Raw genomic sequence first — 133,687 nt, 5'->3', positions numbered from 1 at the left:
AAGAAAACAGTTTTCAGAAGTTCCTGTATGTGCACTCTGTGAAATATTAAAAGGGAACTCCTGACTGATAATAATTACATCCAAATCAATAAATACATCGAACAAAACCCTGAAAATATCAGAATCTGGTGAAAAATAAAAAAAGTTATTGAATTTGTATTTTAGCAATGTTTTGTACAAATAGATATGCACGCAGTCATGAATATGATAATAACATATGTCTCACTTGTAACAAAATAAGCTGCATCAACAATTAACTTTAACATTAAAATCAGTAGTCAATCCATTATTTCATCCAAGTGATAAAATTTGAATACACATTGTTTCATAAAATAAATACAGAAGAATAAAATGGGATATGACATCAGCTTTCTCAATGTATATTCATGCGTAGAACTATATATTTCACCAAAATATTATAAAACTTTAAAATGCCATAACTTTGTTATTCCATGTCCGATTTTGATGAAATTTCCAGTGCTTTGTTTGTCTGATTTTACTTTATCAGTCCAAAACATTCTGTTTTCAGCTTGGAGTAATCAGTTAACTTTAAATTAAAGATTTTGATTATTAATTTTACGACATATGTATTGGGTACCCGAGACACAAGGCAACAGAAGTTTATTTATATGATGCATGATTAGATTTTAATATAGTAAAACATATTTCAGAATTTTTGTTATGACGAAACAACATCTTGATATGATAACCCCCCCCCCCCCCCGCCCAATTTACAACCTTGATTGTTCGGTTTTAAGTGAATTCATAACCATTTTTGACAGATCTATAGGGCTACATGTTGTGTTTTTGCTCCATGATTATAGTTAATTACCACAGCCATGTATTGTATAACCATAACTGATATAATTATTGTGTGGTCAATAAAACATAAGTATCGAAGTCTCGAAGAATATACTTATGCTGGCATACTATACAGCACATGACTGTATTTTCAAATTCAAAGATGAGTCACACTTCTAATTCTAAGAGTTCAGCATACACACCCACGTTCTGTGTTTTCATGAAGAAATCGTATTATTTTCACCCGGCAAATATGACTTTAGCCAAAGTTTATAGGAAGTATATAGAACTTATTACTTTCCGGAAGTTGAGAGACACGATTACTTTTTGTACTAATGTTTATGAACGGACTGTTCTTCTGTAGCATGATGCCGTCATGCCACTCTCCATGATTCTCGCTCAGTTCAGCTTTCATCGTCGTCCACGAACGATGGGGGAGATAGAAAGTTGGGGTGGATCCAGCGGAAATTCTGAAATCGGGTTAAACAAATCCGATTTGGAGTCGCGATGAAAAGGATGAGTCGTGTCATGCCAAACTGATCGATATAAGTATTGTATGCTTACATCCATTTCGCCTTTCGGGGGGGGGGGGGGGGAATATCATAGGCTATAAGTATAAGGGTACAAGAAAAAAACTTCTGTTATGTATCACCGTTGTCTTAAAGTGTATGATAAGATTTGATAGAATTATGTAGGCCCTATAATCATTTAATTCTCTTCACATAATTCGTCGATAATCATGTAACGCCCTGGATGGAAAACATTTCATAAAAGCACTTGTCGCCTGTAGGATGTTTTATCTGACAAAGTATCTTTTGTCGGGTAGTTACCATAGGAACAGTCAGTCACAGTCACGTGTGCCTCTCAACCAATCAGAACCGAATAAAGTTGTAAAATCTGACAAGTCAAATAAAATGGCAAATGTTGATGAAACGCTCCCTTGAGCTTTCCCCCACGAAAAAAAATACACATACACATTTTACCAATGGTGCTATGTCGGGTAATCAAAATAATCTGAAACGTACTTGAATTTGAATATCAAAAGGGATTCGAAACCTTATTCTGAACAAAGAAGTATTCCTAAAATGAAGTGCCTTGAACCATTGAAACATAATCTATGAGTCAGCCCCGCAATATTGGACTAAACATATTCATAACAATACCCGTGATGAATAGAATGTATGGGCCGTTTCGGCACAAAGCTCTGATGGTGACAAACGCACTTCTAAATAGAGAAAATTCAAAATGATTGCCGCAATGAAAATGTCCCCAATCATGCTAATCTTCGGTAATGATACCCATATTCACTTTGTTCGAAGTGGATATTCCCAGAAAGAGAGAGGGGGGGGGGGGGGCAGTGAAAATTCGTCATTCTTGATTTTATTTTATTCTGGTTGGTTGGTTTATTCATTAATATAATTTCAAGGGGGTATACATTCGATTCTCTACAAGGGGGCAATGGACAGCCAGTCACCTAACTGATGCTGTATGGGGGGGGGGGGGGGGCTAGCTTAGGACCACACCCCTCACCTATCGACTCCCTATATACTGCTTCTCTGTCGACATCACGCACTTAATAGGTTCATGCACTTTTATATAGGCGTAGATATTGATAATTTCTCCCCGATAATATCCAATCTATGACCTTGAAAATATTTTATAGCCGCACAATACAATGGATGTATCGAGTTGGATCCATGTCGGTGTTAAACTCAACTCCAAGCATCCCATCATACCATGCATACGATGACTGCATGTGTGCGCGCACCCAAGGCAATTCAGCTCAATAGCAGAGCATAGGCCTATATACAGGTCGATTTTCCATGAGAATATTTCCAATGATCATTCCAATTATACAATTTGAACCATATGCCACACTTCCATTTTGACCCGCAGTATATAGGCTTATAAAGAAAATGAATTTAGACACAGAAGTGCACTTTTTTGTTTTTACCAAAGTGGAGTACATGCATGATTCGTAACATCACAGGGGACCTGCGGCGCGACTTTAAAGTGGAGGGGGTGGGGTGGGGCCGTGGGGGTGACCATATAGAAATCACAACCAGATGGTTTTGTACACGTTTATTGAAAAACAGGTGTGTGGGGGGGGGGGGGGTAGCCCCCGGTTCCGTGGCCCCTGCATCAAATGTAATAGAACATGATATACTTGGCACTATCATGTGGGTAATTCGTTTCGAGGGGCGTGTCATCTGTTCGGCCCTATATTATGGAAGGGGCGCGGAGACGATCAATGACCCGGACATTTTCTTTCCGATTTATGCTGGCATTTTTTATTCACATTGAAATTCATGCAAAGTTTTGTTTATGAGCTAGTCCCTTCTCACGTGCAAGAAAGCAATATAGCCGACCCTTTAAGTACTCGTCCAGTTTAATGCTCAGTCATGGTCAAGAGTTCACTGTGTTTTTATTTTACAACATTGAGATTGGCTTTAGGTTTTAACAAGGTTTTTTTTTTATTACAGAACAGGATTTTGGATAGTGACCGACATTAAAAATGCGTCTGATTCTTTAAGATCACGGTTACGCTGTCATTTTCTTGTTATCATTATACACAATGACTTGACCAACGATATTCAGGAAAATGACAGACTCATGCTAGGATTACCAGAGGTAATAATAATAATTCAAGGTCTCTTTTTTCTGCTGTCACTTTTAGACTTATATCAAGTTTTTATTTCATAATGACTTAACAATGACACTCGCAAAAACAGAAAAAGGCAAATGACGCAACGGAAAGGCAAAGAACCCTAAATCGTCATTTAAAAAAAAAAAAAAAGAGTGGTAATTTGCTAACAATAATCAATAAACTGGTCTGGTTTTATCAATTTTACAAAAACCTTCAAATGTCTTTTGTTTTTATTTCACCCCCAGCAAAAATAACTCTTCACACATGTCAATGCCTTTAATTCTCATTCACAGAGTTCACAATAAAATATGTTTTGTTTACAAAAAGATATTTCTACTACATTTACAAGAGAGAGAAGAAAATGTGGATTTTCGGATCGAAATAAAAGTGACAAATCTCTTCAGTCAGAGCTGGGATTATGGACAACGATATTCTTTGATCAGTAGGCCTATTAAGTAGGCTAAAGGCAATGCAAAATGAACTGCAGGCATGCAGCATGATTCTAATTTTGGACTTTCACCCCTATATAAGCCCATCATCATAGAAATGACTTTCACAACACACTCCACCCATACTAACAAAACAATGAAATAAAATAGGGTGCAGAGTTTCGTCACGGACGTAGAACAAGGCAAGACAGTATTCTATGACTTCATAAAACAGGAAAGTCTCTGTAATGGGATTCCCACTTGTAAATAACAGATTCTGTAATCCAGAAAAATCCCAGACTATGTCATCTTTCCGGATTGTGAAACAGCAATGTTGTTAAAGCGGGAGACTAACTGCCGATCATTAGAAAAGGAGTAAATATAGAAAATTATAGTAATAACGCACCAATAAAAATGGTTATATAGGCCTATATAATATTTTACTTGTCTTTCTTCGCTCCAAGCTGCACGAATGCAGTTATACAGAGAAAAACGCTGTATAAATCCAATATCATTTTATATTCGCTCAAGAGGCATACAAAGTCCTTCGTGTATTACATAACATCCAATTACCCACAGAAAGCTTCACATACATGGTGTACTGTATACTCAATTCACCCATTCGATGTGGACCTATTTATATACTCGCCAGTCCTTTCATCACTGATCTCCAAAGGAATGTAAAAAAAATAGAAAATTATAGAATTTCAAGACTCCTTTTTTTACCCCCCCCCCCATCCCCTAAAAGCTTAAACTTTCGACTGTGCAGGTTTAATCATGAACTGCCTGTGGTTAATACTGGTATTATCGCGATCGTCTTTCATCATGAAAACCCCACAGTCCCCTCATTTCTACCATCCGAGGCTGAAATGATGAATTAAATGAATAGGCATACAATAGATAATCATTTTTTGCTGACACCAACACCATATCCAACACTGCCCATGGTAAGATGAATGCATAAGGGTACTAGGTAGTACTATTGAATCCCAGGTGTCATTTAATTGATCATCATTATCATAACCGATTCTGTGTATGCAACAGGCATACAGTCTGTTGACATTATTCAGAGGTATATACGTGAGAGGGAGATCCAGACAATTACTGTGAATGATACCAGTCCATCCATGTTACCATGGAAACAAAATGGGTTTACTTAATATCCTGAAAAATGAATGTACACAATTTGGTCATCATTCAATCCATACTCCATATTGATTAGGTGTACGTATTAAATCGTAGTATTGTAAGATTTACAATATGGCTATCATTACTCCGTCCTGCCCCCCGCCTCCACAAATACCACTTTGGAGAAATGAACAAATTGTTCCCCAACATATCTTATCTGCATCTTGCTGGAAATTAATTGAAAAATTGGAATTTCTTCTACTGAAATATATTTTTTTTTAAACATTTCTACTCTCTCTCTGTTGCTAATTTCAACACGGGAATGTTTGCGTGTGTGGGGGGGGGGGAGGCTTGCTGGCCCTAATGAACAAATTACACAATTATACTAGCCCTACATAATCACGATCTGACAATGCAATCACAGAGAGGAAAGATAAATACTACAATCATTAGTTTTTTTTAACCTGCTGATTTGCCAAATTACAAAATGTCACCCGTAAAGGCCCTTCCCGCTGGTATACAACAGGTGCAAGGCTTTACTGCTAAAATCCACCACGTACAATTTTCATGGATGGATCATGGGCGATTCGCCATGGCAACCAGCCGTCCTGCAGCTCAACCGACTGGTTTTAATTGCCGTACGTAGTAGTATGTGTTCAGCACTCAACACACGCACACGTCGAAAATCACAAAAATATGAAATGAGAATTGTTGATTGCAGCTTGTCATTGTGCGAAGTTGTGGCGACCATCAAAAATAGACCTCCATTTTCATGGATTTCGGCTCACAAATAAAACGATGCAGCTTAAACCATTCAAATGCAAAAAAAAACAACAAAAAAAAAACAATGAAAGGGGCTACCAGACGACTGATAACCCAAACAATTCCAGGAATGTCCTCTCCCTCTCCCTCCCACTTCGTTTACGGTCCAGTCATTCTATAATCCATATCGACAGGTAGCTGTTCGAAACCACCTAAATACACCCATGGACCAAACCGGACCGCCGGGATGCCCCGACACTGCACACCCAAAGTCTGTACGTCTCTCGTGCGGCATACGTGTATTCTCCGGCGTATTCTCCGCTGGAATAAGAGTTGTCTACCAAATAATACCTTCACTCCCTGAAAACCAGAATCCCTCTCACAATGTACTCACCTTTCCAAAACGTGATGGTTGTTTCACATACAGAAAACCTTCCTTTGTTTTACCACGTCGATTCATTTTGGGACCTCTTAAAGGATCAGAAAAAGAATGAAATAAATTCCCCTCGCGATGCCTTGGCTCCTTCCGCTGCTGAGAAAGTGGGATGATCGTTCGAGTTCTCAGTCTATGAAGCCTCCTGAAAATAGAGTTATAAACTGCGACCTTCAACTACAAACCTAAATTAGGTATAATCACGGCTACATGAATCCTCAGTGATCGTCAAAGCGATATGGTATAATAATCCCACCAGTAGATTTTCCAAAACATTCGTCGATTAACTCCGGCCTGGCGTCGTCTGCAACGACATTGGAGCCTGTGGTAAAATAAATGTTCGCACACTGCGACTCAATGGACAAATCTACATGTATATATGACGGGCGTTCTCAGTAAACTCCGCATGCATTTACGCACGAATCAATCGAAGGTGGGGGAACTATTGGTAGTGATAAAAAGGGACTTCCCATGGCAAATGTTTATTGATTTGCGACGTCACAATAAAAAGGGTCACAATGCGAATGGTCAGTGACCATCTATAGCTATCATTCTTGGAAATTTCAAGTGTTGACATTTCGCGAGAAAATCGAATGAAGTTTGTCTTGTTCCCGTATTAATCACCAAAAGCAAAAGATAGGACTAAATGATATTTTGTTCATTGGCATAGGGTGGGACCCTTATATATGAGATACATAATTGTCTTTACGCATGTCTGCCGCCTCTGGCTCGGGAGAGGGAGGGCCGGGGGGGGGGGGGTTCTTTTCCCCAACCTGAAAAGTTTCACGATTAAGAAATGTAAAAGGAAAACGCGAAACAGAAAGTAATGGTAGGAAACAAGGGGAATGTATTGTTTTTTTACGATTAGGTTAAAATCATTTTTTTTTAAATGGCTAGTAATTTTCGCTCGCTTCGCTGTCTGACGACTTCTTATCTTTTTCAATTTATTTATTTTGTTACGGTCCTATATGGCCCCTTAAAAAATGTCTAGATCATTATCTCACTGTTTGACGCGATACTTATAGTTTAAAAAAAGGAACAATTTGAAATTTAATGAAACCTTACACGTAAACTTAGAACAAAGTATTTTTCTCGGTCCTGTGAATTACAAAATGCAACAGACAATCCACCACATTCATCTAGGCCAACATTTTGAGAAAAAAAATCATGAAAATTAATGGTCCCTTTCCCAGGGTTCGCTTCCAGCCTCCCACTTTGTCAAATATTGACAATTTGTTTGCATGAATAGATCATCACGCTAGCTAAATGGTTATTAAATGATTTCAATTTAACATCCATTGTTTTCATATCAGAATTTAGTTCCTACCATTTTAATTGTTTGCTAATAAAGATTTTTTTGTTAGCTGTTTATTGAAGGAATGATTACAAATAAGATTGAAAATTTTATTGTAACCTATATACCCTACAGGGGCGGATCCAGGATTGGCGGCACATTTTTCCGAGGAAAAATTTGACAAGCAAAAAGAAAAAGAAAAAAAAGAGGTTTCACTTTCAAAAGAGGGGCACACTTCTGTTTTAACAGCATTTTTACAATACAAATTTTAATTTTGCTTCTCAAAATGAGGGCACGGTCCGGCTGTGCCCCCCCCCCCCTGGATCCGCCAGTGATACCCTAATCGGAAAAATTCTTATTTGGTCAAAATATACGTACCTTATTTTTGTTAATTTTTCTGAAACTACAACCGTTTAAAGAATAAAGTTATAGGCCTACATTTAATGTGCAAAGTTTCTCTTCGTGATACGAGAACTGACATAATGAACTCTCCAGACTCGAGTGACGAAACATTATGAAATATATTTATTGTTTCTTGCATTCATTTTTTTAAATCACAGAGGAAATATCATATTTCTACTTTGAATATAAGCTTGATCTTAATCTTACATTCATATTTTATTTACACTCTTTAAACAGAACTCGTGTAAAGTTTCATTTTCTGATTTGGCATTTTGAAGGAAATATCTATGTGCAAAATGAAACCAAAAACAACGTCTACGTTTTAAATGGAGCTCATAACACCACTTTTGCATAATATGGGCTGACTGACCAAGCCACCGTTTCCTCATAAGATAACTTCATCAACAAAAACAACGACAAAATATTTTATGTGTTCCGATTAAAAAATAAAATTCTACGCAGGTTATGTAGTCACATTCCTCTATGTGTGCTATCATGCATGTGTGATGATTGCTGGCGTGTGCTTTCTAATTCTTTCTGGTATGCGGAGAGTTATGGACATTGCCCTTAAAGGTCAAGTCCACCCCAGGAAAATGCTGACTTGAATAAATAAAGAAAAATCAAACTAGAATAGTGCTGAAAATTTCATCAAAATCGGATGTAAAATAAGAAAGTTATGACATTTTAAAGTTTCGCTTATTTTTCACAAAACGGTGATATGCACAACTAGGTGAGTCAGTCGCTGATGTCCATTACTCACTATTTCTTTTGTTTTTTATTGTTTGAATTATACATTATTTCATTTTTTATAGATTTGACAATAAGGACCAACTTGATTGAACCATAAAGTATTAAACAATGCTAATTCCACATGTTCATGGAGGAATTAATCGTTGTATCACTTGACAATGAAGAGAAAATGAGAATATTTCATAATTATAATAAAATACAAAAGAAATAGTGAGTGGATGACGTCATAGTCTCCTCATTTGCATACCAGCCAGGATGTGCATATAACTGTTTTGTGAAACTTTAAAATGTTATAACTTTCTTATTTTACATCCGATTTTGATGACATTTTCAGTGTAATGCTTGTTGGATTTTTCTCTTTTTATTAAAATCAACTTTTTGTTTGGGTGGACTTGTCCTTTAAAAAAAAATAAAGCTGGTAAACAATATTTTGGGCCGACAAATTAAAGGAGGATACAAAAATACTTGATAATGCCATGTATGTACAAATCTGTATTGATCATAATTCTGGCCCGAACTAAATGATTTTGTTAAATCGTTTGTTGTCGCTTTATGCACTTGCTTGATTTCGAAATCACTGTTTTGTTTCGTTGGAAACCTGTCATTTTTTGATAAAAGTATTAAGTAAAAATCTTTAACTACAACTAAATTATTTAACTGCTGCACCTTTTCACACTGTACACGAATATAATAATGGAGCAATAATAGCTCCAAATATTATTAGGTCTACACTATATTATGGAAGTGGGGTAGATAATACTTGCGCTGCGATATACAGGGTCAGTTGAGGTCAGGGGGGGGGGGCGATCACCCCCTAGCTATGATTTTCAAGCAGTAAGGGGAAAACATGGAAAGAAAACAGAAAAAGTCGAAAGATAAATGAGAGAGAAAGAGGGGAAAGCAGATAGAACGTATCAAAACGGAAAGCCTAAGCCGTATGTATGCCCACATGATTCAAAGGGGGGGGGGGGGGGGGGGGGAGTGACACCACGTCTTTTATCCTTCAATATAATCTTGCCATCGCCCCTGGATACACCCCCGGGATAAACCTGTCAGGTTTAACTTAGACCATGGTCTAACTCTGTGCTAAAATTATGGGAAGCCAAAAGCATCAAAATTTGTATTAAGTTTTTGTTTCTTATATTTACTGTGCTTTTTCCTGATTCTTCAATGGTGAAGACAATCATCTAGTTATACTTTCTAGACAATTATGAATGATTTGAGAGGCAATTGAGCTGATATATGATACCTCTACTGTAGTGATTTATGTAACAATTTGCTATCCATACTTAAACCACAACTTTAAACCTGAGTTTAAGTTAAACCCGACTTCAGAATACGGGCCTATATCAAAAGCAAATGCCAAACAAAATCATTGGACTTCAGAAAGTTACCCTACGCCCCAATTATTTCAAAGGAACAACCACACAAGATGGCGCTATATCGAGTTTCCGGAAACAGCTTCATAGAATTTCACTCGATGCAATAATATTGTTGTTAGTACTGCACTCGCTCGAACTAGTCTGCGAGCACAGCCTCATATTTGACACTTCATCAAATTACAGGTCTAGGGTGAAGACTAGACTCCAAAGACTCTGTGTCAAGTGTAAGAGCCAGCCACAGAACAAATCTAGTCTCACTACGTAAAAGTCTGCACTATGCAGCACGCGAACTTTGCGAAAACCATGTGCCTGCAGCCCGAACTAACTTTACTTTTAGCCATGGTCGCATGAAAGTTCCTTTAAAGCCACGTTTTGATGCCGCAGGGAGAAAATAAGTTAGACGTATATGTTTCATTGGATATTTCTTGCATATTGTAGACCGTAAGATTCCTACTTAACTTCAAACTTTATCATGTTTGGTAATGCTAATTTTCGCTGCATCTATAGGCCTCTGGTCGAATGTCATGAGCAAACACATTGCTAGCTTCAACGGGGGAAGTTAAGCAACAAAATACACTACTCAAAAAAAGTTAAGGACCACTTTTTAAAACGTACATAAAGATTTTATACAAGGTGTTTTATTTCTGGAAATACCTCAGTACAACTGTCCTAAATGTCCTTAAACACGCTGTAATCAATTTCACGCATGGGTGGTTTCAGTTGTTGCACAATGTCTCTCGCATCACTGCACATCCTGAAAAGTGGGCCCCGAGGGGTATCAGCTACCGACATGAAGTGGTAAAAACGAATGTCTGAGTGTCTTTCAGGCAGTTCAGTAACGAGTGTGACCACCTCCTGCAGCAATAACGGCTTCACAGCGCTGTCTCATGGAGCTGATGAGGCGATTGATGTCTCTGACGTCCAGTGCATCCCATGCAGCCTCCAGAGCCACACCCAGCTGCTGCAGTCCAAGTGGATGGGCTTCGAGCTGCTCGAGACTCCTCCCCATCATGTCCCAGACGTGCTCTATCGGGTTTAAGTCCGGGGACCTCGCTGGCCACTCCATACGCTCAATCCCCTGGCCCTCAAGGAACTCGGTCACCACCCTAGCTCGGTGGGCACGGGCATTGTCATCCATGAAAATGATGTTTTGTCCCACATTTTCTGCAAATGGCACCACTATAGGTTCAAGGACCTCATCCCTGTACCTCACTCCTGTCATTGCTCCCCCTGGGACCACGTAGAGACGAGTACGGTTGGCGTAGGTGATGCCTCCCCACACCATGACGCTGCCTCCCCCATAACGGTCATGTTCTGCAATACAGGGGTCTGCAAATCTCTCTCCTGGTCGCCTCCAGACTCTCGAACGTCCATCATTGTGGTCAAGGGAAAATCTGCTCTCATCTGTGAACAGAACTCTACGCCATTGCTGTCTGGTCCATCTGACATGCTCCCGGGCCCAGTTGAGACGAATTCTTCTGTGAGCAGGGGTGAGTGGGACACACTGAGCTGGCCGTCTGGCATGCATATTGGCTCTGTGAAGTCGGTTACGGATTGTTTGAGTGGAAACAATCACTCCAGTTGCTGCAGCGAAGTCATTGTTGAGGCGGCGTGCACTGTGAAAGCGGTTGCGGAGGCTGAGATTCGTCAAGAAGCGATCATCTCTAGGGGTTGTCGAAACTGGTCGGCCACTGCGGGGTCTCTCGGAGTATAGCCCTGTCTCTCGGTGTCTTTGATTTGCTCTGCTAATGACACTGTGTGACACGCCCATCATTCTGGCTACTCTTCGCTGACTGAGGCCAGCTTCCAGCATCCCTAGGGCTCTGGCTACATCTGTTTCACTTAGGTGGTGTCTTGGCATTGCTGTTGTAGGCAAGTTGTTGATTGTACAGACTAAAGACGGAAAATGCTTTGGAAGACACTTGTCTTATGGCCCACTGCAATGATGCCAGAGACATCATGAAAGAACTGCATGTGTGAAATTGATGTCATTGTGTTTGATGGCATTCTGGACAGCTGTATCTTGGCATTGCTATTGTCAGCAAGTTGTTGATTGTAGAGACTAAAGACAGAAAATGCTTTGGAAGCCACTTTTGTACGGGCACATTGCAATGATGCAAGAGACATGAAAGAACTGCATGTGTGAAATTGATTTCATTGTGTTTGATGGCATCCTGGACAGCTGTATCTTGGCATTGCTGTTGTCAGCAATTTGTTGATTGTAGAGACTAAAGACAGAAAATGCATTTGAATCCACATTTGTACCACTTCACAATGGTCCCACTTTTCAGGATATGCAATAATGCGAGAGACATCATGCAACAACTGAAACCACCCATGTGTGAAATTGTTACAGGGTGTTTGAGGAGATTCAAGACAGCCATATTCGGGTATTTCTAGAAATACAACACCCGGTTTGAAAATTGTATACACACATTAAAAAGTGGTCCTTAACTTTTTTTGAGTAGTGTATTATAGAGGCTTTGATTTATATTTTGCCATGTGTTTAATACCCACATTAGCATTAGTGTTGTCAAATAAAATGATATTGTTATACCGAAGTTGTTTTACCTGACTGCTAAGAAAGCACGAATGCCTGTTAGCAAGCAACCAGGGGACCAACGGCTTAAGGTCCTCTCCGAGGGACCGCCAATGCCTTACCAAAGGGCACTAGCGCACCACTTGGGAATCGAACCCGGGTTATGTACTGGAATCCGAAACCCCCGCTCTACCGACTGAGCTATCGCGCCTCCATATTCCCAGCTATCTATTTGCAACACAAATCACTTTTCAGTTTTCTCAAGGGGAATCCAGCCTTGGTCATATATTGTGTTGGAATGGGGAAAAATAAAAAAAGAGACAGAATGGTGAAAGTTTGAAAGAAATCGGACAAGTGATAAGAAAGTTATGGCTGTTTTGAAATTGAGATCCAAGACTATGTAGATTTCAAATTGGCAACTGGATATATTAGTGGAGCGATTATGTGACAAAAAATGACCAAGATGCTCGGATCTGGCAGAAAGTGTGAAATTTGGCATACAGGGGTATTTTTGGACGCTAATTTCAAAAATTGCCGGCCCCAAGCGATTTGACCATCGGGTCGGCCGCCATTTTGAAATCCAAGATGGCCGCCATGAAAAATCATGAAGTCAATTTCTTGAGTTTTACATGACATGTGACACTGAGATTTGGCGTATGGGGGTATTTTGAGGCACTGATTTCAAATATTGCCGGCCCCCAGCAATTTGACCATTTGGTCGGCGGCAAAATGGCCGCCATCTTGAAATCCAAGATGGCCGCCATGATATATTATCGCAATCATTTTCTCGAGTCTTATATGAACTGCGGTATTGAAATTTGGCTTATAGGCTTAATTTGGGGTGCTGATTTCAAATATTGCCGGCCCCAAGTGATTTGACCATCGGGTCGGCCGCCATTTTGAAATCCAAGATGGCCGCCATGAGAAATCACTAATGTCATTTTCTTGAGTTTCACATGACGTGTAACACTGAAATTTGGTATGTTGGGCCAGCTGAAAATGACCGCCACTTTGAAATCTAAGATGGCTACTACGAAATATCTTTCAAAAATGTTTTCCTGAATTCTACATTACCTGTGACACTATAAATTGGTATTATGAAGCAAAAACTTGTATAGTATGTTAATTTCAAATATGGATAGATAATGAACATATAACACATAACACACTTTATCTGCCATTTTAAATTCTCATATGACCCATCATGACACAAAAGACATGATTACCTAGCTTAGTTCTAAATATTGATTATTGTGGGGGGAAATAAGTACAATATGATAGCACGAATCAAAATTCATGTATGGTATAACTGATGGTAATCCATTTATTATTGCTATCAATCATGTATATGCTAGACGGTTGACAGTGAATCTTACAGATCTCCAGGAATTACTTTGGAACGATTCAATTGATAACCATCGTGTGTTCGACAATCTGACAATGGGAGCATGTTCGCCTCACAATCGGGAGATCAAGCTCCGACAGCATCAGACCAAAAGATGTTAAAAGAGGGGATTTGCTTCTACCCTGTTTGGCGGTCAACGAATGAAAGGGGAAGTTCACCCTGACAAATAGTTTATTGAAACAGTAACAGAATAAATAATGAAAAAAATATTGAAGGTTTGAGGAAATTCCATCAAACATTTAAAAAGCTATTTGAATTTCATTTTGTGTATTTGTGACGTCAGATGCAAGCAGTTCCCCCATGTTTCTTATAGTATAAAAATCAATGAAATGTAGCCTCCTAAAAAAAAATGAAAACGTTTTTTATTGAACCCTCAGTATATCAAACAAATGATTTCACACCCGCTCCAGAAAGAAAAAAAAAATTACCCATGATGAACCATTTATGCATTTTATATCACACAACATATTGGGGCAGCTGCTCGTACAGTATATGACGTCACAAATCAAAAACTTAAAATTCTAATATCTTTGATGGATTTACCAATATCTTTTTTATATCATATTTTCTTGTGTTTTTACAACAAACTTTTCTCCGGGGTGAACTTCCCTTTTTAAGGGATAGAGCAACGTCCGATGTGGCGCTGCTAAGTTGCTGCCGGGCTCACGATCTACAGGGTATGGGCAAAATAAATTTTCGGAGCATTTCTGTTACTGAATTCTATTTTAAACAATAATATATGTATTATGATCATCCATCATTAATATTAATTTCATCATCATCATGATCATACCACCATATAACCATCAGTACTTCAAGTCTGGAGCAGTTTTCTTCATGTCGATTTGTAATAAAATGTCACAATTATTGGAGCAATATTCTGAAACCAGCAGGCCAAAAACCTGCCTGTTTGTCTAAAATGCAGTGCCTCGAATTATCTAAAACCAAGAAAATGATTTTAATGAATTTTCATGACAGTCGATCCTCACTAGATTTCAAGATGGTGGCCATTTTGCAGCATATCTATTGGACAGATTACTGGGGACAATTTCAATATCCCTAGATGCCAAATTAAAAAATAATACATTACGTGATACTAGATAAAGTGATTTTTTTCGAGTCAATGATCTTTTTTCATGGCAGCCATCTTGGATTTCAAGATGGCTGACATTTTGCATCTGACTCAGGGGATCAGATCGCTGAGGGCCAGCAATATTTGAAATAAGCACCCCGCACTCCGTCGATATGTCAAAAGTGCAATACTGCAGATCATATAAAACTCAAAGAAATAATTTACAGCCTCTCAACAGAAAATGATTGTTCCGGATGGTTATTGTTCAACCAAAGCCACTTCAAATGTGTAACTGCAGAAGAAGCTAGCTGGTTTGTGTATTTATGATGCTTCATACTTACGTAACATCTATATCAGCAATTAAGGGTGCAAAAGTATTATAATCCTTGCAACGGACAAAGATGTGGTTGTGTTGGATTTGTTTTCAGTGCCAATACAATGGGTGTTACTCACCATTATAATGTTTTACATCATTCAAACTTGGTAACCATATTGGAATTCAAAATAGCATCTATTTATTATGTTTTTTTAATTGATCAAGGATGCAAAGATCAAGTTTTTCTCCAAATTCAAAGTGTTACAGGCCATACGTAAGACTTGAGCAAATTATCTTTCATGGCGGCCATCTTGTATTTCAAAATGGCAACCAAACAGGGGTCTGACAATAATCAGTGCCTAAATATATGCCTATATGACAACTTTCAGGGACAGAGTTCATATAAAACTCAAGACAATTTTGCTTTTAATTCATGGCGGTCATTTTGCCGAAACCCGGTGGTTACATTGCAGGTGGCCGGCAAAAATCAGTGCCACGTACTTCCGTATGCCAAATTTTGGTGTCATATATAATGTAAAATCCAAGAAAATTATTTTGATATGGCTTTTCATGGCAGCCATCTTGCCGCTGAACTGATGGTCAGATCACTTGTGGCTGGCAATATTTAAAATCAGCACCCAAAAATAGATACTCTATTTGCCAAAGTTCAGAGCACATTTAAAATTCAAGAAAATGATTTTTAGTGATTTTCATGGCGGCAATCTTAGATTTCAAGATGGCGGCTGACCTGGTGGTAAGACTATTTGAAATAAGTGCCCTAAACTACACCTACACTATATATGCTAAATTTCAATACCATAGCTCATACAAAACTAGAGAAAATTATTGCAACGATATTTCATGGCGGCCATCTTGGATATTAAGATGGATGCCGTTTTGCCGCTAACCTGGAGGTCAAATTGCTGGGGGCCGGCAATATTTGAAATCAGTGCCTCAAAATACCCCTATATGCCAAATTTCAGTGTCACACGTCATGTAAAACTCAAGAAATGACATTTAATGATTTTTCATGGCGGCCATCTTGGATTTCAAAATGGCGGCCATATAGCCGCCGACCAAATGGTCAAATTGCTGGGGGCCGGCAATGTTTGAAATCAGTGCCTAAAATACCCCTATATGCCAAATTTCAGTGTCACACGTCATGTAAAACTCAAGAAATTGACATTTAATGATTTTTCATGGCGGCCATCTTGGATTTCAAAATGGCGGCCGACCTGATGGTCAAATCGTTTGGGGCTGGCAATTTTTGAAATCAGCGTCCAAAAATACCCCTGTATGCCAAATTTCACACTTTCTGCCAGATCCGAGCATCTTTTTCACATATCTACTGGACTAATATATTAAGTAAATTATGACAAGGGGCAAGGACAACTTTCCCATAGGCCATGTACTTAATTATCAGGGATTTTTGTTTTTTTCCTAAGTACCTATCCCTCTGGGGCAGTAATCTAAACATAACCCAGGTAGTCTATTGTTCAAACTTTCACCAATAATCTTGTCTGATTTTTCTTTTCCCTCTATAGACACACGTTTTTATTTTGATTGGATTCCCCTGAAACTAGCCATCAAGTCGCCACCAATGTACACCTGTGTATTTACGTGATTTAATTTATATTTCGTTGTTACTCCATTAATTTTACCATTCTTTAGGGATAGCAGGCACAGCCCGACATAGCAACACACATTTCAATACAAATGTGATAATTTTTCAATCTACATGTGAACAAATAATGCTGCTTATTTACTAGTATTAAATATTTAACATTCAGGGCTCCATGCAAGTCATATGAAAACTCAAATTATTCCCCAACGATATTAAGACTTTGCTCAATTGTTGGTATTTTATAAAAAACTGCCCATACACAGTATCTAAATAAGACAGTAATAATGTTTCAATTTCAAGTTTTTGAGATCAACTCACTGCCGGCCTTGTTATGAACAATATCCATAACTCTGGAGGGACCTTGTATCGAGGACGCAGTTCTTCAAGTTCTTTTCTGCATTTGAAAGGGATGGAAATTTGTTATCAAAGCGTAATAAATGAGATGCAGCATCCAAATATTCAGTATCCATAATTTTCTTATATATATGTATTATCAAAATATAAAAAAGAGAAAAATTTCACTAGTGTCATCGTGTCCCCTCCCTCGACCTCTGGCCCGGGAGCTGGGCCTCATCGATTTACACTTCTGACATTATGACGTCATCTTCGCATTCCCATCACGTCGCCATTTTATCGGGATCCGCGTTGTTCTTGTTTCCAAAATTCTCGCCCACTGTTCTTATTCTCGTTGTTTTCGCGAAAAATCGTAAGTCTCTCTACCAAATCAAGGTCGAAATTTATGTTATTTCAATGTTTTTGATATTTGTAGTTTGATAAATTAGGGGTAACTTGATATATTCATTAAGTTTCACGTTTCTGAACAAATGCCAATGCATTGTGAGGCCGTCGATGGTGGAGACGCGCGCTGTAACGGTTTGTGTAATTTCGTAGCGGCTGCTAAGGTGCGAAGTGTTCTCTGCACTGTTCTCAGATTCTGTGACCCCAATCGCCCGGCTGCGTCGGCCCAGTCACCGGCTTCAACCCGTGACTGCGTGGTGCAACTCTTAATCTTGTCAGTACAGTCAGAGATATATTAGGATGGGGGGTGGGGTGTCCGGACACTTAATATTTTTGAAGCCTTCTTTTTTGTCTTTGGATTACACTAAAAATACGAATTCAATAGTTGTAATCATCTTCTGTTTTGTTCTCTACTAATATTACCTAACATTTCGTACTAAACATTTTATGAAACTTTGCTTGTAAAGTTTTCCAAATGACTTTCTAAAACTGATCGTCCGGACACACAACCTGTCCGGACACACAACAACTGGGTATACAATATCTCTTTCACTGGCAGTCTTGCACCTATTTTTTTTAAATTTGTTTTTGCTTTAACACTAGTAGTATAGTGAGTGCTTGTATACCGACCGGCCTTGTATTACCGAACGCGCGCATCATACGCATCAGAAATAATTTCATACGCTCAAAATTTTGCAGAATCCTTCCAAAGAGAACTTGAATAGAAAGATGATGAAAAATGGTAAAAAACACATTTTCAAAGTCTTAATATTCTAAAAATAATAAAATATGGTCAAAATAGCTCATCAGTGATTTTGTTGTTTTCTCAACTTTTCCCATAGAAAACACACGTTCGGTAATTACGATACCTTTTTCAAGTGACCAAAATATTTCACATGCGAAGAGGGGTCCGATTGGAAGCTAATATCGTAAAAAGGGAATACAATTTCGGCAAAATTTTTACATATTTATATTTTGTAGGTAATTGTGTATTTATGGTGAAAGTTTGGTGAATTTTATGAGAATAATGTGTTTGATATGATTGAATTCATGAAAAGTGTTCGGTAATACGATCCACTACCATACCGTAGTAATAGTGTGTGATGATCATTCTGATTTTCTTTCCAAATCCAATTCCATTGGCATTCTCATTTTGCAAATTGCTCTTAATATATTTTTTTTAGAAATATATTTTTTAGAAAAGTTGCTGGCGCTAATGCAGTTTCGCACCGGCCGATTACCAGCATACCTCATCACATGTCATGACAAGTCTCTCAGTCACATTTGGAGGTGAATATACCCACAATGTTATGTAGAATTAATCGTGAAAATCAAGCATACTATCAATCACTGACCTTTATATTACGGGACCCTGGTAGGCATTTCATAAAGCTATTTGTAATGATATGCACGTTCTTACACACTATGAGAACATGTTCTTAGGTGCATAGTCAGCTACATAAGAATATACCATGTAGGACAAGGAAGGGTCACTAGTCATTCATAACATACAAACCACTTTATAATACACCCATCTGACTGTCTTTGAAACCCAAAGAACTCTTTTCTTGCCTATATAGACCAAAGAAAAGGAGTCAATCTGACAGACCTGCTAATTATACGAATGAAAGGGGAAGTTCACCCTGACAAATAGTTTATTGAAACAGTAACAGAATAAATAATGAAAAAAATATTGAAGGTTTGAGGAAATTCCATCAAACATTTAAAAAGCTATTTGAATTTCATTTTGTGTATTTGTGACGTCAGATGCAAGCAGTTCCCCCATGTTTCTTATAGTATAAAAATCAATGAAATGTAGCCTCCTAAAAAAAAATGAAAACGTTTTTTATTGAACCCTCAGTATATCAAACAAATGATTTCACACCCGCTCCAGAAAGAAAAAAAAAATTACCCATGATGAACCATTTATGCATTTTATATCACACAACATATTGGGGCAGCTGCTCGTACAGTATATGACGTCACAAATCAAAAACTTAAAATTCTAATATCTTTGATGGATTTACCAATATCTTTTTTATATCATATTTTCTTGTGTTTTTACAACAAACTTTTCTCCGGGGTGAACTTCCCTTTTTAAGGGATAGAGCAACGTCCGATGTGGCGCTGCTAAGTTGCTGCCGGGCTCACGATCTACAGGGTATGGGCAAAATAAATTTTCGGAGCATTTCTGTTACTGAATTCTATTTTAAACAATAATATATGTATTATGATCATCCATCATTAATATTAATTTCATCATCATCATGATCATACCACCATATAACCATCAGTACTTCAAGTCTGGAGCAGTTTTCTTCATGTCGATTTGTAATAAAATGTCACAATTATTGGAGCAATATTCTGAAACCAGCAGGCCAAAAACCTGCCTGTTTGTCTAAAATGCAGTGCCTCGAATTATCTAAAACCAAGAAAATGATTTTAATGAATTTTCATGACAGTCGATCCTCACTAGATTTCAAGATGGTGGCCATTTTGCAGCATATCTATTGGACAGATTACTGGGGACAATTTCAATATCCCTAGATGCCAAATTAAAAAATAATACATTACGTGATACTAGATAAAGTGATTTTTTTCGAGTCAATGATCTTTTTTCATGGCAGCCATCTTGGATTTCAAGATGGCTGACATTTTGCATCTGACTCAGGGGATCAGATCGCTGAGGGCCAGCAATATTTGAAATAAGCACCCCGCACTCCGTCGATATGTCAAAAGTGCAATACTGCAGATCATATAAAACTCAAAGAAATAATTTACAGCCTCTCAACAGAAAATGATTGTTCCGGATGGTTATTGTTCAACCAAAGCCACTTCAAATGTGTAACTGCAGAAGAAGCTAGCTGGTTTGTGTATTTATGATGCTTCATACTTACGTAACATCTATATCAGCAATTAAGGGTGCAAAAGTATTATAATCCTTGCAACGGACAAAGATGTGGTTGTGTTGGATTTGTTTTCAGTGCCAATACAATGGGTGTTACTCACCATTATAATGTTTTACATCATTCAAACTTGGTAACCATATTGGAATTCAAAATAGCATCTATTTATTATGTTTTTTTAATTGATCAAGGATGCAAAGATCAAGTTTTTCTCCAAATTCAAAGTGTTACAGGCCATACGTAAGACTTGAGCAAATTATCTTTCATGGCGGCCATCTTGTATTTCAAAATGGCAACCAAACAGGGGTCTGACAATAATCAGTGCCTAAATATATGCCTATATGACAACTTTCAGGGACAGAGTTCATATAAAACTCAAGACAATTTTGCTTTTAATTCATGGCGGTCATTTTGCCGAAACCCGGTGGTTACATTGCAGGTGGCCGGCAAAAATCAGTGCCACGTACTTCCGTATGCCAAATTTTGGTGTCATATATAATGTAAAATCCAAGAAAATTATTTTGATATGGCTTTTCATGGCAGCCATCTTGCCGCTGAACTGATGGTCAGATCACTTGTGGCTGGCAATATTTAAAATCAGCACCCAAAAATAGATACTCTATTTGCCAAAGTTCAGAGCACATTTAAAATTCAAGAAAATGATTTTTAGTGATTTTCATGGCGGCAATCTTAGATTTCAAGATGGCGGCTGACCTGGTGGTAAGACTATTTGAAATAAGTGCCCTAAACTACACCTACACTATATATGCTAAATTTCAATACCATAGCTCATACAAAACTAGAGAAAATTATTGCAACGATATTTCATGGCGGCCATCTTGGATATTAAGATGGATGCCGTTTTGCCGCTAACCTGGAGGTCAAATTGCTGGGGGCCGGCAATATTTGAAATCAGTGCCTCAAAATACCCCTATATGCCAAATTTCAGTGTCACACGTCATGTAAAACTCAAGAAATGACATTTAATGATTTTTCATGGCGGCCATCTTGGATTTCAAAATGGCGGCCATATAGCCGCCGACCAAATGGTCAAATTGCTGGGGGCCGGCAATGTTTGAAATCAGTGCCTAAAATACCCCTATATGCCAAATTTCAGTGTCACACGTCATGTAAAACTCAAGAAATTGACATTTAATGATTTTTCATGGCGGCCATCTTGGATTTCAAAATGGCGGCCGACCTGATGGTCAAATCGTTTGGGGCTGGCAATTTTTGAAATCAGCGTCCAAAAATACCCCTGTATGCCAAATTTCACACTTTCTGCCAGATCCGAGCATCTTTTTCACATATCTACTGGACTAATATATTAAGTAAATTATGACAAGGGGCAAGGACAACTTTCCCATAGGCCATGTACTTAATTATCAGGGATTTTTGTTTTTTTCCTAAGTACCTATCCCTCTGGGGCAGTAATCTAAACATAACCCAGGTAGTCTATTGTTCAAACTTTCACCAATAATCTTGTCTGATTTTTCTTTTCCCTCTATAGACACACGTTTTTATTTTGATTGGATTCCCCTGAAACTAGCCATCAAGTCGCCACCAATGTACACCTGTGTATTTACGTGATTTAATTTATATTTCGTTGTTACTCCATTAATTTTACCATTCTTTAGGGATAGCAGGCACAGCCCGACATAGCAACACACATTTCAATACAAATGTGATAATTTTTCAATCTACATGTGAACAAATAATGCTGCTTATTTACTAGTATTAAATATTTAACATTCAGGGCTCCATGCAAGTCATATGAAAACTCAAATTATTCCCCAACGATATTAAGACTTTGCTCAATTGTTGGTATTTTATAAAAAACTGCCCATACACAGTATCTAAATAAGACAGTAATAATGTTTCAATTTCAAGTTTTTGAGATCAACTCACTGCCGGCCTTGTTATGAACAATATCCATAACTCTGGAGGGACCTTGTATCGAGGACGCAGTTCTTCAAGTTCTTTTCTGCATTTGAAAGGGATGGAAATTTGTTATCAAAGCGTAATAAATGAGATGCAGCATCCAAATATTCAGTATCCATAATTTTCTTATATATATGTATTATCAAAATATAAAAAAGAGAAAAATTTCACTAGTGTCATCGTGTCCCCTCCCTCGACCTCTGGCCCGGGAGCTGGGCCTCATCGATTTACACTTCTGACATTATGACGTCATCTTCGCATTCCCATCACGTCGCCATTTTATCGGGATCCGCGTTGTTCTTGTTTCCAAAATTCTCGCCCACTGTTCTTATTCTCGTTGTTTTCGCGAAAAATCGTAAGTCTCTCTACCAAATCAAGGTCGAAATTTATGTTATTTCAATGTTTTTGATATTTGTAGTTTGATAAATTAGGGGTAACTTGATATATTCATTAAGTTTCACGTTTCTGAACAAATGCCAATGCATTGTGAGGCCGTCGATGGTGGAGACGCGCGCTGTAACGGTTTGTGTAATTTCGTAGCGGCTGCTAAGGTGCGAAGTGTTCTCTGCACTGTTCTCAGATTCTGTGACCCCAATCGCCCGGCTGCGTCGGCCCAGTCACCGGCTTCAACCCGTGACTGCGTGGTGCAACTCTTAATCTTGTCAGTACAGTCAGAGATATATTAGGATGGGGGGTGGGGTGTCCGGACACTTAATATTTTTGAAGCCTTCTTTTTTGTCTTTGGATTACACTAAAAATACGAATTCAATAGTTGTAATCATCTTCTGTTTTGTTCTCTACTAATATTACCTAACATTTCGTACTAAACATTTTATGAAACTTTGCTTGTAAAGTTTTCCAAATGACTTTCTAAAACTGATCGTCCGGACACACAACCTGTCCGGACACACAACAACTGGGTATACAATATCTCTTTCACTGGCAGTCTTGCACCTATTTTTTTTAAATTTGTTTTTGCTTTAACACTAGTAGTATAGTGAGTGCTTGTATACCGACCGGCCTTGTATTACCGAACGCGCGCATCATACGCATCAGAAATAATTTCATACGCTCAAAATTTTGCAGAATCCTTCCAAAGAGAACTTGAATAGAAAGATGATGAAAAATGGTAAAAAACACATTTTCAAAGTCTTAATATTCTAAAAATAATAAAATATGGTCAAAATAGCTCATCAGTGATTTTGTTGTTTTCTCAACTTTTCCCATAGAAAACACACGTTCGGTAATTACGATACCTTTTTCAAGTGACCAAAATATTTCACATGCGAAGAGGGGTCCGATTGGAAGCTAATATCGTAAAAAGGGAATACAATTTCGGCAAAATTTTTACATATTTATATTTTGTAGGTAATTGTGTATTTATGGTGAAAGTTTGGTGAATTTTATGAGAATAATGTGTTTGATATGATTGAATTCATGAAAAGTGTTCGGTAATACGATCCACTACCATACCGTAGTAATAGTGTGTGATGATCATTCTGATTTTCTTTCCAAATCCAATTCCATTGGCATTCTCATTTTGCAAATTGCTCTTAATATATTTTTTTTAGAAATATATTTTTTAGAAAAGTTGCTGGCGCTAATGCAGTTTCGCACCGGCCGATTACCAGCATACCTCATCACATGTCATGACAAGTCTCTCAGTCACATTTGGAGGTGAATATACCCACAAATATACCCACCTCTTTTCCAAATATCGCGATCGGGAACGGCTGTATTTCAGCTTTGATCTCGATGTCGTTGTTCGAAACCTCAGCTCAGACATTAACCACTTCGCAGATCGCTTGGATTCGCCGTGCGCCGTAATGTTGATATGGACTGAAGTTATGCGACCAAAAGATTCGCCTGCAGCATGCTCGCAGTTTGTTCGCCACATGTTCGCATGATTTGGTTGCTAACTTCAGTCCATATCAACATTACAACGCACGGCGAATCCAAGCGATCCGCGAAGTGATGTCTGAGGATTCGAACAACGACATCGAGATCAAAGCTGAAATACAGCCGTTCCCGATCGCGATATTTGGAAAAGAGGTGGGTATATTGACCTCCAAATGTGACTAAGAGACTTGTCATGACATTTGGGAACAAGTATTGGTGATGAGGTATGCTGGTAATCGGCCGGTGCGAAACTGCATTAGCGCCAAGTTGCTAACTGTTAGTTATATTATTAGTCTAACTTAACATATAATAGCCTAGATTTTCCGGATTAGCATGTATGAGCGACATCATTTAAGGGCGCAACTTATTATGAAATACCCGCAAATATAAACGTGAATATAAAGAGTGACTAAAAAAAAGTCCTATTTTATCTGACAGTTACCATAGTAACAGTGCTTCTCAGCCAATTAAAATCAAGGAAAGTTGTCAGATCTGACAACATGTCGGACGAAAATGTTGATGAAACGCTCCCCTGATCACCCCTCCCCCTTCTGATTCACATTCTAGCCATCATTTGTTGAGGGGGCAAAATTCAGGTACCATGCATGATGGTGGGCCACTCTGAGAGCTGTGTGTCAATAGTGATCTATAATGGATTTGTTTGATGAAATTGCATCTGTCTGCAGGAGAAGGAAATCTGACAGATTGCATGAAATCTGCCGTCGAAGTTTAGACTTTAATTTGTCCGAAATTTTCTATTGATAGTGTCATCAAATGGAAACTTGTTGGATAGAATATCCATAAAATCCTTTTGTGAAATTACACGATGAAACATCTGGTCCCACTAATGATTTTATTTCCTGTATTTCTTGTAAGTAGGTGGACTGAAATGCAAGAATGTCTGTGCGCACATTGAGGAACCTCAGGCTAAGTGCTGGTCAGAAGCGCGGGAATGCTGATGAAGACCTTGCAACATCTGGTAAACCTGACGAGCCCCCAGCAAAGATTAAGAAGGGTAGAAAGAAGTCTGGAGAGGATTTGGCAACTGCGCATATTTGTCAAGTGAATATAAATTATTCTTTAATTCATAAGTCTTAGATGGAATAAAATCATAGATGTTGCACTATAGTACATTTACTTTTTATTTTGATTTATATTTCTTCCCAATCAAATGTTAGTAGTATTATAAATGTACATGTGTCAGACCAGTCTATAGGTCTACAGTTTTTTCCCCGTTTGAAAGGGGAATCGAACCCAAATAAATCTTGCTTTCAGAGGAGAAAGGAAAATCAGACAAATTAATTGGTGAAAGTTTGAACAATATCAGACAAACAGTAAGAAAGTTATGAATTTTTAAAAGTTTTGAATTAGTATTGGTAATCACTATACCCATGGAGACTTCAATTGGCCACTAATGTGATGTCATAGTGATGTAAGGCAAGAACTACTCTTCCATGTACTCCAGTACATGAAATGGCTAAAATGACATTTTCTTTTCAAAAGTTTTACTTCAAATTATATTTTTCTTTCATGAGGACATAAAACAACATACTACCTGGGCTATATTTAGATTACAGCCCAAGGGGAATGGGTAAAAAGCCCGGGGGGGCCACTTCCATTCACGAGTGGATACCATGCGCGACCATGGGGTCTCGAAAAGCACCCTAAACACGTAATTTCCATATTCTGAAAATGCACCCCTTAACAAGTATTGGCGCGTGAAACCCTACCCTTAACAAGTATTGGAAACAAAACGATACTATTGGCAAATATTCCCTGAAATGAACCCCTAAACAAGTACAGGAATGTTTTATTGTTACGGGTCCTTCGGTCGTCGGCTTTACCTTATTTGGTTTAGTACGACCCCACTTTCTACACCTCGCGCTAATCGAACTCTAAACACGAAGTGTTGGGGCAAAATGGACATCCTTTATAAAACATTTTAATTTTGTTTTATCATTCCCGCAAATTCGACCCTAAACACGTAATTTTCCTAGCGAAATAGACACCCTTTTTTCATTATTTTTGTGTTTTTGACACCCTTATCACGTTACGTACGTAACGTGCCCTATCGTGAAAAGGACATCCTTTTTACGTGTTTTTTTGGTCGCGCATGGTATCCACTCGTCAATGTAAGTGGCCCCCCCGGGGTAAAAAGGAGAAAACCACAAATCGCTGATAATAAAGTATATGGCCGAAGGCAAAGTTGTCCTTGCCCCTTGTCATAATTTACTTATCCAGTTGCCAATTTGAAATCTACATAGTCTTGGGTATCTCAATTTTAAAGCAGCTATAACTTTCTTATTACTTGTCCGATTTCTTTCAAACTTTCACCATTCTGTTTTATTTATTTTCTTCCTTTTAAACGCAATATATTATCACCAAGGCTGGATCCCCCTTTAATGCCTTGCCCAACTAAAGAATTGTGTCATGGTTAAACTTAAAACTTGGTTCATCCTTCATGTAGGCATATTAGACCAGTGATGATCTCATTAGGTGTGGGGTCATGAGGTCAAAGATCAAACATGACATCTCTTACCTTTTGAGGGATCAGCCTCAATCTTGCTTCATATGTGTTTGAGAATGGATGATCTGAGTGTATTTTGAGGCCATTATTTTTGATAATTTTAGAAGTAACTTTTAGTTGTATGCCAGCAGTATATTCTGGCAATGACGGAGGCATACATTTTTTTTTACTTCAGGCTTATGTCATGTATCATTTTGAATTCATTTTAATTTGTTTCGAATGTATTTGTTACTTAAATCTTAGATGCATGAGCTAACTGATGAGAGTACGCAAACAGAACCAAGTAAGTACAGCAAATTCTGCAATCTATGTAGAGAGAATACATGTAAATATTTCTTTGTTAGGAATTCTGGATGATGCTATTTTACAGTTTGCACATAGTTTGCACATGATTTTCGCAATGCAAAATGATATTCACACTGACATGAAAAGGAGTGTTACATTTAGAGATAAGAGTACATAGTATGAAGACTAATTGTGCTTGACTACACTGTAGCCTACCTTTTATTTTCAAACATTCTCTTTTCCCCTATTTTTTTTTTTTTTTTACATCACCAGGTAACTTCAGATCCAGTTTTTCAGAGATTGAGAAACGTTCTAAAGATGCACGGAGAAGGTTTAGTGAATCAATCCGACAAAGGCATAGTACTTCCACTATGAAGGTATCTTTAACTATACCAAATCATCCACAAAAATACAATACTTTATGTGTGTGGCTCACTGTCACACAAATTTGTGCTTTTCATAATACATGCACCACCAATGTTTATTTTTATAATAGGATAGAGTGAATGAAATGTGGACATGGGTGTAGTTGACAGTCTTAAGTCTCTGTTCAAATGTCATTTATGGTCAATGAACGTGGTATTATGTCATTATATGAATGATGTTTTTGTGAATGATTATTTTATAGTAGTTTTCAAAGTTAGCACTGCTGCTATATTAAATTGCGTAATGCAGGCGAGACTGCCAGAGGCGTTCCACTTGTTTGTCTTATTTCTTCCTTCCACATTTATCACTATGTTTATGTTGTAATATCCACTTCAATTTGATTTAACCATGTTTGAAGTTCTAATTACCAATAATTAATATTTTCAGATCATTCATATTCAGAAGTATTATGTTTTTTCCTGATACTATTGATGGTGTACAGAACACAGTTTATTGGCAGCCTTTTTATAGAATAAAATGTGTTTTTTAAAATAAAATTGAACCTCACAGGAATCTATGGCCGCTTTGAAGAAATCATTGGACTCGCACTTCAAGACAGTGATATCTAAATTGCACGCCTGTCAGAGATCAAACAAGAGGCTTGAAAAGGAGATAGAAGAACTTAAAAGAGATCTTGGGCAGAAGAGGACGCCACGGTAAGCAGTTGCCAGTCCTATAGTATATGGTTGCCCTATAAGCAATGCTTTTTAATTCGACCTCCCTTTCAATTTCTTTGTTTTATGAATCATTGATTGTATTATGCATGTTGATCAATATTATGTATGTGCATATTAATGATTGTGCAATATGTAAACTATCTTCATTCATTGTGATTGCAAAAAATCAAAAGTGGAAAAATGAATTACATTAAATTGAAATGGAATATATGAACCAAATGATCGTAGAACGTTTTTTTAAATGATTGATTGCATTGGCTACAATGTTATGTAGAATTAATCGTGAAAATCAAGCATACTATCAATCACTGACCTTTATATTACGGGACCCTGGTAGGCATTTCATAAAGCTATTTGTAATGATATGCACGTTCTTACACACTATGAGAACATGTTCTTAGGTGCATAGTCAGCTACATAAGAATATACCATGTAGGACAAGGAAGGGTCACTAGTCATTCATAACATACAAACCACTTTATAATACACCCATCTGACTGTCTTTGAAACCCAAAGAACTCTTTTCTTGCCTATATAGACCAAAGAAAAGGAGTCAATCTGACAGACCTGCTAATTATGTCAAGGGTCCCAGACCTCACACTGTCATTGTGACGTTACCAGATGAACAGCTAGATGATCAGCTAAGGACATTGAAAGCTGAAGTTCAGAAGGAATGTGATGCTCAGAATACTGTGGAGATTCAAGCTGATGTGAAGCAGAATGAAATGGGTACAATATTTTATTCTTGTATGCATTCATTCGTTTGTTCATTCATCCGTCCATCCATCCTTCCATCCATCCCATCATTCATTCATAAATCGTTTCATCCATCCATCAATCCCATCTATCTATTTTATTTAATGATTTATTTTTTAGTAGTTTATCTATTTACTTTATAAATCTATCCGTTTACAAATTAATTTATTCATATATCTTTTTGTTTAGTAATTAATTTATTCATTCCAAGTTTGAAGCATTCTTAGAGGTATTTCTAAACCTAATCTCATGGTTTACATTGGTTAAGATGATGATAGACGAATGTTCTGCATGATGTTTCGCCATATTTTGGATTTGCTTTGATGTTCATCTGTAATAAGCAAAGATTTGTCATGAAATATCTTTCCAGAAGTGCTAGATGAGTTGACCGTTGATCAGAAGGATGAGAATTTTGAGGTGGACCCTAAGCAAACACACAGCACGGATGGAAACTTCACTTTCATCACACTCAATTCTGAAGGTTAGTGTCCGACTTTAGATTATTATCATTGATTTTTTTCGTTTTTTCATGATGATGGTGATGTGGTGATGATGGTGTTGATGATGGTGGTGGAGGTGATGACGATGATGATGATGTGGGGGCGCTGTGGTCTTAATGGTTATGACTCGTCTTTCAATCTAAGGGATGTAGGTTTCGATTCCTAGGCCATGGCATATTTTCCTTCAGCAAGAAATTTACCTACATTGTGCTGCACTCAACCCAGGTGAGGTGAATGGGTAACTGGTAGGAAGAAATTACTTGGATGCTTGAGCGCCCAATCAAGGTAGCCATGCTAAAGCTGGTGTAATAATAACATAATGATGTTAAATAAAGGTCAAGTCCACCCCAGAAAAATGTTGATATGAATAAATAGAGAAAAATCAAACTAGCAAAACGCTGACAATTTCATCAAAATCGGATGTAAAATAGAAAGTTATGACACTTTAAAGTTTTGCTTATTTTACACAAAAACGGTGATATGCACAACTCAAATGAGAAAGTTGATGATGTCCCTCACTCACCATTTCTTTTGTTTTTTATTGTTTGAATTATACAATATTTCATTTTTTTATAGATTTGACAATGAGGACCAACTTGACTGAATCGTTTAGTATTAAACAATGCTCATTCCACATGTTCAGGGAGGAATTAATCATTTCACTTGACAAGGAGGAGAAAAATAGAATATTCCCTATTTCATATAATAAAATACAAATGAAATAGTGAGTGGAAGACTTCATCAGTCTCCTCATTTGCATACCCACCAGGATGTGCATATAACTATTTTGTGAAATTAAAGATAAATTCCAGTTGTGGGGACGATCTCAAAATGACTTTTTACAAAATTTAATATAATGATCACCAAAGTGTCTGTTTGTATGAATAAAAAATATGTGCCAAGAGATTCTGGAAGAAATTGTGTAATTGCTGAGAAATAAGCAAAATAAGCGCGGATTCTGTCACTTCCGTCGGGTCTTTATTCCAGCAATAATAATACACTGTCCCACGTGTGCCTATCTGTGTTGGCGATCTTCAGTGTGATCGTTTTTTAGCTTAGATATTATGATTTCACAAAGTTCAGTTTATGTAACTGTACCAGATCTAGATCCACGATGATATAGTAATACTTAACCTTGGTTTTACAGACTTCCTCACAAAATCAGTATTTTACTGCAACTACTGTCATTTAGCTTTAAGCAAAACTTTAAAATGTCATAACTTTAATAGTTTACATCCGATTTTGATGAAATTTTCAGTGTTATGTTTGTTGGATTTTTCTCTTTTTATTCAAATTAACTTTTTGTTGGGGTGGACTTGTCCTTTAAGCAAGACCCACTGGGAGAACAGTTTTCGGAACTGAAGTGGCTACCTCGAGTAAAATATGACATTACTATTATTTCATGAGGATGATGATGGTGATCATATTTCTATAATGATTTTGCTCAGTTTGGAGAGCGTCCCTCTCACAAATGAGAGGTCGGGAGTTCAAGCCCCAGCTGCATCAGTACAAAAAGACCTTTAAAGATGGGAGTGGATGCTACCATGTTTGGCATTCAACAATTTAAAGGATAGAGCAATGTCGATCTGGCGCTGCACAGCGGGGCTGCCGGGCCCACGATCGATTGGGCAAAATTAATTTTCGGAATATTTCCATTTTAGATTTCTGTTTTGAACAATAAAATAAAAAATTATGAATTTTTAAAATATTTGATTAGTAAAACAATTGGGAAATGTACAATAATTTAGATTTTCCTTAATTAATTCCTATCCTTCTTTTATCCCCTTCAAAAAAATGGTTGACCCCCTCCTCTTCACAACCTGCAATGCAGTTATAACAGTTGCAGTATCAGCATGTTTCCAAAAACCTTTATGACACTGACAGTCTCTCAATAAGTTATTGTTGATGTTGCTTCAAGTGCCTGATATTTTCTCCCAAATAACACTAGACACTGCCTTGTTATATAATTTACACTAAATAGTTTGAGTCTCTTTCTAGCCAGGCAAAGCTTATCCTACTCTACACTTTATAGACAACAAGTAAATACTCATGCTCATGTTGTTTTTTAGCGACCCTCTTACAAAATTTTCACCTGTCAGATATTTTACCTGATCAAGTCCTGTTTTATCCGACAGTTCCCATGGTAACAGTGCTTCTCAGCCAATCAAAAGCAGTGACACGACATTCGCTCTGGCGACAATTTCTCCGGGCTTTATCTTGTTTAAGATATAAGGTTAGGGTTCCAAAAGGATTTTATGTTAGGTTTAGGGTTAGATTTAGGATAGGGTATAATGTTGAATCCAGGGTTGAATTCTGTTATTCCATTAATGTATGGAATTTACAGCAGACCCATCAAAACCATGGTAAGTTGTCGGTCTGAAAACTTGATGACAAAACATGCTGACGAACCACCCTTCTGGCGTCCCACATTCAAGAAGTATGCGAGGATTCATGCCATTAGACACTTCCATTTGATAACTAACAAAATAGATTAGAGTTGTTCATATCATTTCCATATTGAATTATTTTGAACAGAGGATTATCCAAATGGAAGTTGGTTAGGTGATGTGAACAGTCCAGCAATGAGGGTCAGGTGTAATATAAACCCAACGTGAGTATACAGTATTAAACCTTTATTTAGGTTTGCCGCTATTCCTATTCATTACTAGATTTAATATATAAATGTTTATGACCTGAAACAATAAAGAATATAAAGCACAAATGAGTTTTATTGGATTAATTTACACATTTTACGTCAAAATGTCTTTCTATTGGGTGACCAATCAAAATGAAATATCTGTGTATACTCCTTCTCAAGCTTGGAAAGGGTTAAAAATTTTAGAACATAGTCTTTGTATAAAGCTTCTTAATATCCAATTACCAAATGTGGGAAGTAAGTAAAGTTCTCTGAAGCTGAATATGAAACAACCTTTTCCTCAATTGGTTCCTGTCATTGTATTTGATTTAATGGAAACATTTGTTCAAAGTCAAAACAATATTTCATATACCAGGGTTGGTTAGACAAAGGTTGATATGAACTACTGCATATTAGTAGACCGGCTAAACGTCAAAAAGTGCTCTAGATAAGGATTCGACGGCAAAATTTGTTAATGCCTGGCATCCCAGCTAAAATTCTTGCAAAAATACCCAGGAATAGCGTACGGCCGGATGCCAAGCGCAATTTTGCGTGAAAGTGTAATTTTTAGCGTAAAATCTGAAAGAATGTCGAAAATCACGCATTTTGATATTTTGACGGATTATCATCATATTTTTTATTATCTTTGATATGCAATTATTTTTATTCAGAGCTTCAAATCAAAAGTCTATTAAATATGCATTTCAAATTGGAATATTACACACAAACATATTGCGCAGTGAAACATAAACTGCGATTTCCTCAAAATAAAAGTTTATGAAAACTATCAATAGTTTGAAGTTTTTTACGCAACTTAAATTCTTCGATTTCAATTCGTTTATCCATCGAATGTATAGTAAATGTCCTAATGCCACAAATATTAAAATAATTTTCAAGTAAGATGGAAAATATCTCATTTTATGTAATCCGAAAGAAGACAATGTGCATTTTACCAGGTGCGCATTTTGAAAGAAAAATTGAAAATACCGTACATTATGTACATAATTACATGTATAAGTACATACTAAAGCAAGTTTTTAATTACATGTATAAGTACATACTAAAGCGAGTTTTTAAAGGAGAATGAAACTCTTGGAGCAAGTTAGCTTTTGTGAAAGCAGAAAAATCAAAGAATAAGATCAACAAAAGTTTGAGTAAAATAGGACTAGCAATAGAAGAGTTATGAGCATTTGAATGTCGAGATCACTAATGCTATGGAGATCCTCCTATTGGCAATGCGACCAAGATCTATGATGTCACGGATGAACACTCTCCCCTTTTGGACACTGAAAATATACCCCAAAACATCTCTTTTTGCTCATTCTAATCATATGACAATCGATTCATCAATGATATAATGTTGTGAAACCTCTGTACTTGTCCTCTCATAAAGAGAACACCTCACCTTGTGATAGACTCTATAAAAGTGAGAATATAAGTGAAATAAGTACTAAAGTAATGAGGGAGTTGTACGTGTGTGACATCACAGATCTTGGTCGCATTGCCAATAGGAGGAACTACATGGCATTAGTGATCTCAATATTCAAATGCTCATAAATTTCTTATTATTCTTTCAATCTTCCTCAAACTTTCAACAATATGTTTCTTTGATTTTTCTCTTTGATATGGATTCAGCTGGTTTCAAGGGTTTCATTCTCCTTTAATTGGATAGCACAGTTTGTCAATACTTTGCATCCCAGCTAAAAGTCTTGCAGAAATACTGAGGAATAACGTACGGGCGGATGCCAAGTGCACTTTTGCGTGAAAGTATCATTTCAAGTAAGATGGAAAATATCTCATTTTATGTAATCCGAAAGAAGACAATGTGCATTTTACCAGGTGCGCATTTTGAAAGAAAAATTGAAAATACCGTACATTATGTACATAATTACATGTATAAGTACATACTAAAGCAAGTTTTTAATTACATGTATAAGTACATACTAAAGCGAGTTTTTAATTGGATAGCACAGTTTGTCAATACTTTGCATCCCAGCTAAAAGTCTTGCAGAAATACTGAGGAATAACGTACGGGCGGATGCCAAGTGCACTTTTGCGTGAAAGTATCATTTTTAGCGTAAAATCTGAAAGGCTGTCGAAAATCACGCATTTTGAGCTTTTGACGGGATTTGTAAGAAATTTTGATTCCCTTTGATATGCGATCATTTATATTTGGAGTTTCAAATTATAAGTCTACTAAATATGCATTTCAATTTGGAATAATACACACACATATATGGCACTATGGAATATAAAATCGTGATTTACTAAAAATAAAAGTTTGTGAAAACTATCATTAGTATAATGTTTGTGTTCCGCATCTCAATTTTGTCCATTTTAGCGCTGACCGAATAAATACATAATAATTGTTTGTCATGTCACATATAGTGAAAAAAAAAATGAAATAAGATGCAAGATATATCATTTTATGTTATAGATGTGAAAGATAACAATGTACATTTATTGGATGCGCATTTCTGATTTAAAAAACAGCGCACAATATTATATTTATATTGCACATAAGTTATATACTAATATTAATCAGTGCGATACTCGTCATGATATTATAGGATTATGTTTACTTTTGTAGAATTCAATCTTCTCGCTATTTCCGCGAATGAATTGATGCTGAACGTAAATCTACCTGTGGCGATATTCATAAATAGGTCTAATATTTAATTTGCCGTTACTATGGTAACATTAATTTTATAGGAATATCCATATAAAAAAACATAGAAAATATACATGTATGAATAAAACGATTGAATTAGCATTTTATTCTCTTTTAATCAGTTCAGTTATTTGATTATCAAAGTCTTTAAAAAAAAATATGGCCGTTGCCAAGGCAATACCTAATTTTTGTCTCGCCTGCATAGCAGAGCAGGACAAAAGGGGCCACTTTTCCGATGGAGGCGACGGCAGTTTTGATATAACAGCCTCATATCAACTTTGAAATCTTAACCAAGGTTACGTTTTTTTGAAATTTCATTATAACTTTGAACGTATAGAAAAAATTAATGACACTTATAAGAGTATTCAGGTATTACTGATCGTCTTGCACAAGTTTTAGATCACATGATTAAGGTCAAAGGTCATTTAGAAAAGGTCATTTAGAGTCACTGAACTTTAGCCATACCTATTATCATAGGTCCATGCTGTTATATATCGTAGTCTAGCTAAGACGGGGGCAGGACAGCCCGACCCTGGGTAGCCCTGGACATACATGTATGTATTGCCAGTGCCATTTTGGGAAATGCAGTTGTACGATCTGCGCTGGACGCTGGCCATTAGCCTTTAGATTTGTTTGTCATAATGGTCGTACGACTGCATTTCCCATCATGGCAATACATGTGATGAAATGAGCTTTAAGAATTAAAATGTGAACTTTAAGAACCTACTCTTTTGGTATTTCAATCATCATTTTCCACAGATGAAAACTCTTAGCTCATGCAAATGGTTATTGACCGATCTATTTTAGTTTCCGGTCTAATGAACTGTTCAATTAACTGATAAAGAGACCGTAGTTGCATAAAACGATGCCTTCTACATTCTAGAATTGAGAAAATGAGCTACGGACACTGACGTAAGCCTTTTGATGGAAGATGCATGGAAGTGAGGGGAGGGGGAAACTAATTGCCCCCCAAAAATCAAGAAAAAGCATAAAACAACAGAAGCAAAACAATGGAAAGCTTGTTGGGGAGGGGGTCATTTATTTATTCTTTTATTTATTTATACATTTATATATATATGTATATTTATTCATTATGACCTCAATTGAATGAAAATATTGTAATTTAAAACATTTTTTCTTAATAAACACAAATTCTTCCCTAAATTAAGGCTTTTGTTCAAAAGACTTGGTCAGTCAGCTCGCTCACCAGCAGCGTAGCTAGGCTTTTGTCAGCAGAGGAGCACGGGCATGACGGGGGCGGGGCTTGGCATTTTGCAGGGGGTACCAAAATAGATTCATTTATCAAGTATTTATCATTAAGTACATATAGCTTTATTCTCACAAGAACGATTAAGTATCTGACAAGGCCTATTTGAATAATGCGAGCGCGAAGCACAAGCAGTTTTTGTATATGCCATGAAATTTAGAGCTGAAAGTTAGAAAGTTACATGCACAATTCGTAAGTGTAATCATGAACATGATTCGTATCTAATTGTAATGTTAAAAATTTCAGAAATCTTTAATATTCTGACATGAAAACGGGGCATTTAATACATATTTAAAAAAAATAATATATAGGCTATTGATGCGAGCGCGAAACGCAATCTAATTTTTATATTCCAATCCCTAAACTGGACATTTTGATGACGTAAAGAATGTTATGTATTTGTTTTTAAAAAAAAGCCATTACAAGCCGAGCTGGCTTTTTTTTTTAAATTAAAAAAACGAAACATTCTAAGGCGCGATAGCTCAATCGGTAGTGAGGGGGTTTCGGATTCCGGTGGCCTGGGTTCGATTCCCACTTGGTGCGCTAGTGCCAAGTAAGGCATTTCAATGCCTTACTAGTAATGGTAGTAAGGCATTTAAATCCTCAATATAGGTCCCTCGGAGAGTACCTTAAGCCATCAGTCCTCTGGTTGCTTGCTAAGAATTTATTAATGCCAGCACGAAGCTCGAGTCGAAAATTTATTTGGCATCTTTTTGTAATCCCATGTAGGGTGCCTATCTCGCTAAACCAAAATAAAGTATACACTCGAATCGCGAGCAGAATACTTTGGGTATATTATCTTGAAAACGGGATACTTTCAGCTCCATGTAATCCTTTCGGACACTACACATGACCTTAGGCAGTGGGGGAGGGGGGGGGGGCAGAGGCAGTTGCAGCCAGAAATTTTGTAACTCGTTTTAAGTATGTACTTATTCATGTAATTATGTTTATAATGTACGGTATCTTCAATTTTATATTCAAAATGCCCCCCCCCCCTCCCCGATAAATTTTGCATGTCCCCTTTCGGAAAATATATCTTCCATCTTACTTGAAAATTCTTTTAATATTTGTGACATTAGAAACGATCGATATTCAATAGATGAACCAATTTATTAAAATCGTAGAATTTAAGTTGTAAAAAACTTAGAACTATTGATAGTGTTCACAAACTTTTATTTTTAGTAAATCACGATTTTTTTACGTCATTCCTCAGTATTTCCGCAAGACTTTTAGCTGGGATGCAAAGTATTGACAAATTGTGCTATCCAATTAAAAACTCACTTTAGTATGTACTTATACATGTAATTAAAAACTCGCTTTAGTATGTACTTATACATGTAATTATGTACATAATGTACGGTATTTTCAATTTTTCTTTCAAAATGCGCACCTGGTAAAATGCACATTGTCTTCTTTCGGATTACATAAAATGAGATATTTTCCATCTTACTTGAAAATTATTTTAATATTTGTGGCATTAGGACATTTACTATACATTCGATGGATAAACGAATTGAAATCGAAGAATTTAAGTTGCGTAAAAAACTTCAAACTATTGATAGTTTTCATAAACTTTTATTTTGAGGAAATCGCGGTTTTATGTTTCACTGCGCAATATGTTTGTGTGTAATATTCCAATTTGAAATGCATATTTAATAGACTTTTGATTTGAAGCTCTGAATAAAAATAATTGCAATATCAAAGATAATAAAAAATATGATGATAATCCGTCAAAATATCAAAATGCGTGATTTTCGACATTCTTTCAGATTTTACGCTAAAAATGACACTTTCACGCAAAAGTGCGCTTGGCATCCAGCCGTACGCTACTTCTAGGTATTTTTGCAAGACTATTATTTTGCCGTCCGAAGTATAAAAAATGGTTTTGGCCGGTTTACTATATAGGGTTATTTAAACATGTTACTATTCTAATCTGTAGGAAAAAGAAAAATCTTTCCTAATTTTATTTAAATCCAATAAATAAGTTACTGAGGAAATATTTTCCTCATTTCTTTACCGAATGAGCCATATAGGGTTGAATAAGCATGTTACTAATCTAATGAAAAAAAAAACCCAAAACAAACCATTATTTCCTCATTAGTTGAATCCAATAAATGTAATGATGGAGGTAATTTTTTTCATTTTTTACAGTGAGATGGTTCACATTATGAACATGTACAAGTCAGCTGACAAGCTTGCTCTCAAGTTGTTGGATTTCCTGTTTGACAAGGAGACCCAGGCAGTCTCGAATCTCTCTGGTACCGGCAAACATAAAAAGAAGAAACTTGATCCGTTACTCATCTACGGCATTCACTGTGAGTGTGGGCAAAGCTTTGATTTTTTTTGTTAGGGGGGGGGGGGGGGTTAAGGGGGAGCTGTTACAAGAAAATTATAATCAACATATTTTTGGCAAATTTTATCATGAGTCTTGCAAATGTTTGCAAAATTACACTTACTCACTGGTGTGCATGTGGAATTTAATTTACTTTACAAGGTCAAGTGATGTATTGATTAAGAAAAAGTTGCTATTTATAATTACAATCGATTGCAAATAATGAGATTCTAGTATAAACACCCCCTTTATAGTCGTACATGTGTACCTTTAACCAAAGACTTTGATTTTTTGTTTGCAAATTGAAACATTTGATTGCTAATAGCACATTTGAAAAACAATTTATATTCTTATGCAGGTCATCTAGTGAAGCATTGTGGGATTACAAATGAAGACTGGTATCGGATCAGACTAAACATAGATTCCAAGTGTCGCACAGCATTTAGACGTAAACAAAAGGGTCTGGAACTCTACCCCAAGCAGATTAAGAAGGAAAGAGTTTGTTCGAGTAATATATACACAACACAGGTAATACAAGGTTTCTTTTCATTCTTTAATCAATTAATTAATTAATCAATTAATCAATTCAATAATCTCCCCCTCTATCATTTCATTTTGGACACCATGTAATGTTTATTCATGGACTTTCAAAATTGACCTGAAATAAGTAATCATTCTTTGATCTCGTACTATCCTAAACAAGTTATTTGTCATGATTTCTCCACTCTAAATGATGCCTTAAATATTTTATTTTCATGACAGGGTGAAAAATATTTATCATATATACTAATCCAGGGTGTTGGATGCATCCTTTTTTCTTCTTATTTTGGCAATTTGATACCCTTATCACTGTGCGGCTGTGAAAATAACTCTTTTCTATGCTTTTGTTTGTGTACAAGCATTGTGCCTACACTATAATGGCAGTGATTGCCTCCCTTCTAGCAAGAAGATTGTAAACATTGCTGTCTTTTTTAATGACAATAATAATGATGATAATGGTAATTGGATTTTGTATCATGTTTTCTGGAGGATACAAAGCAATGCTTCCGGCATAGTGAGTTGAATATTTATCAAAATGTCTTTGAGTTCAAGTTATCGGATTTTCAGACTATGTAGGTGTTTTACTGCTTATTCAATTACCAAATCTCGAAATGGTCGAGGACCTGTTCTACTACCATTGATAAATTGCTTCATGTATAGGCGTATCAGCAGAGCCAAAGTGTACAGCACCTCCAGCAGGTTGTAAATGAGCTACAGACCATACATGTACCAACAGAAGAAGGCTTGACAGGCATCACCATCATCCAGGAGCAACCTGATGGGAGCACCATAGAAACCACCTCCACACCCTCATTGGTAGGACACATCCTGAATCCAGACGGGGGCGAAATCCAACCTGACCAGCTTAAAGAGGTACGTTCTTCCCCCCCCCCCCTCCCGCTCCCTTCTTTCCCAATAGATTGTCTCATCCTCATCACTGGTCGGAGATATCCTCATTCTCGACTGGGGGTGAAATCAATCACGGCCAGTTGAAAGAGGTGCGTTATGTCCCCTTCGCCTATTAAGCAGATTCCTTGATAGATTGTCTCATCCTCATCCTTGATAGGACACATCCTCAATTTATATGGGGGCATAATCCAACATGATCAGATCATAGAGGTACGTTATGTCCCCCCCTCCTGTATAAAGCAGACTCCCAAATAGATTGCCTCATTCTTATTCTCTTGAGGTCACATCCTCAATCCAGATGGGAGTGAAATCCAACACGATCTTTTGTAGAGGTAAGTTACGACCCCCTCCCCTATTAAGCAGATTCCCCAATAGATAGATGTCTCATCCTCATTAATAGTAGATCCCATCTTCAACTCAGATAGGGGCGAAATCCACCACCTCCCCCGTCACCCTTCTCTCTCAAGCCCAATGCACACTGTGCGACGTGATTGCACTCAGATCAGATTTGTTTTAAAAAAAAAATCAGATTTGGTGTATACGATGATGTCATGAGCAATCTGCAGGACTGTCACAATGTGTGCACTGGCCTGCGATGCGATTGCACTTACATTTAATTGGTAATTTGAACCAATCGGATCTTAGTGCAATTGCATCGCAATGTGTGCGCTGGGCTTTACAGGCTCTCCTGTAGATTCTGACCTGCATTCTTGGAAGAATCCAGAGTTACATATTTCTGGAGTGTGTTTTGGAAAAAGTATTTATAGGGATTGTTGCAAAAGCTATTCAGATTTAAGAATAAAAAAAAAAAAAAAATTAGAAAAAAAAAATTAAACAGACATGAAAAAACAAGGATAGTATGTAGAGAGATAGAAGGGGATGAGAGGAAGGACATTGAAGAAATTAAAGACAGGAGAAGTGAATAGAGGAAGAAATAGAATGTGTTTTGGAAAGTTTGAAAATAAGGAGTGATGGGCAGTATACCAGAGACTGAGATTGATTGGGAGAGAGAGAAAAGAGATATGGATAGAGAGAGAGAGGGAGGGGGGGGGTAAGAGAGATGTGGTCAGAGGGGGAGTAAGGGTAAGGGTGAAAAGATAAAATAGACATGAACCCAATACAAGTAATCTATTACATGAATACTCTAAGTCCGGAGGGGGGGTGATCGGTTGAACCGTATCTCCTCCCGGGATCCGCCACGCCCGGGCTCCAAAATCGCACCGTGTGTCGGGCCTGCCACTCTTCACGGACTCGCCGCACTCCCAGCCCATCACGACCTCGCACGACCAAGTCGTCGTCCGATTCTTCCACCGAAAATCCCCGTAGACTTGCGTGTTGTGGCCCGACATTCAACCATGACAGACGACAGACGCGTCACGTGGGTCGTCTCGCTCCGAACGCCGCGTTCTGATTGGTCAACAGCGGCGCACAGACTTACAGCATTCCATATAGCTTTAAAAACCCAACAAATGTATGAAGCGATCTGTGGCGACTTACGTAAGAACAATGTATTGACGTGTGCAGGGACCCTGGATCGCACCCGCCGGAGCTTTTTTTTTATAATATTTTTTTTTCGGGGGGTGGTGTGGATATATTTTTGCTTTTTCTTTAAATCATATTCCTTCCCCCTTCCTACCCAGCTTTATTCTCTTTTTGCTTTCATGTGAATTTCTATTTAGGCCTGTATTTTTAAATCATGGAGCTATTAATAACTATGATTAAATCTTACATCTTCTTAATCACTTTTGATTTTCAAGTTCTTGATTACACTTATTTGGGCAGGGGTGGGAAGGGAAGTGAGTTAAAGGTCAAGTGCACATCGACAAAAAATCTTTGAATTAATAGAGAAATTTCCCTTTTTTAACACAAAACAGTTATATACACAAAACAATGGTATGCAAATAGAGTTGATTATGTCACATCACATTACTTTCTAAATTTTGGTTGCATTTTATTATATCAATTTTAGCAAATTTCATATAAAAACTCTTCATCGAATTCATGGAAACTACGAATGTTAATGGAGGTATTAAAATCCCTCTCAAAATTTGTTAAAGAAAATGAGAAAATTAAAATAAAATATACATGTCATGTACATGTATCAAACAAAAAAATACACAAGAAATTAGAGTGTGTGTGTGACATAATCGGTTCTGTAATTTGCACATTGACCAAGATGAGCATATAATTGTTTTGTAAAATTAGGCAAATTTCTCAATGTCAAAATAGTAATTTTTTAAATTTTTGAATCATAGTTTTTATGAAATTTTCTGCAATACTTTATTTTTCCTTAAATTCAATTTAATTTTTTGGTGAGGTGGACTTCTCCTTTATTCTTTGCATGGAATGTAGGGAATGCACATATGCAAATCAGTAATTGGACACATGTTCACTTTCCTTTCATCCAGGCCACTCCCTCACATCCACCAGGTTTACAGTATTATAACAAAAATGATGAATTAATTAGAATACCATCACACCATAGCTCCATGATCACACAACATTCCCACAGTGCTTCACAACAAATATTTCACTTCTGTTCATACATGCAATAATCACTGTGGAAAACAAAAAACAAGGCGTAACCACATTCAAATACCGTTTAAAAGGACAAATATATAAAACATGGCGAGATCTTTGATTTGAATCATGTGTAGAATTTAAAGTGAACGTGAAATGAGATTTTGGCATTCTGTCACAACTGAAATTCACTTTCGCACCGGGCGATTTTCGCCAATTAATTTTGGCACAATATAATAATTTTATTCCCAAATGTCTAATCAATCCATAACCTGAATTTCAGCCGATCTCGACGCCTTCGTTTGAATTCTCAGTTGGACTTCGCCGTAGTTGCGATATGGACTAAAGTTAGCGATCATAATAATGTGAACCTGCCTCGCGAAGGATGGGGCAGTTTGCGCCGCGCCGCCTGTGTGTCTGCGCGGCAGGTTCACATCATAATGATCGCTAACTTCAGTCCATATCGCAACTACGGCTTCTTTGTTTTTTCCCCATTGCTTTCATACTTTTTTTTTTCTTCTTATTTTACATTTTTTTCCCTTTGGCTCCTTTCACTTTGTTCTTTCTTTTTTCCCTTCTATTTATCCTTTCTTTACTTTTCACTTCTTCTTTTCTTTCGTCCTTCCTTTCCTTTATACTTCCTTATTATTTTCTTTCTTTAATCCTTTTTTTTTTAGTGATAAAGGGGACAAAAAAATAATAATAAAAAAAAAAATTAAACTTGTGTCATTTTAAAATGTTTTCTTTCTTCTTTACTTTTTGGGACCAATAGAAATAAAAAACAGAAAAAAAAAAAAAATAATAATAAAAAGCGGGGGCGATAAAATGAATATCAGCTAATGCAATGAAATACGTTGAACAAGTAAATAAAAGGGTTAATGTAAATCCTCCAAACCAAATACTTTTTAAACTTCCCTTTTTATAGTTAAAATGACGGGCAATATTTTTAAACGCTACTTTAACTAAATATCATATTCGTCCAACTTCAATAGCATTTTAATTTTCTTATCTGTATTTCTTCTATTAACCATAATCCTATACTCTTTATCACTTTTTACTTTCTCACTATTACCTTTAATCAATCATATATTTTTCAAAACAAATTACGACTTCAAATAAAAACCTAACTTTCACATTCCTTTCAAACCACAACCTTCTCTTAAAAAATTCAAATGTATATTTCTTTCCCTATCTTGAATAAACATGTCAATCTACAACAAATTCTATTTAACTTAATCACACCCCCAAAACCTGTGGAAATCCACGGGCTCTGCTAGTAATAATAATAATAATATAGGGTATTTATATTGCGCACATATCCACCTTGTTAGGTGCTTAAGGCGCTCCTATATTACCCGGCTAAGCTAGGCGTTCATAGCGCACACAGCTTTTCAAGGAATTACTTCCTACCGGTACCCATTTACCTCACCTGGGTCGAGTGCAGCACATTGTGGATCAGTTTCTTGCTGAAGGAAATTACGCCATGGCTGGGATTCGAACCCACGACCCTCTGTTTCAAAGTCCGAAGACTAATCCACTGGGCCACAACGCTCCACGTACCAACTAAATAATTATCTGAACAATTTTGTTTTCTCTCTATAGTCTATACTTTCTTTTTTTCTTTTACACCCAGGTAATAGCCCAAGCTGGCAAAGACAGTGAGATTCATCTTTCAAATGGCCATACCATTGCCATATCTCAGTCAGGAGAGCTGGAAATCAGAGAAGTCCAACTTGAGGTGGCCAAGGAATGAATCACTTGGAAAGAGACCGGGCTCGGTTTCATTAAGACTTGTTATTATGCCCAATTTCTAAAACCTATCAGCCAATCAGACTGAAGGATTTCAGTAGCTTTTTACTCACTGAAAAACGTTCTAGCTAGTTTTATGAAATGGGCCCCAGAGGGGTATCAACACATTGCTCTGGAGGATGGGGGTTTGTGAGGAAATTGTACCGGAAAAATGAAAGGAGAGGAGAGAAGAAACGTAGAGAAAAGGGAGCGAGAAATTAAAAATGAGCATAGGAAAAGGGGAAAGGAAAAAAGGAAGGAAAAGGTATAATAAAGAAGAGAAACAGGAGGAAGAAAATGAAAAGATAGTAAAAAGTAAAGGGAAAGAAAATAGGGAAAGAGAAAAAATGACAAGGGAGACAAAACAGAAAACGGTACAAGGAAAGAGGGAAAGAAAGAAGATATAAAGAAGAAATATATTACACTATGGGAGAGGAACATCCATGAATACTAATGAGTGAGGGAGAGAGGAGGGAATAAACTAAAGGAAGACAAACTGTAATGGCAAGGGGTAGGGGAAAGAGAGATAATAAGGGTAGAATGAAGTCAGAATTAAATCATCTTTTTCTTACTCTCCAGCTTGCTCACAACATATTAGAATCTTTCCTACATTCCTACATCAAGTCGTGTGCCCCCTCAGAATATTTTTTTATTACACCACTGGCTAACATGATGTATATACGTAGAGGCAACCGTGTTCAATTTCACACACAAAATTGGTTACAAACACTGAGATGCCAAGAACATCTGGGGCCACCAATATCAAGGCTCTGTCACTGTAACTCTAAGGCTTGGTTTCTGAAGTCAGGTTTAACTTAAACTCTGGTTTAATGTGACATAAATCACTAACAGTAGAGATATAATATTTCAGTTCATTTGGCTCTCAAATCATTCATTATTGTCTAGGAAGTATAAATAGATGATTGTCTTCATCCTGATGAATCAGGAAAGAGCACACTAAACATAAGAAACGTGCAACTTAATAAAAAAATGATGACACTTTTGGCTTCCCATAATATTAGCACAGAGTTAGACCATGGTCTAAGTTAAACCTGACTTCAGAATACGGGCCTAAGGGTCCTAACTCCTAAGGATGTTTACCCTCCGACTCCATCGTTAGTAAGAATTGCAATGGCATGTGTGTATGATGTCCACATATAGGTTTGCTAATTTCATGTAATGATGGTCACATTCAAGGATTAAAATGACCGAACTTTGAGAGCTTCCAGGGATTTTGCCTGAATTACTGCAGGACCATTGCATGTGTACCCTTGGCAAACATGAAGTTCTAACATGTGTTTTCTGTGGGGGTTTCATAAAGATATCAGTCTAACTTGAAATTACAATTAAATTTCCAGTTGCATGTGGGATATGCATCGTGTTATTAGTCGGATCATGTGCTATGGGGGGGGGGGGGAGGACTGTATTATCACTGATATCACATGTCAAATATGTGCATATTGGCACTTGAGCATGACTTTGATGCAGACAAATTTAAGTATTAAAGGTCAAGTCCACCTCAGAAAAATGTTGATTGGAATCAATAGAGAAAAATCAGACGAGCACGATGCTGAAAATTTCATCAAAATCGGATGTAAAATAAGAAAGTTATGACATTTCAAAGTTTCGCTTATTTTTAACAAAATAGTTATATGAACGAGCCAGTTACATCCAAATGAGAGAGTCGATGATGTCACCCACTCACTATTTCTTTTGTTTTTTATTGTTTGAATTATACAATATTTCAATTTTTACGAATTTGACGATTAGGACCTCCTTGCCTGAAGCACAAAATGTTAAAATAATGGAATTCAACGTGTTCAGGGAGGAATGAAACTTCATTTCACATGACAATAACGAGAAAATAAAAATATTTCATATTTCATATAAGAAAATACAAAAGAAATAGTGAGTGATGTCATCAGTTCCCTCATTTGCATACCGACCAAGATGTGCATATAACTTTTGTGAAATGAAGCAAAACTTTAAAATGTCATAACTTTTTTATTTTACTTCCGATTTTGATGAAATTTTCAGTGTTATGCTTGTTGAGTTTTTCTCTTTTTATTCAAATCAAGTTTTTGTTGGGGTGGACTTGTCCTTTAAAGATTTAACTATTTTATTAAACATCCCCTTGACTAATTTATTGCAAACTTTGTATATAATTTCATTTTAATGTTAAACTTTTTGCCTTGAAAATGTTTTATTATAGTCAAAATGTTTTGCTAGTGTCATGTTTACTGATTTCTTCGTATTACAGTGACTAAATTTGCACTCTGCTTCTCTGTCTGCGATCTGGGCCCCACAACACAAAGGTTAATCGCCAAGTTGAAAGAAATATTCTGATTGGTTCCTGGTCAGTCTTCTGAGCAAAACGCTCATGCAACGATGATCTTGATAGGTCATTTCATTTAGCGATTAATCGCAAACCTTTGTGTTACAGGACCCTGATGTACTAGGTAGACTGCTACAAAACTTGAATTTGTATAACTTAATTATTTTATCCTTTAAGAAAAACAAGATTTATTTTGTAGAAGTACCGAATGAATAATAAATATTTCAACTTTAGGAAATGCAATTAAAATAATTCACAGCATACATCTGACTTGCAATACTCGGGTTGTTTGTAACAAGATATGCAGGGATGTAGTCGTGGCTGGGAGTACCAGAGTCCCATGGTCGCTAAAGTCAACGCTGTCCCATAGACAATTGCCGATGCCAAGGCTGGCAAAATGTGGCCTTGACTACATGTACATCCCTGTACACCACTGTACACCACTGCCTGATCATATTATCAGCCTAGAACCGGGGGAGAAAGTAGTGTTAATACCGCTTGTAACAGAGACTGTTATATTAATTTCATAATGTTAAAACAGAGCCAACAAAAATCGAATTTCAGTCGTCTGTTTTTCTTCTTATTCTAATTTGCTGGTTGAGCTATTAACACATATTTTGCAGAGATGCTTATGTTTCAATTTGTTACATTTCTATTTTTGGAATAGAGAATTATATATATTTATTTTGCGTGAGATGGGAATTTAATATTCCTCATTTTATGTGTCTTCATGTACAATTAATTTGGTATATAAATGAATTAAAAAATGTTGCCTAGTCAAGAATTCATTTTTCAAGTTGAAATAGTTTTGTTATCAGGTTTTGTTTCCTTTGGAGAGAAAAGAAGCAATGACATGAAGGGGAGAGATGCAGGCGAATGAGAAAAAGATGGCATGAAAGAAAAAAAGATGAGAGATGTAGTGAGAAAGAGAGGAAAAAGAAAGAAAGAGGGTGGGGGGGGGAAGCAAGGAGGAAAGAAAGGGCAGAGGAAAAATACCCATTTATCTGCATTTCTAGAGGGCTATCATAAATGTGCATTTGTCAACTCTAACAAGTGAAGTCCATGGTCAACCCAATTTTAAGTTGACTTAAAGAATTATAGGGTCATTAAATGGACATTTGGTGAAAATGTAAGAGGATGTAATTCTAATTGCTTGAATGATAAGGCTAGTGGCTAATAAAAACTGCTTTGAATTATTTTCCAGAACCAATAGAAATGACTTACATACATGTGTATACTGTACATGTACCAGTAATTTCAGAGATGATAATCGTAAACTAAAATTAAAAGTGGGCATCATAATTATATCTACATCCTGTTTCATGAAAAAAAAAGACTCGTGTAAATTTACCATTATTGTAACTTCCACGGAAACCTTATGATTGGCTCCTGAGCCCTGTTGCCATGGCGAAGTTAAATTAGTTGTCTTAATGAAACGGGACCCCACTCACTCACTTGGCTCTTCCAGTGTTACATGTGCATTACATATCATCATCACAGTTGTGCTCAAAAACCCCTTCACAAAATGCACTCCTTCATGCCGAGTGTTGAACATAGAAAACACTACAATGTTTGGTGAGCCTAAAGAACGATCTTTATTGAATGTAATATTTTATCACCTGAATTCACAATGAAATATCTAAAACATGGCAGAGCTTGGAAATCTTTTAATATGTTAATTTTCTAGTGGGATTCACTAACCTTTGAGCACCATCAGTTTCACAGAGTGCCTTTTGAAATGAATTGTTTCAATTTTCATTTTCCCCCTGATTTTGGAGTGAAATCATCAATGACACTACTCTGGTTAATCTGGGGCCCCCCTTTCATAAAAATTCAAGATTATGGTAACTTTGCCATAACGGTAACTCTCATGGAAAGCTTTGTTTTCACTGGCTGTTGAGCCCTGCCAGTGTTACCATGTTACATTAGTTACCAGGGCAAAGCCAACATAAAGAGTTTAAAGACCTTTATGAAACAGGCCCCTGGGGTTTCATAAAGCTGTCTGTTAGTTACCAACAACCTTATGAGCAACTTGTGACCCTTTGTTTTGCATAAAGAGCTTATTTAACATTTTAATAAGCTATGAAATGATCGTGCATTAAGTTAAAAGTAATTTTATTTTTATGAAATATTTTTTTAACATTTCACTGATAAACACATAATTTGATGTTTATAACACCAAAGGAGATGTAATTTGCGTTTAAGAAAACTGAAAACTAGGGACTTTACTAGGTACATTGGTATCAATTTGACCTAAACTGCATGTAGATATATACAGTATACCTGGGTTGCCCCATTTTTAGACAAAAAAAGTGGACTGGATAAATAAATTTTAGTTGATTTTTTGGTACACTTTATTAATTTCATTTCCAATGAGACATCAATCAGTAGGCCTACAATGGCTATCAATACTGGAGTTGTAAATATTTAAATTGAAGCAAATTCAATGTGGGTAAATGAATAGAATTACAAACAAAAACAAACCAACCTTCATGAAAATGCAAGCAGCATTGCTCTTGAAGAAAAATTGCACTTGCCTGGTAAAGTTCAATGAAATAGAAAATTAAACCCTGAACAGAGTTTATACATATTTATTACAAAATAGGAATACAGCATGTTTTCATGCTCACTGCAACATATCTATAACCTTTTTAGATACAACCACAAAAAGGGAGACAAGATTTTAATGTCTTCACAGATATATCACAATATACACATTTACTTCTCTGAAAATAAGTCAAAAAAAGGATTGGTGTTGGCCTATTCGAGATATGGTTGAGTGTTTCACAAACAGAAAGAGGGACTTCAGTCGCACTTAGTTGGATTTATATTTACTTAGTCTTATTCTCAGACAGTCTACTACCACATGGTCGAAACCAATTTGGTGTACTATTGATGAAGCATACTTGCCTCTGTCTTGGTCTGCTACACTTGGTCTAATAGACTAATACCCACTTGGTCTAATTCTCATCCAGTCTAACGCCCAGTGATTTTAATCTCCACTCGTAATATTTTTTTTTCATTTTGTAGAATGAAAATTTGGTTCATAAACAGTCCATTTAACCCTACAGACCAGGGGCCCGTTTCATAAAGGACTTTCAACTGTTGTTACTTTGCCATTATGGCAACTACCATGGAAACCACGGTTATGATTGACTGCTGAGCCCTGTTACCGTGGCAGTTGCCTTTATGGCAAAGTTACAACAGTTGCAAGTCCTATATGAAACAGGCCCCTGGTGGTGTTAGACCTCGTGGTTAGTAGAAGAAATGGGTATAGTCTCACTGAAAGGAGGACAAAATTGGTATATGAGCTAAAAGACAAGGGCCCATAATCTGATAGCAGGTTTAACTTGTGGTTTAAGTATGGATAGCCAATTGTTACATTTAAATCAAACAGTAGAGATATCATACTTCAGCTCATTTGGGGACAGGCCTAATTGAACAGTCAACCAATCAAAATATGGTACTTGTTAAAATATGGTATGTGCCTTTGCACTTACACATGACTTTAAATTTACTATGCTTTATTACATCAGTAATCCAATAAATTTATACATTACAAGAGAGCCCATAAAATACTCTAGAAGTTTACTACACAACATTTCCTTTCAAAACGTTTAAATAAAATTCATAGCTCTCTAAATATCAGAGAGTATTATTCCACATTGAAGGGTTTACTGCGAGCTGCTACTACACAACAATGCAGCACAATTATGAAAAAGAAAAATAAGCAAAGACTACAAATAATTCCTTTGCAATAGTTTACTGAACCTTCAAACAATGGTTTACTATATCAAGCATATGGACTATCCATACAAATCAAAGACATGGAACAGGAATACAATAATTCAAGTTTACAATTACAGTAAAAACTGATTTATTTATCTGTGTCAAGGAATTGTTCATCGCAATTCTTGTTCATAGTGGCAACATTCATATTTTAATTAAAGGGGAAGTTCACCCTGACAAAAAGTTTATTGTAATAGCAGAAAAAATAATAAGAAATATTGCTGAAGGTTTGAGAAAAATTCATCAAATAATTAAAAAGTTATTAGAATTTCAATTATTTGATTTGTGACGTCAACCGCAAGCAGCATTCTTGCACTTACACATGACTTTAAATGTACTATGCTTTATTACATCAGAAATCCAATAAATTTATACATTACAAGAGAGCCCATAAAACACTCTAGAAGTTTACTACATAACATTTCCTTTCAAAACGTTTAAATAAAATTCATAGCTCTCTAAATATCAGAGAGTATTATTCCACATTGAAGGGTTTACTGCGAGCTGCTACTACACAACAATGCAACACAATTATGAAAAAGAAAAATAAGCAAAGACTACAAATAATTCCTTTGCAATAGTTTACTGAACCTTCAAACAATGGTTTACTATATCAAGCATATGGACTATCCATACAAATCAAAGACATGGAACAGGAATACAATAATTCAAGTTTACAATTACAGTAAAAACTGATTTATTTATCTGTGTCAAGGAATTGTTCATCGCAATTCTTGTTCATAGTGGCAACATTCATATTTTAATTAAAGGGGAAGTTCACCCTGACAAAAAGTTTATTGTAATAGCAGAAAAAATAATAAGAAATATTGCTGAAGGTTTGAGAAAAATTCATCAAATAATTAAAAAGTTATTAGAATTTCAATTATTTGATTTGTGACGTCAACCGCAAGCAGCATTCTTGCACTTACACATGACTTTAAATGTACTATGCTTTATTACATCAGAAATCCAATAAATTTATACATTACAAGAGAGCCCATAAAACACTCTAGAAGTTTACTACATAACATTTCCTTTCAAAACGTTTAAATAAAATTCATAGCTCTCTAAATATCAGAGAGTATTATTCCACATTGAAGGGTTTACTGCGAGCTGCTACTACACAACAATGCAACACAATTATGAAAAAGAAAAATAAGCAAAGACTACAAATAATTCCTTTGCAATAGTTTACTGAACCTTCAAACAATGGTTTACTATATCAAGCATATGGACTATCCATACAAATCAAAGACATGGAACAGGAATACAATAATTCAAGTTTACAATTACAGTAAAAACTGATTTATTTATCTGTGTCAAGGAACTGTTCATCGCAATTCTTGTTCATAGTGGCAACATTCATATTTTAATTAAAGGGGAAGTTCACCCTGACAAAAAGGTTTATTGTAATAGCAAAAAAATAATAAAAAATATTGCTGAAGGTTTGAGAAAAATTCATCAAATAATTAAAAAGTTATTAGAATTTCAATTATTTGATTTGTGACGTCATACGCAAGCAGCATTCCTACATAGCGAATGGTAAAAAATCAATGAAATTTCATTTTCTCAGAAAATTGAAAATGGTTTTCACTGTACCTTTTGTATATCAATAGACAAATCATTTCACACCCGATCATGAATAGAAAACAAAATTAAGTCATCAGGAACCATACAAAATTTGAAATTCATGCATTTTATATCACATATCACATGGGGCAGCTGCTCGTTTATGACGTCACAAATCCAAAACTGAGAACTCTAATAACTTTCTTACTCTTTAACGGATTTTCCTCAAACCTTCACCAATATTTTTTTACTATTTTTTCTGCTATTTTTACAACAAAGTTTTCTTCAGGGTGAACTTCCCCTTTAATTGCAACATTGGTTTTCTTTCAAAGGCCCTACATCTAAGTCATACCAGGGGTAGGAAATCATTTTTATTTTTACGATTTTTTTTTTACACATGGGCTACTGAAGAATTTTTGGGGCTTATTCTTTCTTTTCAAGGGCTACTTTTATATATAAGGGCAACAAGTAATTACGCAGTAAATGCAAAAAATCATTATTCTGCCATAGTTCAAATATTGATTTTCTAAATAATCTTGAATGTTGTGACAGATCTTGGGGCGACTCTAGTAAGAATGGTTGCCCCAAAGAATCAATTTTGGGGGAATTATAGGGGCGATTCGGGTTGTCATGAGGGTGAAATGGCCTGTCATGTAATTCCTATGAGTCATATGAGGTGAGAAAAATTATGAGGAAAAAAATAACCCGATTTTGTGTGATCAATACTACATATCAATATTACCTGGAATTCTTAAAACCAAGGCAAATACAATTGTGAAAATATCATTCAACACAACTCATTCACCCAATGTGAATGTAATGACAAAATAGTATTAAACCTGTGCAAAAATAAATTTATAACATTTGAATTGTATACTTAGACTAACTGTGAAGTTTCATTCAGTCCCCTACTTTTTTTTCCAAATATGTTTAACATTGTGTGTGACATGCCCATCAAATTTGTAAATTTTATGTAGGTTGACGCCCTCCCCCCTCACTTTGAAAACAATTTTCTGCATCCCCTATGGCTAAGAGTGTGACTGTAACCAAGACAGTACCTCATCAATCACTGATAGGTCCTACCATCACATTTTAGGGATTGACAAAAAATCAATGAAGTGCTGATTATATCTGAAGAAGCATGTAAAATATTAAAATTGAATAAACCCTGGACATCCCAGGCTTAAAGTGATATGTTCCACTCTGTGAATAAGCGCAGTGTGCGTGCAGGAATTTAATTTGCATTTACATGTAATATCTATTCTGTTGTCTTATGATGTACATGTTTAATACCAATGTCATCAGCATCTAGACACCACTTTATTTCATCTTTGCAACTGATATCAAACATCGTGCTCGACCAATGGCTGAGAAAGGGAGACATGGAGAGCGTTAGAACCACCAGGCAGGCTGCCTCCCGACACCTGATAGGTAAGATTTGTCCCTCCTGAACCAGTAATATCTGTCATTTGGTAGGAAAGGTCACTACTGGAGGATGCTGATGGTGGCAAGTTCATAGGTTGGATCGGTAATGACTGAGGATCATTATCTGTGGTTCCTTGCAAGACGGATGAAATGCTCTGATCATAAATGACGTAACCAGCGAGGCAGGCTGCAGCAGATAAAGGTGTGTTCTGTGCCCGCTGTTGGACAGCAGCCGAGGCCTTCAGAAGCTTGTCCAAAGTGGATGGACTGACTGAGGTGTTATGCTCAGCTGCTTGGTGATTCAGGAGAGCCTTTGGCCTCAAGAACCCCTTCTTACACATCTTGCAATTATACGGAAACTCCTTGGTGTGGTTGGCAATTTCATGCTCCCTCATGACATCCTTACGATAGAAGGTCTTTGAGCAGTACTGACAGGCATAAATGGGAGCTTTGTGGGTGTTCTCATGATCAGTTAGTTTATCTCTCCTTGCAAATGACTTCCTACAGCCCTCATAGTTACAGGCAAACGGTTTGTAAGTTGCATGGACGGTGTTTATATGCCTTGTTAGTTTGTTCTTGAAATGAAAAGCTTTATCACACTCATTGCACGCGAAGGGTTTGTTGGAACTATGTGAAGCAATGTGTCTCCTGAGGTCTCTGTCTGTCTTGAACCCACTGCCACAGATGTCACAGAGATAACCCCTCTCTTCTTGATGGGTCTCTTGATGCAACCGCAGCTGACGCTTGCTGACCGACACCTTCCCACACTGTTCACATCTATGGTTGTGAGAATCGGACTGCTGGTGCTTGCTCAAACTACTCTCTGATGGGAACTTCATCCAACACAGCTTGCACTTGTAAGACAACTGGGAATAATATTTCCTCATCTTCCACTTGCGAATCTCATCTGCGTACTCCTCTTCCACTGCAGTCTTGTTTGAGAAGCAAAGACGGCATCCACACTGGAACATTAGTTTATCAGAGTGAGATGTGATATGAGTTCTAAAGCTGTCCATGTCAATAAAGGCTTGCAGGCACTCCACATCACGACATTGAAACTGCTTGGTCATACTGTGAACATCATACATGTGCTTGGAAAGGCTCCTACGTGGAAACCACTTCTTACACGCTTTACATTTCAATTGTTTGGAATTAATTTTTACAGAGCTTGGCTCGGCTCCGTTATCAAGATTCATAGAGATAACTTCACTCTCACCCTGAGTTTCTTTATCAGAACTAATTTGCTCATCGTATGTTCCCTTCAGACCTGATGTCAATGCGTCTAAACACTCCTGTACAGTTGAAAATTTGGGTTTTGGCATGAGACCCAAGACGGCTAAATCAGATGTGGATAAGATAACACCTTCGTCTTTGTCAGCATCATCACTTACATCAGCTATCTTCTCTTGTTCAGCATTTGATATCGTTGCATCCTCGTTTCGAGAACTGGTATTGGTTGATTGACCATCCCAAGGCACTACAGATTTATCAACTTCAATCCACACTTTATGGTTGTCAATATGAGATTTATAGTCAGTTCTTTCCCTAGACTGGTGTCCGCATAATGGACATTCAAATTTTTTCTTATTGGCACATCTTCTCTCGTGTCTTCTGAGTGATCTTCTGGGTACCAAGGCGCCACACTCCCTGCAAAGATTTGTTGTCTCATCAGACTGAGCACCCTTATCACCATTTTCTTTTCCAGTTGCACCCTTGTGTTGCTCTTTTAAATGCTTCTGTAAGTCCTTAATAGAATCTGTTGAAATGCCACAAAACTTACACACTCTCTTCTTGGACGGCCGACCTGGTCTGCGTTTTGGAACTTCATCCTGCTCCGTGTTGGTTTTCAATTTTCTGACTGTATTACGATGCTTCCTACCAGCACAGTGTTGTTCAAGCTTGAATCTGCTGAGGAACTTCAAATTACATACACTACATGAATGCTGCTGACGCGTCCTCCTTGATGACTTCTCAACTGGCGAATCACTAGAAGCAACTGGGCTATCCAGTTGAGGCTTATTATGAACATCGTGCGTCTTTGACTCTACTGTGGCTTCAATCTCGACCTGATCTAACTGGCTGGTGTCAATGGTGGACTTTTCCCGCAAGCTATTGTCAAGGACTGGTTGGTCCGGAAACCATTCCTGACATGGATCACAAGAAGCACTTGTGGATACTTGCTCCTGCTTGATGGGATGTTCCAGTGAAGTTAAGATGTCCAGGCTAATGTGTCCTGGATCAATCTCCTTGTCCCCCGCCTTTGTGGTGAAAAAGTCACCTATAGTTGGGGAGATACTTGCCACAGTAGTGTTAGCCTCACCTTCGCCAGTCATTGAATTTGTACTGCTGTTCAGGATGCTGGTGAGAACTTCACCTGGAGATTCAAGAATGTTACAACCTCAAAATCATTAAAATAATATACAGAATATTTAGATATATATACTCCTAGCATGTACACATGCAGTAGTTTTTGAAGACTTGTATTGAAATATTAAAATTATTTAATCTTTTACTTTAATAAAGGTTGGGGTTCGAATCTTGCCTAGCACTAATGTCCTTTACCAAAGCACTTATCCACATTTACCACTCTCCACCCGGATATTAAGTGAGTATACGGTAGGATACCATGAAATTAGATTACGAGAGAGGGTTTGGCCTCAGTGCCCCTCTCATTAGCATTGAATACTTTTTGTGCCCCTTTGAATTTCCCCCATTTGTGCTGTAATATGAAAATGTGCTCTGTACAAAAGTGCCGTTGACTTCAAAATAATAGTTCTGAGTACCTGTAGTAGAAGTTTGTGTCAACTTTTTGAGAAGTCTGTGAGACCCGTCACAGAATTTGGAATTTTGGAATTATAATTCTGTGTAGTTTTAACAAAGACCAAATGTATAACTTTCATGACTTTACAAGAAAGAAGAAATTAGTGGATTCCCTAATTTTTTTTTCTTGAAAAAGAGGTATTCCAAATTCCTTCTTATTCAGACACTTCAAGACCATATCAGCTATTCCATGTAACTAGACACCCAAGGCTTCAAATCTCTACTTTAACCTATCACTAAAGAATATATTTAACTAGGTACCTGTCCAATAGGTGTAAACCTCCAGCCACGGAGGGAATAAAACTTTTGAAACTTGGCAAGTTGGCATGCATGTTGTGAGAAAATCTTATAATACTAGTAACCAACTCCTCAAATTTTCCTAACTCTATCTCAAATACCTTTTGATATATCAACATTTATGTATGGATAGGTGTGCATATCTGTATTTTCTAAACTGTGTTGATACATCGACGCACTGATTGGTGAAACGCCCGACCAATCACACAACGGATCAGTGCCCACCTATTGTTTCCGCATACGTGCGTACGGTCCTGGGGATTGGTATGAATAGACTACATTATCAGATAATTTTCGTCACTTGATAAAGAGTTGCAGCGGCACTCGAAAGCTCGTGAACTTGTAAGCTAGTGAACACTTTTTGCGAGAGTGATCACAAATTTCCTTGTTGACCATAGTAGATTGCGAGACAAATGAATACCCTCTAGCGATTATTTCAGTCCGCAATAATGAACCTATTTAGTATTAGAGAAAATTATTGTTTTGTAAAATGCATCTTCCAATATCCTCCAGCAGACCTTTTATCACTCTTTTGTTGTTAAGTTAAATGGGATGCAACTGACCATAAATATTCTATTCAAATGATAAAGTCTCGTGGTGAATCATCTTACCTAATTCTTGGGCTCTTTCCTTTGCAGTCAATTCTTTCTGTTTCTTAACCTTGTTGCAGGTTTTCTCATTCTTATGGTGCATGAAAATGGTCATATCGGTGAACTTTTCCTTGCACCTCCCACATTCGAAAACATCCTCCTCATCTATAATGATGATAACAATATGATAATAATAGTTATGATGATGATGATAACAATAACATTACTACAACTAATATTGATAATAATGATAATAAAAATAATGCTCTAACTTATTTGATCTATAACAAAAGATATAATGAGAATTCCATTAACATTTCTCAGAAGAAGCAAAATCTTCTCTCGACTCGGAACATTTTTTAAGATGACAGTTTTCAGTGTGACTCCGAATTGCTTTCTCCCAATTCTTTTTTTCATTCAGTATGGACACTATGTGTAGAATTCACAAAGGTGGATTCCATACCGTGGACCGTTAAAATTTTGTGACATGAGTACATTCCATTTAGTGTTCACTGTAAGAACTCAGAAGCATCAAAGAATGCGCTTGATTACATGCACTACATTTATGCATGTTGTCACGTCTTTTTTTTTACCATAAGCTAATGCAGGTTTGGGCTAATCAATTTTACTAAAAAGACTGCATATATTATTATAAACATATTCTTTCAGTCATTTTGCCTCCGACGAAGATTCTGCTAGGATCGAAAGCTTAGGCCCCTTTTGACTTTCTAATTTACTCCATTGGCTCTCTTTTATTAGATAAGCAGTTTTCAGCAGCTTCTTTTTGCCAAACATATTCTTTATCAGGAATCATTGGATAATTCAGTGATAGTAACACAAAGTAAAGCATAGCTACTATGGTTTTGCCACAAAATTTGAACAGTTCAGGGTCTAAATTTAAAGTCTTCGACTTTTGCGAAAACAGCTACAAAACTCACCTGATGAGTCTTTATCGCCCATTGTTACACAGAGTAGTCAGTAGATATCACTTGATAAAAAGAGCACGCTCTGAAATTCAAGAAAACAGTAATACAACATTAGCATCTGGTGTTCTTTTCTTTTTTTTAATTGCATTTTCCTTCTAAATTTTACCTTTGGCTTTGCAAATCTAATATTAATCCTAACAAGCCGGGCTTTTTTGGGTGTTATGACAGGGGGAGGGGGTTTAATCAACCCCCTTGAGATCTCGGTTGCTGATCGCCCGATCGCCGTGAAATTTGGCATGATAATAGTGTGGTATGTAGTCCACAAGCAGAACTGCCAACCTTCTACAACAAAAACAAGTATTCTTAGAAGAAAAAAAAGTATTTTTTGACAAGAAAGAGTATTTTAAAAAATTTGTCTCAACATAACAATCGCCAGCCTGTTTTAATTAGATCAGTGAAAAAACGTGTGATAGTGCTGTAGCTCGGAGCCTTCAACTCGGCCCGAAATCGGCTCGGAAATTTTATTAGAATCAGAGTCCGTCTCGGTTTGGATCGGTAAACCGGACCAGTTTAATTTGATGTGCGTTGTGCAAAAAATGAAATGTTTTGACCTACTTGACTGTAACTACTGTGCCTGACATCACCCCTCTGACCTTGTCCTCAAAAGAGGACACACACCCGAAAATCTTATCTTTTGTTTACACGCCACATCCAATACTTTTTCTTGATAATTAATCTATCACAAACTCTCTACTGTCAACACTGTACTCGACTCGCGCTTGATGGCATGCAATTCAGACTTTTTCCTTAACCGCTGCGCCCCTCCGCTCCCGCCCTGGCCCTCGCTATAATAGTGCAACATATGTGTACGTTGACTAGCATCTCTGTTCATCAGCCATTGGCTGAGCGCTAGGCCAGTAGTACAACGCGTAAATTAGTCAAGAAATACGACCACTCCCATCTATAATCGCACCAACACACCCAAACCAGCCAATAACAGTTAACTTTACTCTTTGTGAGCTGTGATTAGTTCATTCAGCTGTCAATTACATGAATCACTCTCCGGCCGTAAGCACATGGTCTTGAATGAAAGATCAACATGCTTTGGAATGTGCGAAAGCCGAAACCACATTGTTTATTATACCCAGTCTTCGAAGTTCTACTTCGTGGTGACCTAATTTCAGATACTCTCCAGACATTGTTTTTGTCAATAAATTATAACCAAGGGCGATGGAAATTCCAGTAGAACGAAGCCAAAGTTGATTATAAATGGGTTAATTGGCTTTTGGGGTACTTTATTACTTTATTAACAGCTAATAGTGATCAGAAAATTGGAAAGGGGATTTTTCATCATGAGTGAAGACAATGAACTAAACCAATCACAAAATTATTAAAATATAGTTTTAAAAAATTGAGATGAGGAAGAGCATTGGGATATATTGTATACATGTACCTCCTTTTCATCTTTCGCTCTGGAGAAAGAAAAAATCCCATTAATTTTCGACATGAATTCCTATTTCTTTTTTCTTGTGTATCGGTAAGATTTATTTGTTGCAATAGTGTCCACGATATCAAAATAAAATGAGATGGAATAAAATTTATTTCTTTTGAAATCTTGACTAGTCTTTCTTTTTCTACCGTTTCTTTCAAAACATTCATGTACCAATTCTAAAACTTTGCAATCGCATTTCAATATCCATTGCTTTCATTCACTTCACTCCGTCACACTTTATATAGCTGGGGTCTGGGGAAATTAATTCAAGACCGTAGCGTGTGGGAGCCTAAAAGGAAAAGTGGTTTAAAATGTTATCATCCAAACTGTATGTCAGTCATTTTCAAATAATTTTTCTTCATTCATTCATTCGAGTTCTCTTTCTCTCTTCTCTTCATCAATGAAATTAATAACTAGCTGAATCACATCACACCACATCACACTGCGGTGACTGAATTGTAAATAAACAGACGCCGTTAATATACCATTGTAACGCGCGAGGGGGGGGGGGGTAGTTTCGGGCACAACATGGAAGCAAGAAAGTCATTTCTTTGTCATCACAATCATCTCAAAGGAAACAGAATTCTCATTCGGACTTCTTTATGACCACCACTGATGACAGTACATGTAGCTCACAAAACCAAGAAAATTAATGTAAACATGACAACCGGGCTCCCGATCAAGCAAGTGGTTGAAACCATTCCTGACCAGGTGATCAATCACATGACTCCATACACATGCATTCAACGTGCACTGTGCACTACATGGACACATAATACACACACATTGTGATAATTGTACAGTACGGCCGCACAGCCACATGTACACAGAATAGGGGCAGGGCCAGGGCGGGCAGCGCAGGGGCACATGGCTCGCAAAGATTGCTTTACGCTGGATTATATCGGGCTGAGAAAACTAAGTACTTAGGGCAAATTGTCATGCATGGACGGACCGGACTACCTATTAAAGTTATGAATGAGCGCTAAGGCTTGGCTTGAGTCTGCCTCTAACTTTGCAGGTGAATAGATCAATGTTTAAACAATTAAATTAATTTTTAGTTTTATCGAGATGACAGAAACAAGTTGTAAAGCATTCGGGTTAATTTTCCGGGTTGAGAGAGCTTGGCAGTGTAGCCCGGTTCGTAATTTCCGAACCGAACCAGCTCAACCCGGCGGGATTCAGTTCGAAAGGTGATCCGAGCTACAGCACTAACGTGTGATATGACTCTACTTGAAAACTTGATAATTCACCATTGTAAACATGTGCTCGTAGAATTTACTTGTTCTTTGAATGCAACAAGTTACTGGCCCATCAATGATTATTACCGGTCTGGGAACGTCGGACTGGTGCTAGTGTCGCGCGCTGAGTATAATACATACATGTACTCCATGACAGGAAATTAAAAAAAAAAGTTACAAATCATACAAAAAAAGTATTGGCGTATTCATAGCAAAAAAGAGAGGAAAAAATACTCTATAAAGGGAACGGTTGGCATGTCTGCACAAGGCTGTACATATGGTTTAGTTTTACAATATATTTTAATATGAATTGTTGAATCAACCCCCCCTTGGCTTGAGATCTCAGCTGCTGATCACGCGATCGCTGTATAGATTTGCATGATGATAGTGTGATATGTAATCTACAAGGCCGTATGGTTAATTTTCCCAACATATTTTAATATGAATTAATTATGCTAATTTATGTGTAAATCATACTTTTTAATTCACTATAATTCACTTTGAATGCTAATTTTGGTGTAAATATTCTTTATAACATTGCTAACAATTACAAATGAAAAAGATCCTTGTTTGAAAATAAATTTCTTATGTATTTTATTGTTTTATGAATTTCTTATGCTTTTTCGCTAAATTTATAGCAGAACTTAATATTTTAAGATCCATATCAGCCTAAGCATGAGCGAAAATTTTATATAGTGACATGAAAGTTTGCAAGTTTTTTTGTTTTTTTTTTGCAATTCTTCCCCTCAGCTTTATTATATTCACTCGTCTTCCTCCTTAACTTTCCTCTTCTTTTTTTCTTTCTTTCTTTTGCTCCCCAATTTTTTTTTTCAGGAGGGGGGTACACCAAACCTCAGCTGGGGGGGGGGGGCACGTTCACTTATAAAGATCAATTTGTAAATAAACAATAATGAAAGCTCAAAAAAAAAGAAAAAAAATGAAAGCTCGATGTCTGAGCTGAAATGTTTTGTATATTCACTTCAAAACTTGATATTTTAAGCTCCATATCAGCCTATTGAGCAAGATATATGAATCTCATCGAACAGGCAATGCGAGAGCGAAAATTTTATATAGACCTCTAACTTGTCTTTGTTACTAGGGTGTCTGAAGCCACACTGAAAAGTGTCGGCTTAAAACAGGCTGATTTAGGGGAAAATATGGCACACTTTCTTCGGGAAATTCAGGCTGCTAAAAAAATGTGATCTGAATTGATTATTAACTTTTGTTTGGCATGTATGGAAAGAGAAAATTCAGGGGCTTCTTTTGACAGTAAGGACAAGTTTATAGGATTATTAGAAATAAGGATTTAGAGATAAATTGCAAACCCTTATTTGTGTGTGTGTTGAGATTGTTATTTCCCCATGCGTTTTCTATGGGAAAATGAAATTTCTGTTTTGCACAAATTTTTTCACTTTGTCGCAATTTTTCATTGTGATCTGGTTTCCAAATCTTTATAAAAATCATACCATCGGAAAGAGCATAAAATTCCTATTAGACACTTTATGGACAAGTTTTTGGCATTAATAATAAATTTATAACAGCTCTCGGAAGCTAAAAATTAGGATTTGTGTGTGTCCATTTCTTAACTACACAGTCTATGGCAGGGAAATGCTGAAAATTGACCTAATTTCAATCTTCTTTTTTGCAGCCAATAATTGGATTTTTTCAAAAAATATTACATTTCTGTCAGTCTGAAGGTTTTTTCTCTTCAAATTCACAAAGAAAATGTGATATTTCCTTGAAATAAGAAAAATATTTTTTTTCTCCAGACACCCTATTGTTACTGTTTAGTGTTAGTGACATGAAAGTGTTTTTTTTGCAAGTCTTCCCCCTCACTCAGTTTATTACATTCACTCTTCTTCCTCCTCTTTTTTTCCTTCTATCTTTCACCTTCTTTTTTCTTTGCTCCGCCAGTTTTTTTCAGGGGGGGGGGGCACGTACCCCCAGGCCCCGGCCCCGAAACATACGATTTGACAAATATGGATAAAATATTACTTATTAGAGACAGAATTTATCAAAATGTTTTTAAATTTAAGCCAGGGTCTGAAAACACAAAGTCAAATACGAGTCCAGTTATGGATAGCCTGACGTGGCAGGATCTTTATTGATTCAATAACTTTACTAATTCAAAATGAATGGTGGCGTTTTACCAGGCCACTGCCGCCAGTGACTTTGCTCACGTGTCAATAGAATACATCTATCAGGGATTCGTGAGATCCCCAATTCACTTGTGTGCAATATAACCTGCACACGCAGGTAATGAGGTATGGCAGCCTGAGTGCGGGCACGGTAGAATACGCTACCGGTAACGGACTAATAATTTTACGATTCATATTTCAAGTAAGAAATTTGCTCCCAAAATTATTCATACGAAAGAAAGGTTCAAACTATATCATAGTCAAGGTAAATCAACGAAAACATTGAAATTACAATATCTAACATAACATTATCTTATTCTTACCTCCAACAACCTTTGCCTGGGCAGACCAAACTTCGCAGTCTATGGTAAGCCAATGTAGTATTCGCATTGTTTTTTTAGCATGACTGTTTCCATATGGCAGTCTCCACAGCAAATATAGGCCTATTATTTTTTTAATCCTGAATCTTCCTGGAATTCATCGTTATGCAAACGCGAAGCACGAGTAGCGGAACACTATTTTTATGAGCCAAATAATGAGTCTGATAATGTCATGTGTACTACCAGGTATCATGAATAAATGAACTTTTAGGCCTACATGTACATCTATTTTTTGTTGTTTTTGTTTTTTTGCATGTCACGAAAATTAACCGGATAAGTCTCATTTTATGCGTAATGAAAACCTCCCCCAGCAAAATAAAAAAATGAGTGAAGAGAGAAGGAAAATAAGTAAAAAAGAAACTTGAAAGGAAAAATGGAAGGAAAAAAGAAGGTCGGGAACTTGAAAGAAGCTGTGCTGAAACAGCCCCGACTGGTTGCCAACTTGAAATAAAAAGAAGAACACCCCCGCATCCCCTTCCTTCGATCGTAAAATTAAGAATAATTTATAAAGTAGTTCAGAGGGTGGAACTCCGCCCTCGTCCTCACCCTGATGGCTTAATTACTTCTCCCATAGAGCAGAGCATAAAGAAAAACAAATAAGAAATGGAAAAGGACAAGAAGGGAATGAAGAGAGAGAGAGAAAAAAAATAACATAAAACAAGAAAAGAAAATTGAAAAAAAAAAAGAAAGATCAAATAAATGAAGAAATTCAGAAGTTCAGAGCGGTCAGATCATGTGGGGGGGGGGTGATATCAATATATCACCAAGGGCTATGTATACGGGGGTATATGACCATGTACATAACAGGGGCGTCGATCCTTTTTTAAAATGGGGGGGGGGGGTGCATAATCATGAATCAACGTTCCAAAGGCGCTCAATCAACAAGCTCACGCACACACACTCACCCATCCCCCCACACACACACCCATACACACAAAAGCCTATATATATATATATATATATATATATATATATATATATATATATATATATATATATATATATATATATATATGTATATATATACATGACTCATAAGAAAGAGACATATCTCACCAACAAATAAATGCAAGCCCGAAGCGTGAGCTTAAAATTTTTATATTCCAATCTAAAATTTTTGAGCACGATTAAAAAAAAAAGAACGAGTTGTGTAGTTCAATCTCGCTTGCCGATTCCTGTGTATAACATTACAATCTTATTTTATTTTGGCACATCCAGAATAATTGGGGGGGGGGGGCAAAACGATATGTTTGCCCCCCCAAATATTTTCATTGGTGGGGCCATCGCTCCCCCTGCCCCCCCCCCCCCAGGATCAACGCTTCTGGTACATAATACTACCATCTTTCAGTTAAAAGGCCTATAAAGATGTTTGATGTGGCTATAAAGTAATGATTTTCTATTAATATCAATATGCGAGCGAGCGAACAAATATTCAGTAGTTGGAAGACAAAATGATTTTCGAAAACCTCTTTTAATTGGTGGGTAACATCACGGGCAATGTATATACTGTAGATGTGTACATTGTATATTTTTCAGTTAAATGCCTATCATGAATTTGTTCGATGTCTATATTTTAATGGATTTGTTAGAATATAAAGAAATGAATAACAATAAATATCAATGTAAAATTTTCAATGTTGGAAGACAGAATGATGACCAAAATCGTCTTTCAAGGGGTTTGTATTAATCATTGATGAAATGCAGCGAGTGAGCGAAGTGGACGAGCCTTGAGAAGTTGCTTCAGTCGTTTAAAATGATGTGTATATCATTACAGAATATGATACAGGTAGATTTTTTTAAACTACAAAAGAAAAGGAAAAAGAAATATATAGAGCAAATAAATATTGAACAGTCCATATTTTGTTCAATGAAAACTTATTTGCTCACTGGTCAAAGGTGGGATGGGAATCATTAAATAAGGGAGCTTATGAAATGATTATAGGTTATCACAGGCCACAGTATAAACTTCCCAAGCTCAGTGATGCCAATCGAAAGAAAAATATTGCAGACAGGAAAGATTTTCAATAATCTTTAAGATTATATTGGGAGGTGATGCAACATTCAAAATTTTGGGGAAAAACATATTTGAAATATTTATTAGATTGTTATGGGATTAATGTGATGTAAAGTTTCCTATATGAATGGATGAAATTGTAAAGTGTGTGGGAAATATTGCTGTCCTAACTTGCCTCTGTTTTTCATTAAGGGCATTGATTTGGTCAATGTCATCATTAACTCATCGTAGGCCTACTCTTTATTTGAAGTATACTTACATTTTTGTACAAATTATTTCCCGCTTCCACAAAGATGCTAGGGTAGTATGACCCCCACACATTCACACCAGTATATTCAAAGGATGTTTTAATTGGTATTATGATCAAAGTAGGCCTACTCTTAACTTGAAGTATAAAGTATACCTATATTTTTTGTACAAATTATCCCCCGCTTCCACAAACATGCTAGGATAGTAATACCCCAGTGTATTCAAAGGATGTTAGTTGTTGGTATTAGATGTTGATATTTGATCAAAATTATAACTATATATTTAAAAGTCATTGATATCTTACAATTCATAAATGGACGTATTATAACCATAGTTTCATGATGCAGGGGATATAACATTTTCAATATGCTAAACGTAGGGATTTGTCATGGCCAACATCTTGTAAGATAAGATTGAGCGCGGGAGCGGAGCGACCGCGCCAGAAATTTTGCGTTTTTAGAATGCAAAATTTTGCAAATTTAAGCACTTTGACCAAGATGAATCCACGCATTAACAATAGTATTATTTCATTTGTTAATGAAAAAAATATCATTTCCTGGGGAAGGGGGATGATTGTACAAGCCATCCTCCCCTCTCCGAAAAGTTTATGTATATATAAACTTTTCGGAGAGGGGAGGATGGCGAGAAAAGTTAGATCAAATTTTCGCCCAAAGGGCTTCATCAGGAAAATATATATATATGTATATATATATATATATATATATATATATATATATATATATATATATATATATATATATATATATATATATATATATATAATTCCGCTCTCGCTTCACGCTTGCATTATTGTTTCTTTATATACTCACACACATCCTGCTCATAAATGCAAAAATTGCTTCAGGTCTAAATATATGAATGAAATCTTCAGCTCGTGCTTCGCACTAGCATTGAGATACCAAAAATATTGTTAACCATTTCCGTTCAAATAAAAAAATTATGGTGCTTAAAACACTCAATTTTGGGGACGATTGAAAAATAGTTCACGATATGTTTTCACACGCATTTTTACAATCATAAAACGTGTCAAAAATCTCCTGTTTTATTTTCAGCTCACGCTTCGCGCTTACATTGTTTAATTAGGCTCCACAGGATACATTATATTGCTTGTAAAAATAAAGTTAAATGATCGAGGAATACTCCCCTAAAAAAAATATAGAAATAGAAAATTTGCTCTCCGAGCGGCGAAAATATGGATGAAATTTTCCAGCTCCCTGTTTCCATTTGGTGATCCGCCCCTATGTGTATACTTGCGTATCATCAGTCTAACTTTCCTAACACGTTATACCAGACAGGCCTATATACACCAACAAAAAGTCTGCTCTCATGATTTCAAATTTGCCCCCCCCCCTTTGCGAAAATCCTGGATCCGCCCCTGGGACATGTGGGAGGAGGTTCTTAGTACTGATTGCCTCACCTTAGAAAAAAAAGTGGGGGCGATTCGTGTAGACCTGACAGGAATTCCCTGGATCTGCGACTGGTATAGGCCGGCAATTTAACCTGTCGTGGTCGAAGAGTTGATGATAATAACAAAAAAAAAAAAAAAAATTCATGTTGACCCTTTCCTCGTTTAACAAAACAAAACAAAATACACACACACACACAAAACCGGTCAGGGTGCATGGGGGCGCCTGCCCTGGTCCCACGCCTGGATTGAAACATGGGAACTTTGAACTTTGAACTTTCTATTGAAATAATATACATTTTGGCCTTGTTGCAACGTACAAATTATGATCATTATATGTAGAAACTGGGAAAACCCAGCCTCTGGGAATCCCCAGCTCGAAGTGCGATGATGTCACCTCGCGCGCGCGCGCGGCGGCGGCGCTCGAGTGACATATCATGCATGTACTGTATGATGAAGAGTGATCCCCGCGGATCGGAGCGCACGTTCCATAAAAACGAACAATGTCATGGGAACATTGAATTTTGTCTGAAACATATTACGCCTAAATCAGGACTTTGTTAGCGAGTAAATCAAAATTGCAGTCATCTTACAGATTTTTCTTAGTTATCTCCAGACAGAATTTTAATCTACTGTTTTAGTGTCAGCGTTGTCTCAAAGCGAAGATCTAATGTTCCATTTCAACGTTAATCCTAAATCTACACCAGGCTCGACGGGAAGGGTGCGGTTTGCATCGTGTTTTACATGGTAAGTTGATCAATTAAAGCATTTTTTTTCGATTGGAAATGGAAGGTTTATGTTTCTGATACAGTCTCAGAAACAAAAACCGTTTGATTTGATAAATGAACTGCTCATTATTTTTTTATATTAATATACAAGGATCGTTATGATTACAATTTGTGCATGATATGAAACTCTAAATAATGTGTGTGTGTGTTCTTAAAGGGATAGTCCGGGCTGAAAATATTTATATCTTAATACATAGAGTAGAATTCACTGAGCAAAATTCCGAAAATTTCATCAAAATCGGATAACAAATAATAAAGTTATTGCAGTTTAAAGTTTAGCAATATTTTGTGAAAACAGTCGTCATGAATATTAATTAGGTGGGCTGATGATGTCACATTCCCACTTTCCGTTTTCGTATGTTATTACATAAAATCATATTTTTTTCATTATTTCATACTTGTGTGAATAATATGTTTCCCTTATGATGAAATAAGTTGCAGCAATCAATATCTAATGCACGAAATCAGTTATCAATCCAATTTTTATAGTTCTTGAAGGAAACATTTTAAATAAACCTAATTTCATATAACAAAATACAAAAGAACAAGTGGAGATGTGACATCATCAGCCAACCCAATGAATATTCATGACGACTGTTTTCACAAAATATTGCCGACCTTTATAACTCAATAGCTTTGTTATTTGTTATCCGATTTTGATGAAATTTTGGGCATTTTGCTTAGTGAACTCTACTCTATTTATTAAGCTATAAATACTTTCAGCCCGGACCATCCCTTTAAGTGAGATATGTATGAGAATGATGTTAACAATCTGGTTATTTATCCGCTTAAAACATATTGTACGCATCTTATGATTATTCATATTTTCCCCGAAGTGCTGAGTCATGTTTGGTATTTGACAACTGGTCAAATGATAACCAATTAGGTGAGTTTAAAACAGGCATTGTAATAAATGTTTTCCAACATATAAGTCGTGCACCTGGTTCATACAGTACAACTGGAAATGGAACAAAATGGTAAATAGACTGAATAGGGATTTTACAAAAATATTTAGACGAACTGGTTGTAGCCGAACTAGGATTATATTATTCGAGATGACACCAAATAGAAAGTAGACGAAGTGAGTGTAGACCAAATGGCAATTCACCACCATGGTGGAATACCTTTCAAATGAGCCTGTAAATTAGTTATTAAAACCATGAAATTAGGCTGAGCCTGTAAATTAGTTATTGAAACCATGAAATTGTGTTCACCTGTTGAGGACAGTTCTACGGGTGTCAATGTGTCTTGACACCTTTGGAGTCGTAGGTTATGCGTTTGTTATTACACAAAAACATTGTTTAATTTAGACATAAAACAGTGCTTCATCGATCATCAATTCAACTTAAGTAAAATTTTATCAGTCATGTCAGTATAGGCCCTATTTACCAAGGATAGGATTGATTGTGTGTTTTGATGAGTTTCTGTCAGGGTCGGTTTTTGTCTCGCCTGTATAGCATAGCGAGACTGTATATAGGCGCCGCTTTTCCGAAGGTGGCGACGACGCGCGGCGGCGGTAGCGGCCTCGTCCACATTGAAATCGTAAACAGGGTTAAGTTTTTGAAATGCCATCATAACTTAGTACAGGACCTAGTTTATGAAACTTGGACAGAAGGGTAATCATGTATTACCAATCATCCTACTCGAGTGTCAGGTCACATCAGGGGCCGCGGAACCGGGGGGCTGGGGGGGGGGGGCTTCAGCCCCCCCACTTTTTTTCCAAAACCGTGTGCAAAAACGAAAAAATGACCATACGATTGTGATTTTCTGCATGGTCAGCCCCCCACTTTTGGCTCAGCCCCCCACTTTGAAAACCGTTCCGCGGCCCCTGACATGACTCAGGTCAAAGGTCATTTATGGATAATGAACTTAGGCCATGTGGGGAATCAAGAGATCTTAACCAAGGTTAAGTTTTTGAAATGTCGTCATAACTTTGAAAGTTTATTGATCTAGTCCATAAAACTGTGACATATTAAGGGTAATGGTGTATTACTGAAAAACTGCCTGAGTTTCAGGCCACATGATCAAGGTCAAAGGTCATTTAGGGTCAACGAACTTTGGCCATGTTGGGGGTATTTGTGGAATTGTCATCAAAACCCTTAAATTTTATGGATCTAGTTCATGAAACTTGGATATAAGAGCAATCAAGTAGGCATGTCCTGTACGAGTTTCAGGTCACATGACCTAGATCAAAGGTCATTTAAGGTCAATCAACTTTGAACTTGTTGGGGGTATTTTTGAGTTGGTGTCATAACTTTGAAAGAAACAGAAACAAAAAGTTTATTGATCTATTTCAACTAGTTTTTGTTGGGGGTATTTGTGGAATTGTCATTATAATTTTAAAAGTTTATGGATCTAGTTCATGAAACTTGGACATTATGAGCAGCCATGTATCCCTGAACATCCTGTGCAGGTTTCACGTCACATGACCTAGATCAAAGGTCATTTAAGGTAAATTAACTTTGACCATGTTGGGGGTATTTGTTGAGTTGGTGTGTCATAAATTTGAAAGAAACAGAAACAGAAAGTTTATGGATCTTTTTCATGAACCATAGACTAGTCAAGTATGAATGATTGTTTTGCACAAGTCTCGGTCACATGATCAAGGTCATAGGTCATTTGAGGTGAGGAATTGATGAGTACATGAAATGAAAATGACAACATAAAGCACTGAGATATACAATTTCAAGGAGATGATATGCAAATAAGGTGCATTAAAATGAATATCAGCAAACAGCATCAGACTGGGCGAACAATGACACATCATTTGTTTGGTTTCAGAGAATTAAAATAGAAACATTCAAACGTCAACTTTTGGTGCATTGTGACTCCTGAATTAATATTTCAACGCCTTTGATTTGTCAAAACTTTCAATTAAACCTTAAAGTTGTTTATGGGTATACATGTAATACATTTTATGAGTAATCTCAATAGGGTAAATATCTAGCTCGGAGGTGACTATATTTTGAGTTTCATTTTTGTTGTTATCTTAAAAAATATCAAAGGACTTCGTTTTTTTTTTCAAGTTAGTATCAGAGCAAAAATTCTCGGTCACTTCTAAGCTTTATTCTGAACATAAATATTTAAAACAGTAATCTCATATCTATTTAAATAGTGTGAGTGCGAAGCGCGACCTTTTTTGTCATGTATTTTGCCCTAATATTAAAACATTCTGGGCAATGTTTGTGATCCTAAACGAAATATGAAACCAACTAAACAAAACGTTTTTTATATATATTTTGATCTGATCAAAAAAGGATCTGTTAACGGCTGCTTGCAGTTAGCCATGGAGAATTACATATTTCAACACTCGAATAATGAGAGTGCGAAGCGCGATTTAGAATTTTAGATATTTCTACCTGAAGAATAGAAATTCTTAGCACTTTTTGTAACCGTGAAAAGGATAAGTATATTAATAAACAATTGATTCGAGAGCGAAGCGCGAGCGGAAAAATCGAGATTTACATGAAAATCGGACACTCTATTCATGTTTTTTAAATCATGAAAAGGATGAGTATTTGAAAATCTTCCTACATTAATAATGCGAGCGTAAAGCGCGAGTAGAAAATTTTTGATATCGAGATCTGAAACTGGATAATGATTTAAATAGAGAACAAGCTTTGTATCTGAATAAACACGCGCACGCGTGTTTCAGATTTCGACCTAAAATCTGGGCATTCTAAATACTATTTTTATCATGAAAATCAATAAAGCGAGCGCGAAGCGCGAGCTTAAAATATATGATATTCCGATCTGAAAAGGGGTCAATTTAGGCTCTGCATTTCAAGCACTTTGTAGGAAAATTGTGAGGTTTACATGGATCACAGTTAATTTTATAAAAAAGAGCTGATATGTTTAATTATTATTACTTTGAGTTTCTGCCATATAGGACCGGGACATTCAAAGGACATTATATCATCATATCAAAATGATGACTATCTTCCCATTTCCCTTCCTAAGCACGAATTGAAACTTGTCGATATTCTAATCTGAAAAAGGGACAATTTGATTATTAAATTAATATCTTATTTATCAATCTAGTATGCCTAATGAGAGCGCGAAATCTGTTAATATCATTGCCTGAAAACTGGACATTTAAAGCACTTTTGTAATTATGAATAAGATGCATGGGTTAATATATTTTCAATAATCAATGCGAGCGCAAATCGCGAGCCGATTTTTTTTTTATAAACTGTCATGAAATAGGAATTTTAATTAGTTTGTTATAGAATCATTAGTGTTGAGATATACATCACTCACCAATCAAAATGCGAGCGTGCAGCCCTCGCTGATACGTTTTGACAATCTGACCTGAATAGGGATACTTTGAGAACTATATGGAATACAGGAAAATAATAGGTACCTGACAAATCTAATTTTGCGTGCGCGCACGCGAGCAGAAAATGTTAATATTAAGACTATAAAACATACATTTTAACAAAAATATCAATTTGTAAATCAAACAAAATAATGAAAGTTCGATTTCAGAGCTGAAATATGTTTGGTGTGTTGACTTCAAAATTTGATATTTTAAGCTCAAAAGGCAATGCGAGCTCGAGGCGCGAGCGAAAATTTTATATAGTGACATGAAATTTTTAAAAAATTATTTTCCAAGTCTCCCCTCATCTTGTTTTATTCACTCGACTTCCTCCTCGTATAGTTCCCCTTCTTTTTTCTCTTCTCTTTTCCCTTTTTCTTTTTTTTCCCCCCTATTTTTTCTTTTTTTTGCTCCGCCAATGGGGGGGGGGGGGGGGGCGGTCCCTCGGCTCCCCCTGGATCCGCCTACTTATACAAACGCATAAAGTGATTTGTGCTGTTGCTGATTTTTCTGCCTTAAGCAAAAGGGAGAACACCCTTGCTGAAATATTTGAAAGGGTGAGGGGGGGGGGGGGGAGATGCAAAAATATTTACACCGCACAGTGTGTTATCTCAATGGTACTAAGCAGATATTATACATACTGAAATTAAATGACAGCAATGTCTTATGGCGGTGTAAATTGGCGAACGCATAGAAGTACGAACGATGAAAAATATATCCAGAGTGTCAAATCAACACCAAGAAATACTACATGAACACTTCTCAACACCATCATGACGAACACGCATTAGTTTCTATTCCCATGATTCCTGTCGGTTTAGTCCTTTATCGACAACGATACCGGTTTTGTGTCATATTTAATACATTACCAGGAGGATGGTATCTAACACGAATCTTTTTGCATTCTGGGTAGGTTTACACAATATTCAAAGGACAAGTCCACCCCAGCAAAAAAAAAATGATTTGAATAAAAAGAGAAAAACCCAACAACGATAACACTGAAAATTTCATAAAAATAAAATGTGAAATAAGAAAGTTATGACATTTTAAGGTTTTGGTTGATTTCACAAAACAGTTATATGTACATTTCAGAATTTTTGAAATATGAAACATTTTGATTTTCTCCTCATTGTAATGTAAAACAGAGGTTTATATTCTTCCCTGATCATGTGGAATTGCCATTGCTTTTGTTTCAATCAAGAGGATTTTTCTCGTCAAATCTGTAAAAGTTAGATATTGTATAAACTAAACAATAAAAAAAAATCCAAAAAGAAATAGTGAGTGGGTGACATCGAAAGACACTAGAAAGCTGGACTAATAACATTAAGACTCCCTTTAAAACCTGGGAAAACCCGTTATCACCTAGTAAACAAATAAAAAAAGCAAACGGTGATATCTGATCAAGACGAATCAACACTCATGTCATGTGCACTTTAAATGACATTGCACGCCCCATTCATTTAATAGTCAAGATTTTGTTAATTTTACTCTTAATATTATCATTATTATGATTGTTATTGTGTTAGTATTACTATTGTTGTTATCAATATGATTATGGTTTTTATTTTTATCGTTGATTATATTCATTATCATCATCATGCCTGTTTTTTAATTTCATTTGACACTTCTAAACGCTAAAATACATTGCATGCCCCATTAACTTTAACTTTCATGATTTTGTTAACTTTACTCTTAATATTGTCATCATGATTGTTATTGTTATTAGTATTACAATTGTTGTTAACTTGTTATCAGTTTTATCGTTGTAACCATTACCATTATCATTCCTATTGTTTTTTTTTAATTTAATTTGACATTTCTAAACACTAAAATACAATGTAGTATTTGCATAATCAGATTAAAGGGGGAAACAATAACTATATACAGGACTGTGCATTTTATGATAAGGAAAATAACACTGGGATAAGAATGAGAAAAGCTGCTAAAATTTTGTTTGGAAAAATGTAACTTTATCATAACCGGCAGGTCTTCCGCCCCACACCTCCGATTGCATCCGGGTCAGAATATTGAAAAATAACAGATTGAAGGTAAAATGTAATCTGGCAACATGTGATGTCCCACATGCATGATATGCGATCTGAACATTTCAAGCAATTCTCAAACAATACCGCATTTATAGGAAGGAAAGGAATTATATCATAATCGCAATCTTTCAAGAAAATATTACTCTTACCAGTAGCGTAATTAGCCAAAAAAAATTGGGGGTGCCAGACATGGCGCAGCAATAAATAAGCAATGTGCGAGAGAGCGGAGCAAGCATAGCGAACGAGCAAATATTTTAAACTTTTTAATAAAAAAATCGAATATTTTTTTAGAGTTTGTCAAATTATTCAGAAAATTATATAATATTTCATCCTTTTCCCTTTCCTTTTCTTTCCGTTTCTCCCTTTTCTTCGTCGTGAAACTTTAAGGGGCAATTGCTACCAAGCCTCCCATAATGTACGCCAGTAACTCGTACCTCTCTTTAAACATGTTAAAATGTTCTTATATCCTTTCTTCTCATGATGTATACCGGAGAATTAGAATTGTTCATATTGATATAATAAATTTCCAATTACTTTTATTCAGACAACAATTGCCGCCTACTCAGATCCAACAATATAGACATTGGAATGATGAGGGTGGGTATCCAAGACCAAAATGCAACCCTTCCCTCTAGGCCAAAATGATTGATTTATCTTTCTTTATTGAGATGATAGATTATTTTCAGAATAGAACCTTTGCTATAAATCACCATCAAACAATATTATATTGTAGAATGTCTACTCCCCAGTATATATGTTTCTTTTACTATCTTTTTTTTTTCTTGGAGAAGCAATTATCCAGTTTATGCAGTCTCAGATTTGTATGTGTAGCTTAAATGAAAAAGAAGTTAAATTGTATAAAACATAAGATAAAAGAAAAATATCAATGAAAAATCAATGAAATTGAATAGATAATAAGAATGTTATATGAGCATTTGATAGTTAAGATAAAAAAATGCACTGTAAATCCTCCCACTGGCATTGGACTAGGATATGTGATACTGACTTAACTGTATATCAACATACATATTAAAATGTAGATCGGTGGTGATGTCACACAGGAAAAACTTCCCCATTACTCTGATACATGTGCCACTTGTCTCTTTGTCCTAGGTTGCTCTATGGCAAGATATGCAACACGGATTTTACAAAATATATCATGGAGGACGATCAGGTTTTACCCCATCGTTAGCAAAAAAAAAATAATAAGAAGTTTTGAGGATATTTTCTTTCAAAGGGGGAGATGTGTTGATAAGTGACATATTTGTCTCATTCCCATACAATAAGCGCTCTTTACATTAAAGGTAATGCTCATAATGTTCTTATTGTTTGTCCATTTTTCTTCACATTGATGTTACTTTTTAATATTTTTTCCTTACAAACTCCAAGGGTTTTTAGCGTTTTCTGGCTAAAACAGTACATAAAACAGAGATAGGTACGGGGCAATACATAATGTTGTTATTGTTATCTAATGGACTGTCACAACAACGTTCTTGTTTAGTTTTATTGAAATACAAATTTAAACTCATACCCCGCAAACAACAACCAATATCCCTAAATATGATGATGCTGCTGGTTTATTTTACTCTAGAATCTGTGAACAGGAAAACCCTTCTTGAAAGATGGAACGTGGCGGACAGAGGGGCGGCTATCAAGGTTGGAGAGATAGAAGGGGGCGAGAAGGCCACCGAGGGGGACGAGGAAGGGGTGGAGGGAGAGGAAATGACAGAGGAGAATTGAGGAGGGATAGAGATGAAGATGGAGGAGATTGGAGAAGGGGAAGAGATGAAGATGGAGGAGATTGGAGAAGGGGAAGAGGAGGAGGAGGTGGTGGTGGATGGAGAGGCAACCGTCCACGAGGAGAAGATCGTGAACATAACGATGGCGGAGATGACGAAAATGGGTGAGATAAAGTTTCAAATGAGTTCACAAGTCAGCTATTCCAAAAAGTCAAGCCAGGTTGTTCTACATTAGAATGATTCTGAAGGTATCAATGGATACTTTTCGTGTCAGAAATGATCCAAGAATTAGGTAAAACGAATGAGCCAGAATATGTATCTGTAAAGACTTGTTGACATTTCAATGTGGGTCGTGTGGTCCAGTGGTTAGAGCATTGGAATCATAATCGCAAGGTTGTGAGTTCGAATCCTCACTCTGCCATTATCTCCACTTTGATAAAAAGGCCCGAGAGTAATATCTGTCGTCTTTAAGGTCAGCCACTATGACTGATTAACCTAGACACAAAATGTTTCCTTGGTAATTGGTTATATACCAGCTTGGCGTTTACCAGCAGAACGCTGTCCTGCCGAGTTATTACGGTAGTTACCATCAACAGAAACAGAAATGGTATACCGCTCCCCAGTAGACCGTGAACATAACGCAATAACATTTTCATATGGTGTGCCACTTTCCAGCCCCTTCTGTAATTTGATATTTGATATGAGTCATCGAGTGTGATGTTGAAGAGTTGATGATTTATGAAAAGTAACACAATTTCATGAGATATTTGCCAATCGGATAGAATTCATATATAAATTAACCTCTCTCAATATCTGATAAACAACAAACACAATCCAACCTCCAGTATACATACGTGATTGCAAAATAATGAATATAGATTGAACAAACCCAACATTTCTTTTAAAGAAAAAAACTCATGTTTCTCTTTATTTCTCATTCTTGTATTAATGTTGATGATTTAAAATAATATGTTCTTGCTCTTTTTGTTTGCTTTATAATCAAGGAACCGTCGTGGTGTATCTCACCAAGACCAACAAAGGAGACCTCGTACAGTCTATCCACTAGGCTACAAAGCATTAGAATCGCTCCTTTCAAAAGACCCAGATGAGGCAGCTCAAGAATTAGGTTCTCTGAAACAAGGTCTTGGCAAGCTTGTAGATTTGTCGGAAATACGTTATGACCTGATATCACTATTGCTTCAGGTCTATCACCATGTCTGCCAGGCACAGGTGTCCAATGAAACTATCAATATGCTTTTAGATATGCTCGGAAGGAGTGGCTTCATTAACAGACATCTCACTCGCCATCTTATTGCGATGCGTACCGAAAGGAGTAGCGCCAAACTACGGGTCATGCCCCGATCCATTAAGGACATTGCTCAAGTCTTGTCAGAGCTACAGCAACGTCTCCCGAGTTACCTTACAGATGTGGAAGTTGCTGCAACACTCCTTGAAGACGCTGTCCGATACGCAGAGAAAAGGAACATAATTGTCGATGACACAGTCCAAGAAGAGGTACGACAACTTATAAGATTTCACGAGACAATTCAACAAGAAAAGCTGAAGAAGCAACGTACCGACACCGAACCCAAAGAACCCCCGCCAGATAACTTCCGTGAACACAGTGTGTTTCCAACCTCCGACGAATTGACAGATAATTCTCTTCGTCCTTACCTTCGGGCAAACATAAAAAAAGGGAAATATGACAGCGTTGAGCATTATCTCGACGTCCAATTCCGTCTTCTTCGCGAAGACTTTGTCCGTCCACTAAGAGAAGGTATAAGTGCGTACAAGATATCCACAGCTCGTCCAGGGAAGCGGGACAAACGCTTTCAAGACATTCGTCTGTACTACGATGTAACATTAGATGAACCACTCTATTCCCAAAGCGGAGTTACATTCAGAATTCACTTTGATGAGACAAAGCTTAAAGGTGTTCGTTGGCAATCATCGAAGCGATTGATCTATGGTTCACTCGTCATCTTGTCACCTGATGATTTCAAGACCCTCGTCTTCGGTACAGTTGCAAACCGAAAGCCTGATGATTTGGCAAAAGGTTTCATAGAAATTAAGCTGGAAAGGGACAAGGAAATTGCAGAGATCTTCACTGAAAAGACATTTATAATGGCAGAGTCTTCCGCTTACTTCGAAGCTTACAGACATGTCCTGAGCCGCATACAAGATGTCACTGAGCAGTCACTGCCCCTAACTGATTACATTATATCGGCATCACCAATGGTACATGCACCTGCTTACATACGGAACAACGTGTCCATCGAATACGACCTATCACCTCTCGTCTCTGATGACGTTCCTAACGCAAAGCAAACTGCAATGCGTATAAAGACCGTGAGGATTCTTGATGATCGCGAATGGAAAAGGCTAGGGAACACTGGCCTTGACGAATCTCAGCTTCGCGCCGTAAAAGCTGCGCTTACTCAAGAAATGACAGTCATACAAGGCCCACCTGGCACTGGGAAAACTTACATTGGGTTAAAGATAGTTCACACTCTTCTCCAAAACAAGCATATTTGGAAGGAAGGTCGAGATTTTGCACTTGCCGGAACTACACGGCGAACGAACAAACCAATCCTTCTCGTTTGCTACACAAACCACGCTTTAGATCAATTTCTCGAAGGGGTTGCAGCGTATAATAGTGAAGGAATTGTGAGAGTTGGAGGTCGAAGTTCCAGTGAGGCTCTGAAGCGGTTCAACTTAAATTCACTCAGGAGCTCAAAGCTTCGGGAAGAGACACCTCGACATGTGAGACGTAGGATCGGTGAGGTTCGTGGAGAAATTGAAAGCCTAGGGAGAGAAGTCAAAGGCCTTCAAGACAAGATTAACCAAACAAGGAAAGGTCTTCTTCATGAAAGAGTCCTCAAGAAGCACATGACAGACGCACAAGAAAACAGTCTCAGTCAAGGCAACTTCTCTATGATAAAGGGCCAGTCCCTTTTGGTACATTGGCTCCTTGGTGATGTACAGATGGGATTTCTAACTGGTGACCTCGATATTCGTGAAGATAAGGAAGCGCAAGATGAAGAAGGAGATGATGAAGGAGAAGAACAGCTGGATATCTTAGAAGATGCAGATATTCTTGAAGAGATGAGACGCCTAGACGTTGACGACTTACGAAATAGAATATTCACAGGAGATACCAATGTCGATGATGATACTTTGGCATTCAGACTTAACGATATTGACAACATGGAAGCCGGAGAGTGGCACCAGGACAGAAGGCAATTAAAACACAGAAAGCGCAACCTAGAGAGAAAGCTGAGGAGCAATGAAAGAATGGACGACCAAGAGGCGCAAGCTGTTAGGAACATTTGGCGTCTTGAAGAAGCAGGGCGATGGAGACTGTACCGATATTGGGCCCACTTACACCGCAATGAATCTCACTATCAGCTCGTGGAAATGCAACGACGTTTCACGAATGTTTGTCAGGAACTCCGCGAGGCTCGCAGCCAAGAAGATTTTGAGATACTTAAAAATGCTTCAGTCATAGGTATGACAACAACTGGAGCTGCAAAGTTCCATATGCTTCTTCAAAGAATCCAACCGAGAATAACTGTAGTCGAGGAAGCTGCAGAGGTATTAGAAGCACACATCGTAACTGCATTGACCGAGTCATGCCAACATCTCGTACTGATCGGAGATCACCAACAACTTCGGCCAAGTCCTACTGTCTTCAAGTTAGCTACGCAGTATCACCTGGACATATCTTTATTTGAACGTATGATAAATAATGAAGTTCCTCACCAGCAACTGATCCTACAACATAGAATGAGACCTGAAATTTCCCGCCTCATGAGGATGGAACGATTGTACCCATATCTTGAAGATGCCGTATCTGTGAAGAAATTCGATGATATCCTAGGTGTTACAAAGAACATCTTCTTTCTTCACCATGAAAAGGAAGAAGACTCTGTGGATGAAATGAAGAGTCACTCAAACATTCACGAGGCCAAATTCTTAGTAGGGCTTTGTAGGTATTTTTTGCAGCAAGGATACCTACCAGAGCAGATCACCATCTTGACGACATATTCCGGTCAACTCTTTGCCTTCAAGAGGAGAATGAAAAAGACTGACTTTGAAGGCATCAGGGTTGCTACTGTTGACAACTTTCAAGGAGAAGAAAACGACATAATTCTACTCTCTCTCGTTCGCAGCAACAAGGAGGGAAGCGCTGGTTTCTTGAAGATTGACAACAGAATCTGTGTAGCGCTCTCGAGAGCAAGAAAAGGGCTCTACTGCATTGGAAATTTTAAACTCCTTGCAGAACAGAACATTACTGGGCAAAGCTTGTGGAGAGAAATCGTAAAGGATGCTGAGGTGTATGGCAACATTGGGAAGACCATGAAACTCCAGTGCAGAAACCATCCTGGGACACAGAATGAGGTATCGAATGAAGATGATTTCGCGAAAGTCCCGGAAGGCGGATGTTCCCTACCATGTGAGGCACGTCTTAGCTGTGGTCATGTTTGTCGAATGCCATGCCACCCTACGGACATGAACCATGAAAACTACAAGTGTCGTCAAAAGTGTACGAAGATTATCTGTACGTCGGGTCATAGATGTATGAAGCTGTGCTACCAGCCATGTGATACTCAATGCCTACGAATGGTCAACAAGGAACTGCCTTGTGGCCACTCCCAGAAAGTGTCCTGCTCTAAAAATACATCAAATGTTATCTGCGAATCGCAATGCCGTAGGATATTGGATTGCAGGCATCGATGCAAGGAGCCATGTGGAAAGAAATGTACAGAGAAATGTGAGGAAATGGTTCGTCATTCTGACTGGCCCTGTGGTCATAATGTCAAAGTCAAGTGCTCTGATGGTCCCGAGTCTTGTCCAGCACCTTGCTCAGAGATGCTGAGCTGTGAGCATCAGTGCAGGGGTACGTGCGGAAAGTGCCATCAAGGACGTCTTCATGCATTCTGCAGAGAAAAATGCGATCGTACACTTGTTTGCGGACATCCATGCCTGTCGACATGTGCTGCAGATTGCCCACCATGTACAAGAAAGTGCGATAACAGATGTCAACATAGCAAATGCAAGAAGAAATGTGGAGAACCATGTGTCCCTTGTGCAGAGAAGTGCACCTGGTGGTGCCAACATTTCCGCTGTAGGGCAGAGTGTGGACAACCTTGCGATAGAAAACCGTGTAATGAACCTTGCACAGTCCAGTTGAAGTGTGGCCATCCTTGCATTGGACTTTGTGGCGAACCCTGCCCCAAAAAGTGCCGAATCTGTGATAAGGATGAAGTGACTAGGATCATGTTTGGCGACGAAGATGACGATGATGCTCGGTGAGATTCGATGTTTATTTTTCTGAGAAAAAGAATAAGAATGCCTGGTTGTCATAGTTACAGATAATTAATGAAGAATAGGAGATACATATTTCAGCTTGGTTGTAGATTATCATGATTATTGAAAATGTTCATGAGTGGAAAATAAGAGTAACATAATAATCATGATACTGAAAATACGCACTTTAAAATTGGCTTTTCCTCGAAAGATAACTTTGTCCAGAATAACAAATCTTAGTCACTGATTCATCTGCTAATCAATCATTATTAGGATCCTGTAGATGAGGCATGATGGGTCGGGGCTTTACATTACCACCATATCGTTTACTCTTCTAATGGGCATGGTCTCCGTGTGTCACATGCCACTCTGCATGGCTACCCATGGGATCTACCGAGTTTTTGAAAATAGGGAATCATTATCTATTGGTAACTGTGTCCAAATCATTATACCTTGTTCAGATTCGTGGAGTTAGAAGATTGCAAGCACGTGGTTGAAGCAAATGCTCTGGACAAATGGATGAAGACGGACACCGGAAGTGATAACACATCAGGGACAATATCAATCAAGGTAACTACGATTTATTTCTCGTTAAAATCCACCTTGACGTCAAGTTGGTTTCAATTAATGTAGAAAAGAGATACATATCCATAACAGTTGGGCGAAATCAATCGAAGAGTGGCAGAATTATGGATTTTCAAAGTTCTGATTTTGTGCCGTCACACGCGAACCACTGTATTATATAGTGTCACATGTCACATTGTATAAAATACAGATTATATTTTTATTTTTCTATGGTTCGAGATGTTTAAAAATATTTTTCTACAGAAGAGAGTTTAAAATATGTCTGATGACAATATTGAATGCACAAGTAATATCATTTCCAATTCTATGGCATTTATGACATTTTATGGAATTTGTATCATGGCGCAGGGGGGAGCTGTAATTCTGTGTAAAATTTTTCCCCGACCTTTTGTAATAACCTTTTTCTTTGCTTTCACTGAAATCAACTTAACGTCAGAGAGAAATTGAAAACCCTTATTTTGGAATAGAACTTGAGGTTTTATATAATTATTTCTTCCCGTTTATGATATAAGAGTCACTGGGTAGTAGCACGGTCTTTGTGTAATGTGTGGATTTTTTAACTAAAAGGTGAGATTTTCAATCATTTTGTTTGTATATAATGTGTAGTTCCTACCTATGATCTCGGCCCAGTTGCATGAAACAACTGCTATTGTAACTTTGACATCAGTTGTAATTGCCAGGGTATCATGGCTCCACAACCAATAAAACTCAAGAATTTCATGGAAGATATTGATGAATGGCAAAGCTACTATAATAGACAATTTTATGCAACGGGACATGTATGATCAATGAGTATTTCATTATCGTACTGATAGTTAAAGTAAAAGGTATACAGTCTGCCCTTAAAAGCACATTTTAGTTTTGGTAAATCTCCCCAAAGTTGAATGTCACTATTCCATGTAGTTACGATATTATATTCTCTAGAAATACGTGATGTAAAATATACACAATAAGTTAGTCTTTTATTGGATAATGAAAAAAAAAAATAGTCAAGAAAATTTTAATCAATTTGATCTGGTGCCAGATCTTAATAAACAGATAAAATATCTTGGATTTTGTTTTCCCTATTTTTGTATACAGTGCGTATCAAAAAAAAGTTTACACTTAGAAAAAAATCCTGTAAATATATACATTTGTAATATCCTTGGGGATTTTTCCACATTTAAACATTGGTACAGATCCATTTAAGCAAATGACGATATAACTTGAAAATACTTCCTCTTGAGTGAGCACCAATTACTTTTGAAGTTAGTGAAAAATGATTTGCGCAGAACTTTGAAATAGTTATGCGAATAAAAGTAGACCTTAATCATGAAGAACACGTGGAATTAAGCTGGTAAAATTGATTTGAAGATATCTTTTATTCTTTCTCGAGCACTTATTCCTTCTCGTTTAAATTACTGCAATAGTTTGTATACTGTTTTGTCAGCTAGGGATAGAAGAAAACTTGAGGTTATTCAGAATCGTGCCGCTCGATTCATTTTTGGCTTTGGATCCCGAACTCATAGTACACCCCTACTTAATGAACTCCACTGGCTACCTCTATTCCAACGTATTCAATTTAAAGTCTGTTTATATGTATACAAAACTCTAAATCAATTGGCACCTGAATATCTGAATAATACCATCAAATTATACACACCCTCTCGTAATCTTCGTTCAATCGCTGACACATGCAAACTTTGCATTCCCTTGTCAAAACTCTCCTCTGCCGAAAAACATTTTGCTGTAGCAGCTGCCAAGACTTGGAATGCTATCCCTCTTTCAATAAGAAGTGCTTCCAGTTTTCTTGGCTTCAAATCTTCCCTTAAGACATACCTTTTTCCTCAATGATTAATTTCCCTTTTTATCTTAAATATTGTAGTAATTATTGCAAATGTTAAATTAATATTCATACAATGTACGCGCTATGGTACTTTTTGTTTTTAGCGCCTCTAAATATCCATTATCATTATTATTATTACCTTTCTTAACTTGTTTCCTTGCCCAAAACACTTCGAAAAGTGCGTTGCGCCCCACCCCACCCCCCCACACACTAAGGCCATCGTGACGATATTTGCTTGTCACTGAGCTGTGATTTACATGAAATGGCTTAGGCTTGATTTTCATTTTGTAAATCATTGTCAAGCTTGGAAAAAGTGTGGAGAAACAAGTATTAAATGAAAAATGAAATGTAAAGCCACTTTACATGATAAAAACTTAGTCATAAAATGCTGGAGATGTCTGATGTAAACTTTTGTTCAGATTCAGTTATCATGGTTATGCTTATGGAAAAGGTTGTGCTTCCTATTAGTGTTGAAATTTTTACTTCGGTGGCAAAATTGTTACAAAATGCTTGAATGTATCCGTTTTATTTCAATTGACTAAGAGTGCAAGGGAAATGTATGAGAAATGTTTCGCAGGGTAAGTTTGATTTTGCCCTTTCCCCTTGACACAGCGTAAAAACGAGCATTTCTGCGCTAACATATTTCTGCGAGCTTTACGAAAATGGACAGTGCTAACTCAAGTGTAACATTCTGTCAAAACTTTTACTTTCATTGGATAGATCAGACCCAAACCCAAGATTACATGTGAAAAAATTACCCACATGTTGTATATATTTTAATTCCCAGGGCTATTTCAAAGTGTAAACTTTTTTTTGATACGCACTGTATAAGACCACTTTTCAATCATGGAATGGTATAACAAAAATCGAAGAGAGGGCGCTAGATACAAAAAAAAAAAAAAAAAAAAAAATAGAAATTTGAATTTTCACAAGAATTGCGGGTGAAAAAATTAAAGGCCGCTGCACGTTTGTAAGATTGGAGTGTCAGATTATTTTTTAGTAGGCCTATATTTCACATAATTGACCCATTAACGAAGTTTATGACGGGCTTTAAATGAACATAATATTGACCTACGTGTTATCACAAGGTATTTTTGTTTAAATATTATTTTTGTTAAATATTATAGGCCTACGTGTAACAATACATTGTTCAGCGAAAACCAATAGTCGTTTTAATGTGTCTCCGAATTTGTATTTGTTTCATTTGAAAGCTGAAAGAATGTCCGTGGTGCAAAAAACCCATACGGCGCAACCTCCGATACGGAAACACCATCAAACAAGCCCTTAACGACATAAACGCTGTGAAAAGAAACATCTTTGGAAACGAAACTACAATAAACTATCTCCGACAGTCACTTCGTGATAAGCTGAGTCTGGAAGTAGAGACCATGGATATGTTAGCAACCTCAAAAGATTGGAAACTGTTCCCAAGAGAAACAGATGCCCATCGATTCTACAGCATGATCAGTTCGACATCTGCTTTGAGCCATGGGGAAGTTACCGCCTTGCAAAACAGAGTCGCGTTCTTGGAGGAATTGAGAGACCTGTCCAAACGTCTTCAATCACTACCATCCTCATCTCTAAATAAGTTGCACATGAAACAGGTGAAGGGTGATATACAAGTCCTTCAGAAGTGGTTGTGCCAGGAGCCAATCAACAGGATGTCCCAACAGCAGACCAATGATGCCAACATGGAAGCAAAAAGACTCGATCTAATCCTGAAGCTCTTCAAGATCCTTGCTGAAATACCAGCAGCTCGTGAAAAAGCAAGAAAGGAGGTGAAAGATGTCGAGATGCTAATTTTTGACGGAAGGGCAATGACCGCCAAAAGAGCTGATGAAGTCGTACATCTACTCAAGGAGATCGCTTCAAAGTCCGGCGCACTAGGAATTACTGAGAAGGAGAGAAGGGAAATAGTCTCAGCCATAGGTCTGGCGAAAGGCCATTGGTATAAATGTCCCAAAGGCCACGTCTATGCCATTGGGGATTGTGGTCGTGCTGTGCAGAGTTCGAGGTGCCCCGAGTGTGGTTCAGGAATCGGAGGAACCGGCTACCGTTTAACAGAGGGCAATAGGGTTGCTACAGAGATGGAATGAGCAAGACAAAAGAATAGTCGGAGCTACTTAATTACATCAGCAACTTTGACTTTGATAAAATACATTAGAATTGGAAATCAGTGTTAGTTTTGTGAAATCAAAACGCAATGTAATGATCATAGAGTCATTTCAGCGCCCTCCCGATATGTTACCTTTAATTGAAGGTAGAACAGTGAGATGTTTAGCATCTAAGCTTTTACAGAATTATACCAGCTGAAAAGTCAATAAAGTAGATAAAAAAATTGAACTTACTATATTATCGCGTCATTTAAGTATTGGAAATAAACCACGCTTTCACATGCTGCTTAAATGGTGAATGTTTTTTAATTATTTTTTTTAATTTAATTATTTATTTTTGTTTGTTTTTTATACATAAAAGTGCATGAGTAACCGTAAATTGAATTACTGGTCTGTGTATGGATAATTAATTTTATGCAAATTCTTAATATGAATAGAGAATAAATATTTCTGTTATTTTTGGTACCAACATTTGCAACTCTAAGACCAGAGCAACCAAGGAATTACCAATGGTTCAAACATCTTCTTGCCAGGTTATATCCGCACGTTCTCCGTATCCACAAATGTATCGTTTTCACACAATATATCCATAATATCGGTGGATAGTTATTTCTTTATAATACTGTTTGGGGTTACCGCGTGATGTTAAACTGATGCCCTTTGATGCTGACATATTGTTTGTGCATGAGAGGCTAATTTTTGTCTCAAGAACTGTTGGGCAAGATCAATGAATAGTGGTTAGCATTCTCTAGAGTAGTGCTTTCACAAAATTGGGCGATAAATTATACTTATTATTCAAGCTCTATTCAAGATTAATGCTCTACCGAATTTTCCTATTTCTTATTTTGTTTTATTCTGCTTTTGTTTCTCAAAGTTGAAGGAGTGTCCTGTGTGCAAAAAACCAATACGGCGCAACCTGCGATACGGAAACACCATCAGAAAAGCCCTTAACGACATAAACGCTGCGAAAAGAAAAATCTTTGGGAGCGAAACTACAATAAACTATCTCCGACAGTCACTTCGTGATAAGCTGAGTCTGGAAGTAGAGACCATGGGTATGTTAGCAACCTCAAAAGATGAGAAACTCTTCCCTAGAGAAACGTATGCCCATCTATTCTACAGCATGATCAGTTCGACATCTGCTTTGAGCCATGGGGAAGTTACCGCCTTGCAAAACAGAGTCGCGTTCTTGGAGGAATTGAGAGACCTGTCCAAACGTCTTCAATCACTACCATCCTCACCTCTGAATAAGTTGCACATGAAACAGGTGAAGGGTGATATACAAGTCCTTCAGAAGTGGTTGTGCCAGGAGCCAATCAACAGGATGTCCCAACAGCAGACCAATGATGCCAACATGGAAGCAAAGAGACTCGAGCTAGTCTTAAAGCACTTCAAGATCCTAGCCGAGAAACCAGCTGCTCGCGAAAAAGCTAGAAAAGAGGTGAAGGACACTGAAGAGGAACTCTTTGGTGGGAAGGTCATGACTGCCGAACGAGCACATACAGTAAACCGACTTCTCAAAGAGATCGTTTCTAAGTCCGGCGCACTAGGAATTACTGAGAAGGAGAGAAAGGAAATAGTCTCGGCCATAGGTCTTGCGAAGGGCCATTGGTACAAATGTCCTAATGGGCATGTCTACGCCATTGGTGAATGTGGGGGCGCCACGCAGGCTGCCAAGTGCCCTGAGTGTGGTTCTAATATAGGAGGCACAAGCCATCGTTTGACAGAGGGCAATAGAGTCGCTACAGAGATGGATGGGGCAAGATACGCAGCTTGGTCTGACCAAGCTAATATGGGAAATTTTGACATGGATGATTTGATTTAGAACCAATTATATTCAATTAAGGTGTATATGACATATTACCTCTCTAATTGTGAAGATATAATAAAGATATCGTCGAAAAGCAAAGTTAATATCCATGCTTTAAATCAATCCGCGTTTTACTCTGGATATCAGATCTAACCCAAATCTTTAATCTCATATCGAACATTGACAGCAATAACAAGACAAATTAATTGTCTGATATGAATATTAACATAATGCGTACGATATCATCTTGCATGTTACCTATGAATTACAAGATTTTGGAATGGATAACTATACCAAATTCATGCTGCTGCTTTTGATCTCCGCTATAAGAGAATCGCTAGTTTTCTCTTTGTTAAGTACAGGGCTTTCAGGGACGTATGGCAAGCCCTTTTAAACAGTTATTCCATATTTCTTGACCTATAAATTTTACTGGACTTGTAGCGAGTTTTGAGTCAGGCGGGTTTTAGTATTCAAAATCCAGAAAAATTACCATGCTTAGTGAGCGTATTAAACAAGGTAGTCAAAGTCTTATACAATTATCTGTACCTGAATATGAATTTGATTAAACTATAATCACGCATGTTTTGATTCATACTTATTTCCATTTATGCTCAATATTATACTGTTTTTTTTACGAAGTAAGAATGGTCGTCTGTAAAATTGTAATTGATTTGTATTACTTCATATTACTTTGTATTATCTTTTGAATGTAAATGGAATAAAGAATTGAATTGAATTATTACTTAACGCAGACCATAAGGTCGACGGAAGTTTGTAAATAGCTTAAGTGTCTCACATTAGTTGAAGAAAATGATAAAACTGGAGATAAAATGTCTGTTTTAATAAATGGTTGGTTATATGCATGGTATATTCAAGGGTATGAGAAGTATCAATACTAATGTATACGAGAATTGTTTGGCCTTTCATTGTTACATTCGCAAAGTACATGTCGTATGTGAATAATCTTTTTTCTTGTAGTATATTGTGAATATATTGAAATCACCAAGTTTATGTCGCAAATTAATTTGAATGCGTTTTACACAAGACTGCACACATAGGCCTACATGTCCAATGAAATAATTGGATAGATTTTAATGTAACATTTTCAGAAAAAAATATTTTATTTCAACACGGTAGAATAAATCCAACCTTTGTAAATTCTTAATCTATCATCTCGTTATATCTCGTTAATTCACACGTAGTTAAAGATTTCGACCGTGTGATTTGCTTCTTATAAGACATGTACATACCATTTGACCACAAATATTCATGAGTCAGCGACAATAAAAATGTATATTTTTCTTCTTGTCAAACGAATAATTTAGCAACACCAAGACTAGGATCCTAATTTATAAAACTGTGTTATATTGAGAATGATGTAAGTGCTTTATTACAGTCCATTGACTGGCTTAGTATAGATTTGTCATAGATTTTGTTTTTTATGCCGAGTTTTGAATTCAGACAAAAGCCTAATGCAGGAATGTAATGCTACTAGATGATATATATACACACACACACACCCTCACCCCACATACATATATATATATGAATATATATATATATATATATATATATGTGTGTGTGTGTATATATTTTCATATATTCTCTTCATTCATTTCTTTCACAACATGTTCAAATACAAGAGTTGCCAAAGCTATTGTACAAGTATAATTTCTCATATATATATATAATATATATATGTGCTTTCATTACACCGTATTTTTCTCCAATCTCTGTATATTCTAAATTCATGTTTTGTTGGTTTTGCTCAATAGTTGTCGTTTTACAGTTCCTTCATTCGTAGAAGTGTAGTCAGTTGTCGTGACTTCATAAGGTAAAAAAGGAGAAAGGTTTGTTTGATAACAAAACAGGACTGTACAATTGGAAATTTTATGAAAATTAGACGTTACAAATTGTAACGTCCAATTTTCATAGAATTATCAATTTTCACTTTCTTTTTAAGAAAGTGATGTCATTTTAAATTTCATTGTTCTACATCTTGTTATAAATTTCGTATTGATGTAATTCATTGTCGTTTCGGTTTATGTTGTTTAAGAATGTTTATACATTTCCATAGGATTTATGAGGATCATTTTGATAAATTTAATTTAAAACGGTGTTCAATCATTTCACAACCTTTGAAAACACAGAAGTAAATAACTTACAAGTCGTCGGGAAAAGTCTATTTTAACCACGTGAATATAGAACATAATTTTTGACATCTGGTTCGTTTCAGTAGACACAATTTTTTATGTTTTAATGTCGGATCCTGTAATCATAATTATGCGACGTAGAGTATGTAAAATGTAATGTGGATTTCTGATTTTTTTTTTCAATTTTGCTTTTTTACGGACGTAATATTACACATCAAACATCAAACCATTCAAGTTCTATTTTCTTTTATTTAAACACAAATTGAACTTATTCGGAATGAATTGTTTAGGACATCGTGATTCCCCCTCATTCTGTTCGACTTAACACACTCTACATATTAAAAATGTTTCTTTTTGATGTATACTCAGATTTTCCACAATAAACGTTGAAATTACAAGTGAACAAAAAAAAACTTGTTTGTTTTAAGGCAATATATTTCACATATCCCTTTAATTTACTTCAGCGAGAAGATTTGTTTTTAGAGTTATAAGTGTATTCCAATAGGATTAAAGATCTGTGGGATGTGTGTGAGTGTGTGTGTGCGTGCGTTCGTTCGTTAGGGTGTGGGTTGATTGTGTGTTAAGGAAGATAGTATTTTTGGTTGAAATATATATGTACTTTGTTTTTCTCTAAAGATCTAAGGGAATTATTCCGTCATAAGAAATGACTTTAAAGTTGTTTGATGATTATTAGGAAAATGAAACAGATATTAGCGATGAAGAGGGGAATGTTACATTTGTATCGCAGAAGTGGGATAGGCTCACAGAACGAACGCATATAAGTTAGGTCAATACTGAAATGTGAAGTGTACTTGTGTGGGACTGTGGCAAGTGTTTGGGTGTGTTATTTGTTGAGTGTGGTGTTTTGTGTGTGGATGTTGTTTGAAGGGGAAGGGGGAGCTGAAGTGTGGCGGGGAAGAGAGGTAAAAGGGGACATAAGAGAGGCGGATTTGATGTGATTATTAATCAAAAAGAAGAAAAACATGTAGATTTGGGTTGATTTTTGTAGTGTTTGAAGTGAGATAATTGTTTTATTGTTGTAAGTATATTTGAATTGGAAAAACAAACCCATCCATGTTCATCTTTATCCATATGTTCATTGCTTATGTATGATTTATTGTACAAAACCTCATGTTTGAAAAAAGTAGAAATAACACATCATTTCAAAAAAAGCAAAAAGTGTGCCTGATGGGTGCATGCAACATAATTGATTATCATTCACTTATCCATAAATATTTCGCAATCCATGTTGGAAGCGAACTTTGTCCAACCAAAGGTTGAACAATAACGCGCTTCCTTCGCCCATATCCATGTGTTGAACAAGGCCATTGTCATAACATCTCTACAGACGAATAATATTTATTGATTTGTCATGGCTAGGCGCATGCCAGAAGGGGGGGGGGGGGGCAAGTGTCTCTTTTCTCATCCAATATTTTACACAAATTGTACCATGTAGTATGAAGCGCCCCTTAGGAATAAGAATATGATAGAAATACGTCTTGTATTTGGAGTAGATACCCCTTTTGCTCATCAAATCCTATTGGAGACCATAAGTTTCCGAATTAGAAGTGATGACCCTTTTATCTATTTTTTTTTTGTCAAGAAAAATGACCCCCTTATTATGAATCCTAGATTCATCTCTGCACAAATATAGTAGATAACTTTCATAGTTCCAAATAATCTTTTCACCAGAATATTATGGTAGGAATTTGTTGTACTTATACATAAATAGGAACAGTTTACATGATTCATCAGCTATTATGTTGTTTTCTGCAATACACAGTTTCTTTTAAAAACGACTTAAGCAAATACAATTGCCTACTATGATTTCTTATATAACTTGAACTTTTATGATAATGACAGGAAAGTTGAAGTCAGGGGCGGATCCAGCTTCTGCTAATACGGGGGGGGGGGGGGGGGGGGGGCTAAACAATTTTCCACCAATATTTTTCCCGCTCGGCCTCTCATAAGCCCTATCTGAATAGTGCAGGCGTGAAGCGCGAACATTTTTTTTTTAAATTTCTTGTATTTTGTCCTGAAAATTGACAATACTGGGCAATGTTTGTGATCCTGATCTTTAATATGCGTTCTGGCCTGACCGAAAAAAGGACCTGTTAAGGAATTTTTGCAGTTACCCATTAAGACGATGCATATTTCAAACGTTTAAATAATGTGAGCGCGAAGCGCGAGCTGAACATTTTTGACATTCCTACCTAAAAAAAAAAGATCAATGCGAGCGCGAAGCGCGAAGAGAAAGTTTCTTATATTCTGATTTAACGCTGGACAATTTAAGCACGTTTTAAATAAAGAAGAAGCTGCGTATCTTAATAAACATGCGTGCTCGCATTATAATTAATTAGAATTGAATAATAAATAAAATTTAGAATTAATATAGAGGCATACATAACTCACCAATCAAAATGTGAGCGCTCAACGCTAGCTCAAATGCCTACGTTTTGACAATCAGACACCTGAAAAGGAATATTTTGAGAACTTTATGGAATAAGCAAATACAATAGGTACATGGCAAATCAAATAATGCAAGCGTACAGCGCAAGCTGAAAAATAATGCTGATATTCACACAATAAAACTGACATTTTAAAGCTCACTTAAAAAACTCAATTTTTAAATCAAACAAAAGAATGAAAGTCCGATGTCCTAGCTGACATATGTTTTGTATATATCGACTTTAAAACTTATTACTTTAAGCTCCATATCAGCCTATTGAGCAAGATATGTATTTCATCGAACAAGCAATGCGAGCGCGAAGCTTGAGCGACAATTTTATATAGTGACATGAAAGATTTTATTTTTTTCCAAGTCTTCCCCTGACCTTTTTTTATTCTCTCGTCTCCCTCCTTTTATTTTTCCTCTCTTTTTCTCTTCTCTTTCCCCTTCTTTTTCTTTTCTTCTTTCTTTCCCACTTGTTTTTTTTTCTCCGCCAATAGGGGGGGGGGGGCGGGCCCCTCCTGGATCCGCCTATGGAAGTTGATACATTGGATGGGGATTGTGATCTGTCCCTACTCCTTTGCATTAATTGGTGATTGTACACTGGTATCGTACAAACGGGAAACATCAAATTCATATCGTCATCACCATCTACTTCAAGTTAACGGTTCTGTGCAAATATTGATCTGCGTAGATTGTGAGACCAAAGGCCTTCGATTAAAATAATAATCTAGTCAGAGTCTATTGCGTCAGATCTGCACCTGAAGCGCGGGGAATCCCCCATGCATATTACTGACATGCCATGTATACCCTGCAAATATACGGATAGGTAATAGCAAGATCAAATGACTCGATTAATATTCACCTCGTTGATTAACAAATAGCTATCAGTGGCGGCAGCATGATTTTATCGAGGAAGGGGGGGGGGGGGGGTGAGCGTGATAAAAATACAATTGAATAGTGTACATGCGAGAAAGCTAACAGCGACAGAGTAAATACATTTCAAGTTTCACGAATGAAAATGGTATACTAGGGCACTTTACAGCTTGAATATCAGGGGTAGGTAATGCCTTAATTCTCTCTTTGTGCAGTAATATCCTCTGAAGGAGGGGGCGGGGGGTAGGTTTAGAAATGTATTCAACACACAATGTACTCAGGAAGGTAGGGTGGGGCTGGAGCCCCCACTAAGAAAACAATGAAACGTAGTAGGTCCTAAATTTTCAACATCAAACTGCTTATACATTATTTTTTGCGAATATGTTTATTTAAACGATAGCCCTCATGGATTTTCCGGCTCTCTCGCTGGGATCTCTCGCAAACCTCAACCCCAGATTTTTGCCTCATTATTCGTCACGGAACTAAACCATCACACTGAGTTTGAAAAGTTGTCATGCACAGATTGGTTGATTCTCCAATTATACAGAAAAATTGCTCGCTCGCGTCACTCGCTCGTACACTTAAATGCACGATCAGCTTAACTGTAATTCGGTAGTTCATATGACACAAAAAAATCATAACAAAAGCCAACGAACACAAAAAAAATCGTGAAACATGGTAATATAATGTTCATGTTTTATATACCCCTAGTGTAAATAGCCCTTGATATGGGGGCGCCCCAACAAATTTTGAAATTTCTGCTCGATATTAACATCATCTCCCCTCTGCTCGGACCAAGTTTACACCACTGATCTTCTCCTCCTGTATCTTGTGTATAGTTCTATTAATGCACGCAGCGGGAGGGGGGGGGGGGGGGGGCTGCAGGGGACACTTACCCATTGATATTTTGAAAACACTCTTAGAAAACACTTCGCTTTTATGACCAACACACAATCTCCATCCCCCATTACCAGGTTTACTTCAGTCATTATTTTCATAATCCCTGTTTCCATTCAAGCTCGTCGTACTACACGGGACGTGTGGTCCAGTGGTTAGAGCATTGGACTCATAATCGCAAGGTTGTGAGTTCAAATCCCCACTCTGCTATTGTCTCCACTTTGATAAAAAGGCCCAAGAGTAATATCTGTCGTCTATAAGGTCAGCCAATATGACTGATTAACCTAGACGTTTCCTAGGTAATTGGTTACATACCAGCTTGGCGTTTACCAGCAAAATGCTGTCCTGCCGAGTTCCTACTAGCCTCTTGTCGAGGCCCTGGCGGCTGCTTCCCGAGCGAAGCGAGGGATTCCCTAATTCGCGAAGCGAATTAGGCCTGGCCTTCGCTCTCTCCCTTGCTTTGCCATGTTCGCTCGGAAAGCAGCCGACAGGGCCTCGACAAGAGGCTAAGTTCCTACGGGAGTTACCACAAACAGAAACAGAAACTCAATGGCTCGTATTCTGAAATCGGGTTTAACTTAAACTCAGATTTAAAGTTGTGGTCTAAGTATGGATAGCCAATTGTTACATAAATCACTAACAGTAGAGGTATCATATTTCAGCTCATTTGGTTCTCAAATCATTCATAATTGTCTAGAAGTATAAAAGATGATTGTCTTCACCATGGATGAATCAGGAAAGAGCACAGTAAACACAAGAAACATACATCTTAATAATTTTTTTAAAACACTTTTGGCTTCCAATAATTTTAGCACAGAGTTAGACCATGGTCTAAGTTAAACCCGACGTCATGCTACTCCCTCGCGTCCTCGACATCGTCAGTTACAATGTGCGTATTTGAATGTATTGAATTGAATTGATTGGTTCATTTCACGTCTTTATCCATTTTCAACATACATATCAGAAATACAGAAATACGAATCAATTAAAAACAAAAATAATGAGCTTAAAGTTGCAAATGGGTATCATCAATACAAACAAAATACAATAAACACATATCATTTCCTAATATAAAGAATCAAGCAATCAAGGGTATTGTGCTGGGTAGGAGATAATTTTAAGTCAAAATGTTTTCAAGCTTAATCTGTCTCTCATATTCAGAGGAATGGAATTCCAAAAATTTCCAGCATATATAACAGACAATGCGAGCACCAGGTGTGATGAAAACATAGGCCCTAAGCAAATTATGTTTCATGAAGTTATGAAAAAAAAGTAATATGATATAATAATAATGATAATGATATGTGTATATATATACAGTATATATATATATATATATATATATATATATATATATTGATTGATTGATTGGAACAATCACTAAGAGTAGAGATATCATATTTCAGCTCATTTGGCACTCACTTTCATAATCGTCTAGGAAGTACAGAAAAGATGATTCACCATGGATGAATCAGAAAGAGCACAGTAAACATAAGAAACATACAACTTAATAATTTTTTTTTACACTTTTGGCTTCCAATAGCACAGAGTTAGACCATGCATGGTCTAAGTTAAACCCGACGTCAAGCTACTCCCTCGCGTCCTCGACATCGTCAGTTACAATGTGCGTATTTGAATGTATTGAATTGAATTGATTGGTTCATTTCACGTCTTTATCCATTTGCAACATACATATCAGAAATACAGAAATACGAATCAATTAAAAACAAAAATAATGAGCTTAAAGTTGCAAATGGGTATCATCAATACAAACAAAATAGAATAAACACATATCATTTCCTAATATAAAGAATCAAGCAATCAAGGGTTTTGTGCTGGGTAGGAGATAATTTTAAGTCAAAATGTTTCAAGCTTAATCTGTCTCTCATATTCAGAGGAATGGAATTCCAAAATTTTCCAGCATATATAACAGACAATGCGAGCACCAGGTGTGATGAAAACATAGGCCCTAAGCAAATTATGTTTCATGAAGTTATGAAAAAAAAGTAATATGATATAATAATAATGATAATGATATATATATATATATATATATATATATATATATTGATTGATTGATTGGAACAGATTCATAAAAAGTAGCATGCTGGCAAGCAATTGCTTCAAGCAATAGCTATCCAAGCAAAAGATCATACCGAGGTTTTTTACCTGACTGCTAAGAAAGCACGAATGCCTGTGAGCAAGCAACCAGGGGACCAATGGCTTAAGGTCCTCTCCAAGGGACCTGGTAATGAGGATAAATGCCTTTAATACCAAAGGGCACTAGCGCACCATTTGGGAATCGAACCCGGGTCACCGGAATCCGAAACCCCGCTCTATCGACTGAGCTATCGCGCCAATTGCTTTATTTCATATGCATAACCATTTGCTAGTGCTTAAACCCTTTTCTTGCAAACACTCAAGCTGCTCTGACGGACTCTTTTAAAAACCCAAGCTAGTATTTTAACGCACAAACGACATGTCGCTTTATACGCTTTTTAGCAATAGCTTAATCTTCAAGGAAATGCTATATAGCAGTCAGTTAGCGATTGCTTGAACTTACTAGCAAAAGCATTTGCTCGCTCATTTTTATGCGTACGGAATCTAAAAAAAGCAACTGCTACTTTTTACGCATCTGACCCAATTTAGACAATATAGTATAATATACAATAAGTTCTGATCCCCCCACTACGTTTCTCTTTCTTTCTCCTTATTTCCTCCCCCCCCCCGTTTTTTTTTGGGGGGCCAGCCGATCGGGAGGGGGAGGGGGGGGGGGGCGCAAGTGCCCCCTGTGCCTCCCCCCGTAGTTACGCCACTGTTTATCGTACAGTCATGACAGTGAAATTGCTCATTCGCCGCTGGTGGAAAAGCAGCGCCTGTGTCTTGCTTCAGCTCTGCAGGCGAGAAAATAATGTATTTTTTTTTCAAAATGAATGTTGTGTAGTCTTTTCTTCTCCGTGCATGTTGTAACGAACCATATACTCGATCTGCACGAGTGTGAGGCGGCATACATTTGCGGGGAATTCCACGTGGTATTCCCCGTGTCTCAAAATAGATGACTTTTGTGCATGTCTCATTTCTCGATCACATATCCGTTGCCCATTTACTAGTAGTTCATTCGGCGACTTGGAAATCGAATTGTTCTGCGCTCGTAATATTTTCACGCAGATAGCTGAAAACATTCACTTTAATGACAAATCGAGTTATATTTTGATTTCTTTTACTATTCGTCGTGAAGCGAACTGTTACGAAGTCTCCCATGTCTACTGTTATGCAGCAAGACGATTGACCGAAGATTGTTTATTGTTATCGATGTCAAGTTGGAATCTAACGCAGCTTCTCTCAAGATGTTGAGCAGGGTAATGGTGGTGAGTGTAATGCCAATGGTTTGTTTCACAGTTTTTCACACTGCATCCCAAAAACTTAAACGTATTTAGAAATATAAATAGTGAGTTTTCGCTCCACGACGCACGGCGGATTTACAAACGTAGAAAATGTATTTTGAAATGTCCTACATGAAAATGAACGATCAAGAAATTGAAAAGTGAATCAAAATAGGATCGAGTTTTGTCCCGGAATCTGGACAAACGACATAATTAATAATACGAAACTGCTTTTCGGGCGCTTATGCAGTTTCGCACCGGCCGACTTCGAACAAATTTTCCCACTAGTAACTGTTCACAAATGTCACAGCAAGTCTCTCAGTCACAGTTCAAGGTAAATATGACCACCACTTTTCCGAATATCGCGATCGGGAACGGCTGTATTTCGGCATCGATCTTGGCGTCATCGTTCGAATTCTCAGACAGACATCGCTTCACTTGGCTCCGGCAGTAGGTTTGATAAGGACTGAAGTTAGGGACCAAAAGATCGGCCTGCGGCACTCACTCGTTTGTTTGCCGAATGTGTGCACGATTTTGCTCGCTAACCTCAGTGTATATCAAAATTATGGAGAATCCAAGCGAAGTGATGTCAATTCGAACGATGATGCTGAGATTGAAGCCTAAATGCAGCCGTTCCCGATCGCGATATTCGGAAAAGCGGTGATCATATTGACTATGAACTGTGACTGAGAGACTATTTTCGAACAGTTGCTGGTGGGGAAATTCTCTCGAAGTCGACCGGTGCGAACTGCATTAGCGCCGGTCTCCCAGCTTTTCATTGTCGTTTGACCGGCATTTTCAATACATTTACTGTGTTTTCTAATCCGTCGTGCAAAAACTCCTGGACATCGATCATGGGCGTCAAACACGTCCCCTCAAAAATTGTAAGGGCGGGAGGGGGAGCGGTGGCACCGCTTATTATGTTATATAGGTCTATGTTCCCAAATAATTTGAAAGTCTTGTATTTCGATTAATTTATGTGCTGACAAATGTACCCGCATAAAATAATTTTCCTACATGCCAAACAATGTTTTTTTTTTCGGGGAGGGAGTAATTAGGTCTAACTTTGAAAGTGGGTTGAAAGGCATCAAGGTAATTGCATCCCCCATGCTTAAAGTCGGAGTGACGCCCCTGGTAAATATCATAATCGTTGAGTATATTGAGATGACCACTTAATTAAAGGGATGCTCCAGGCTGAACAAATTCACAAAGCAAAATGCTGAAAATTTCCTCAAAATCTGATAATAAATGGCGAAGTTAGTGAATTTCAAAGTTTAGCAATATATTGTGAAAACAGTTATAAACACGTCGTCATGAATATTCATTAGATGGGCTGATGATGTCACATCCCTTTCCCTTTTCCCTTTTCTTTTGTTATTACATGAAATCACAATTGTTTCATTTTCATACATGTGTGAATAATATGTCTCCGTTGTAATATAGTGAGTTGCAGCAATGAATATCTAATGCACTGAATCAGTTGATATTCTAATATTTTTAGCTCTTGAAGGAAAAAAATGAAGAAACCTAATTCCATATAATAAAATACAGAAGAACAAGTGGGCGATATGATATCATCAGTTTGTTCATTGAATATTCATGAAGACATGCCTATTACTGTTTCACCAGAATAATCAAAATCTTTAAAATGCCATAACTTTGTTATTCCGTTTCCGATTTTGATCAAACTTTCAGTGTTTGTCTGATTTCTCTTAATCTGTTCATAAATCACATTATTTTCAGCCTGGAGTACCCCTTTAAGAAGGCCATGTAGGCGTCACATTAAGTCGATTTTGAATACCTGAAAATCACGTGATTACGACGATGTTCCGTTGTCAGGGAATTAGATGTATATCTGCAAATTTAAAGGTCAAGTCCACCCCAGAAATATATTGATTTGGATAGATAGAGAAAAATTAAACTAGCAAAACGCAAAAAAATTCATCAAAATCGCATGTAAAATAAGAAAGTTATAATAATAATAATAATAATAACGGCATATTTACCCAGGGTAGCCACTTCAGTTCCGAAAACTGTTCTCCCAGCGGGCCCTGCTATCATTATGACACTTTAAAGTTTTGTTTATTTTTCACAAAACAGTGATATGCACAACTGAAATGAGACAGTCGATGATGTCCCTCACTCACTATATATTTTGTTTTTTATTGTTTGAATTATACAATATTTCATTGTTTATAGATTTGACAATAATGACCAACTTGACTGAATGATGTAGTATTAAACAATGCTCATTCCACATGTTCAGGGAGGAATTAATCGTTGTTTTACTTGACAATGACGAGAAAAATAGAATATTTCCTATTTCATATAATAAAATACAAAAGAAAGTGAGTGGATAACGTCATCAGTCTCCTTATTTGCATGCCCACCAGGATGTCCATATAACTGTTTTGTGACATTAAGCAAAACTTTAAAATGTCATAACTTTCTTATTTTAAATCCGATTTAGATGAAATTTTCAGTGTTTAATACGCTTGTTGGATTTATCTCTTTTTATTCAAATCAACTTTTTGCTGGGGTGGACTTGTTCTTAAAGATAGGGTGTGTTTATGTGGGAGGGGTGCAGTTTGCGAATTAGAAAGAGGTGTTGTTTGTATAATCACAAATCAGTCTCCTTATTTGCATGCCCACCAGGATGTCCATATAACTGTTTTGTGACATTAAGCAAAACTTTAAAATGTCATAACTTTCTTATTTTAAATCCGATTTAGATGAAATTTTCAGTGTTTAGTACGCTTGTTGGATTTATCTCTTTTTATTCAAATCAACTTTTTGCTGGGGTGGACTTGTCCTTAAAGGTAGGGTGTGTTTATGTGGGAGGGGTGCAGTTTGCGAATTAGAAAGAGGCGTTGTTTGTATAATCACAAATAATTGAGACGGTAAGCAACATGGCTGTCTCTTCTGTTTGGGGTGTTGGATGGGGGGAGGGGTCTGAATTATTAAAGGATTGTTTTGAGCAAGTTACGGAGAACAACGAGGAGTCACATGGAGTCTCTGTCCCCTATTTACTTCGATTTCCCCCTTTTTTATTGGGGGGGGGGGAGTGTTTGTAAACAGTTTAGATTACTTTTACTTATCGACATATCCCTTCATCTCTTTTGCCGTTCACATGGTAATACAAATTTAATAGGGTATAGGTGGCGAATCTCTGATATTTGTAATAGATATAAGCTGTATGCAGCAGATATCATGACAATATATATATATATAATTTTTTTTGGGGTAAACTGTCTAAGAAATCCGCCAAAAATGTACGGACCTTATCACTTGACTTTTAGTAAAATATGGAGAAAAAGGGCCCACCTTTAAGCTTAGTCGAGTTGGCACCCCTACTTACGTTTATTCTTGGAGATGATGCGTGCCCCTCTTCGATAAAAAACTTGCATACCTTTAGTTGCTTTTCGTACACAGATCGCTTCTCTAAGAATGTTGACGTCATGATTACACACCAATACAACTGTATTCAAAGGCTGTGGAATTCCCCACCGGAAGCTAATTATGATCCATTCACATTGCAAAAACTACCCCACCATATCCAAAGCGTAACACGGATTTCCATGGGGGGGGGGGGGGGGGAATGATCAAATTTTTACAGTCATTTATCGGGGTCCGACCACTTGACCGAAGGCCCGCGAGACCGACTTTTTTTTCCTACATCAGGTGCCGAGTGGTTTAAGGCGCCTCGTTGCAGCGGCGTATGCCTGTTATCAGAGGGGGAGGGGGCAGAGCCAAATATTTCCCGGTAACTCCGTCTAGAATTAGTCACATAGCTAGGATTTCAGTTAAGGGGCGGTAGTGAGCACGGGAAGCGCGCTCCAAGGGGGTGGGGGTACAGGGAGGGGAGTGTCCCTCGCGAGAAGCGTGGAAGCTCCGACGTTCCTTGTCTGCTACCGCTCATCCGCTGCCTGTTTGGGGGGGGGGGGTAGAGCAAAAATATTTCCCGGTAACTAAGTCCAGAAGGATTTCATTTAGGGGGCGATAGTGAGCACGCAACGTGGCGAAACACTAATTAATTAAACATTAATTAAACACTGAGCGCGCGAAAGGCGCTCCCTATGAGGGGGAGGTTTCCCCCTCCCGCGCAAAGCACGGAAGCACCGACGTTTTCTTCAAATTGTTACAATTGCTACAAATATTTTGGCAAAATTACCTATTCCCTCCCCTTGCAACGCCTTTTCATGTCAGAGAAAAAGAATAGAATGGTTTTTACCTTTTTTTTAAAACCTTTTTTGGGGGAAGGTTATGACCTTTGATTACCTTGCCATAAGTTCTTTGGTAATTTGTTAATTTCTTCTATTTTGCTCGTCGATTTTTTTTTCTCGGCGATAATGACGTAATTTCTTTCTAACGAGAACCTATTTTGGCTTGCATGGGCCCTCAGATTAGTGAATCCTGGATCAGCTACTGCAGATGATATCAGACTAACTAAACCTTTCAGCTTTCAAAAGCAAGTGAAAATACGTGCTTGGTCTCAGAATGCTTATATTGTTAAAATAGCAGACGATCTGATGTAAACCTGATTTCAATTAAAAGCAGAGAAAAAAAAATCCCCCAAATAATAGCGTTAACAGTCATCGATAAAAGGGTTTCTAAAAGACGTTTTGCAGGGTAGGCCTACCTCACGGTCATAATTATTAATTTATAAAATTCAAGTATGTGACCTCACATGCGTGCAGCCCCCCCCCCTTTCATCCGAATTAAACTTCACGAATCGCAATATTTCAAGCGTTCATGACGATATAAATTATGTCTTCCACAGAAACGTGTTTAGAAGCTGCGCGTGTCTGATACATATTGAACGTATATTCATTTTTGTCTTGCCTGCATAGCAGAGCGATACTTTAGGCGCCACTTTTGCCGACTGCGGCGACGGTGGCGCGGCGGCGTCGTCAACATTAAAATCTTAACCAAGGTTAAGTTCGTGAAATGTCATCATAACGTAGAAAGTATGTGCACATAGTACATTAAACTAGGACATAAGGGTAATCAAGTATACTAATACTGAACATCCTGCCTGAGTTTCAGTTCACATGACGGTCAAAGGTCATTCAGAGTTTTTTAGATGTTACAATTGGAACGAACACATACGTTGCATATCCACTAGTATTTCGAGAAACGTCGGTGTACTTTACAAAATGAAAAACATTATTCCACAAACTACCCTCGTTACACTATATAATTCATTAATTTTACCCTATATATCGTACTGCAATATAGTTAGGGCAAGCTGTGCAAAAACTAAAATTAATACAATATATTTATTACAAAAAAAAGCTATTCGAATTTGTAATGATTCACAGTATTTAGCACACACAAACCCATTATTCCATAAACTAAAGACTAACAGTATTTGACATAAATTCACTTCAAAGTTTACTGCTGGTACATAAATAACATGCTTCCATCTTCATTCCACATTTTTTATACAATGAACACATCTATTTATTCATACCCTACACGGAACTCTTCCAATTTCCACTTAATCAACCCAAAATTGCCCATTGCATAGAGAACCATAAGACACCACGGTCCCAATTTATGGAACTCTCTAACCAGAGTCTATCAAAAAATGTTCATCTCTTTACTCATTTAAGGCAAATGTTAAATCCATGTTATTATCAGAATATTTAAAGTAAGTTTTCTGTGTCAGTATTTCAGTTAATCATTAAATCACTTTTCCTGTGATTTAATCATCACCAAACACTCTTCCATGACCATCATCATCATCATCACCATCATCCTCATTCATCTCCATCTTCATCATTATAAAATTATGAACAAAATGACATTTCCATTCTGCTTTATAAATGTATATATCAATTTAATTAGTTTTATTCCGGGGTTGCCATTTTTTTCAAGCAATCTGCTTATAATTATAATCCTTCTCCTGCAAACTGTAAATGTTACATTTTCTTCGTTGGTAGTGCATCATATTTGTTTAACATGACTTTTTTTTTTGTTTTTTTTTCTTTATAATTAATACCAAAATCAATTACTGATATATTATGTTTGTTACGTAATGAAAATTGTATTGTATTTCATTGTTATGAATGCAGAAGAATGAATAAAATAAAATCAGAGTCAATGAACTTAGACCATGTCATCATGACTTTGAAAGTTTATGGTTATCTAGTTCATGAAACTTGGACATTAGAGCAATCAAGTATCCCTAGAATTAGTGTGCAATTTTCAGGTCACACGACCAAGTTCAAAAGTCATTTAGCAGGTTTAGGGTAAACGAACTTTTGAAAAGTTGGGGATATTTGTGGAATTGTCATCATGACTTTCAAAGTTTATGGATCTAGTTCACGAAACTTGGACATAGAAGCAACCTTGTCCCTGAATATCCTGTGCGCGTTTCATGTCACATGACCAATATCAACGGTCATTTATTAACACAGATTGTGGTAAACAATTCTAATATTTTAAATAATAAAAAAAGTTGAAGGGAAACTTTTTTGATGTGTACATTCAAGAGCAATTGTCTATCGATATAAATACCAACATATAGCGTAGGGTACATCCCATCAGGTCAACTAAACCCTCAGTAAAAATCACCTTCTTTAGTGGCTTTATCACCATGTAGTTTGCTTTCTTTGTAATAATTGTTATTTTGCTTGCATTGCACCATTTATTTACATATTATGAATTGTCTGTTTTTTCAGTTGAATTTATTTTATTATGATTTAAGGGAAATGAATAAGAAACAGAGTCATCCGCAAATAATCGGTAATCGAAAAATATGTTGATGCTCTTGGTAAGACATTCATAAACCCCTCAAAATTTTTTGGAAATCTGAGTTTGGCCATTAATTTCTCCCAACTCCCAATTTAACACAATGCATATTTGACATCATTCAAAAGATCATTTAATTCTCTTAAAACGATACCATGCTTGCTATGATCATGCCACCACGAAAAGAGCAGCAGGGGCGGATCCCGCCTCCGCCAATAGGGGGGGGGGGCGATTTTTTTTCACCCATATTTTCCCCGATCGGCCGCTCAAAGTTGATTTTTGTTTGTTTCTTTGAAGGGGTTGTCCCAGTGGCGTAATGAGCCAAAAATTTTGAGGGGGCTCGATATGGCGTATCGTATAAAATTGATAAGAAGTAACGAGTGAGCGAAGCGAGCGAGCAAAAATTGTGACATTTTTATTACAAAAATCCAAGCTCGTGATAGATTTTGACCTAATATTTGGAAAATAATATTATATTTCACCGTTATCTCTTTCCTTTTCTCTTTTTTTTTCTTGATCGTGATTTTTTTTTTTGGGGGGGAGGGGGCAAAACGCCCATGTCCTGCCTAACGGTAATTTCTTAGCTTTATTCTTATAAACAACATAAATGTGTAATAATTTCATAAGCCCTATCTAAATAGTGTGAGCACGAAGTGCGAGCTAAACAATTTTGAAATTTCATGTATTTTGTCCTGAACATTGAACATTCTTGGCAATGTTTGTGAACCTGAACAAGATGCGTATGTAACTAGATAATTACTGTGAGTGCGAAGCGCGAGCAGAAATTTTTATAATGCGTTCTGGCCTTGTCGAAAAAGGACCTGTTAAGGACGTTTTGCAGTTAGCAATTAGACGATACACATTTCAATGATTAAATAATACAAGCGCGAAGCGCGAGCTGATTTTTTTTTACGTTCCAGCCTAAAAAATTCTATGCACTTTTTGTAATCATGAACGGTATAAGTATTTAACCAAACAATTTATGCGAGCGCGAAGTGCGAGCGGAAAAAAAAGAGATTTCAAACCTGAAAACGGGACACTCTCTTCATAATTTGTAAATAATGAAAAAAAATTGGGTATAATTTGATATCTTCCTACATTAATAATGCGAGCGCAATATTCTGATCTGAAACTGGATATAGGCTCATAATGATTTAAATAGAGAACAAGCTGCGTATCTGAATAAAAATGCGTGCGCGAGTTTCAGATTTCGACCATTCTGACCTTTTTTCATCATGAAAAAAAGTCAGAATGCCCAGATAAAAATATTTGATATTCCGATCTGAAAAAAAAGGATCAATTTAAGCTCTGTATTTCAAGCACTTTGTAGGAAAATTGTGAGGTGGATATGAATCACAGTTTAAAAAAACAATCTGATATGTTTCATTATAATTACTTTGAGTTTTGAAATAGGACAGGGACATTTTAAGAACACTATGTCATCATATGAAAATGAGGACTATCTTCTTATTTCTCTTCCTAAGTGGGAGATGAAACTTGTCGATATTCCATTCTGAAAAAAAAACGGACAATTTGATTATTGAATTAATATCTTATTTATTAATCTAAAAAGCCTAAAGAGAGCGCGAAATCTGTTAATTTATTATGGCCTGAAAACTGGACATTTGCAGCACTTTTGTAATTATGAATAAGATGCATGAGTTAACATATTTTCAACACTCAATGCGAGCGCAAATCGCGAGCCGAAATTTTTGATAAACTGTCATGAAGTGAGGATTTTAAGTAGTTTGTTATAGAATTATTATTGAGATATACATATCAAATCACCAATCAAAATGCGAGCGTGCAGCAGTAGCTGTTACGTTTTGACAATTTGAACTTAATAGGGATATTTGAGAACTTTATGGATTACAGAAAAAATAAGAGGTACCTGACAAATCAAACTTTGCGAGCGCGCAGCGCGAGCAGTAAATGTTAATATTCAAGATAAAACATAATTTTTTACAGAGCACTTTAAAAATCAATTTGTAAATCAAACAAAATAATGAAAGCTCGATTTCCGAGCTGAAATATGTTATGTATATTGACTTCAAAATTTGACATTCAAACTCCATATTGAGCAAGATATATAAATCACCTAAAAGGCAATGCGAGCGCGAAGCGCGAGCAAAAATTATTTTCCAAGTCTTTCCCTCATCTTACTTTATTCACTTGTCTTCCTCTTATGTTTCCCTTTCTTTTTTCTCCTCTCTTCTCCCCTCACCTTCTTTTTCTTTCTTTCTTTCTTTCTTCCCCCCTTTTTTCTTTTTTTGCTCCGCCAATGGGGGGGGGGGGGGGGGGGCGGGCCCCTGGATCCGCCTATGAGCAGGATTCAAAAGTGTTGGATGAGGTCTCAATTGAAAAGTTGCAAAACGAGCAAAAAAGTTTGAAAATCTGAGTTTGGCCATTAATACTCCCAACTCCCAAGTTTACACAATACATGTTTGATATAATTCGAAAGATCATTCCATTCTCTTTAAAATGATACCATGCTTGTTATAATCATGCCATCACGAAAAGAGCAGGATTCAAAAGTGTTGGATAAGGTCTGAATTGAAAAGCTGCAAAACAAGCAGAAATTGTCATGAAGGATCACTACAGAACATGATTATTTTGTCTGTGTCAATAGAGATGAAAATCCATTCAAATCAAGCCCCTGCTTTTTCATTTTTTTATGTTTTGGTGTGGTTTATTTAGTGATGGTTCTGTGAGATAACAGGGTTTGAGTCGTGGTTTGAAATACCCATGCATGTTTGTTTGTTATGTGTTTGCTTGTGCAGAGGTGTGTTTGATTCCATGTTAATGGTGATGTTAAGGTGCATGAAAACAATTATAAGAAACCGCTGAGAAACTCACTCATCACCACGGAAAAAAGAACAGTGACTTTCAATATTGTGTAATTTTGCAACTTTTGAATTTTGACATTGCCCCACATTTCAAGGCGCTGCATCTCCATGTGAACCATACATGTAATCATATCATGTAATGTATCCTTTTAAAGAGAAATAAATGATCTATTCATTGATATTAATTAAACATTGATATTTACTAAAACCGAGGAGGGATTATCGATCAAATTCAAAAGAAACCGCTGAGAAACTCAGTCATCACCACGGAAAAAAGAACAGTGACTTTGAATATTGTGTCATTTTGCAACTTTTGAATTTTGACCTTGCCCCACATTTCAAGGCGCTGCATCTCCATGTGAACCATACATGTAATCATATCATGTAATGTATCCTTTTAAAGAGAAATAAATGATCTATTCATTGATATTAATTAAACATTGATATTTACTAAAACCGAGGAGGGATTATCGATCAAATTCAAAAGAAACCGCTGAGAAACTCAGTCATCACCACGGAAAAAAGAACAGTGACTTTGAATATTGTGTCATTTTGCAACTTTTGAATTTTGACCTTGCCCCACATTTCAAGGCGCTGCATCTCCATGTGAACCATACATGTAATCATATCATGTAATGTATCCTTTTAAAGAGAAATAAATGATCTATTCATTGATATTAATTAAACATTGATATTTACTAAAACCGAGGAGGGATTATCGATCAAATTCAAAAGAAACCGCTGAGAAACTCAGTCATCACCACGGAAAAAAGAACAGTGACTTTGAATATTGTGTCATTTTGCAACTTTTGAATTTTGACCTTGCCCCCACATTTCAAGGTACTGCACCTTCATGTGAACCACAATCATATCATGTAGGGTATCATTTTAAAGAGAATTAAATTATCTATTCATTGATATTAATTAAACATTGATGTTTACTAAAACCGAGGAGGGATTATCGATCAAATTCAAAAGAAACCGCTGAGAAACTCAGTCATCACCACGGAAAAAAGAACAGTGACTTTGAATATTGTGTCATTTTGCAACTTTTGAATTTTGACCTTGCCCCCACATTTCAAGGTACTGCACCTTCATGTGAACCACAATCATATCATGTAGGGTATCATTTTAAAGAGAATTAAATGATCCATTCATTAATATTAATTACACATTGATATTGACTAAAACAAAGGAGATATTATCGATCAAAGTCAGATTTCCAAACTTTTTTTGAGGAGTTTATATATAAACAAAAACACCATATAATGATATAATACTACGTTCATTGACAATAAATGACCTTTGACCTTGATCATGCAACCTAAGACTTGTCAGTGATACTTGATTACCCCTATATCCAATTTATATAAACTATATTTATAAACTTTGAAAGTTATGTCAGGAATCTTAATAATTACCTCCATTATGGCCAAAGTTGAATGACCTTAAATGACATTTGACCTTGGTGATGTGACCTGAAATTCGCAAAGGAAGTTTAAAGATACTTGATTACTCTTATGCCCAAGTTTTGTGAACTAGACCAATAAACTTTCAAAGTTATGATGGTTATTCAACAAATACTCCCATATTGGCCAAAGTTCATTGACCTTAAATGACATTTGACCTTGATCATGTGACCTGAAACTCGCACAGGATGTTCAGTGATACTTGATTACTCCTATGTTCAAGTTTCATGAATCAGATTCATAAACTTTCAAAGTTATGATAGTAATACAACAAATTTCCCCCACATGGCCAAAGTTCAAAGACCTTTGACCTTGGTAATGTGACCTGAAATTCGCAAAGGATTATCAAAGATACTTGACTACTCTTATATCCAAGTTTTGTGAACTAGACCAATAAACTTTCAAAGTTATGATGGTAATTCAACAAATACCCCCATATTGGCCAAAGTTCATTGACCATAAATGACCTTTGACCTTAGTCATGTGATTTGAAACTCGCAAAGGATGTTCAAAGATACTTGATTACTCTTATGTCCAAGTTTCATGAATCAGATCTATAAACTTTCAAAATTAAGATGGTAATTAAACAGATTTCCCCAACATGGCAAAAGTTCAATGACCTTTGACATTGATCATGTGACCTGAAATTCGCACAGGATGTTCAGTGATACTTTATTACTCTTATGTCCAACTTTTATGAACTAGACCAATGAACTTTTAAAGTTATGATGGTAATTTAACAAATACCCCCAGTTTGGTCAAAGTTCATTGACCTTAAATGACCTTTGACCTTGATCATGTGACCTGAAACTCGCATAGGATGTTCAGTGATACTTGATTACTCTTTTGTCTAAGTTTCATGAATCAGATCTATAAACTTTAAAAGTTATGATGGTAATTCAACAGATACCCCCAACTTGGCCAAAGTTCATTGACACTAAATGAACTTTGACCTTGGTCATGTGACTTGAACCTCAGCCAGAATGTTGAGTAATACTTGATTAATCTTATGGCCAAGTTTCATGAACTAGGTCCATATACTTTCTAAGTTATGCTGTCATTTCAAAAACTTAACCTTCGGTTAAAGTTGAATTAAGAAGACGATTCTAAATATTGAGATATTTACATTAATAGCAACCTTACAACCCCCAAACACTAAGAGGTTATTTGACCCCCCATTTTCTTTTTTCAAAATAGTGAATTTGAACGATTTATCCCTACCCATTTCCCCTGAGTTCGCTCCTGCAATGCCTACCGAGACGGGTGTTCTTTGACTGTGACGTCACGGGGGGGGGGGTATTCGGTCCCGGTGTTGTAAACAAGGCAGTCCGGACCTTTCGTTTGAGGACGCGCACGCTTATTTACGACGTTAGTTGATTTTGGAAGAGACTTTTTGGGCCCGTCATCATGGTCGTCCTGCAATGCAAATTGTGTGACATGAGATTTTTTTTTCGTTTCGCATCTGCGACGGAAACATTCAATATGCGTTTCGTGTGCAAAATTTTGGTTGCTACTATGGTAACAGCGATATATCTCATTGAGGACGACTTTCCAAAGCCACATTTGACTCCTCCTCGAGCTCGAGAGGCCGCCCGGGGGGCCCACTTCCATTGATTAGTGGATCCCAGGAGCGACCACGCGTAAAAGGGGACAGAGTGGGCAGGTACGTTACGTATAGGCCTATGTAACGTTATAAGGGTGTCAAAACGATGTTTAAAATGCTGACAAAAAAGGGATATCCAATACTTGTAGGGTTTCACAAGCCAAATTCTTGTTAAGAGATGCATTTTCATAATCTGGAAAAGAATTACTTCCCAGCTTGTTTAGGGTATTTTTCGAAACCCCATGGTCGTGCCTGGTATCCACTCATTAATGGAAGTGGTCCCCCCGGAATTTGAATCTAATCCCCATTTCTGGGGGAAGTAAAACATAATGCCCATTACATCGTGTGCGAGAGGCATATCGTTTGTGTAGAAGGAATAAACAAAAGAAACAAAAGAAACAAAAAGAAACGAGTTCAAATGTATTACATAATGGTGTGCACATATCAACTCACGCGAAATGTTCGGCTGGAGAGGTTGATCTGACCCATGAAATCAATTGCCAGTGATACACCAATAATCCACATTAAATGTAATATCGATTCGATGGACTGTAATGATCTATATCTAAGCCTTCATTCAGTAAGTTTTTCCTCACTCAATATGTACTCGATTTGTTTGAAAAACCACTTTCTTATCCATGTCATAATCTATTTTAGGTCTTCATTTCGAATATCTCAAACCATCAGTCGTAATATACATGCTATGTATGGTGCGAGTGTCACAGAAAAGGATTTTGCACACGAAAAGCAGATCTGTAGGGCCTGTAACCCCCCTGTAACACAAAGTTTAGCATTGATTGTAGAGCAGTTTTCTACGTTTGATTCTATTGACTATAATGCACATTCAATCTTAAAAATCAAGTGTATGATTAAGCGTTAACTTTTGTGTTAGGGGACCCTAATATTAGCGTCCGTGAGGATTGCGAAAGGTCCCAAGTGCCGTTTTGTGTACTACGCACGTACGCCTTCATATTTACTTTTGTGTCAAAACTTCATTTTATCGCTATTGATTTTATGTGAACGATATTGAAAGGAAGTAATAATTATTCAAAGACATAAAGTCAATAATATGTCCCTACATTGTTAAAACCGTTCTTCTTTGTAGCGATTTTTGACGATTTTAATGCCTTGTTTTCGTTCGGGACTGTGTCAGTGGCGAAACAAGTCGTAATGGAATAAACTGCAGTTGAAGTTGTATCTGTGAGCCGGAGAACTTGCAAAGAGGAAATGATTAAAAGTATATTTATGGCCGTACTATTATTCCAAATATGTAAATTCCCTCAGAATGATACCATAGACCATAAATGAATAATTTCAAGGCAAATAATATGAAATTTGATCGAGATCTTCTCACCAGTCGATAACGTAGCAGACGTGTTATTATGACATATTTATCCGCGTGTGACGCGGCTCTTGCAAAAAACACAGTTGGTTGCAGAATTGCTTTGTGCCGACCAGCCACCCGCTCCGGCGCGCGCGTTTCCGTTTTACACCCTGGCGAAGGCATTTTCCGGAAAAATAGCCACAAAGCGACTAGTGAAGAGTCTACGTCTACGTTTGTTTACATAGTCAGCTGGGCGCGCGATCCAAAAGTCCGCACCGAAGATATCCGCAGAACATACGTGCAAATGCAGCTGAGCTTATAGACCAAAAGCTTCAGTCTCTGTATTTTGGTTGTTCCGCTGAACTATATACGTTGGCTTCATGATTTTTTTTACTTTATCGCACATGATCGTTTATATGAATGAAAACGAATAATAGCTAAAATATTGAAAAATAAAACACATAATTATTTTTTTTTCATATTACATCTATCCTTATATCTATCATATCTGTCTATCCACTATCTATGTTATAAATCAATCTATGGTACTACATGATATATCTATCTGTTAATTTGTCTATCTACTCTGTCTCTCTCATTCTCTATCTACCTATCTATCTGTCTATCTATCTATCCATCTAACATCTATCTCTCAAATTCTCTATCTATCCATCTGTCTCTCTTTTATTTCTCTCTATCCATCTATTAATCTACTCATGTGCAATATCAACACTGCTTCGACTTCCTTCGGGAGTCTATTTCCTCAGCTCTACTTTTCCCTTTTTTGTGCTCGATTCGATTCAATTACTACTTTATTTACTTGTTACCATTGTTAAATGTCTTGTATTGCATAATGAGTTTTTTTTTTCTGAAGGTTGCCTCCTATTCTCTTTCAAATTCCACCTCTTGCTTTCCCTTCTCTTTAATTTGTCTTATCCCAATTTCTTTCCCTTCTCTCACCTCTTTCTTCTTAATCTTTCATTCCGCTTTTTTCTTCTTTGCTGACACTTTACTTTTGGCCTTTTGTATTTATTTATGATACATTTCTTTTTTATCTGTATGAATTTGTATTGTATTTGATATTTATTTATAATGTTTACTTTATATTTTGTTATGATTCTATTTGCATGTAAACATTCACTTATTTCAGTCTTTGACTGCTTGTGATTGTATTTTGATAGTTTTTATTGCAATAAAATCCAATATATATATATATATATATATATATATATCTCAAATTCTCTCTATCTATCCATCTGTCTGTCTTTTTCTCTCTCTCTGTTTCTCTCTATCCGTCTATCTATCTCTCGAATTCTCTCTATCCATCTGTCTGTCTGTCTCTCAAATTCTCTCTCTCTATCTATCTATCCATCTGTCTGTCTTTTTCTCTCTATCCGTCTATGTATCTATCTCTCAAATTATATATCTATCTATCTATCTATCTATGTAATTACAGTATCTATCTATTAATCTTCTCTGTCTCTCTCTCTCTATCTATCCATCTGTCTTTCTCTAGTTCTCTCTCTCTCTATCAATCTATCTATCTATCTATCTATCTTCTATCTATCTATCTATCTATCTATCTATCTATCTATCTATCTATCTATCTATCTATCTATCTATCTATGTCTCTATCTATTTATCAGTCTTCTATATCTATCTTTCGGCATCTAAGTGTATCAATCCATCAAACTTCAATTTTCTTTCTATTATATGTATCTGTTTATTTTTATTTTGTCCGTCATTCTATTCATTTAGTTAATAATTTATATTTAGAAAAAAAAAACTTTTTCATAACTTTTCATAAAAAAAAACGTAACTGCAAAAGCATGTTCGGATTTCACTCATATGACTGCTCTCTGTACATGAAGTGCCGAGGAACTCTATGCTCTGATCAGTAACTGTGCAGATTACACGCGGTGGTGTGGGACTCGCCTGTGTCACACGCTGCAACCAGCGACGTGTGTAGACTCTTCACTAGTCGCTTTGTGGCTATTTTTGCGGAAAATGCCTTCGCCAGGGTGTAAAACGGAAACGCGCCTCCGGCGCAGCTAGCTGTCGAGCTACCGTACCGCATACCTTTCTTGCTGTCTTCAACTCACTTGCGAATTGCGTTTGTATGTGTGACGGTGACCTCTAGCGTAATTAAATATAGAAACAACTCGGAAGGCCAAGAAGAATAGTGCGTTTGATTCAAGATTGTTCTGTGGAATGAGATATGAGTGGAAATGATCCAGAGGATATAAAAATGGAGTCAAAGACAAAAGGAAAGAAGAAAAAGACGCCAGGGGATCGCTGCATGGTCATGAACTGCGGGTCGACGTACCAGACCACTACAGTGCCTGGATGTTGTGTGTATTGTATAGGCGTACAGCGCGCGCAGAGCTGAGCTAGCCGCCGGAATTACTTTCCAGCTACTCACTTGATGGAACATCGTGATAAAATAAATGAGAAATAGTGAAAATATCATTCAATAACTCACTGTTTGCAATCTTACATCATGATTTAAGAGTTCATGATAGTTATTCATACTGTTTTTTATACAGGGAAAGTAAAGATTTGTACATATGATTCCTATTTGTTTGATTTGAGTTGCTTTGAAAAAAATTGTAAAATCATCTTTCTCACTCCGCATAGCATTTCTGTATTACATCCGGACACCTCTTATACTAAATTCCCCTCGGTGACGTCACACTCACTGTAATTTTTCTGTACACTTGTCTCGGGCTCTGACAGGTGGCTAATTTCATAGACTTTCAGAGCAAAATATCGAGAAGGCAGAGGATTTTTGTGACATGCTATCTGTTTGAACAACTGATATATACTATATATTGTGTGTGGAACCCATATTTATGGAAACTCACCCCCTTCTTAATTCAACTTTAAGATTTGACGCCGCCGCCGTCGGAAAAGCGGCGCACAGTGGGCCAGAATGAGTTGAAAGTGCGCCAAAATTATATTCCGTCTTATATTTTTACTTTAACACGTTGATAAAGGGTAATTTTGGGCGTAGAATCGACTGAACATAATTTAAAGCCGATCTGACGTCACTTAGCTTTACCAAAGTTTGATTGGCTACTTAAACCTATCTGTGAAAACACAAATTACGCTAAACAATGTGTAGTATATAAATTTGGGTTATGTGTTATTTTAAGATTGACCAGAGTGAATGTTGATTTATGCTTCTCACATCCCTAAAAAGTATGTATGAGATCCTGAAAATAATTTTTATGGCATCAAAATGATCATTAGATTTAAAAAATACTTTAAAATCTGAAAAATATTAACCATGCTTTATCAAGCTGTGTAGACTTGGGTAAAACGCAGAGTATCTAACACCAGGAACGTATCACTATGAGGAGGGTTCTTGGCTGAAATCATTCTACAAGTAACTTTTTTCTCTGGAAGAGGGATGGGTAGCCCTTATATGCGTTATCAACCTTCATTTTGTTTACATTATGCCCGGAATTCATATCATTTTCATGGAATGGAAGGGGAATCGTCCTCGCCGTCCAAAATAGAACGGTAATGTACACCCCATACACGGTGCGCTGCGATGACTTCGCGGTATAAAAATGATCGTTTTGGGGGTGATGTGTCAAGTAAAATCGGTTATAACGTGAAAACGGGCAAAAATGGGCAGCTAAGTTTGGTATCGACTTAAAGCTTAGACATCGGGAAAAATGATACTGATAGAATTTGGACGGAAATCAACGGAAATCTAAACGTTCCTAATGTAAATGCAAAAAAACATGGATTATCAGCCTATTTCGAGGAATAATTTTACTATAAACCTCACGAAAGGTGTCTTTTATCTAATTTGAACAATTTCACACGAAAAAAAAATATATCAGGATTATATGGGACCCATTTCAGATTCCTACAAGAAAAACCTCCTGTGAAATGAGCTGTTTTTCAACTAGGTTGTTATATACGCGGCATTCGCAAAATGTCACATTTTACGATTTGAGGTAGGAAATTAATAACCTTTTTGCAAATTCCCGAATGAAATATTTTGCTGAAGTATTCTCCAAAGAGTTGTCCTTCAGCTGGGCATGAAAAATTTAAAAATCTGAAATTGCCCAAAATGACTTTTGGCGCACTTTTGTTTCGCCCCGGCCCACAGTGCGGCGCCTATAGTCTCACTCTGCTATGCAGGTGAGACAAAAACGATCTCAGAACCGAGAATATAATTCAATTCAATTCAATTCGGTTTATTATGAAAGACATTGTAAAACAGTCCGAAGACTGACACATACAAAGTTAACAGAAAAAAGGAAAAATACATTAAATTATATACCTACGAATTAACAAAAAATAATAAGAACATAATAGTAAAATTAAATATTGCACTCGAGGTTCTACACATTACAGAAATGTAATTAAGGGGATAATGCTATATAAAGAGAAAATAGAATGACCGATAAAAACACACAAAAATATTGGGATATGTATTATGTTGATTGATTTCAATGTAAACTGAGGGGGGGGGGAACTTTTGTCAGTTATGAAAAAGGAGGTGAATGGTGAAGGGAAGAAAACAATGTCATACTTTTACACACAAATTATATACGAACATGAACAAGGGTTGACATTGACTTCAATGGCATATACAGAGGCACATATCACAGAGCAGCATTCAATAATGCTGTGACATGAGGGATAGTTGAGTTCTTATATCTGTGAGTTCTGCATCGCGGTAAGTCCAGAAGATGCGCATTACGCAGGGCCGAACTGTGTCGCGAAACAGATTGACGTGTGGGGGGTAACATGTCTCGATGGCGGTGAGATTTGAGAAGACCAAGTCCAAAACTCAAGATGAGATCCTTTCTGCGTTCATATAATGAAGGGAGGCCAAAAAGAGTGAGTTGTTGAGAGTATGAAAGAGATGACGGATACAAAATCATACGAAGAGCTCGTTTTTGGAGTATTTCAATTTCGTCACTTTGTGTTTTAGTGATTGCAGATCCCCAAACCGGAACACCAAACTCCAACAGTGGACGAATGTACACTTTGTAGATATTTACGAGATCGCGCTTATCAACACCAAATTTCTTTAGAATGCAGAGGATATACAGTCTTCTTGAAGAGCGTGAAATCATGTGTTGGACTTGATCATCCCACTTGAGATCCGAGCGAATCATCACACCAAGAAGGGTTAACGAGTTGACACGTTCCAAGTGACAATCCTTGATTGTGATGTCTAGCTGGGGTGGACCTTCAGGAAGGACACTTGCATGACTTTGCACTTTTCGGGTTTAGGCGTAACGTCATTTGAGATGCACCATTGACTCAGCAAATTAACATGGTCCTGCATGGAGCTTTGCTGGTTCTTTGGTAAAACCTCCACAACGCTTAAGTCGTCTACATACTTCCATCGATACCTTGTACTTATAGCAGCATCATTGACGAGTACAAGGAAGAGGATAGGCCCAAGTTTCGTACCCTGGGGCACTCCGCAAGAGAGACACAGATGACTAGATGAGTATCCCTGATGTCGAACCATTTGATAACGCTCCGAAAAAAAAACTACAGACGGTAGGTAAAACAGAAGCATCTACTCCCAGATTGATCAGCTTTTCAATAACCTTGGTGTGATTGACAAGGTCAAAGGCCTTTGTGAAATCAATTGTACAAATGTTGGCGTAACATCCACTGCGTTCCAAACTCCTGTAGATGAGATCCAGCATATCTACAAGATAATGATTGATTGAGCTTCCTTTCATATTGCCATATTGAGAAGGATCAATGTGAGGCCTGAGATAAATCATCAACCAGTCTGCCAGAAAGCTCTCAAATAATCTGGACAGGACAGAGGTGATCGAGATTGGACGAAGCTGGTCAAGGCAGGTGACTCGTTGAGTTTTAGGAACAGCGCAAACCGATGCACACTTCCATTTCGCAGGGAAATAACCGACTTTCAGGCATTCATTGAATATCTTGCTCAACGGTCCTGAAATTTCCAATGCGAATTCCTTGAATAGACGAGTAGGAACACCAGGGAAAATGACGGCTTCTTGGTCATTCCAGTAAGAGACCGTATCTGTCTGTGCCACTTTCCTGGTTCTGATTGTTTCAGATGCTCGACCTTGTTACGGAAATAGGTTGATTTAGCTCTGCTTATTTCACGTTGAACTTTATTCCTTAGTTGATGGTATCGATCAAACTTTCTACTTCTATAAGCTAGTTCACGCTGGTTAATCAGACTTCGAATTTTTACATTGAACCACGGTTTGTCTCTTGCTCTCCGTTTAAAAAGGGGGGGGGGGGTCACAATTTCCAGAGGAATAAGCAAAACAAAAAAGGGTCTTCACTTTCAAAGGGGGGGGGGGGGGCGGGCCAGCTGTGCCCCATGGATATATTTAATCTTCTAATCTAATTTAAGGGAAATTTTAGTTTATTTTGATGAGATCCTCTTCAGAAGCAATCAAGATGGCGGAGTGTAGGGGCCTTCGTGACCTGGATCCTTCCATTACTCGTACAGATAAAGTTATATTTTTTCCCTTGTACCACTCACACTAGTACGAGGTTAGTATGGCCTTGTACAGATGTTGCCTTTTTTACATGTTCTATGGGGTGACATTTCCGTTAATGAATACATTGGTTGCTTCCCTGAATCTCACATCCAGATCATTTAACTTGGTTTTCATCAGTGATTTTCTCTGCTCGTAAATCTTCTTTCTTTCTTGTCGTTTTTTTAATCGGACAAGGATGGGTATTGATTTGGTTTAAGATAAAGTAAATCTTTTCATTTTTTTTTAAAGATAAAGTATATCATACTGTTTGATATTTCATGAATTGACATGGAAATTGAATATTCTCAGGAGTTTTTGTAATCACGAACAAAATGTGTATATACCTATGCAGGCGTGAAGCACAAGCTGAATACTTCAATGTTATTATCTGAAAAGGGGCATGTTAATGACGGTTTGCTGTGGGTTATGGTAAAGATACACTAACACATCTCATCAATCAAATAATGCGAGCGCGAAGCGCGAGGAGAAAATTGTTTTCCGACATGAAAAATTGACATAGCACTCTTTTTTTAACGATGAAGAGGACAAGTTATCTTATTAAACAATGCGACTGCAAAGGGAAAAACTTTTTATTTTCTTACTTGAAAACTAGAGTCTAAAACTTTATGTAACCATGTACAGGATAGGTAGACAATTGATGCGAGCGCGAAGCGCGAGGTAAAAAATTCATTTTTTCGACTTGGAAACTGGATACTCCTAGCACTTTTTGTAAACGTGTGCCGAATAGGTATATATCTGACTAAACAATTTATTGATGCAAGCAGGAAGCGCGAGATGATCAAATTTTTTCCTCATTTGAAAACTGGACATTCTACAACTTTTTTGTCACCATGAACAGGATAGGTATCTGATCAGATAATTGAAGTGAAACGTGTATTGATTTAAGTAATCTTTGATATACTGACTTGAGAGGGACCCTTCTAAGCGCCGATTCCTCTCCTTAATTTCCTTTATTCTTCCCCTTCCTCTTTTCCTCTTCTTTTTTTGCCTTTGCCTTTCCCTTTTTTGTGGTGTAGCGAAACGAACCCTATGGATCCGCCTATGATGTCATCGAGTCATCAACACCGAGACTTCTCTGGAACGGGCGCCTTTATCATGTTTTATTCATTATATTGCATGATGTTTTCATGTCTTTAGGATCCAAAACCGTTTGAATGAAAGCTTGTTTGAATAGAGAGCTTCATTTGCTGTACGATCTTGTTAATTTTTAATGAATAAGTCCAGTCCACCCCAACAAAAAGTTGATTTGAATAAAAAGAGAAAAATCCAATAAGCATAACACTGAAAGTTTCATAAAAATCGGATGTAAGATAAGAAAGTTATAACATTTTAAAGTGTTGCTTAATTTCACAAAACAGTTATATGCACATCCTGGTGGGTATGCAAATGAGGAGACTGATGACATCATCCACTCACTATCTCTTTTGTATTTTTTTATTTTTCTCCTCATTGTCAAGTGAAACAATGATTAATTCCTCCCTGAACATGTGAAATTAGCATTGTTTAATACTAAACCCCTCAAAAAAGTTTGGAAATCTGTGTTTAGACATTAATTTACCCCAACTCCCAATTTTACACAATGCATCCTTGATATCATTCAAAAGATCATTTAATTTTCTTTAAAATGATACCATGCTTGTTATGATCATGCCATCATGAGCAGGATTCAAAAGTGTTGGATGAGGTCTGAATTGAAAAGCTGCAAAACGAGCAGAAATAGTCATGATGGGTCAATACAGAACATGATTCTTTTGTCTGTGTCAATAGACAGATAGAGATGAAAATCCATTCAAATCAAGCCCCTGCTTCTGTAGTGATGGTACTGTGAGATAACATGGTTTGAGTCGTGGTTTGAAATACCAATGCATGTTTGTTTGTTATGTTTTTGCTTGTAAAGAGGTGTGTTTGATTCCATGTTAATGGTGATGTTAAGGTGCATGAAAACATTTAAAAGAAACCACTGAGAAACTCACTCATCACCACTGAAAAAAGAACAGTGACTTTCAATATTGTGTCATTTTGCAACTTTTGCATTTTGACCTTGCACAACATTTCAAGGCACTGCACCTCCATGTGAACGATAATCATATCATGTTAGGGTATCATTTTAAAGACAATTGAATGATCTGTTCATTGATATTAATTACACATTGATATTTACTAAAACCGATAAGGAATTATCGATCAAAGTAAAAAAAAAAAACCGCTGAGAAACTCACTCATCACCACGGACAAAAAGAACAGTGACTTTCAATATTGTGTCATTTTGCAACTTTTGAATTTTGGCCTTGCCCCACATTTCAAGGCACTGCACCTCCATGTGAACCATAATCATATCATGTAGGGTATCATTTTAAAGAAAATTAAATGTTTTATTCATCAATTGCTATTAATTACACATTAATATTGTCTAAAACCGAGGAGGAATTATCGATCAAAGTCAGATTTCCAAACTATTTTTTAGGAGTTTATATGATTCAGTCAAGTTGGTCCTTTTTGTCAAATCTATAAAAAAAATGAAATATTGTATAATTCAAACAATAAAAAACAAAATAAATAGTAAGTGAGGGACATCATCGACTGTCTCATTTGAATTGTGCATATCACTGTTTTGTGAAAAATAAGCAAAGATTTAAAATGTCATAACTTTCTTATTTTATATCCGATTTTATGAAATTTTCAGCGTTTTGCTAGTTTGATTTTTCTCTATTTATTCAAATCAACATTTTTCTGGGGTGGAGTTGGCCTTTAAATACAAATCATAATACTCTAGATAGAAGGAACAAAATAAAATGCTTACAATTTTTGTACTTATGTCATTTTTAGAATTTTCAACCACAACTATGATTAACGGGGGTGAAAAAATACCTACATCATATATCATAACGTGTTTGCGTTTGCTCTGTAGGTCTGACGGTTGTTGAAGATGTGGAACGACGCACAGCTCCCCTACGGCAACGATAGACATTCTGAGCATGGTCCTAATCTAAGGAATGACAGCGGGAGAGGTGGACGTAGAGGCGGACTCAGACGACAGGGACGGGGAGCTATAACGGGTATAGATGGTGGTAGACTGGACAGAAGAGAGGACAGTCATGACAGAAGGAATCGGGGAAGATCGCGCACAAGGGACGGATCCCGAGACAGAGGAGACGCCGAAAATCCCGGGAGATTCAGGGGAGATCAATTTGCAAGAGGTAGAAGAGATGGAGAAAGGGGGAGAGGTGGAGGGCAGGGTAGGCCTGATGTAAGAGAGAGAGACGCGAGAGGCGATGATGACAAAAGAGGCCCATTCCGCCATCGTCACGGTGACAGACAACAGGATGGACAACGAGGAACTCCTGCAAGAGGTCGGGGTCAAAGAGGGGGCCACGTGGATAACGCATCTAGATCTACAAGACATGGTTACCGGACAGATGAAAATACTAGGTATGCATAGCCTAGAGGGAGGGACTAAGTACATGCAATTTTAATAATGACATCGATCTTCTCCTTCCATTGGAGTATCTGGAAAAAAATTGTCAGGAGGGGCAAAGTTCACCAACTTTCCCTCAATCAACCGTATAAATAATTTATTATAAGCAAAAACAAAATAAAAAGGGTCATCGAAATTCTGTCGAGGGTAGCACGTCGCCCCTGTCCTCCATGGGTACGCTAGTTCCTCCTGTCTTGAAGCACTGGCCTCTTATTCATTTTTACAAACACAAATGAATTGAAATTCTCATTATGATATACTGTAAGTTCTAATTAAATATGACCAGAGTAAACTACAAACTTGGCTTATTCATGCATACGGGGAAAGGAAAGGATCTGATCAGACTTAGAAGCTGAGTGTGAATATAATTTTGGCCAGGCAATTGCCGAGGCATACATTTTGACTATATGTAATCGAGAACTCATTAACTGTAATGAATGTGGAAAGAACACTGGCCATATGCAAATCGCATTTAACAAAAATGTTGACTTTATCATTTATTACTTTCGTTGCAGACACGGACAGTCCCAGGGTAGATTCTCCAAGAACCAAGGCAACTTCAGACCTCTTAGTTCTAGACTTCTAATGGAAATTCTCGAGAAAGACCCTTCCGAGGCTGCTACTGAGCTCGGGTCCCTTAAAGGAAACCTTCAAGCTGGTCTGAATGACGACTCGATAGATGAAATACGTCAACACCTCTTTTGGAAGGCTCTAGCATTCATTTGTGGAGCTCTAGGTGCGGACCAAACAGTGACCATGCTCCTCACAATGACACTTGACTCAAAGCTATGTCGTCAGCATTTACTCACGTTTATGACTAAGCTTAGGCGTCATGGAGAGCAAATCGGTGAAAGACGATCGACCATGTTAAATAATGTTTTCACTGTCTTTCTCTCAGCGATGCAAAGTTTGCCAAGCCGTGCGTCTGATCTCAAAGTCGCTGTCACACTAATTTCCGACGCTGTATCAGAAATGGATGAAGATGAAAGACGGAATGAGCTTATGAAGTCAATAAAGATGTTGAGCAGTCACATTGAGGATATTGAAAAGGAGAGAGAGAAAAAGCGACAGATGGACCGAATTTCAAAGAACCCACCCCCTGACGATTTTCGCCAGCAAAACATTCTTCCTACCGTCAAGGAATTGCAACCTGGATATCAACCATTTCTTCGTCCTCACCTAACAAGAGGAGTGTATGCCGATGTAGACCACTACCTGGACGTTCAATTCAGACTCTTAAAGGAAGACTTTATTTACCCTCTCCGCAATGGGATATCTGAGTACCTAACTTTCAAGAAAGCTAATCCTGATAGGAGGGCCAAAATTCAGGATGTGCGCATCTATGAGGAAGCTCGGTTTGATAAATCCGTCCGCGACTTCTCGGGAATATCCCACTACATGGCTTTCAAGAAGTTGCCCCGAGTCCGATGGAACTCAACAAAGCGGCTCATGTACGGATCACTGCTTATCCTCTCAACAGATGATTTCAAATCGTACATATTTGCTACAGTCGCCAAAAGGGATGTTGAAGATCTAGAGAAAGGACTGGTAGCAGTAACACTGGTCGACCAAGAAGATGCATCTTGTCTCCAAAATAAGACTTTTGTAATGGCAGAATCATCTGTCTTCTTTGAAGCCTATCGTCCAGTTCTCCTAGGACTCCAGCGTATGTCTGGTCATTCCTTGCCATTTTCAAGATATACTTTGAGTATGTTAAGTGATATAAAGCCACCTGACTACCTAATAGAATGTATAATTACTGAAGATGGCGACATGATACAAGAGAAAAGAAGCATCGATATCTCGCCATTGCTGAAACGTACGCAACGGTGCTGTCAAAAAGTTGATGTTCTTTGTGATGGTGCTTGGCCTGATTTGGACGACGTACAGCTCGATCATTCACAATACGAAGCAGCAAAGGCGGCTCTCACTAAAGAATTGTCTATCATACAGGGTCCTCCAGGTACTGGCAAGACCTACATTGGTCTTAAGATTGTGGAAACCCTTCTACGTAACAGAAACATCTGGTCAAGTGACGAAGACCCTGGCCAAATTTTGCTCGTTTGCTACACCAATCATGCTCTCGATCAATTTCTGGAAGGGATCTTAAAATTCCATGACGATGGCATCGTGAGAGTTGGGAGTCGAAGCAAGAGTGAGCAGTTACAAGCCTTCAATCTGAATCGTTTGGTTGGTCGGAGAGTACGGAATAATGAAGAGTACGTTCAACGAAGGGTTCGTCATGTAAAGAAAGAAGTTGACGCTGCAAAGAGACGTGTGGAGAGAACGCAAGCTAGGATAGAGGGTGCAAGACATGGGATCATCAACGAGTACGAACTAGGTCAGTTCATGTCATGGAAGCTTTACGATAGCCTCCTGCGGCTTTCTCATATGAAACGGTCAAACTCCTGGATGGTAGAGTGGCTACTATGTGAATGTCACAACGATAGAGATTGGAACCCATATGGGCAGAGTGATAAACGCCAGGAGGAGGAGGAGGAAGAAAAGATCCCAATTCACGATCCTGCTGAACATAAAACCACAGTCGATGTAGAATATGAGCGCAGTGCCATCGAGTCTGAAAGAATGATTGATGACGAATATGACGAAGAGGACTCTGACGGCGAGGAAGAGGAAGACTATCCATTTCTCGGCTTTGACTTGCATCTTTTGGACAAGCCAGATCAACGTATTTTAAAGAGGTTCATCCAAAAGAAACTCTCCGGTAAAGACGTTCTCGACCCACGAATCGTTCTATCGATTAAGGATGTTTGGACCATGCATCCAAATGACCGATGGGCACTGTATCATGTGTGGATGAAAAGCTATCTTGAAATGTTGAACGGAAAGCTACCATCTTATGAACTCAAATTCAAGCAACTTTGTGGACAGCTCGATGAGGCAAAAGATGTAGAGAAATACCATGTTCTTCGAGAGGCGACTATAATTGGTATGACTACAACTGGAGCAGCTAATCACCAACAGGTTCTACAGAGAGTCAGACCAAAGATCGTAGTTGTAGAGGAAGCTGCTGAGGTACTTGAGGCACACATTGTCACAGCATTGAATGCATCATGTCAACAACTCATTCTTATTGGAGATCATCAGCAACTTCGACCGAAACCGAATGTGTATCTATTGGCTAAGAAGTATCACCTGGACGTATCATTGTTTGAAAGACTTATCAACAATGAATTCCCCTACTCTCAGCTTGAGCTCCAACATCGCATGCGTGTTGAGCTATCGGATCTAATGAAAAGGCACTTCTACGACAATCTTCACGACCATGAAAGTGTGAAGCAATACGACAGTGTCGAATCAGTCCAAAAGGATATCTTCTTTCTAGATCATGCAGAAACAGAAAATGAGATGGAAGATACACAAAGTCACTTCAATCTCCATGAAGCCAGATTCATTGTAGCTTTGTGCTACTACTTTCTGCAGCAGGGGTATCAACCTGGTCAGATTACAATCTTAACAGCTTATACCGGTCAGCTGCTAAAAATAAAACAAATGATGGATCGTAGCAAGTTTGAAGGAGTCAAAGTAACTTCAATAGACAATTACCAGGGAGAAGAAAATGATATCATCCTACTATCGTTTGTGAGGAGTAACAACCATGGACATATTGGATTCTTGGGGATTTCCAACCGAGTCTGTGTTTCCCTATCAAGAGCGAAGAAAGGATTGTACTGCGTTGGAAACTTCACTCTCTTTGCAGAAAAGAGTGAACTATGGAAAGGAATCGTAAATGATCTAAAATCATGGGGATATATTGGTGATTCCTTGACATTGCAGTGTAGCAATCATCCGGATGAGATGACGTCGGTGAAAACCGATGATGACTTCAAGAAAGTACCTCTAGGTGGATGTAACAGAGACTGTGAAACAAGATTGAACTGTGGGCACGTTTGTCGATTGAAGTGCCACCCTACCGATCTTGACCATCTGATATACAAATGTAAAGCGCCTTGCTCCAAAGTAATATGTGAAAGAAACCACACTTGCCCAAAGCGCTGCTCAGATATTTGCCCAAATTTCTGTTCAGTAAAGGTGGACAAAGAACTACCCTGCCATCACTGGTGTAACACTGAATGCATGACGGATATTTGGTCGATCGTGTGTGAGGAAATGATCGAAAAAACTTTGACGTGCTCACACGTTCGTATTCTTCCATGCCACACACCAACGGCGGGACTTGAGAGCGAGTGTGAAGTCATCATCAACAAGCAATTGTACTGTGGGCACAAAAAGACAGAGAAGTGTAATGGAAGCGGGCGATGCGATGAATTAGTCTTGAAAGTTCTGGAATGTGGCCACTCCTGTGAAGCAAAGTGCCATAAAGATTCAAAGAACATCAGATGTAAAGTAAATGTTGAGAAAACACTACCATGTGGACATACACACACTCTTCTCTGTTCTGCAAGTATTAGAGATTTGATGTGCAACACGATTACCAGAAAAATGCTTCCATGTGGACACGAAATCATAGAAAAGTGTTTTCACAATTCTAAATGCCCAGAACTTGTCGAGAAAACATTGCCATGCGGTCACAAATTGGAGATGAAGTGTTCGACTGAAGTTGATGCAGTGGTGTGCGAGGCAAAGTGTAGTAAGAAGCTTCCATGTGGCCACAGTTGCAAGAAAAAGTGTGGAAAAGAGTGCACGGAGATCTGCAAAGAGAAGGTCACCAGGCATGACTTTCCCTGTGGTCATGAAGTAACCGTGAGATGCTGCGATGGACCAGATGAATGCCCCTTCACTTGCGATGAGATGCTAATATGTGGTCATAGATGCAAAGGGACTTGTGGGGAATGCTCTCAGGGTCGTTATCACCTACCCTGCAAAGAGACATGCAAGAAAAGGCTCATATGCGGACATGAATGCGCCCTCAAATGTGGAGCACCGTGTCTTTCCTGTAAGAAGAAATGTCTTCGGCGCTGCCGTCACTCGCAGTGCAAACATCCTTGCAATGAGCCATGTGAACTTTGTATGAAGCGATGCAACTGGAAATGTGATCACTACGAGTGTAAGAAGCTGTGCTTCGAGCCTTGTGACAGACCTCCATGTATCAAGCCCTGTCCAAAGAAAAGAAAATGTGGTCACCCTTGTATTGGTCTGTGTGGTGAAATCTGCCCAAACAAATGTCGCATCTGCCACAAAGATGATTCGGCGCTTCGCTTCTTTGGGACGGAGAACATAGAAACGTCAAGGTGAGCAGAACTGTATATATTGATAAAAACATAAAAACGTCTCCAAGTCACAGTGCAGATGAAAATTAATTTTTTTATGAATAATAGCAGACTGGATGAACCTCTAATGGACGTATTATCAATGAATTAAACATTTCTGTATAGATTATTCAATTATAGTCACTCATCTTGGTTACACTTCGTAATTCCGAAGGTTCGTAATTCCGAAGGTTCTTTATTCCGAAGGTTCGTAATTCCGAAACACGCAAATTGCCTATACCTCGATGTTCGTTAATCCGAAAACGTAAAAGGGCTCGTTAATCCGAACATTTGTGGCGTTATTCCGAAGGTTCGACAATCCGAAAACAAAATAAGGTACGATGTTCCGAAGGTTCGTTAATCCGAAAACGAAATAAGGTTCGTTGTTCCGAAGGTTCGTTAATCCGAAAACGAAATAAAGTTCGTTGTTCCGAAGGTTCGTCAGTCCGAAAACGAAATAAGGTTAGTTAATCATTTAGTTTTCGGACTAACGAACCTTCGGAATTACGAACCTCATTTCTTTTTTGGATTAACGAACCTTCGGAATTACGAACCTCACTTCGTTTTCGGACTAACGAACCTTCGGAATTACGAACTTCATTTCGTTTTTGGACTAACGAACCTTCGGAATTACGAACCTTCGGAAATACGAACCTTCGGAACAACAAACCTTCGGAATAACCGAACCTTCGGAATAACGAAGCTTCGGAATTACGAATGTATGCGACTCATCATTTCGTGGCGCTAAATGGACAATTGTTTTGTAATCGTATAATTGAAATTCAAACTTGTATCTATTTACTCATCGGGATCGTTTATAACACTGTGAAAGTATTAGGACGTTGTATCTTATTCACGTTGAACGAACGCCAAAAACCCACAATCACAACAACATGATCACCTGTGCTGATCAACTCTTTCAATCCAATTCAATTCAAATAGGTTAATTTTGTACAATGCAGCAATTGGAAATGCATAAAATGATACAAAGTGATATTATAAATAAACAAAACATTGCCTCGATTAAATATTAACATTGAATGCAAGAGAACTTGAAAAAAGCATAGAGGTCTTGTGAGAAAAAGTTCTTTAAAAAATATCCATTACACAAGCATATCTTAATCATTAGAGTAACATAAAATAAGACATGTCAAAAGCATATACAAAAAAGGGAGAACAATCTGTTAATGCTTAGACAAGAGGGACATTTTAAGATATGTTTTGAATTGTTTTGAATTTACATTTGTGTATGGGCGTATGTTACGTGGTATATAATACTAATTCAACTTTCGTTCTCACATATAGGTACATTCAGTTAGAAGATTGTGGACATTGTTTCGAGGTAGAAGGGCTAGACAGGTTCCTTGGACTTGGCACAAAGACCGATACAACAGATGCCTTTACCAAATTATCGGTAAGAATGAAAATACTTTGATTTCTCGTTATATACCCTTTGAATTGTTTTCGACGTAAGAATTCATATGCTCATGAAGAGAGAAAAAAAGACACGACCCAATATAGGAGTAATGATGGGTATCTCTTGAAAAAGTTTACGTCTCAGAAAGATTTTCCCCCCAATGTTACTCCTGTTTTGCTTTATTTCATTTTAAATTCTGTCCATTCCTGTATTTTATTTGCGCTTGATAACGAAAAGACGAAAAAAATCTTACATGTCTATATTCAGCTCCATTCTTATTGTTTTTTTATTATTTTCTTTACCATCACCTCCATTCTCCTGAAAAAATCCCATTTGTAGTATGTGTCGGTTTTTGCAAATGTCCTTGAATGAATTTCTGAGTCTTTACCATATGATCTCTATCCCTTTCAAGGTAAAAGCATGTCCAAGATGTGAAAAACCCATTCAGCTAAGCCGTCGTTACACCAGTCTCCTTAAGGAATCACCAACAATCAAGCATCGGATCATCGAAAAGCTAAAGGGTGCTGGCAATGAAGGGTACACACACCTCTATGATAAAGTTAACTCGTCCGTTTCATTGGCACGCGAAACAATTCTGGTTCTCTTAACCAGGCCTGCCTCAAGTAGGATGTCACTTTTCATGAATTTGAGGAGTACTCATTCAGCGATTGACCGCCCATTCGTCAAGGAACTTCGAAATCTACTACAGGTTGCGGCAGATGAACTTGCCGTTCGTGTCAAGTCTTCTCCGAGTACACTAGTAGATCAGCGCGAGAGCGACCTCTGGAAAGAGATGCATCGGGTAACAGTCATGTGTGACTTAGCCAAGGTATTGATAAATAACCCAACTCAGACAGATGATATACCCAGACTGATTGTTTTCCTTAAACTGGGCAAGGATATGAACTTGGCCCACTCCCTACTCAAGGATATCAGCAGGGCGAACGGTTACAGTCGTACCCTTACTGAACTGACCGATTTCAAACCCAACTCGCCTCTTTCTCTCGACGCATCCATGTGGTTCGTATGTACCAGTGGACATCTCGTTCCAAATCGCCAAATCAAGAAGGGACCTTGCGATGATTGCGTTAATAGGAAACTGGTCGAGGAAACATTACTTGCAGAGGCTTCTTCCAATGCAGATCATCATGGTTATCCAAGACAGAATGTATCCGGCCAACGGGGTTTTCATGACCAGCATTTCCAGCGGGGTAGGGGACGAGGGCGTGGAAGGAGAGGCAGAGGAAGGAGGGGTGGACAAAGAGGAGGCCGCGGTCAAAGAAACTACAACCCGTACTTTCTTTGAAACATGCAAATTGCGGTGTAAACTTTCATTTGGGACTTTCTGATATTTTAAGAATTCATCTTGAGATGTTGATCTGTTAAAACCTAGAAAACTTTATACGAATTAGAATTCTACTAAACCTTACAATGGATGGTTTATTGGACAGTGGAATTCACGCTAAGGCCCATTATTGTCTAAATTCGGTTGTTTTTATTGTTATGTTGATTTTGAATTCAAAGTACAATAGTCAGGTGCCAGGCATACTGACGTAATGTATCTCACTGATCAAATAATGCTAGCGCGAAGCGCGTGCTGAAATTTTTTGATATTCAAAATGTTGTAATCACAATACGTACCTGTCTCGCTAAACAAACAATACGAGCGCGAAGCTCGAGCTGAAATGTTTGTATATATTGACCTCTAACAGGAACAATTTAGGGACAATGATTTAGGAGTATACATATCTCACCATAGTCATCTAATGCGAGAGCCAACCGCTTGCTGATTTTGTTAGAATTACATCTTAACACATGAAGCACTTTTTCAGTCATTGTAACCATGATTATCATTCGCATCTCACTCATAAAATATTGCGAGCGCGAATCGCGAACTGAAAATTTAGGAAATTCAGACCTGAAGAGGGGCATTCTAAAGCTTGTTTGTAGGAATTCACCAAGACCATACGTATATACTTGTGGAAGCGTCGTGGTCTAGCGGTTCTGACTCTCGCCTTTTAAACAGAGGGTCGTATGTTCGAATTCCACCGCGGCCAGCGTCCTTTGGCAAGGCGTTATTCCACACTTTGCCACTCTCGACCCAGGTGTTAAATGGGTACCCGGTAGGATGTGAACGTCAATGTGATTAAATTGACACGTGTGCACTGATAAACGGTTGCCTGGCCAGGATACTCCCCAGGGAGTGGAGATGGGTACTTTATGTGTGGAACTGTGCTGGATCCTATGACCGGGGTAATAAATGTAACTATTATTGCTATTATTATTATCACTATCATTTCACTAACCAAATGATGCGAGCGCGAAGCGCGAGCTGAAAATTTTAATATTCAGATTATAAAAAAGGGACATTTTAAGGACTGATTTTAGGAATTCATGAAGAGCAGACATATCTCACCAATCCACTTATGCGAACGTAAGAACGGACAGGATATGTTTTGTATTAAGACATTACTAATAGGGCAATCACTTTAAGTGGTAATGAATAAGAAGCTTATGTCATTATATAAACAGTAACTTGAAGTGCGATGAAATTTATTTTGTGTATATTGACTTGAAAACGGCAGATTTTAGCACAACATGATTATATATCCCGTTAAACAGACAATGCGAGCACCAGGAACAATGAATATATAGGCCCTGAGTAAATTATGTTTCATAAAGTTATGAAAAACATGTTTCTTATGTAATATAACAAACATAATTAAAATATAACATTATAATGAACAATAATTTCTTCTTCCCCACCACGTTTCTCTTCCTTTCTCCCTCTTTTTCTCATTTTCCCGGTTTTTTTTTTTCGCCAGCCGTATAGATACGCCACTTACTTTATGTTAATCAATATTTTCAGAAATGTCAATTTTCACTTCTACGAGAGTGCGGAATAAGCGAAATCCATTATCTCGAACAAACGAGTGGTGGATTTGCTCTTTTTAATTTCCAGAGTGGATTTAAAAGGGAATAAAATGATGTAACCATTGCCCATTTGGTTTTTCACATTTAGCTATTGGTTCATATATATTGTATATAAGTATATTCATCCACTATCCAAATTGAAGGTTTTATCATTGTATATACATACAAATATGAAACATAAATGGTATGATAATGACCATTTCCGACTGAACTTTTTTTGGTCTCTGTAGATGAGAATGTATGTAATGATATCTAATTCTTTACAAGTAGCGTAGTATAATGTTTTAAACAGCATTTACATTGCGACGTATTTCTATTAAAACATTCATAGGCGCAGGCTCATCAAATTAAGCTAATTACTACACTTCTGCTGAAATAAGTTTCCAGATTATAAGATTATAACGGTGATTGTTTTAGCTCATCACTGCTTCTCAAACAGGGGCGGCACCAGGAATTTTTTTCAAGGGAGGGGGGCAGACCGTCCTGAAGCTTTATTCTCACTTGAATGATAGGGTATACGACCCAGATTTTTCTTTATTTGACACTTTCATTTTTCCCCCTTTTCCTCTTCGTGCTCTTTTTTCCTCTCCCCTTTCTTGGAGAATCATAGAGTGGTCGCCCCCTCCACATGACCGCGTACCCCTATATTCAGAAAGAATGAAATGTATACATACACGTATGTGTTTAAATTAGTAAAACGGGCTATAACCCGATGAAGAAAACTACCTATTGCATGAAGAGAAATACAGTATGCATTCATTCATTTATAGAATATGCGTAGTATGCTTATAGCTATGTTTTACTTCAAAAGAGCTAAAATGACAATTTTGTTGTAAATAAATCTATATCGTTGTATGGTATTATCTGAGAAAAATATTGTATACTTGTGTGAGAAAAAATGCATGTGAACAGTTATTGATTTGAAAACAAACTTTGACTTGTGATTGGAACACTTTGATTTTTTGAAAATGTTATGTAGTGCACTGACCCGTGAGCCCAAACTTTAAGCATACAAGGTTAGAAAGCAAGCAACGTGTGGTCTCAATAACTGTGTGCTGTATATAGCTGGTCTTGCGATAACTATTCATAATTCACAGAGTAAATCCACCCACACAGTTTCATAATATGTATGGGGGAAGTGTTTTGAGGAAAAAGTACTTGTGTCACTACTTGATAACATAATCATTGCAGTATGAATGTATTGAGCCGTAAATTAATGTGTATCATAAAGCTACACTGCTCACATTGACTATTTGGGGACTTGAAGTGGTAGTATGAATGGATTGGTTCATATTAGTTGTCTTCTAGTACACCTTTCTTCCCAAAGTTATGCAATATCACAGTTATCACAATGTCACTTCCGTTGTGAAAAAAAGTAATATGACGCGGGTATTGACCCGTAACAATAGGCCTGCTTAACTTGATACAACCTCTAACGAACATTGTGTTAATGTCAAAAGATTTTTTCGCGTTTCGTCGCATACGACTTACAAGACGACTCCTATTTTTATCAAATAATATCAACCCACAATTTATTTATACCGCATTATATATATCCTTTCACCTCCCCCTGTTTATATCTAAGGCGGCTACAAAAACACTTCCCAAATCAACTCCATTTATTTTGAATATTTTGCTCATGGTGGTAATTTTAATTCATACAGCAAAACTGCACCATAGATCTCTTTATATTCATGCTTTGTATGTATTGTTGTATTATTATTTTACTTTGAGTTTTGGTACATTAGGTTTATTCCATAATTTTATCTGTGATAATTTGTGTAATTAATCCTGCGAATGATCTTGAAGTGATATCATTATTATGTAATTTGTATTATGTACCGATTATTCAGTCAAATAATATTCTCCCCCTGTACGGTAGAATGTGTCATATCGGATGAAATGTTATTTCGTAGATGCGGACATTATCAAAAATCTTGTACGTACAGTTTTGGGGATTGTAGTTATATGTCTATCGCGTTGTCTGGGATCATATAAAATGGTTTTAGCATATTGCTCTGAGGAGCTCCGAGTTCACTTGCTCAAATTAATACATGCGATTACTTACTTTAGTTATTTGGGACACTTTTGATGTTATCAAATTGCACTTTGTTTTAAACATTTAAATTTATGGATTACTATTGTTTAGAAATGTAGTGAAACCTAAAAACAACGTTACGATAGATGTACATGTTATTGTATTACCTAGTATTAAGTCTTATAGGCCTATTCACAATAGGAAGGCAACGGATATTCATTAGACAAGATTTGTAATCATAGTATCACTGATTCTAGGAAGAGCAATCACTGAATTTCCTTTGTTCAAATAAAGAAGTTGGGCCTATCACTTAACTTTTGGAACTATTTGACTGGCGGAAGAATTTTGGCTATTTTACCGTTTCAGGTAATAAATTGGATCTCCTCTCGAGATGTTTTCATAAGTGTCGATTAATTTTCGAAATGAAACAGTCAACATATCCTTTTCCGGTCAGATATGGAATGTCAGATAAATTTCCTAACCACTGTATTAAACAGTAGTCGCTCTATTTTAAAATCTTTATTTTTGATTTTTTTTTCTAAAGTGCTAGGTCCGTGGTACAGACAAGGCATAAAGACGGATGCGCACTAGTTCATTCGATCTTATGTATATACACGTGCAGGCTCTTGGTTTGAAAAAAAAAATGTACGGCCGATACAACTGTAAAAAATAATGCATTATGTCACGTTATTGGGATCCATGTGGACATTTTATAGAACAGAAAATGTGTGTATTTGTCAATTTGTTCATAATATACGTTGCTTTTGTTCAAATTTAC

At 37.2% G+C, this 133,687-nt stretch overlaps 4 protein-coding genes across 10 annotated transcripts in view; 3 read left to right on the top strand and 1 right to left on the bottom strand.

The window, feature by feature from the left end:
* Window positions 1–22,819: 22,819 nt before the first annotated feature.
* LOC129253890 (protein BANP-like) lies at window positions 22,820–44,682 on the top strand. Of its 6 annotated transcripts, none has more exons than XM_054892323.2 (12): window positions 22,820–22,923; window positions 25,344–25,529; window positions 27,238–27,277; window positions 27,553–27,656; window positions 28,216–28,361; window positions 28,921–29,111; window positions 29,509–29,619; window positions 32,174–32,249; window positions 38,363–38,526; window positions 38,902–39,071; window positions 39,744–39,956; window positions 44,146–44,682. In XM_054892323.2, exons 2-12 carry the CDS (start codon window positions 25,365–25,367, stop codon window positions 44,263–44,265), a joined length of 1,500 nt encoding a protein of 499 aa, XP_054748298.2. In that variant the 5' UTR covers window positions 22,820–22,923; window positions 25,344–25,364; the 3' UTR covers window positions 44,266–44,682. The 6 variants fall into 6 exon arrangements, with proteins under 6 accessions (XP_054748298.2, XP_063951340.1, XP_054748299.2 ...); XM_064095270.1 differs by having other exon boundaries at window positions 22,833–22,923; window positions 29,512–29,619; window positions 44,146–44,534; XM_054892324.2 differs by having other exon boundaries at window positions 22,836–22,923; window positions 25,347–25,529.
* A 7,566-nt stretch (window positions 44,683–52,248) lies between these two features.
* Window positions 52,249–63,314, bottom strand: LOC129253887 (zinc finger protein 84-like). The gene is made up of 4 exons (XM_054892320.2): window positions 63,243–63,314; window positions 58,064–58,133; window positions 57,147–57,290; window positions 52,249–55,792 (listed from the first exon to the last, which is right to left on the bottom strand). The coding sequence occupies exons 2-4, from the start codon at window positions 58,083–58,085 to the stop codon at window positions 53,337–53,339; spliced, it is 2,622 nt and encodes an 873-aa protein (XP_054748295.2). The 5' UTR covers window positions 58,086–58,133; window positions 63,243–63,314; the 3' UTR covers window positions 52,249–53,336.
* Window positions 63,315–67,459: 4,145 nt separating this feature from the next.
* Window positions 67,460–88,631, top strand: LOC129253888 (NFX1-type zinc finger-containing protein 1-like). Of its 2 annotated transcripts, none has more exons than XM_054892321.2 (5): window positions 67,460–67,735; window positions 75,731–76,042; window positions 76,883–81,190; window positions 81,650–81,758; window positions 86,587–88,631. In XM_054892321.2, the coding sequence occupies exons 2-5, from the start codon at window positions 75,762–75,764 to the stop codon at window positions 87,535–87,537; spliced, it is 5,649 nt and encodes a 1,882-aa protein (XP_054748296.2). In that variant the 5' UTR covers window positions 67,460–67,735; window positions 75,731–75,761; the 3' UTR covers window positions 87,538–88,631. The 2 variants fall into 2 exon arrangements, with proteins under 2 accessions (XP_054748296.2, XP_054748297.2); XM_054892322.2 differs by lacking the exon at window positions 86,587–88,631 and adding an exon at window positions 84,810–85,770.
* Window positions 88,632–120,721: 32,090 nt separating this feature from the next.
* LOC129253891 (NFX1-type zinc finger-containing protein 1-like) overlaps window positions 120,722–133,687 on the top strand; it is a 15,415-nt gene continuing 2,449 nt past the window's right edge. Inside the window, exons 1-4 of the mRNA XM_054892327.2 lie at window positions 120,722–121,243; window positions 121,805–126,502; window positions 127,826–127,934; window positions 128,350–133,687. The exon at window positions 128,350–133,687 is cut by the window's right edge and continues 2,449 nt beyond it. Coding sequence (XP_054748302.2) covers window positions 120,741–121,243; window positions 121,805–126,502; window positions 127,826–127,934; window positions 128,350–129,243 — 6,204 coding nt within the window. The 5' untranslated portion in view covers window positions 120,722–120,740 and the 3' untranslated portion in view covers window positions 129,244–133,687. The remainder of the gene's footprint in view (window positions 121,244–121,804; window positions 126,503–127,825; window positions 127,935–128,349) is intronic.

Source organism: Lytechinus pictus, chromosome 2 (assembly GCF_037042905.1).
Source record: "Lytechinus pictus isolate F3 Inbred chromosome 2, Lp3.0, whole genome shotgun sequence".
Taxonomy (NCBI): Eukaryota; Metazoa; Echinodermata; class Echinoidea; order Temnopleuroida; family Toxopneustidae; genus Lytechinus; species Lytechinus pictus.
This window is presented reverse-complemented; position numbering and strand designations above follow the sequence as displayed.

Coding starts and splice junctions, on each gene's coding strand:
- LOC129253887 (XM_054892320.2), bottom strand. CDS start 58,085: ATGGGCGATAAAGACTCATCAG. Junction 57,291..58,063: donor GGGCGATAAAGACTCATCAG/GTGAGTTTTGTA, acceptor TCATCATTATAG/ATGAGGAGGATGTTTTCGAA. Junction 55,793..57,146: donor GGAAAGAGCCCAAGAATTAG/GTAAGATGATTC, acceptor TTGAATCTCCAG/GTGAAGTTCTCACCAGCATC.
- LOC129253890 (XM_054892323.2), top strand. CDS start 25,365: ATGTCTGTGCGCACATTGAGGAACCTCAGGCTAAGTGCTGGTCAGAAG. Junction 27,278..27,552: donor GAGTACGCAAACAGAACCAA/GTAAGTACAGCA, acceptor TTACATCACCAG/GTAACTTCAGATCCAGTTTT. Junction 29,112..29,508: donor TGTGAAGCAGAATGAAATGG/GTACAATATTTT, acceptor ATATCTTTCCAG/AAGTGCTAGATGAGTTGACC.
- LOC129253888 (XM_054892321.2), top strand. CDS start 75,762: ATGGAACGTGGCGGACAGAGGGGCGGCTATCAAGGTTGGAGAGATAGA. Junction 76,043..76,882: donor GGCGGAGATGACGAAAATGG/GTGAGATAAAGT, acceptor TTTATAATCAAG/GAACCGTCGTGGTGTATCTC. Junction 81,759..86,586: donor CAGGGACAATATCAATCAAG/GTAACTACGATT, acceptor TGTTTCTCAAAG/TTGAAGGAGTGTCCTGTGTG.